The 144,179-nt window shown below is 44.1% G+C and overlaps 4 protein-coding genes and 1 long non-coding RNA gene across 7 annotated transcripts; 2 read left to right on the top strand and 3 right to left on the bottom strand.

The window, feature by feature from the left end:
* Positions 1–23,555: 23,555 nt before the first annotated feature.
* On the bottom strand, positions 23,556–30,169 carry GPX4 (glutathione peroxidase 4). Its single transcript, XM_083182377.1, has 7 exons — positions 29,944–30,169; positions 26,499–26,593; positions 26,157–26,301; positions 25,891–26,042; positions 24,664–24,688; positions 24,517–24,576; positions 23,556–23,942 (listed from the first exon to the last, which is right to left on the bottom strand). Exons 1-7 carry the CDS (start codon positions 30,031–30,033, stop codon positions 23,910–23,912), a joined length of 600 nt encoding a protein of 199 aa, XP_083038503.1. The 5' UTR covers positions 30,034–30,169; the 3' UTR covers positions 23,556–23,909.
* Positions 30,170–30,537: 368 nt separating this feature from the next.
* On the top strand, positions 30,538–58,000 carry LOC146074387 (uncharacterized). Its single transcript, XR_014473423.1, has 3 exons — positions 30,538–31,185; positions 36,577–36,674; positions 55,771–58,000. It is a non-coding gene; the product is annotated as an uncharacterized LOC146074387 (long non-coding RNA).
* LOC146074372 (uncharacterized) lies at positions 33,078–60,049 on the bottom strand. 2 transcript variants are annotated; one of them, XM_083182366.1, is made up of 9 exons: positions 59,581–60,049; positions 57,914–58,004; positions 57,619–57,762; positions 55,741–55,978; positions 48,415–48,561; positions 45,455–45,543; positions 42,098–42,329; positions 40,321–40,418; positions 33,078–35,624 (listed from the first exon to the last, which is right to left on the bottom strand). In XM_083182366.1, the coding sequence occupies exons 4-9, from the start codon at positions 55,969–55,971 to the stop codon at positions 35,138–35,140; spliced, it is 1,284 nt and encodes a 427-aa protein (XP_083038492.1). In that variant the 5' UTR covers positions 55,972–55,978; positions 57,619–57,762; positions 57,914–58,004; positions 59,581–60,049; the 3' UTR covers positions 33,078–35,137. The 2 variants fall into 2 exon arrangements, with proteins under 2 accessions (XP_083038492.1, XP_083038488.1); XM_083182362.1 differs by lacking the exon at positions 57,619–57,762.
* Positions 59,593–72,658, top strand: POLR2E (RNA polymerase II, I and III subunit E). Of its 2 annotated transcripts, XM_083182347.1 has the most exons (7): positions 59,593–59,929; positions 61,583–61,757; positions 61,853–61,968; positions 68,563–68,643; positions 70,230–70,288; positions 70,487–70,565; positions 72,285–72,658. In XM_083182347.1, exons 1-7 carry the CDS (start codon positions 59,873–59,875, stop codon positions 72,348–72,350), a joined length of 633 nt encoding a protein of 210 aa, XP_083038473.1. In that variant the 5' UTR covers positions 59,593–59,872; the 3' UTR covers positions 72,351–72,658. The 2 variants fall into 2 exon arrangements, 1 of the variants encoding a protein (XP_083038473.1); XR_014473416.1 differs by lacking the exons at positions 59,593–59,929; positions 70,487–70,565; positions 72,285–72,658 and adding an exon at positions 62,972–67,850 and having other exon boundaries at positions 61,737–61,757; positions 70,230–70,286.
* Positions 71,052–142,238, bottom strand: ARHGAP45 (Rho GTPase activating protein 45). Its single transcript, XM_083182330.1, has 23 exons — positions 141,919–142,238; positions 135,774–136,071; positions 100,742–100,885; positions 100,567–100,651; positions 100,341–100,413; positions 98,121–98,193; positions 97,851–97,988; positions 96,158–96,222; positions 93,462–93,572; positions 93,214–93,294; positions 92,920–93,087; positions 89,907–90,044; positions 89,047–89,237; positions 88,682–88,785; positions 87,751–87,831; positions 87,531–87,608; positions 84,593–84,762; positions 84,122–84,310; positions 83,766–83,903; positions 83,385–83,608; positions 81,967–82,189; positions 81,789–81,879; positions 71,052–73,331 (listed from the first exon to the last, which is right to left on the bottom strand). The coding sequence occupies exons 1-23, from the start codon at positions 141,994–141,996 to the stop codon at positions 72,979–72,981; spliced, it is 3,294 nt and encodes a 1,097-aa protein (XP_083038456.1). The 5' UTR covers positions 141,997–142,238; the 3' UTR covers positions 71,052–72,978.
* Between the last annotated feature and the right edge of the window lie 1,941 nt (positions 142,239–144,179).

Here is a 144,179-nt window from a genome sequence, read left to right as displayed (position 1 = left end):
TTCACTAATTTACTAATTTATCTGCATCTGCAACAATTGTAAACCGCTGCAGTACAATTTTGGGTAAAGAATATCCTTTATTCTAGCAGTAGGGAAGAACAAGGCTTACATACTTACATAGCAATACTTAGAGTTATTATTTAAAACTACTACCAAGGAACAGTATTTCCTTAAAATGTTCTGTTTGTTGCCAGCGGAGAGGGGTGTAAAGTAGTATTGGCATTAATATTGCACAAAGCAATCAACACTCCTGATCTATACACTGTATTTTGAGTTGCATGTAAAATATAAGCAAATAAAATTTGTACCACCAACTATTGGACAACCCCCAGGTATGTATGGCAGGGATGTGGTGCTATATAAGTGGGTAGTGCTGGGTGGGTGATTGACGTAAGTGCATCATTGTGGCCTTTCTAATATCACTCCTCTACCCCCCCACCCTGCTCTACAATGCTGCAATTATTGGCATTGTAATGTAGGTCCATATTTCAACATCCGTCACATCACTGGTTGCCTATGCTGCCCACCTGAGTCACATCAGCCAAGAGGCTCTAGCAGATGTGCCAACAACTCATAGCATTCAGGAGTGTCATCCAATTTTTAGGATCCTCTAGGACAGGCATGTTCAAACTGTGGCCCTCCAGCTGTTGTGAAACTACACATCCCATCATGCCGTGCCATAGTTTTAGCATTCCCTAATAACAAAACTGTGGCAAGGCATGATGGGACTTGTAGTTTCACAACAGCTGGAGGGCCATAGTTTGGACATGCATGCTCTATGAAATCACTGGGATATCTAAAATAGGTGCAGTGTGTACAGTGCACAAGGGGCACCCATTTTCCATGTCCGCAGCACTGCATAAACCATGTGCAGTAGGAAAATTCTTTAAAATGGCTGCTGCACCATGGTTCCAGAAACCTGCGCAGGCACACTAGACTCTGGGACAGCACTAGGGTCTCCTAGTGACCCTAATGCCCAAAGTTTATTGCACACTCCTGCTCTCTTGATGCACCCTTAAAATGCATATTTAAGATTGCCGTTTTGTGGAAAAAAGATTACACATAAGGTGTGTACACAAAGGCCGATTAGAAAACATATTGGCGGCCAGCGGGACTCGGTATCAGCTAGCAGGGAGGAACATGGATGGGGGGCCAACCCCCCTCCACCGTTATGCAATATAACTATATAACTAAAGTGTGTATTCATGGCCCTTCTTACATTTAGCCCATGCTGCAGTCTATTTCTACTTGCAATACTGATTACGCGCAACCACGCATCGGTACCTTAACCCTGGTGTAGTCAGGGCTGCCAAGAGAAATCCTGGGCCCCGGTACAACAACTTCCCAGGGCCCCCATGGGGGAAGGGGGGGGGGGGGTGAAACAGCAGTGCTATTTTTGTAGGAAAATAGGTTCAGGAACTGTGGGCGGGGGCAGAAAGTGGGCGGAGGAGATGTGGGAGGAGCTACAAAAGGGGCGGGGCATTACATTAAAAAAAGGAGAGAGAAAAAAAAGAAAAACATAATTCCTCACTCTGTCACACTTATTATACATATGCCACTCACAGAGATGCCCGTTATACATATGCCCCACACCGTCAAGCCCATTATACATATGCCCCACACCGTGATGCCCATTATACATATGCCACACACCGTGATGCCCATTATACATATGCCACACACCGTGATGCTCCATTATACATATGCCCCACACCGTGATGCCCATTATACATATGCCACACACCGTGATGCTCCATTATACATATGCCACACACAGATGCCCATTATACATATGCCCCACACCGTGATGCCCATTATACATATGCCACACACTGTGATGCCCATTATACATATACCACATACCGTGATGTCCATTATACATATGCCACACACCCTGATGCTCCATTATACATATGCCACACACAGATGCCCATTATACATATGCCACACACCGTGATGCCCATTATACATACGCCACACACCGTGATGCCCATTATACATATGCCACACACCGTGATGCTCCATTATACATATGCCACACACAGAGATGTCCATTATACATATCCCACACACCGTGATGCCCATTATACATATGCCACACACCGTGATGCCCATTATACATATGCCCCACACCGTGATGCCCATTATACATATGCCACACACCGTGATGCCCATTATACATATGCCCCACACCGTGATGCCCATTATACATATGCCACCCACCCTGATGCCCATTATACATATGCCACACACCGTGATGCCCATTATACATATGCCACACACCGTGATGCCCATTATACATATGCCACTCACAGAGATGCCCGTTATACATATGCCCCACACCGTCAAGCCCATTATACATATGCCCCACACCGTGATGCCCATTATACATATGCCCCACACCGTGATGCCCATTATACATATGCCACCCACCCTGATGCCCATTATACATATGCCCCACACCGTGATGCCCATTATACATATGCCACACACCGTGATGTCCATTATACATATGCCACACACCGTGATGTCCATTATACATATGCCACACACCGTGATGCTCCATTATACATATGCCCCACACCGTGATGTCCATTATACATATTCCCCACACCGTGATGCCCATTATACATATGCCCCACACCGTGATGTCCATTATACATATGCCCCACACCGTGATGCCCATTATACATATGCCCCACACCGTGATGCCCATTATACATATGCCACACACCGTGATGTCCATTATACATATGCCCCACACCGTGATGCCCATTATACATATGCCCCACACCGTGATGCCCATTATACATATGCCCCACACCGTGATGCTCATTATACATATGCCCCACACCATGATGCCCATTATACATATGCCCCACACCGTGATGCCCATTATACATATGCCCCGCTCCGTAACAGTTATTATACATATGCCACACAGAGATGCCCATTATACATATGCCACAGAGATGTGTATATATATATATATATATATTATATAATATATATATATAGATTATATATATATATATATATATATATATATAGATTATATATATATATATATATAGAGATTATATATATATAATCAATATATATATATAATCTATATATATATATATAATCTATATATATATATATATATAGATTATATATATAATCTATATATATATATATATATTTATATATATATACAAATACATCATAGAAATTAAGCCAGGCAGAGGAGAGGAGACAAGTGTACTTACTACTTGTTTTTAGACTGGGTGCACAGGGTGTTTTCTGTGTCAGTGTGTCAGACTCAGCACTTGTTCAGTGAGCTCAGCCTCTGAGCTCCTCCGGCTCCACACTGCACCTTCCCCTTCCTGTTGTTGTCAGACTCTCTCCCACAAGCAGGCTGCAGCATCCGGTCCCAGCTGCTGCAGTCTGCAGATCCAGGCAGGAGACCTGCGAGATGATGACATCATCTCGCGAGAGTCTCTCTGCACGGAAGCTCCGCAGCGGTGGAATGCCGCTGCCTGCACAACACACTACACACAGTGCAGTGTGTGATAGTAAGAAGCCCCCCCCCGCTCACCGCGGCCTCTCCTTTGATGTACCGCCGCCCACGCTCCAAGTCCCGACTCCCGCTACAAGGAACCCGCACCACTTGGAGATAAAAAAAAAAAAAAAATGTTTTTTATGTGTTCTCGGGCCCCGGGCCCCCTGATAGGCCCGGGCCCAGGTAAAATGTACCCTCCCCCCCCCCTCTCGGCGGCCATGGGTGTAGTACCATCTATATGACCCCACTCCTCTTTGAACCATTGTTTATTTAAAACTATCACGAATAGTGACCATGCCTTTCACTTATTTTCTCGTAAGGACTTGCTAAGAATGTGGCACATGTTCGCTAGATTTTGTGTCTTTCTGTTTATTTTTTATTTACTGTTATTTTTGTTTAGCTTCAAATGGACCCCATAGTACCTTCCATGTTGTACATGTATATTTCCTTATTTCAAGGTTCTGTGATGTGCACAGCAGAACACGATGTCTAAACGACAGAGATTTTCACCCGAAGCCGTTGTTGCGTCTTTATTGAAGATGGTTTGAGCTGGGAGCAGTAAAAGTTAGGCCTACAGTAATAATGATAATCAGATGATTTAAAATAATCAGAAATTCACACATGAAGTGCAATATCAATTGGACAAAAAACAATCATTGTAATAATCTGGTGATATATTCACTATATTTTTACCATTTTCTTGGTACCACACCAGGGTTGTGATTTTGGCCAGCTGTCCTTACGATTTTGACTAATATAGATAGATATAGTTGTTTCGTCACTAGAACCTCTGATGAAGTCCCAGTGACTAAACATGTCAGGGCTTGGCCTGCTACATTAACCTTTCTCATCTTACCTGACAGCTCTCCCGACACTGTGGTCTTCTTGATGCCGCATCGCAATCCAGCGTTTTAGACGCGCTGTGTGATCCTGGGCCGGTCTGAGTAAGCAGTTTGCCTTGGTGAAAAGTTTCATGCCACGTGGCAACCAGCCCGCACTGTTTTTAATGTGGTCAAGCAAATATATGCAGTATCCTGTTTTCATATATTAAATCCATTTAATGCAACATGAAGCGCCCCTTGTCATCCATCTCTCTCTCTCTCTCTCTCTCTCTCTCTCTCTATATATAGTAAGGAAAATAAATAGGTACAATCACATCATGTGTAACCAGCATTACACATTTGGGCCACAAACAATGTGCAAGTTTGTATTTAATTTTTTTCTACATCAGCTCAGTTTTGAGAGCCTGGATATTGAATACACACACCTTCTAAAACACATTATCATATTTGAGAAGTATATCAACAAATTGCAAAGGAATAATGTGATTGATTTTTGTAGACCAAATAAACTTAAGGCTTTAGAATGAAAACGTGAACGACTAAAGAGTTAATTGTTAATACCCTTAGTCAAAGTATTAATAAGCTTAGAACTACCCTTTATCTAAAGAGGATTTAATCTTAAAGGGACACTAACCTCAAAAAGTGCTTGTGCTTGATAGTGGTATAATGGGCCTAATTCAGGTTAAATTGTAGTTTTGCTTCAGCCTTTTGCTAAAAAATTTCCCTTGAACTTTCTAGTGTCCTGGTCAAACAATATTATGCATACACACTGAACGATATGATGAATGACAGACGATCTAGCTAGAGTACAGAAATATGCAGTTGGTTTTTTTTTACGATATAGCCAAAAGGTTTTAATTATACTTACGACAATTCAGTTTCTTTTGAGCCTCTCCATGGCAGCCATTTCTCTGGGTTATTCCCTCTTCTTAGTTTTAGCCTGGTAGACTTGTAACTCCGCCCACCTTGAGTATATATCCGTCTCCTCCCCGTTCTCTCCAGACTTTTGAGTGTAATTACTCTATTATAAACACAATTTAAGGGAGGGAAACTGTAGGATGCCATGGAGAGGCTCAGAAAAATTGGAATTATCGTAAGTATAATTAAAACCTATCTTCCTCAGTCTCCATGGCGTCCATTACTCTGGGTTATTCACTCCTCTTAGGTTTAGCCAGGTAGACTTGTAACTCCGCCCACCTTGGGTAAATACCCATCTCCTCCCCTTTCTCTCCAGTCTTTTGAGTGTTATTACTCTATTATAAGCACAATTTAAGGGAGGGAAACTGTAGGCTGCCATGGAGAGGCTCAGAAAAAAATGGAAATATCGTAAGTATAATTAAAACCTTTCTTCCTCAGTCTCCATGGCAGCCATTACTCTGGGATGTACCAAAGCATATAGAACAGGGGGGGGGGGGGGGGGGGACTAGAATAAATAAAACACAACTCCAGATGATGCTTGAATATTAAATATTAAAGAGATTACAACACAGCTTGTTGAAGCACCACCTTCCCAAAATGGGCAGGAGATACATCTACATTATAGTGATTAGAAAAGGTATGTATGGACGTCCATGTTGCAGCCGCACAGATATCCTTAGCTGAGAGAAGCGCTCTCTTTGCCCATGATGTCAATATGGTTATGGTGGAGTGTGCCCTCAGCTTCTCAGGAATCTCCAGACCTTTTTCTTTGTAGACGAATGAGATAATTTCTAATTTCCAATGCAATATTGTTTCTTTGGATGTTGCTTCTCCTTTTCTTGCTCCTGAGTGTAGAACAAACTGTTTCATTTTCCGAATTTTCTCTGATCTTTGTAGACGCAACTAAATTGCTTGAGGCATATCCAGCATATGCATTCTTTTTTTTCATTTTCATATTTTGGTTCTGGGAAGAAGGCTGGAAGAATTACCTCTTGGTTCAGATGGAACTCGGAAACCACTTTTGGAAGGAAACTAGGATTCGTTCTCAACATTACTTTGTCAGGAAGAATATTCAGGTAGGGTTGTTCTGATCAAAGAGCCTGTAACTCACTGACCCTCCTGGCTGATGCGATGGCTGTAAGAAGATCACTTTCCATGTAACAAATTTCATAGATACTTTCTCCAAAGGTTCGACGAGAGTAATCATTAGTGCATTAAGGATTAAATTCAAATCCCACGGAGCTAGAGGATCTTTAATTCTAGGACTTTCTCTCTTTATTGCTTGCCCAAATTTCTTTATAAGCAGGTCTTCTCTCAATCTTCTATCCAGAAAGACAGATAAGGCCGAAATTTCATAAATCATTCATATAGATAATGTAAGACATGTGGAGTCCCAAATCTTATGTTCTCGGGATATGACATAGCCCAAGATATGAACTTTCTCCATATTTTATAGTAAATGTCCGATGAGATCTTCTTTCTAGCCTTCATGAGAAATTGAGCCACTTGGTCTGATACTCCTTTCCTTATCAGAATCGACCACTCAATATCCATGCTGTTAAATTCAGAGTTCTGATGTCTGAGTGAAACAGCGGCCCCTGTTGAAGCAGGTTGGGGATTAGTGGTAATCTCCATGTTTGCTGAATTGCTATTCTGAGTACCATCGGAAACCAACTTTGTCTCTTTCTTCCCTGATTTTTGTCAGGATTCGTGCAATCATTTGGAATTGAGGGAACACATACCCTAGACCCAGGGGTTTCCAAACTTTTTGCGACGAGGGCCAGATTTGGTGAAGTGTAAATGTATGGGGGCCGACCATTCAGCCTGACATTCTTTGAATCATTAATCACATCAGAATGGTCCCCCACTCTGCCCCCATTCACTCTATGTCCCCCAGGCTGCCCCTCCTTCACTGTATGTTCCCCACTCTGCACCCATTCACTCTGTCCCTCAGCCTGCCCTCCTTCTCTTAATGTCCATCAGTGCCTACATTCATTGTATGTCCCCAAGCCTGACCCTCCACTGTATGACTCCCATTCACTGTGTGACCCCCATTCACTATGTACCCCATTCTGCCCCCATTCACTGTATGTCCCCCAGTCTGCCCCTGCTCCCCCTTCTCTGAATGGCCATCACTGCCTCCATTCACTGTATGTCCCCCAGCCTGACCCTCCTTCACTGTTTGTCCCCCACTCTGCCCCCTCCATTCTCTGTATGTTTCCCAGCCCCTTGTGTGAGCCAGAAGAAGGAAAGGCAAAGCAGGCACTGCAAGGACAGGAGATACTTGGGCTCCCGCTGCTGCCCTCCTCCACTCTGCCTTATATGGGAGCAAGCTTCCCCCTTGCTGCCCCCCTCCCTAAACACTGCTGTCACTGTGATTGTGGAGTAGGGTGATATATGATTGCAGCAGCAGCAGGGGTAGGATGCCAAACACATCTCACTGTGTCGGCCGGCACCTCCTCACTGCAGCAGACAGCAAGGTAAAGGCGCGCTCGCCGGGGCCCCACCTTTAGTGTCCTCTGCTATGCTTAACACATCTGATGCTCTGCCCGCTTCCAGCTGGAGGCTGCGGGCCGCTTGAAATGACAGCACGGGCCGCATTTGGCCCCCGGGCCTGACTTTGGACATGCCTGCCCTAGACTGAACATCCACTCCATGGAAAATACATCTACACCTTCCGACCCTGGGAGTTGACATCTTGACATGGAGTGACTTACTTTCTTGTTGTGATTCGTTGCCATTAACTCTATTTGGGGATACCCAAACTTCTTTGTAATCGCCCAATATGACCTGCCATCTGCTGAGGAAGTCTGCCAGTATGTTGTTTTTTCCTGGAACATTTAATAGACAAGGAAAGTATATTTTCTTCTACCCAGGGTAGAATGTTGAAAATTTCTTCCCATAGTGTAAAACTTTTGGTTCCTCCCTGCCGATTGACATAAGCTACTACGGTCATGTTGTCTGAGCATACTTTTAGATGTGTATTTATGATTTGATTCTGAAACTGATACATTGCTCTTGACACTATTCTCATTTCTCTCTGATCGGACATTTCTTGTTCTTGATGAGACCATACTCCCTGACAGCTTGCCCCATTTAAGTGGGCTCCCCATCCAGTAGCGCTTGCATCTGTTGTTAGCACAGTGTATTGAGGCTGACATAGTGGGGTGTTCCTGAACTTCAACTGGGATTCACTCCACCAGTCTAGTCCTTCTCTTGTCTTTTGGCTTAATCTTACATTGTATTTGAGATCTGTATTTCTTCTGGTCAGATGGAGTACTTCTCTTTGTAGGATCCTCATACGCTACCTTGCCCATGGGATTATATCGATTGTTGATGACATCATCCCTAGAAGCCGCAGAATCTGTCTTAAGGATGTTGCTCTCTGTGTCCGTATTAATGAGGCGAGATCTTGAATTCTGTTGAATCGTTCTTGTGATAAATATACTGCGTGTTCTACCGTATTTATCATCACTCCCAAGAACAGTCATTTTTGACAAGGTCTTAGTTTACTTTTTCTTGATCAGCCAACCATGAGTTGGCAGAGATAGTGCTCTTTGGAATGGGGAGATAGGTCAACAGGTTTAGGCGCACATAGCCCGGAGTGGATATGTGAATGATCTGGACCCACAGTGGGGAGTATTTGACCAGAATGAAGATTTATTTAAACATACAATTCACAAGTAAAATTCACAGATAAAAAGTGCAAATGCAAATGGATACACAAAAGTGCAAGTGCAGCAGCAGTACAAGATTCAAAGTGACAATGCATATATATTCAAAAGTGCATGTACAATGAATAGGACGGGGCAATCTGATACTTTTATCTCACCATTCCAGGGTGGTGCGGTGGGCTGGGTGCTATTAGATGGTAAATCCCGGGTAGCAGGAATGAAGCACCACCGCACAGGCTTTGGATGGTGATAAGTAGATGTTACAGCAGAGTCCTCCCATCAGAGGGTTGGCATCCTCATAACATGTTTCGGAATCTGGTTCCTTCTTCAGATGTGGATCTGTAAGGCCTGCTTCCCTTCTTCCTCTTTTTTCCCACAGATCAGCAGATCGTCTAGGTAAGACCAGGTCACTATTCCTTGTAGCCGTATATACGCAATGAGGCTTCTTAGAATCTTAGTGAGGACCCTTGACGAGGCCGATCGACCAAATGGAAGACACTTGAATTGTAGATGCAGTCTGAGAAACCTTCTGTCTTTTGAGGACATGAAAATACAGTAGGCGTCCTTCAGGTCCACTGATGCCATGAAATCCAGCCAATTTATCCCCAAAAGAATAGTTTGGAGAGTCTCCATTTGGATTTTTTTTATCTTGATGTGCATGTTCAGGTCTCTGAGATCTAATATCGCCCGATATGCTCCTGAAGGTTTCCGCACTAGAAACAGTTTGGAATAAAAGCCCTCTCCGCTTTCGTTGAACGGTACTGGTTCCACAACTTGGGATTGTAGTATATCCTGAATGATCTGACTTAATGCTTGTATTTCATCGGATGTTGGTGGTACTCTTGATTTTAAAAATCTTCTCTTTATCTAAATATTTTCGATATTCCAACCTGTAACCGTGAGTAAAAACTGAAAAGGCCCACTTGTCCTGAACTGACTTTCCACTGATCCACAAATTTTTTCAGTCTTCCTCCTACCGGAGTGATTTTCTCCAGACAATAATTGTCAAAATCTTCTATATCCTCTTCTAGAAGACTGTCAAAATGACTGTCTTGTAGATCCTGTAGTGAACCTACTGTACTGTCTCCCAGGTCTATAACTCCTAGCTTCTTTTAGATGATGTTTGGGTGACTGACCCTGTTATCTTTGTCTCTTATCTTGTGGTAGCATAGCTGACTTGCCGCCTGACATTCTTTGTATAATAGACTCGAGTTTACTGCCAAATATTAAAGTTCCCTCATAAGGCATGGATATTAAGCGATTTTTGGAATTTGCATCTGCTGACCAGCTACACAACCAGATAGCACTTCTAGCTGCTACTCCTGCTGCCATGGACTTCGCAGAGTACTCGACAACGTCCAATGACATTGGACATTCAAATTCTTTAGGAGATACTGCCTTGAAATTTTTTCATCTATGTCCGCAGCCATAGCTGTACCCCATACTCTCAGTGCCCTGGATGTTGATGCCATGGCCACCCCGGTTTTGAGAGAGACTGTTGAGGTATTGTGTAATTTCTTTAAGTCAATTTCTACTTTGTTATCCATACTATCTCTGAGGTTAGCTCCATTCTCTAAGAGAATTGTAGTTTTGGACATCACCTCGGATACAGCCGCATCCACTCTAGGCACTTTACAATACTTATGCTGAATTTTTTGTCAACATTCTGCCATTGATCAACCATTAAGTCCTTAAGCACTTTGTGCACAGGGAAATTTCTGGTTTTAACCACTCTATCTTCAAATAAGGAATCAGGAGTCTCTTCTTCCTTTTCCTTGTAATCCATGGCTTTATATATATATATATACTTAAGTAGACCACAAATCAACCACATCAAGGTTGAATGACCTCTCTCTCTGGATCTGAATCACAGTCCTTTTCTAGGCTGATCTGGGTTCTAGTTCTTTTAGGTCCCTGTAGATCTCTTAGCTCATCTTTTGTAACAAAAGATTTCTTCATCCATTCCATTCGCTCACCCATAGTCAGGTATAATTTTTTATATGAGTATAGTGGCCGGAGGCTTGCGCATGCGCATCAGGGACTTCCGGGCGCCGTTGAGTCACTTCCGCCCTGTCCTTCAGCCTAGTGTTTCCAGCGCTATGACCACATCTGCCCATACACTGCTTGGCACTGCCACGTCACTTCCGCCAAGTCTCCTGGTCCCGGCGTCCTGTACCCGGCATCCAGGAACCTGTCTGATACCTGTAGACAGCGGTGAGCATGGCTGAATTGATAGAGCCCCTCAGGACGCCGCCTGATATGGTCCGGAATTATATCAGGATGCTGCCTGAATGCTGGATATATTATGGACACTCAGAGCAGGACACTGCCTGATAAGTGTGCCCTCCTCCCCGGGGAGCCACCCCGTCCAGCTTGGCTACTCAGAGGTGAATATGCTGGGGAAAAAAATGAGGTAAACCCTGTTTTAAAAACCTACACTAGCTAGTCTAAAGGTGCCCACACACTAGAAAGATCTGCGATCATAAGATGTGCGCATAAATTAGCCTTCAAATCTTTTGCCTGTCCTGGACAAAAGACTTCAGGCAAGCGCACATCGTTACCAAAGATTTTTCTTAAGATACTATGGGGCAGATTTATTAAGCTCGGTGAAGTGATAAACTGTCTGTTTTTTATCACCGGCCAATCAGCTCCTACCTGTGAAGTTACAGGCTTGGTTTGAAACCTGACAGGTAGGAGCTGATTGGCCGGTGATAAAAACCAGACACTTTATCACTTCACCGAGCTTAATAAATCTGCCCCTGTGTGTGTTCCTATGGATCTTTTGTTAAATCTTCTGATCTTTCATGCAGCATGTAAGATCAGAAGATTTAGCAAAAGATCCACGGGAGCGCGCATCGGACTGAAATCGGACGATTTTCGACCGCTTATCGGTAAACATTGGATGATATATCGGCCGATTTATCGGAAATCGGCCAAAAAATCGTTCTAGTGTGTGGACACCTTTACTTCAGAGACAGGAAAAAGACTGCAGAGGAAGGGGAGGAGACAGATATATACCCAAAATAGGCGGCGTTACAAGTCTACCTGTCTAAACCTAAGAGAAGCGGGAATAACCCAGAGTAATGGCTGCCATGGAGAGTGAGGAAGAAAAAGGGATTTTTGTAAGAACTTACCATTCGAATCCCTTTCTCTGATATGGTCCTGGTGACACAGCTAAACATTGGGATGTAGGAGGGTCCGTAGGAGCCAGGCACCTATCCTAAAGCTTTTGGAGGGTAGGCTCCTCCCTTCTGCATCCCAGACTCTTCAGTTCAATCTTGCAATGCCACTGGAATACATTAACTCAGTACAAATGCCTGCACACATTATATGCACAATTTCAAAATTTAACTTTTCAACCATATATAACATGAAACATCATGAACACTGGCATACTTACTGAGCGTAAGGGAGGGATCGCTGTGTCACCAGGACCATATCAGAGAAAGGGATTCAAACGGTAAGTTCTTACAAAAATCCCTTTTTCTCTTTCAATGGTCCTGGTGACACAGCTCAACATTGGGACGTTCAAGAGCCGGTCCTTTGGGAGGGTACGCTCAGGTCTGCAGCTCTCATCACTGCACGCAAGGAATGATGCGTCCTCCGATGCGAACTCATGGGACCTATAGAATTTGGCAAAAGTGTGTACAGATGACCAAGTGGCGGCCCTGCAAACCTGCTCAGCTGTGGCCCCATGTCAAACCACCCAAGAGGTGGCGACCGACCTGGTGGTATGCACATTTATCCTGGCCGGAACAGGCCTACCAACCTTAGTATATGCGAAGGCAATGACAGAATGCAACCACCTAGCAATGGTCTGCTTAGAGGCAGGCCAACCAATCTTATGCACATCATACAAGACCAGCAAAGTATCAGTCTTCCTGACACCTTTCACCCTGTCCACATAAAAGCGCAAGGCGCGCACAACGTCCAAATTCCTCAATTTGTCCCTTTTCCTTGAACCCTCTGCGGGTTGAAACACAGGCAGAACTATCTCTTGATTCAAATGAAAAGCAGAGACTACTTTTGGCAAAAATTGGGGTACTGTTCGAAGAACAGCCCTGTCATCATGAAAGATAAGAAAAGGAGATTTGCAGGACAAAGCTCCCAACTCCGATACTCTCTTTGCTGAGGCAACAGCCAACAAAAAGTCAAGTTTCCATATAAGGAACTTAAGGGCAGCCGACCTTAACGGCTCAAAAGGCGCCCTTTGAAGACACTCCAGTACCAAGGATAAATCCCATGGAGCCACTGGTTGCTTGTAGGGAGGTTTCAACTGTGAAACCCCTTGCAGGAAAGTCTGCACCTCTGGTAGCAATGCTATCCTCTTCTGGAAATAAATCGACAGGGCCGATATCTGTACCTTGAGTGACTGAAGGCTTAGACCAGACGAGAAACCATCCTGCAAAAACTCCAGCAATTTAGAGAGACGAAATCGAGATGTATGCGACTTCTCTCACACCACCTAATATAGGTCTTCCAGACCCTATAATAGTTAGCCGAAGACACCGACTTCCTAGCCTTTACCATGGTGTTAACCACAGCCTCTGAGAAACCCTTGTTCTTTAAGATGGTGGTCTCAATAGCCAAGCCGTCAAATTTAGCTGAGCTGAATCCAGGTGGAAGAACGGCCCTTGGCTTAACAGATCTGACCTCAGAGGTAGACGCCACGAGTCCGCAGACAATCTCTGAACCCTCGAGTACCAGGACCTCCTTGGCCAATCTGGAGCTATTAGAATCACCGGAATTCCTTGGGATTGGATTCTTTTCAACACTCTCGCCAGCATTGGAAACGGCGGGAAAACATAAAGCAGATTCCCCTCCCAGGGGATAGTCATTACATCCACTGCTTCGGCCAGTGGATCTCTTGTCCTGGCATAGAACCTGGGTACCTGATGATTGAACCTGGATGCCATAAGGCCCACATCCGGAGTTCCCCATTTCACTGTAATCTGGTGAAATACCTGTGAGTTCAGGCTCCATTTCCCCTCTAGCAGTTCCTCCCTGCTCAGGAAATCGGCCTCGACATTCTCCACCCCGGGGATGAATATCGCTGATAAAGCTGGAATCTTCTGCTCCGCCCACAAGAAGATCCGGGAAACTTCCCACATGGCCAGCCTGCTGCGTGTGCCTCCCTGATGATTCAAGTACGCCACAGCCGTGGCATTGTCTGCCTGATTCCGCAATGGGAGACCCTGCAATCTTTCTCCTGCCATGGATATCACCTTCCACACAGCCCGCAGTTCCAGGATATTGATCGGCAAGGCTGACTCTTCCGAGGTCCACAAACCCTGAAGCCATAGGTCCAGAGCAACTGCCCCCAGCCCCTGAGACTGGCAACGGTAGTGACTACCAGCCAGTCCCAGGACTGCAGAGACCGACCCCACTGAAGGGAATCCACCTCCATCCACCATTCCAGGGAAGACCGAGTTTCTGGAGACAACACTATCTGCTCTGATCTCATTCTCTGAGTATTCCCTGACCAGGATGTCAGAATGTTCCACTGGAATACTCGAGAGTGGAACCTGGCAAACTGTAGCGTCTCGAAAGTCGCCACCATTTCCCCCAGCAGCTTGAGACACCTCCAAACCGATGGACTCCGAGGCCCCAGAATCTCCCGAACCAAGGTGGACATGTCCCTGGCCTTTGTCTCTGGTAAAAATACCCGATGTAGATAGGTATCCAGGATAACCCCCAGGAACTGGATTTTCTGAGATGGCACGAGCTGAGACTTTTGTAAATTTAAAAGCCAACCGTGAACTTGCAAAAACCTGATAGCTTCTTCTTCCAAGTGTTTCTGCAAGATCTCCGCCGACTCTGCTTTGAACAGCAGGTCGTCCAAATATGGAATCACAGTGATTCCCCTCAGTCGGAGAGCAGCCGCCATCACCGACATAATTTTGGTGAATACCCTTGGAGCTGTGGCCAGACCAAAGGGCAATGCCTGAAATTGCAGATGAAGGTTTCCTATGGCAAACCTCAGAAGAACCTGATGTTCCGGGTAGATAGGAACGTGCAGATATGCATCCTGGACATCCATGGACGCCAAAAATTCTCCCTGGTCCAAGTTTAGCAGCACAGACCGCAGAGATTCCATCTTGAAATGGTCTACCCATAGATGGATATTCAAAGACTTTAAATTTAAGATTGGTCTGAAGGAACCGTCTGGCTTGGGCACCAAAAACAGAGTGGAATAAAAGCCTTTCATCCACTCCGCTTGAGAGACCGGGATCACCACTCCTTTCTCTAAAAGGGATTGAGCCCCCCCAAAAGAGCAGAACGGAGCCGAGACTCCTTTGGCAGGGGTGTGGGTATGAATCTTCTCGGAAGAAGACCTTTGAAGGGAATCCTGTATCCCTGGGATACAATGTCCAACACCCAAGGATACCGGTGCAACAACGCCCAAGCGTCCCTGAACCATCTCAGACGCCCCCACCTTGACCACCGCTGGGATATTTCCCAGGTAGTCATGCTGAGGGCTTTTCCTCACCTTTGGTGCTCGGTTTCTTATGAAAGGAACCAAACTTTGACTTTGGGGCCTTGCCCCTAGAAGACTGAAACTTCCCCCTGAATGACTGTCCTCGAAAGGACGCACCCCCCTCTAGGGGAGGGCCGAAAGGACGGCCTAACAGCAGAAAACCCTGAGGCCTGTTTAGCTGCAGGAGCCAGCAGAAAAGTACTTTTGCCTCCCGTGGCCTGCTTAATAATCTCTTCCAGCTCGGAATCAAACAACAGCTTTCCTTTAAAAGCCAATGCCTCTAAAGCAGTGATTTTCAACCTTTTTACCTTGCGGCACACTAAATAAGATTTCAAAATTGCCAAGGCACACCATGAGATCCCAACAGGGCAAAACACATTGGCCCCCACAGGAAAAAAACAAACCTATTGCCCCCATATAAAAAACAATCACACTGGTCCCCACAGGTAACACAAATAAAATACATTGGCCCTTTAAATGAAAAGAAGAGACCAGTAAATAACACTTGAACTGGTGGTGGCTGTAAACTAGTTTGGGCATCTATAGATCTGGAGGCACACTTGAGAACAGCTCAAGGCACACTAGTGTGCCACGGCACAGTGGTTGAAAAACACTGCTCTAAAGCCTTTTTTGATTCATTATCCACCTCCCAGGCTTTAAGCCAAAGCATTAACGGACACCGTGGATACTCTGGAAGCCATTTTGAGTGCTTTCTCCTCAGCCTCAAGCACATACTCCGCAGCTGCTTTCAGCTTCTCAGCTAGCAGTAACACACCTAGATCAGCATGCAAAATTCTACACAAGTCATTGGCCCACACAAAAGAGGGCGTAAAGTGAAGCCCACCCCCTCAAAAATTGCCTTGAGGTTACCTTCAAGCTTCTTGTCTACGGGGTCCTTAAAACCATTTCCAAGCCCAAAAATACTTGTAACAAACAGAAAAATGGTTTAATATAAATTCTTGGGTACTTGTTTCCTAGCAGGGCGCCTACTAAGCTATTTGCTTAGTGGGCTATTCTGCGTAGTGAAATCGCATTGCACATCGCATCGCATGGCTTTTTGTGCCTTGCGATGTGTGCGATGTGATCTCAGTAGTTAATTAAGTTAATTTATTCACTGCACCCTGAGTGAAATCGCATCGCACATCGAGTGAGATGTGAAATGAGATGCGATCTCAGTAGTTCATATGGTAAAACACCACCACTCTCCACTTCACCCCAAAGCGTGGCGAGCGCATCCTCCGACCTTTTCATATCCCCAATATCCACGTCGGTGCGGAGCTGATTTTATATGGTGTGGCTAGCGCAGCGAGCCCGAAGCGTGGTGAGCGTACGTGGATTACTTTACATGTATTCCGCGTGCGTTCGCCACGCTTCGGGCTTGGTGGCTCGCCATACTATATAATATCGACTCCACGCCGGTGTGGATAGTGGAGGTATGAAAAGGTCGGAGGACACATTCCGCTGCGCTCGCCACGCTTCGGGGTGACGTGGAGAGTAGTGGTGTTTTACCATATGAACTACTGAGATCACATATCTCACATCTCATCTCACATCTCATGCCACAAAAAAGGGCCATGCTATGTGATTTCACTCAGGGTGCAGTGAATACATTAACTAAATTAACTACTGAGCGTATGTAGGAAATCTGGGCACCCTGCTAGGACACAAGTACCTGCTAGGAAACAAGTAACAATTCTTGTTTTAGATCTTGTTATTTATACTTTACACAAAGTATAAATAAAAATATAGGATGTAGGCAAAACTAAAGCCCAAGCCATAATTATACTCTGTGCCTACTGTTTCGAGGCACTATTCAGCCTATTTGTTTGTCCGAGGAAGATCGCCAATGAAAATACTTAAGCAGGCGAGCTGCGGACTGCACACGTCACATGAACACATCAGAGCCTGTATTCTTGTCACCCATTTGATCCAAAGTTCAGATTTTTCTGTACACGCTTTATTAGTGAACAATGTCCTGTTCTTTTCTCTGCCTGCCCCCCTCCAACCCACTTCTAACAGACCAATACAACAGTATCCAAACACATTTTCTTCAAAGACTTGAGCATTAATCTAAAGCTTTTAAGATACTTTTTATTTTGTATAATAAAGTCCTGACAAGAATTTACAGACTGTTAGAAAAAGTGCCTTGTCTGTTGCAATAGACTTATCACCACTGAGCAAAGTACAATATATAATTGAAGACACAACTAGACCAGGGAGGTCAGACATGGATTACACATTGGAATTTTAAAGATAGTAAGAGGTGCTACCATGCCATACCTCCAAACATGTGAACATGCTCTGTCTAACGGGGTGTGGGTTCCCAGGGTGCCAATCCAACAAGCCCTCACCATTTTTCGGCACTATGGGGGCACGGCCAGAGCTGTAAAAGACGAGATGCTGTCCATGCCCCCAGCCCCTCTCTCTCAATGAGTAGATGCTGTGAGTATGCCGGCCGAGTTCGTGGCCGTTTGGGATGCCGTCCAAACTCCCCATTACAAAAAAAATGGTACGAGTTTGGCCGGCATCCCGCACTGCCACGCTCAGGTGTTTTAGTGTTGCAGGTGTTCTCGAGAACATTGCAGGCAGCTGACTTCCGGTGAGGTCAGCTGCCTGTCCCCGGCACCCACGTCACTGGGCAAATACCATAGGAACGCCTATGAAACACTGGGTGTTCCCAAGGCCAGCCCCCTGCCTACACCCAATCTTATGGGGAAGCACCAGGAAAACAATGTTTGCCATGACTGCTCGCACACAGTTCATGCGCAGTTCAAAACACATGTACACACATTTGTTCATTTTGGTGGGAGCCAAATAACCTGCAGTATATTTTTGGATGGGAGTCCTGATGAAGAGTATACGGTCAAATGGTCGACAGGGGTCTAGATCGACATGGGTCAAGGTCAACAAGGCACTAGGTCTACATGGGTCTAGGTCGACACATGCGTTAGGTCGACAGTCAAAAGTTCAACATTTTGTTTTTTGACAGTTTTTTTTGTGCCAACAAGCGGTATTTTATGCCTTACCATCCACTAGGGCGTGGTGGGAGAATAAAAGTGTGCCTAGAGTAGCGCGGAACCGTGCCCAAAGCATCGCGAGCACAGCAAGCGATGCAATACACGTTTGTTTCCATGTCGACATTCAAGTCAAATAACAGTAAAAAAACAAATTGCTGACTTGGTCATCTTCAGTGGTATTTGACATTTTCTCTTAAACTATGTACTGTACTGCATTTTACTAAAGATTTCAATATAGTATGTTGAAACAGCATAGTTTGTTTTATCCTATTTACTACCACATCAGTAACATTTACCAAATTCAAAATGGTAAACCCATTCCCCTATCTGATGCACACATGTTAAAGTTCCCACTGCTCATTTCTACTGTTCTGTTATGACTGGTTATATATTATCACCTTAAACCATGTGCAAAAAACCTATTCCCACGGAATTAATAAAAACTACAGTTATATTTTTTATTTTTATTTCACAAGTTCATTAGACCAATATTTCCCAAAATCAGTCCACAGGGAGCAATGACCATACATTTTTTGCAGGTTTCCTTACTAACACGAGTAAATATAATCAGCTTCACCTGTCTTTTTTTTTTTAATGCGTTAGTAATGATTACACCTGGGCATTATCTTACAGACTCGAATCCCTTTCTCTGAGTCCATCCTGATGACACAGCTAACCATGGGATGTAGGAGGGTCCGCAGGAGCAAGGCACCTATGCTAACTTGTTTGATAGGCAGGCTCCTCCCTTCTACATCCCAGCATTCCTCAGTTCAACTTCTAAAGCACACTAAACGACTGAACATATTAATATGCACAATTCAAAAAGAACCAAATAACATGAAAATACATGAACGGTATAAACTTACTGAGCGTAAGCGAGGGATCACTGTGTCACCAGGATGGACTCATTTGCAGAGACTCCAGATCCGTACACCAGATCAATGAGTTCCTTGTCTCCTGAGACAGCAACAGCATTTCCCGTTTCATGGTTTTCGGGTTCCCTGACTACCAGGCCAGAATGTTCCACTGAAAGGGTCTTGAGTGAAACCTTGTTTACTTGAGAGTTTCGAAGGTTGCTATCATCTTGCCCAACAGTTTTAAACTCTGCCAAATCATTGGATTCAGTGATTGAAGAATCAACAGCACCAACCGGCGAATGTCTATTGCCTTGGACTCTGGAAAGAACACATGATGTAGATGTGTATCCAAGATCACACCCAAAAAAGTTTCTGAGTGGGTGTTATGCGGGGTACACACCAGGACGACCCGCTCACGATGCACATCGTGAGCAGGTCGTCAGTGTCTCGTCCGACCCGCTCACGGTGACGCGGGGGGCACGACCCGCTCACGATGTGCACCGTGAGCAGGTCGTCAGTGTCTCGTCCGACCCGCTCACGATGTGCACCGTGAGCGGGTCCGATCCGATGGCGACCCGCACCCGGCTGTATGGTCGTCATTGAGAACCTACCTGCAGCAGGTAGGATCTCAATAACGACCGACCCGCGGGACCGCGCATCGGATCGGTATCGGTCCACACCAGGTCAGAAAAGGGCCCAATCAGCACACAATCTACATCCAATTGGTCGGAATTGGATCTAGATTGTGGGGATCGGGCCCTAGTCGCCCTGGTGTGTACCCAGCATTAGATGAGATTTCAAGAGACTCAACATCCACCCGTGGGCTCGGAGAAACGGTGTTGCCATGGTCAGATGTTCCTGCAATTTTTTGCCGATTCGTTCTTGAACAAGAGGTCGTCCAAGTGTGGAATAATCACAATCCCTTTTAGCCTCAGAGCTGCTGCCATGACAGCCATCACTTTTGTAATAACTCTCGGAGCTGTGGCTAGCCCAAATGGTAGAGCCTTAAACTGCAGAGGAGTCTCTCCTATTGCAAAACGCAGTAAATATTGTGTTCTCCGTCTATAAGCACTTGTAAATAAGTGTCCTGATGTCCACTGATGCTAGAAACTCTCCAGGTTATATGCTTAAGAGCACTGACTTCAGAGATTCCATCCTGAAATGGTCCACCCACAGATGTAGGTTTAAAGACTTCAGATTTAGAATAGGTCTGAAGGAACCATCCAGTTTGGGGACTAAGAAAAGAATGGAATAGAATCCCTTCTTTCTTTCCTCCTGAGGCACCAGGATCACCACACCCTTCTCGAGAAGCGACGTTGCCACCCCCAAGAGGGCTTTAGCAAGCGAGCTTCCCGCTGTAGGGTTGTTGGAAGAAATCTCTTTGGGGAAACACCCCTGCAACCCTGGGAAATTATGGAAAGAACCCAACGGTCTTGGGTTGATTGATTACACATATCCCGGAACTGCAGGACGCGACCCCCCCCCCCAACACTCCGATTCCAGAATGGGGAGTCTCTGCCCAGTCATGCTGAGGACTTATCCTCACTTTTGGAAGGGTGCTTCTTGGTAAAGGCCCCGAAGTGGGATCTGGGCGCCCTTCCCTTGCCAGAAGGAAACTTTCCTCTGCCTGCTTGTCCTCTATTGGTCGCTTGTCACCCCATGAAAAGGAGCGGATTACTCAGGGCATCAGCCCACTTCATCATAGCCTTAGATACCCAAGCAGATGCAATAAAAGGGCGCAAGGTAAAGCCTACCCCTTCAAACAAATCCTTAACATAGCCTTCAATCTTTTTGTCCACAGGGTCCTTGAAAGCAACACCCCCTTGTACAGGCAAGGAAGTAGATTTAGACAACCTGGCAACAGGTGCATCCACAAGAGGAATCTTTTCCCACAATTTCCAATGCTCCTCTGGCATGGGATACATATTTGCAAACCTTTTGGGCATAATAAGCCTTTTATCAGGTGTCTTCCACACTTCCCCAAGCAATGCTATCATGCCCTCATCTGAGGGAAAGTAACTGCGTCCTTGCGCAGCTTCTTGAATACACTCTGAGCTGGCACTTTATCTTCCTCTGAGAGATTCAAAACTTGTTTAACAGCTAGAATCAAATCCTCAATACCAGGGACAGAAGATTAATATTATTCCTTCTGGTCCCAAAAAAGTATCCTCAATACATTTCCCTTCATCCTTAGACTCTAAAGTCAGTAGGGGAGGAATACAAAAAGGGTGACGGGGGGGGGGGGGGGGGGGACGACGACACATTTTGAGCTGTGTCATGCATCGCCAGCAGTAAAGCAGGGTCCCCCTGGGATGGAGTAACAGAGCTCACAGAGGGTTGAGGGGAGGAAAAAGGTCTAGGAGATTTTACAAGGTCATCTCTCTGCCTATTCAAAGCCTGTACCAAGGCATTCAGGCTACTCAGACCTTTGGGCTGGAGCCCCACTGGGCACAAATCCCACTGATCCTTCTGTTCATTTGTTAATTTACCACACAAAACCTGCAATAACTAACATGGCAGGCGCTTCCTCCCCAAGAGCAGCAGCGCTACACCTTTGTCACGATAACACAGTGCACAGTGTCAGGCGTTTGCACAGAACAATGTAAAGCTGTGTACACATCCATCGATTTTTGGCTATTTCCCATTTGATTTTGCTTATAGAAGCAAATTCGAATCCACATCAAATGGTCTTTAGGACACTTTCGATCTGCATTCGATGAGCACTCCAGTTCTAAAAATCGAACAGAAAAATCTACTGTGCAGTCAAGGAAATATCGAATTTGATCCAATACATCGAATGTGTACAATGTACCATGAATGTAAATCGAATTCGATATCTAATGCAAAAGTGCAGATCTAACAGAAAATCGAATCTAAAGCAAAACGAAGTGTGTACGTAGCTTAACAGTGTACTTATCTGTTTGCGCTTCTGCAATGGCCCCTCAGTGGTCACCAGGGAAAGTGCTGCCCAGGAGAAGATTTCACTCTGACCTGCAGAGTAATTCCTCCATCAGCTCCGGAGTGTGGAGAGAAAAGGCACCAGAACAGAGTGTAGGAAGAGTCCAAGTCTCTGCTTCAGCGGTGATGAAAGTCTTTTGGCATCTTTTCCCCCTTCAGCCGATCCCCCCACAGACCAGGACCACTTGGAAGCATCCAACTGCGCTGGACTCCTGTAATAGGCATCAACTCTATGTGTCCATCGCCCAAGATCCCCCTCTAGGAAGGGAGCCGGTTCAGGACTCACCCCAGGGCCCAGAAAACCCTCCTTTCCTGGAGGTTAAAGCGCTGAGTAGAGAGGGCAGACTGTGTCCCGCTGCACACAGAGAGCTGACAGGATGCGCTTCTGTCAGCCTCTGCTGCGCCCGCCGTCTGAATAACTTCTTGAAGGTCACACACTGGAAACCTGCACTAACTAGTAAATATTAATAAAACAACAAACACCTAGCTACTGTACAAAAAACGTCTGCAGCCAGTCAGCATAGTACCCACTCCGGTGGGCACCTAAAACGATCTGGGGAATGCAGAAGGGAGGAGCCTACCTCTAAAACAAGTTAGCATAGGTGCCTTGCTCCTGTGGACCCTCCTACATACCATGGTTAGCTGTGTCACCAGGATGGACAACAGAGAAATTCAGTTATGTGCCCCTGTAGGACTACGTTTGGGAAAAACTGGTTTAAACGGAATACAAAAATTCCTAACAGAGCATATCCCACCTCAGAGCCCAGGGAGATACACAGGAAGATCTGCGATGTTGGCTAGCTGTGATGCGCACAGCCGCACCAAGCTCAGTTTGTTTATCACCTTAGTCTCACATTGCTGAAAGAGGAACAATGTTTCACAAGGACCTGAAGCCTTCCCGAAAAAAAACAGCAAAGTATATTTAGCAGATTGAGACATTACAGTTATGTAATAAAATGTAACCTTTTAATGTAACCTTTACTTCTAGTTTGTTACAAATTTTAGGCTGTAGAATATAAGCTACATTTTCACCATCAAAAAGCTAGTTCTAAACAAAGATAGAAAGATTCACTATTTCCAGAAGATCTACCTATACTGCAATACATCTGTTATTGTGGACTTTTATAAAAACATAGCTGTTACTCTATTCTCTTAAACACACTAGTTAGCCCGCTTGAAGCAAAGGCTTAGAAAGCTAGTAGATGTAGTTTCACTCGCTGCCAGCAGATTGTGGTGTTTTGGTGCCGCATAGACACTAGACATATACTTATGCTACCAAACTGATACCAGCATTTATTTATTTTAAATGAGCAAATACTTGAATGCAAACACCCTTTAAAACTGGTTCAAAACAGGGGTTAATAGAATTTTATTTCCTTTAACAGTGTGTAATTTCTTCTCTGCTTTACTGGTCTTAACAAAAAGGTAGTGTCATTCCCGTAATGTTCACATGATTTCTTGGTCCACAGTTCAGATCCTGGCAGCAAAGTACAATCTCCTCCCATGTGTGCACGCCAATACACAATCCGGTTTGTCTCCCCCTTACGGTTTTGAAGCATACCATCATTATATGGATTGAAGACTGCAGTCAACTGCCAAGATACTGGGTGAATGGATCAGCCTAAAGGAAGTTGGGCAGATCTTTCTCTATGACCTAGGATGAAAAAATAAATACATTTAATATAAATATATACACTCACTATCTTTTAATGCAGACCATATATCTAGTGGGCAATTCTGGATCTTGATAGGAACCCAAACCTTTTTTCCCCCCATGATGCCAGCAGCTCAGCATAAAACCTACATGTTAAGAATTATTACCAATTCCAACCACTTCTGGGTTGGAATCGTTAAATTTAGGATTTCCAACATATTTGATTTTGCAGATGACCCAACCCAGTTATAAGAGGGTCAGTACAAGGTTTCCACACACCAACCCTGTGTCCATACACCACCATTTTACTTCCTACCACTCAAATATTTCCACTACATAAGGTTCACGAAAAATATAATAGCATCTACAGAGCTCAACATAGGTGTGCTGGGTGCTGCAGATTTCCTTCATGCACACAGCAGGACTTTCCTGCCATATGTGATACGACCAAGTGATTGATTCCTACCTAGCATACAGATACAGAAGTGCTAGGAAAGTGCTTTAGAATGACTGAAAACTGTTACTTGGTATTTCCATCTTGTATAGTACCATTGATACATAGAACACTACTTACAATTGGATCATCCGTGGGGCCGTATCTTTTTACTACAATTCCCTCGCGGTTAATAAGGAACTGCAAAAAATACAAATAAAATAAAACAGATGAGTGCTAAAATGCACAAAAGTCAAACAGAAGTGATTGTACTGGTAGCGGCCTTACCTTGGTAAAGTTCCACTTAATAGCACTAGAAGACAAAAAAAAAAAAAATTATTACCAATATTTAATAGATTTTAGACATATATTTGCTTCAGAAATATGGTTATCTATATGCAAGTAGATTTACATTCCTCAATGCATTTTTAATTACTAACATATGGGCTCTTTAAACACGGGAGAGAAATAGTCCAAGTAAACATAAAACCAAATAATTGCGTGATTAGTGGACATTTATATCTCAGGTGACTGATGCAGTGTGCACCAACATGAAGTCCTACATTACTTTAGAGATCGCGCAGCACTCTATTCTCAGTGGGACAGATGTATGAAGCAGTGATAATGAAGAAGTGAGCCATTGGAGAAAGTTGCCCATGGCAACCAATCAGCTGCTCAGTAAAAAAAAAAAAAAAAAAAAAAAAATAGTATGCTAATTATAGCAGTTACTTCAGTGCCAATTGGTTCCCATGGACCGCGTCTCCATACATCTGCCCCAATGTTATTTTACAATATTTTACAATAGCTAAATAAGAATGTTATTTTCTGGAACAAATCAGCCACATTAATCACTAGCGTCAGTGAGGCATGTTGATTTTTGTAAGAGCAGTTATGGGAAATAAGTGGCGACACCGATTCCTGTGTGTGACTGCACATATCAGCAAGCCATCCTCACTTTTGCCATCACAGAATGCTAGAACTGTGGGACGACACACTGGAGTAGTGCAGCACCAGCCAAAAGGGAGGGAGGGGGAGAGATACACACACACACACACACACACACACACACACACACACACACACACACACACACACACACACACACACAAAGAACATTAGAAATATACATACAGATGACCAGTGGTAGGGATGACTAAAGATATTGTGCTGTAACCAGATGTTTTCTTTCTACTACTATAAAAAAAACCTTAGTCTGATGGGAAGCTGAATTACACATTTTTCCTTGTACATAAGAAAATGTAATAGACATCCGAGTATCCAAGGCCTTCATGAGGACCCAAGATAAAGACCAGTTTGGGCCCCCCTACTTCCTCAACTGTATGCAATCACATTATAGATGATATATCCACATGCAGGCTAAAAAAAAGGATAGTATGCCGCCGCCCCGCGCCCCCCCCCCCCCCCCCTTCCCCAAAAGGACATTTTAGGCCAGTCAATTTATGGTCTTTGCGTAATACTGGCACTATGGTCTCTTGAGTAATTACTGGCACTTACTTGCCAAGAGTACCACGTCCTTTAGGTTGTTCCTTCATCCATTTCCACAGAGGGTGGGCACCATCTCCATTGACCTCAATCTTGCTGAACATGTCGAATTCTACCTTGTAGGATGCAGCAAAGTCTTTTATTTGAGCTTCATCCCCAGGTTCCTGGAGGTTATAAAGTATCATTAGGCTAAATAACATCCCTGATGATATAAGCAGACTTCAGTGTCAGCTCCATAAGTATACTTAACGTTCCCAACAAGACCACTCAACATTTACCTGTTTTCCAAACTGGTTGCAGGGAAACCCTAGGATGCGTAAACCACGCTCAGCATATTTGGCGTGCAAGTTGACAAGCTGAGTGTAGTTTACAGGTGTTTTTCCTCATTTAGATGCTACGTTGACAATAATGCAGACATTTCCCCTAATTAAAAAAATAAAATTGCCAATTACTGTGTATCTCAGACAACCATGCTACAGTTCTGCACATCATTGAAACTATATTCTGGTTTAAATTTTAGCTCAGAGTGTACATACAGTTAAAGCCAATACCAGCCTTTAGTAAATGAGTCAGGAGAGAAAACACATAGGCTAAATATATGTAAAATTAAAATAAATTACCTGTATTTCTCCAGGGCCACTGCATTACCATCAATGTCTGTAGCAGAAAATTCATAAATAGTTTTGGCCTTCTTCCAATCATCCACCTGAGCACACTGCCAACCAAAAAAAACAAACACAAAAAAACAACAACACAGGAACAAGTTAAGAGTTCATAGGTTACTGCAGCATGATGAGCTAGAGAACCAAACCATACACAAATAAACTATAAAAACCAGTGCTTGCTTCTCTGTACTTGGGACTCTCTGTAGTGTATGGATGGAGTCTGAGTGCTCTCCACATGCTCTTGCGTTATTCCCACACTCTCAATATAAAAAAAAAAGAAAAACTGCTAGGTTAACTGGCTGAGGACCCTGTATCACTCCTTCTTGCGCTAAAGCTTGTTTAATTCAGAGACGTGGTAACCGGGGATAAGTGCAAGATTTCACCAGCACTGCATCTAATTAGTGTACATTTTGATTCCCCAAACAAGAGTATGGGGGGGGGGTACACACCAGGACGACTAGGGCCTGATCCCATTCCGACCGAATTGTGTGGTGATCGGGCCCTATTCTGTCCTGGTGTGGACCGATACCAATCCGATGCACGGTCCCGCGGGTGGGTCGGTCGTTCCTCAGATCCTACCTACTGCAGGTAGGATCTGAAGGACGACCATACTCTGGGGTGCGGGTCGCCATCGGATCGGACCTGCTCACGGTGCACATCGTGAGCGGGTCGCGGCCACCGCGTCATCGTGAGCGGGTTGGAAGAAAACACCGACGACCCGCTCACGATGTGCATCGTGAGCGGGTCGTCCTGGTGTGTACCCAGCCTAACACAGGGAAAGCTGCCTGCTGCATTTCAGAGAACAGAAAGCTAAGCTTTCCATTTCCCCTCTCCAGTACTGAGGATGGTGTAATGGGCCTTGTTGGGAAAGAAAAGCTGTTAAGACCGCTACCTTCCTGCCTTGTCCGCATCATTGCCCAATAGCATAACTCCCATTTCTCACCCAGCTCCTGGTACTTACCGGACTCTGATCAGCAGCTATCAGAGTGCAGGCAGTGGCAGGGTTGGCTAAAAGTGAAAGGAGGATCTTAGGATAATTTCACATTTGACAGTTAACAGAGGTTATTTGGCTGACAAACACCAGTGTGAGTGCCACATACTTCTGCCGTCTGCCCCTTCACTGAATGAAGAGTTTCCTTCATGAAACCTCATCTGATGAAACTTCTCTCTTTAAACACCCAATGTGCAGCAGGGATTGCCTTAACCCCACACTGTACAAGTCTCTGTGCTGGAATAAACTAAATCTAGTCCCAGATATACTGGTGGTGCTTGCACAGAGAAAAATATATTTTTTTCCTGGAATTGATTTTCAATTTATCTTTATTCTTAATTATTATTCTTAATTATTATTAATCATGCCTTAACTTTTTGCACTATATTGCAGGAGGGGCGAGGGTTAACATAGCTATGATGCAATCTCTTACAATATTTATCACTACCCTTTACATATTTTTATTTAATACAGGCCTTAGGGGTCTATTTACCAATATTTTGCCAACATGTTTGTGATTATTCGCAAAACACTTCTCAGGCGCAGCAGTGGTGCTAAACACAGCAGTTCTTTAGGACAAATGTGAAGACTACCCTCTCAATGTCCATCCTGATGCCATACACAAAGTAATCTATCAGCCGGGTTATCCATCACTACCACTCATCTCCAGCTCTACTCTCACCCCTCCTCCCAACCAGAGAAAGCTGCACCAGACAACGTCAGGTACCGGATGGCGCAGCCTAGATATGGAAAACCCTGACCTTCAAGTCTGGACTAAAGTAAAGCTGGTTATGGATTTGTCCAATTATTGTGAAATCTGACTCCTGCATGACCAGTAGACAATTGCGTACCCTCCACCCAATCTTGATCACATGCCATGTTTCCAGATTGTTAAACATCCTTAAGCCCCGTACACACGGGGGGAGATATATTGCTGAGCAATATATTGCCCAATGTCTCCTTTGCATCAGCAACCAGAGATGGTCGCTGATGAAAAAGGAACCTCTGCTGGCGATGCCGCAGAGGTAATTAGCTGGTCGCAGGAGCAAGCTCCTGCGACCAGCGATTACAAAGGGGCTGAAAACGGGAGCGCGCACCCGGCGATTTATCGCCGGGGCACACTCCCAAATCACTGGCAATATGGTCGCCAGCGACCATATTTCCAGCCCCTATCGCCCCCGTGTGTACACAGCATTAAAGACATGGAGATGAAACCGTTCACCTACTGTATCTACAAATATGTAGTCTGCTGAAAAAAGAGGCAGGAGACTGACTATCTCCAGTCCCAGGAAATCTGCACACTGCTGGAAGACCCAGCCTGCAGTGAGAATGGAGTGCCTGTAGCCTGGGATATATTTATTACCAGTTATTTATATAGCACACACGCATTCAGCTGTGCTTTACCGAGCATATTTGAATATTCACATCAGTACTATACACAAAGTTTAGCAGTGGGCATGCAAGGGTGGCAGCTTAAAAATGGTGTAGATGCCCCTATGAACAGTATGATCTGAGTCTACACTACCAATGAGAAAACAATTGTAGAACTAGCTTTAAGGTGGCCATACATCAGAAAGATATTGTACCCAATCATACAATCTCAATTGATTGTGAGATGGATTGTGTGCACATCTTGTGCATACAATCAATCAGCAGATCGATTGTATGATGCATTGTGAGTAGATTGTGTGTCCAAAAACCACCAAGGACTGCCAGGGATTTCAAGGGAAATTGTCAATCTTAAGATCGATCTTTCTGATGTTTATGGCCAGGTTAAGAGATTTAGCCACCTGCAGAGACCACCTACCCCTGCATTTTATCAGTTGAAATAATGGATTTTCCTCATGCTACTTTCAGATCATGATATATAAATCCCCCCCTCTCTCTCTATGGAAGCTGCCTCAGCGCATTATGCCCATGGACCTTGGAACACTCTTATCTGCGCATAGCAGTAGTCCAGGGTGCAGCACTATGGAGATTACGAGCCACAAGGACTGCTGAATTAAGAGGTTGTTTTGAATGAAGAGGGCACAGGGTTTCTCTTCCAGGTATAAGTTGACCAGGGCATTGTTGGGAAATGTCAGAATACAGAAAGGGTTCTAGCTGCAACCGAGGGCACAGGTGCAGCCATACACTACACCGGGCGTTACAGGCTAACTGGCACCAATCACCGTGCATGTGCGGCATACACACAGCATGCGCTGGGCCCCGGTAAATCTCTGTCCACCTCAGTAGCACATCACAACACCCTGCCGTCTATACAGCGCACTCCTTCCCCGCTCCAGACAGCGTTACACCGACCCTGCCCCCCTGAGGCTGATGCTATGCGCACCCACAGAGGTGACGCAGAGGTCACATAAAAGCCATCAGTGCCCGGGTAACAAGGGTGCACAACACGGAGCTACTCACCATCGCTCTACTGCTGCCGCCGAATACCCCGATCACAGCGCCGGGCAACAGTGAGCGCCTGACGCCAACACACAGCAACTTCAGCAGCATGAGCGCACTGTGCCCCGCCCCCAGAGGACTCGGTCACCTATAGCAAGGAAGAAGGCGTGGACTACACGCGCGAAACTCCACCTCCTGTAGCGATCATAACAAACATACGCACAGACACAGGCCGCAGGTCAGGAGGATAGTGTGGACTGGAGTCAGTCACTGCACAGTCACTGTCACATGCTGCTACGCAATGGCCGCTACGGGCGCCATACTTGTACGCTATCCATAGTGACGTGCTCTCAAGCCACGTGCGTTCCAAGACGCTCCATTTCGTTTGTACCTGTACTCACAAAATGGCGCGGTGCGTCACCTCGACTTAGCCGGTTGTGTATTTGCCGACAACATACCTCCCAACATGACATACCCTCCAACATGACCCATTGCACACAATGCTCTGCTCCTGGACTTCACTGGTAATGTAGGATTGCCAGCACCTGTGTGGAACTAGGTAATTGACGAGAAGGTTATTTCAACACAGGTGATGACAATCCTACATTACCAGGGACGTCCAGGAGCAGAGCATTGTGTACCGAATGCAATGGGTCATGTTGGAGGGTATGACATCCATGACCCTCTCCAGGAGGGACACAATGCTCTGCTCCTGGACTTTCTTCTTAATGCATGATTACCTTCATTTGTGTTGAACAGGTTAATTGATAAGAAAGGTGCTTCAACACAGGAGCACAGGTGCAGGAGCAGAGCAATGTGTCCCTCCTGGAGAAGGTCATGTTGGGAGGTATGCGACAACTCTTGTCCCGATCAGTGAACAGCAGCATGTGGGCATGTGGCTTTTTTTTCTATCTGTTTTTTGTTTGCTATAAGTGTCCCGGTTACCAATATCTAGTACAGGTAGGGTTGCCACCTCTCCCGGATTTCCGGTGGCAACCCTAAAAGCCTCCAGCCCTCCATCTTCTCCCCAGTTGCCAGTACCGCATCCGCCGCTGTGCCTGCCTCCGCACCTGACGCTTGCGAGATGATGTCAGATGTCATCACCTTGCGAGTATTTGTGGGGGAGAGCAGAAGATGCGGCAGCGGCACTGAGTGGCAGTGAGAGGTGGAGTGGAAGAGGAGAAGACGCGTCTCTGAGCGCAGCGGCTTGGAAGCATGGACCAGGTCTCCTTTGGAGGTGCTGTTGAGACCCAACGTTAAAAGGTGCACATCTTATTGTAACTGCATCCCGTTTTTTTTCAGGTACCTTATTTACACTACTGACCCAGGTCAATGAGGCAGAAACCCCGGGTTTTTGCGGCAGTGTAAAAGGGGAATTAGTTTGATCATAATTAGGATTACCATACTAGCTAGGGTTACCCCCCCCAAAAAAACACAAAACTGTCAGTTTACATTGTTGTCTTACCCAGGATCATTGCTGCATGAACTTTCCAGCTATGGTGTCCCTGTTTAGGCGCCAAAACTGTAAAATAATCACATACGCTGGATAGTAAACAAACCATTTTCTTTCTTTTCAGCATAGACAGCATTTAGGTTTTTACAGCTTGGCAGTTCACAGGCTTCTCAAATAGGGACAACAATTTCAGAGGTCAATAGCGTAGACCTGTGGTTCCCAAACTTTTTTGCATCACGGCACCCTAGATTATAAGCATATTTGTCAAGGCACCCCTAGGTGCAAAGTTTGCTACTGAGAATATCAGAAAACAATATTAAACTAAATATGTTTTGCTTATATGTCATCCTTAGGTCCAGTTATGTAGATTCACATCTGTTTATCCATATATTTTAAAACTGGAAGCCACAAGCACTGATTTTGTCTGTTACATTGACTATAAATAATTTTAATCGGTTCTCGACCACCAAACCAAGGCGCCCCTGCAAGTGCTCTGAGGGAGCCTAGGTGCACAGTTTGGGAACCATTGGCGTAGACCCATGCCTATTGCCCAGTCACTAAATGACATTGGGAACATTAACACTCTGCCCTAAACAGATATTTTAAGAGCAAACCACAGGTGTTGTTATTTAGCCCAAATAGGATTCACATCAGATACTAGGAAATACCTGGATTGGATCTAATCAGTGATGCTACTCTAAATCTAACAGCCCATACACGCTGCTTTGTGGGCGTGCTGTACTAGCAGGGATCACATTGCATTGCATTGCATATGCATCCGTTGTGCATGCAATGCAATGTGATGAAACCTAAGTACAAAGGTTTCATCACATTGCATCGCATGCCCAACAGATGCACATGCAATGCAATGTGATCCGTGCTAGTACAGCACGCCCACAAAGCAGCGTGTATATGGGCTGCTTTTAAGATGTTACTGTTCCATATTAAGCTCATGTCGAACTATATTGTCCCTGCCACCGTTGTGTCCCTTATACACATAATGCCCACAGTAGTGTAACTTGTACACATAATGCCTGTAGCAGTAGTGCCCCTTAAACAAAATGCCCCAAATAATAGTTCCCCTTACAGATCATGGCCACAGTAGTAGTGCTCTTTATACAAATAATGCCCACAGTAGTGCCTCTCATACACATCTCTACCTCTGTCACCAGCAGTTCATCACCCATGTCCCTTCAGCAGCTGCATACGCTGTCTGTGTTCCTCCAAAAGCTTCCGCACTTGTCAATATCCATCCAGCTTTGTCTCACCTTGTCTTCAGGATGTACAGAACCTCTCCTCTTATTTATTTCATGCAATATAACAAATACACATGTTACACATGTGCATAAATTATCTAGATACCAAGGATGGCTTGGTAGCTAGGCTGCGGCAAAAACTTCACTGATCAAAATAAAATATCCACAATGCATTTAAATATCATGTAAACTGAAATGGCAATAAAATGTATTTGATCTGCTAATGCATGAGTACAGCAACAATGCAAAAAAATAGTAAAAATAGCCTGTCCTCTATGTAAGAATAAGAATAATGTGTTGTCCAACGGATAAATGTTACTACTGTACTATAGTTGAACTTCCAATTTAGTACAAGTACAAATAAAATATTAGGGTGTGTTAAGAGTGCAGCACATCTGCGGACTTTGGGGGTTATTCTGGTTGATTCGCAGCCTTGCAAATTCACGAAACCCCACCTGGCGAATGTCTGCCCCCCCAGCAGCGTGGGTTCGCCCGTACAGGCTACGAATGGATGCTTAGCATAAACATCCATTCGTATGCTGAGGGTAACCTCCCACATCTTTAAATAGTCATCGACCATCAAAAGATGTGTAAGATACATGCATATAAAAGTGACTTTCAAGTCACTTCTATATGCGTGTACGGTGGGACGGATATGGGCGGGCAGCTGACATCCGGTGATTTCACCGGCCAGCCCCCCGCACCCATGTCACCGCCGCATTACCATGAGATCGCTGGAACACCCATGAAACCATGGACGTTCCCATATGGTAATGGAGCAGCCTGGTGCCCCCGCCCTTCTCCAAACCCCGCACGCCGTGTAGGGTGCATGCGTGCACCTGGCAAACCGAAAGTTCACTGTGAGTGCACGCATATGCACCAATACAATCCTATGGCAAAGGAGGGTGCAAAGGCAGTGTTCAAGCACAACCATGCTAGTCATGGCAAAAGCCCTGAGATTGATGCAGCTAGTGGAAAGGATGACCGCAGTCACATCTGTACATGCACAGTTATTATAAATTCAGCCCTGATGTAATAGAATAAAATAAAAACCTGTGCAATGTGTGACATTGTTGCAGAATGTTCCCAATGTGTCTGATTGTTCCCAATGTGTCTGATTGTCAAATAGATGAGATTAGTTGAAAGCACACAGAGGCCCTTATTCAGATCTGATCGCAGTACAAATTTGTTTGGAAAATGGGCAAAATCATGTGCACTGCAGGTGGGGCAGATGTAACATGTGTAGAGTTATACCCCTTTCAGACATACGGCAAAATCCCAGGTTTTTGCACATGAACATGCATCAACCCGGGATTTTGGTATGTCTGAAAGGGTCAACCCGGGTGTTAAAACCCAGGTCTCCGACCATTCTTTTTACCTGGGTTGAGGGCCTGGGATTTTAGACCTGGGTTGACCCTTTCAGACATAAGAAAAACCCGGGTTTTTCAGCAAATTACTGGGTAGAACTGCTTCACCCGGTAATTTGCTGCTGTAAGTGTGAAAGGGTGCAGGCTGCACCCGGGAAAATGACCCAGCAGTCAAAATGCAGGGTAATTTCCCGGGTAGTATGTCTAAAAGGGGTATTACATTTGTGTGAGTTATTTTGTTTCTGTACAGGGTAAATACTGGTGGCATTAATTTTACACTGCAATTTAGACTTCAGTTTCAACACACCCCACCCAAATTTAACTCTCTCTGCACATTACATCTGCCCCACCTGCAGTGCACATGGTTTTGCCCATTTTCCAAACAAATTTGTACTGCAATCAGATCTGTTATAAGGGCCAGAGTGTGCTTCAAGTCAAATAATGGGACGTATATGTACTGCATGGAAATAATGGAATATAGAAATCATTTAAAAAAGTTTATTAGTATTGCTAAGATTTAAACTAGTTTCTATTTAAATCGATAGGTTTTAGATATCATTTTGCCAAATAATGAACATCCTCAAATTGGATGAGAATCTGATCCGACACAATTGACTTTGCAATTCCTGAGGCCCTCCTCAATATGCAGAGGGTTTCACCTGCTCACTCTTCACAGATCCCAGAAGAAAGTAGGCTTCTGTATTATGAAACCATACTAAGCCATTTACTACCATAAAAATGTGGGACCCAGCTACTGGATTTTCAGGATTGATTTAACAAATCAAATTCAAATTTATATTGATGTCTAAAATGTATGACCTGGCAACCAGTGTGCTGAGCTTCTTTTATGGAGAGATAGCTTTTGATGAACCAATTGCAGCCCTGGGTGTTATATGGACAATTGTTCTGTTCCAAACAGCAGATGTTTTGATAATCTAGAAGTCAGACCAAACTAGTTCCAAAACAGATTACATGGCCCACTCTCATATCACTTCCTATTCAATGACTGCAGAATACCTAAAGCTGGTCACTGTAAATAGTTTAAGAAACCGCTTTGTTATCAGTCAATCTCTGCCTCACGTTTTCAGTTGTATCTTGCTAGAAATAAAATATATGGAACCACATTGTAATTCCTGATATCAAGGTGCTGCTCTTTCTGAAACCGTAACACAGTCATTTATATTTTTTAAATGTGCAATTCTTTCAGATAACTTTTTAATTGTGTGCCTCTGCCTTTGTACTTGACGTTGCAAAGTTCTTACTTTCTTTTTAAGTTTAAGAATGTTAGGATTGAAATGATGTTTGTTCGCTGCATTGTGCAATGTTGAATAAGTGTGGTCAACGGTTATATCTGTCCCTTGGTCTCCTCCCGGAACTGCTGAGCAGTTGCAGTGTTCCAAGGCTCGGCCTGTATATCCCTGACTAACACTTTTTCTTCTTAGTCTCTTTCTTAATCTCATAACAGAAGGCACTGCATTGAGACGTAGACCGGGAGCCCCTACTCGTAGGATATAATCCTTGTCTTTAAAATGATCGCTGCATATTCTGCTGGACGAGGAGGGCTTCCACCCGGTACGCTGAACTGCTTGAACCCATTTGGATAGGCGCTCAGGATTTATGGGAAACCTATAAAAAAATAGGAATAATCAAGTTTAGCTTTCATTCCACACTAAAGTTCCTATTGTAACGAACTGATTCTGCAGTGAAACGTCAAAAGATTATTATGAAGGCTGTGTGAAATGTACACAATAAACAGGATAATAATTTAAACTCCAGTTTTATTCCTGTGATGTAAGACGACATCACTTAATATAAGTGCAAGGGTAAGACAAGATGTAACGGACAATAGTACATGTTATCACTTAATGGCCCTTATTCTGATCGGTGCGGATATATCCGCGTGCGTTCGGGCCGCCAATGTTTTGTGTCTGCGCATGTGCAGAGGCGTCTCTGCGCATGTGCGAGCGGGGCGTACGGCCAAATCCCGCATGATATGTGAACACTCCGAACAGGGGGTGGAGAGGGGCGTGAAGGGCTATTTGGGCTCATTACCATATGCGTACGCCCCGCGTTTCATGGGAGTTCCCATGCAAACGCTGGGCGTACGTATGGTAATGCGGCCGTGACGCACGTGTAGGGGGCGGACATATGACATTGCCGGATGTCAGCTGGCCGCCCAGATCCCTGCTTTTGCACGGAGAAATGTCCGTGTGGTCTGAGGTTGCGGGTGCTGGTGGAGCACTCGGTTCTGCATTCGATGGTCTGCGACCATCGAATGATGGGGGAGGTTCCCTTAGATGGAGGAGGCGTATTCCGTGAAAAATACACGTGCGGTCCGTTCGGCCAGCTTCTTACCGCATATGGACGGAGTTGGCGATCCGTATGGAAGGCGGGGTTTCGCACGCATGGTCCTGGCCGCATAATCGGCTCCGGCCGCACCGATCAGAATAAGGCCCAATGTCTGCCCAGGGATAGTTAAATACCTAACAGCCACAGAAATTTTACTCTGGTAACAAAAAAAAGTTGTGGTAAAACTAGGATGCAAAATTAAATAAACACTATTTCTATTTTGACTCAGGAGATTGCTACCCACTGAAGCATGCACCTAGATTGCCTGACTAGTACAGAGAGTACTCACAGTAGCATAACCGATATTATAAACTATACGACGACTGGGTGAGTATTTTGTGGGGCTAACTTTAAACCCTTCAGTGGTGGGTGTTTTTAAATAAAAGAGGTGGTGGTGGGGGGTGCAGGGGGGTATTGCTTTGCCAGAGGGGGAGTTCAGACTAACAACTCCCGCCATAAAGTGGCTATTTTCCTAATGCTCGCACCACTGCTGTGATCGCCAACAATCAATCCACAATCAAAGTCCATTAAATTGTGCTGTGTCATAATTGATAAACTTCATTAGTATTTGCATATCTTCACCTTTCTGTTTTTATACAGAGTGAGATATTCTACTACTACAGCTACTTTGCATAAAATCGACTGCTGGTCATAATAATTTGGCCGCTCAGAGTGTATTGTGTATATTGCATATGCCAAGCATCTGCAGACTTTCTTTTCTGCAGAAGGCAGGAATTGTAGTAAGATTTAGAGGTACTTGTGTAGTTTCATGGCGCCACTGCCCAGGGATTGTATCGAATACAAATCAAATGTGATTTGATCATGTGATCCCATGCGATTTAGCACCCCCCCACTATCCACATCAGCCTGAAGCGTGGCCAGCATAGTGTGCCCTGCAAGGGTACGCGTCCTCCTGACCTGTTCATACTCGCACTATCCACGTCGACGTGGAGTTGATATTATACAGTGTGGCGAGAGCAGCGAGCCACCTAGCCTGAAGCGGGGCGAGCACAGTGAGCCCCGCGAGGGGATGTGGAAAATGAGCCGAAACGTGGCGAGCGCAGCGAATCCCGCAAGGGGACGTGAAAAACAACCCCAAAGCGAGGCGAGCGCAGCGATACAAAAGACAAAATTAACATAATGCTTCACGGATTGAGCCAAAATTACCAATATGCTTCATAAACAAGGACATTGCATTAAAAATTTACACCATAATGGCCATTACTTGTTAAGCCGCACACCATAATGTTTATTACGTATTATGCCGAACCCCATAATGCTGATTAAAAATTATGCTACATAAGTGCTGCTTATCTACATGCTCATTGCCAAGGGGGAATAAATGCTCGCGGTAACTGAGGGACAGCCACCGCCAGGCAGAAGTGAGAGCCATTGACAACCAGGCAGAGAGCGGGGGGCTGCCCGGCTGTATTCAGAGCACTGCTGGTCCCGGCTATTTGAAACAATACCCCTTTCACACCAGGAAATGCAGGAACTTACCCCGGAATATGGTCCCAGGATCATGCAGGGACATTCCCAGGTTGGCCCCTTTTACACCAGACTAGTCCCTGCGTTTGGTGTGAGGGGGAGAGAACCCCCCCCCCCTCCCCTTTAACTGGCTATATCTTTGGAACCTGTCCTGTGAAACGGGTACGTTTGGTTCCAGAGAAATCTGCCCGCAAGGAACATGTACAGCCATGATATTACATTTCAGAATTATCAGCAATATATCCGGAACCAATTGACCCATATGGAGCAGCCTGATATCAGATTGAAGGCCTGGCGATTGGGGTTGGAATGAGATCAACTATGAGCTTCTGTGATGCTGCGGGGGGGTGTCAGCCGTCAGAACCGGGTGGGGAATTGGAATTAGTGGGTCCCATGTTATCCTATGGGGAAGACGTTCCAGATTTGCCCGGTGGTATCTTCGGTTCCGGGGGGCTAGCGTCACTGAGCCGGGCTCATTGGAAAGCCCCAGTCCTCAGCTACAAAATGAACTATGTCAGATATGACAGGGGCCACCCCCCCTGAATCCGCCCATGGTCTCGTTCACTTCTATTGAAGAGGCAGCAGTGTCATCTTAGTGCTGCATCTTCCCCTGCCCCCAGATGATGATGGCGACCCGGCAATAAGCCACAGTTAGCGCAAATGCTGGCTTGCTCCCGGGATGGACCCATGCCCAAATCCCGTGTACAACCCAGCATTTGCGATGTGAAATAATGTGGTACAGACTACTTTTTATAACCTGTGCAGGGAGGAATCTAATTCTCTCTGCACAAGTAACATCTGCCCCACTTGCAGTGCACTTGGTTTTGTCCATCTAAGAAGGATTTTGTCAGAAAGAGTGAACTAGAATAAGGCCCAGAGACACTGGAGGCTGCTGCAGAACTATGCTGCCGACAGCTGCAGAGTTGTACCAGCGCTGAGGCTTACAGTTCTGGGATTTATAGCCCTGCCCACCCAGGAAAGGCCAGCTTCCCTCCAGAGAAGGGATAAAGCACCCCCCCCCCTCCTGTTGGTCATATGACCCGGCCAAGATGGCGGCGCCCGGGAGCCCCCAACACTAGCCTGTCCCCTGGACCCTCTCGGCTCAGCACCACTGTGGCGCAGAGACCGATGTGCCCGGTGAGGTGAGTAGCTGTGGCCGAACCCAGCTCTGCAGCGGGGCATGACATAACATTTGTAGTTTGTTTTCATGGCCTATTAAGATTTTATATTTCCCTACTTTTCACATGTAAAGTTTTTATGTTTACTATATTTTTACTACCTTGTATTCTCACCTTAAATTGTTTAGCTATATTGGGGCTTGCCAACTCTGAGCTATGGACCTGATTCAGAGCTGATCGCTGATGTGCGAATTTGCAGATCAAGCGATTATCAATTACATGGGCACGTTACATCTGCCCATGCACACAGATCGTAGCATGCATGTGCGAGCCCATATAACAGGGGTGGGGAACCTTTTTTGTGCCAAGGGCCGTTTGTATGGGGAAATAATCCTTTGGAGGCCATATGTAAAAATTTCTCTTACAAATTGTACTGCTGCAGCCGTCACACACTCCGGCGGCTGCCGCTGAATAGGACTGACAGACTCCGGCTACTGTTGATTAAGAGGAATCTCGCGAGAACTACCAACCTCTTGCGAGAATTCCCCTGTACTTGACTCCCGGCAAAGCTGGCAGGTGGATGATCGGGACACTCAGACCGGCTACGGGGGCCGCATACAGCCTCCGGGCCTGAGGTTCCCCACCCCTGCATTTAGCAACAAAAATAGTGTATGGCTCATACTCGCAATCCTCTCGCAGTTTGACTGACAGGAAGCCGGGGGTGGAAACTTGCTGTTTTCTGGGAGAGTCAGAAAAAAACTCAGGCGTGCCCAAGGGGAAGTATGTGACCTTTGTGCCGGCCTTGATCAGCCTGTCTCTGTCACAGATGACTGGTAGGGTCAGACTCACATTTGCACAGACTGGAAAAATCATTAGATGGTTTGTGTATTGCATATGGATTTGCAGCAGGATAGCGAATAACAAAATTTTTCTTAATGTCTTATGTCCTCTACCCCCCCCCCCCCCCCCCCCAATTGTAGGTAAGGTGTATACCAAGAAAAACTGCACGTAGCATTTTCACAGCTGAAACATTTGTTAAGTCTGTTTCATATGCTTAGAGTACAGTATTTTATTGTACAGAATACACCCTAGTCACTTTATTTTAGCTGAACTCTATTAGTACGTTTGGAAAATACAAAAAGGTTCACATGTTAATATGTACAGTTCTTCATTCATCTAAATCAGGGATGGGGAACCTTTGGCCCTCCAGCTGTTGCTGAACTTCACATCCCAGCATGCACTGCTACAGTTTTGCAATTTGCCCATGCTAAAACTGTAGCAAAGCATTCTGGGATGTGTAGTTCAACAACAGCTGGAAGGCTAAAGGTTCCCCATGCTTGATCTAAATACTCAGTCAAAAAGGTTACCTGTAAAATCGTTTCCCACATTCTTTCGCAGAGATACTATTGCAGCCATCCACCACACAGGTCTTTACGCGATTCTTCTCCACTGGACCAGGTTTGACCTTGAAAAGTAAATGTATAGGCCCTTTTCAGATCTGATCGCAGTACAAATTTGTTCTCAAAATGGGCAAAACCATGTGCACTGTGGGTGGGGCAGATGTAACATGTATAGAGAAAGTTAGATTTGTGTGAGTTATTTTGTTTCTGTGCAGGGTAAATACTAGCTGCATTATTTTTACACTGCAACTCAGACATCAGTTTCAACACCCCCCCACCCAAATCTAACTCTCTCTGCACATGTTACATCTGCCCCACCTGCAGTGCACATGGTTTTGCATTGATCAGGGTTTCTCGGCAGAACGAGCCTGACATCACTAGCTGTCAGGCTCGTTCTTCCGAGAATGGCCAGGAAGTGACGAGCTGCCGGCTGCAGCTCGCCTCTTCCCCGCCGCAACTCGCAGCCACTCCCCCTTCTCAGTCCCCGGCAGGCGAGACATTGAATCCCGCCTGCATGTTCTCGGTGGAGCGTGACCAAGAACGGGGCTGGGTCACGGTGGTCGAGCCGAACCGTGTGTAAAAATAAAAATATTTCGGTACTTATATGTTACTTGGGCGCCCACTATAGTTAGTACGCTCATACCCCCACTATCCATGTTGGCATGGAGTTGATCTTATAGTTTGGCGAGCGCAGCGAGCCACTGAGCCCGAAGCGTGGCGAGCCCCACAAGGGGACGCGGAAAACTAAGCAAATAGCTTAGTGGGCGGCCCAACTAACATATAAGTACCAATATTTCTGTTATTTGGAACATTGTGTATCACCCTAGCGCCTATTCTTTCATATTTTCTATCTGGTTGTTCTATATCATAATTCGCTAACACGGTGCTAGGAGAATGCCCCCACAGAGGTAAAAATGGGTGCATTGCCTCATGGGAGCCTCACGTGCACCCATGGGGAACACCCAAGTTAGGACCTCCTTGGGTGTGTGCGGAGGTCCTGACTTGCGTGTTTCACAATTTGGGAGGTATGCATTGATCATTTTTTAAAATGATTTGCCTCTATCAACAGTGTGCAGTAAAGCAAGAGAATGATATCGATGGCATGCTAACGCAATACTAAAGCCAGCTAGGAGCTAAGGTTTATAACGTAGCATGGTGCAACCTCTCACTTAGCAATAATTGCATTTGTAATGCAACCTGGATGTGATATTAGCACCCAGAATTGCATTGCGGGATGCATGTAACAATCTCCCAAAAAAGCACGTCCCTCCAAAGCACGTCCCTGCACTGTTTTTAGTGTGGTGGCGGGGCTCCTACAAATGTGCATTCCCACTGATCACGCAAGCCTGGCAGCCATTCCCGGCTAAAATAGTCAGATGCCATCTTGGGAATGCTTCAGGTTATGCAGTTTGGGGAGTATGGCAGCATCACATTCCCCATAGAAAATCTATTGGGGCTGCAGTGGGAAATGGAGGGATCGCAGCAAATATCTCCCACAGTAAAACATATATTTCTCTCAGTATGACAATTGTGAAGTTAACCCTGAAAACACCACAAATATTCAAAGATAGATGGGCCTCTTCATTTGCATTTTATTTCCAGTTCTAGGTTCTTGTTGTTTGTGTTCTGAAAGACTGCCTCCCATTACTTGAAGGTCTAAAAGTGTAACATTGTCTTTACAGACAACTAGTATCACCAACATTATCAATCACCAAAAAATTACCTGACCCACTCTTTGACCTACCATTTGCATTCCATTTCCAAGACTTATTAATTGCATTTGCTTAGGTATTCCAATGCAAGTAGAGGGCACAGCATCTGCTCTTAAAAGAGGGGGCGATAATCCTGGATGTAGCACGTAATCTTCATCAATAAAATGATCACTGCAGATTCTGCTGGATGCAGAAGGTTCAAAGTTTTTATGTTGAATTGCTTCAACCCATTTGGAAAAGAGATCAGGATCTTGCACCGGAAACCTGTACATAATTTAGAACCAATGACAATTTTAATGCTCACCTGCCTTTCGCTTACAGTCATCTTCTAGCAGTGGCACATTGTTCTCCATCAGACAGACAAAAATATGGGATACTCAAGCAGATGGTCAATCAGATTCTACATGTTAAAACATATTCGAAATCATGCCATTATTAAAATACACTTTCTGCCCTGCATATGGCTTTAAGGAGACCCTGACAGCAACGGTCTCCATCCCGTTGATCGTGTGCATCATCAGCATACACCTTAATAGCCACAGCCATAGACTGATAACCACACCAGGACAAGTCAACCAAACACTTATGCTTATCTATTTTGAGACTTTTGAACACAATCAGTTGTGCCTGTGAGAGTGAAATGGTAGTGCGGGAGATCTGTGTGTGTGGAGCTTTACTGAGAGGGAGAGACTGAGAATGCTACCAATATGGGCTCTGACAATTCTCACTTTTCAGTCCAGGCAATGGGCCAGACACAATTTCTAAGCAGGCATTGTTGTGAACGTAATCTACAAATATAAAAGCCAAATATCACTGACTCATCACAAAATCTATGGAACCATGAGAACTAGGAACTTGAAATTCGGACGGTATCTTTTGTGATGTAGGCACTCAATAAGAAGGGATTTTTAAAATTTCCAAAACTAAAGACGTGAAAAGGGTTAACGTGTTTTATAGATTAATATTATTTTCTTACTGCCTTTTAAATCGGACCTATTATCCCAGGGCAATATACCTATTGAGGCTGAAGCAAAAGGGGTAAGATATACAATTTTTTTTTACTTGGTGTATATATTTTTAGCAGCATGTTAATCTAGGTTTAAATCGAACAATTTGTACATTTTTTTTTCCATTTTAAAGTGGGGGATCATTAGGGGCTTAAACTGCATTTTTTTATCTTTTCTTCAGGCTACCAGGAAGTCCTTTAAAATTAAAGATACACGCATGAAAATACTTGAAATTTCATAGCGAAGCACGGCCATTCAGCTAGTAGACAACTATATGATCTGGGCCTGGGGATCCCTAAGCCTCTGTGCCCCACAGCAATGATACCACCTACACCCACTTTAGCTATGCCCAAGACCCGTAGCATAACTAAAAATAATGTGCACCACCCCCCACCAGAAAAGTTTCAGGCAGCCCCGCCTTTGCCTCTCCCTCATACCTTTTCACTGTAAGGGAATCTCCCAATCAATCCCTTCTGCCACCAGTGTCTGTCCGGTTTGCCCCTCCATACCTGCTGTTTGTGGGTTATCCCCACCTGACTCACTGTTTGGGGGGGGGGGTGTAATCGTACATTTGAGGGTAAGGTGTGTGACTTTAGCTCTCTCACCCTGATATTACTGTTTGTATCGCAGACACTGAGTCAAGTCATGGTTTACGCAGCGATCAGGACTGGATAGCCCCCTATATTTGAACATTGTTAGCAGCATATAATAATACGGTTGATCGTCAAGTTTATCTATCAAGCTGTTTGTAATTGTGTGATATATTCCGCTCTAAGGTGGCCAAGTTTCACTCATCGTAATCTCTACGACCATCTTGTGTGTTATAGATTTAAAAGCTTATGGATCTATAACAAGAACAACCCAGTTGTCATACAATTTAATAAATATTATATATACAACACAAATAGAAGGTATAAGCGCCGGTTTTTTGAATTGTAAAATATTATATATAGTTTTACATTTTTTTTAGATACATTTGATCCTTCATATGGGTCAACAATTTAACTTGCCTGCTAGTTCACGGTGAGGTCAGGCCCGTCTTGGCTATTTGAATTGACAATAGAGTTTTTAGAATGGTGTATTTAGCAAACTATCAACTTCCCCATCCTTAAGGGAAACTGTTGCCAGCATCTGCTTATTGCTCATCCATTACTTTGATAATTTTTCCCAACTTGATAAGATAGTGGTAAAGGGGACCTTTGAACAGAGGGCATGCCAAGCAAGTAAGTAAAGCGAGTCAACTTCACTTACAGGTGAACAGGTTCATGGCGATTACACATCCTCCATGATACAGGGAGTTTGGAAAGTCCCCCCACAGTGAGCACGGTGTCTGTCAACACAATGTAGTACGTATACGTAACAAATTCTGTTTTCCTATTACTTAGCAATACTCTGCGAGGAAATTTACTTTGCACATAGTCACTGTGGAGGAAATGTTTGAATTCCCTGTAGAACATGTGTCTACCACCTTAGCACATCTGCCCTTAAGGATCGACAAATCTTTTATTCTTTTGCTTAACACACTAGCTTATTTTGCTGGCTTTTAGGTGTTCAAGATAAGAGGTTGACATTTGAAAGGGGAGACAATCTACAGATTAAACAAATTTCAATTTGTCTCCTTTTTTTCGTTAGTTCAGTATAGAATGGAATTTACTTTCAAAGTTAAACATGTTGGGGTTGGAATGTATATATTAACCAGCTTAATGGCCCTTATTCTGGTTCACTCGCAGAGGCAAATTCCTTCTCAGATGGACAAAACCATGTGTACTGCAGGGGGGCAGATATAACATGTGCAGAGAGATTTAGATTTGGGTGAGTTATTTTGTTTCTGTGCAGGGAAAATACTGACTGCTTTATTTTTACACTGCAATATAAATCTCACTTGAAGTAAAACCCCACCCAAATCTAATTCTCTCTGCACCAGTTACATCTGCCCCACCTGCAGTGCACATGGTTTTGTCCATTTGAGAAGGAATTTGCCTTTGCAAATGAACTAGAATAAGGGCCAATATGCTTAAAATAATCTTTGCTGGGGAAACCATTATTTTAGCCAGGTCAGAAATACTTGACAAACATTTGGTTTGCAAATGGATAAAAACCACATGCACTGCAGGAAGGCAGATGTGACATGTGCAAAGAGAATTAGATTTGGGTGGGTTAGGTACTTCAAACTGATATCTACAGTATATTGCAGTGTAGAAATAAAGCAGCCAGTACTTACCCTGCACAGAAACAAAATAACTCATCCAGCTCTAACTCTCACATGTTACATCATAATGTTTTTCTACGTAGGGGTGTAATATTGTTTTATTCCAATAAAACGTCTGACCATTTTCTGCAGACATAGTAGTACCTACTTTTAGCCCTGTATTAATAAATTACCTGAAAAACTGTTGCTTACATCCTTTAGAAAAGGTGTTGTTACAGCCATATACCACACAATTGTTTATCTTGCTCTTCTCTGCTTCACTCTAGGGGAAAAAAAATATAGTATAGCATATAAGGGTATAGAAGAGTGTGTGTAATACCATGTTCTTATTGCCACCCCTGCAAAAACCAGGTTTTGGGCAGGGCACAGATCATCTCAGACCACAGACCCTTTTCATACTGCACCTTAGACCAGGGAAATTCCTGTGTCTGCCCCCTTCACACTGCTTCCCCTGGTCTGCCTGCCAACAAGTGTGTGGAATCTAAGAGCAGCTTTGTTTGGCTATTGAAAAAGTATCTTTGATTGGCTGTTTAAAAAGTAGCTTTGAGCAATGCATTGAACCCGGGTCTAGCCTGTTCACCGTGCCATACACCCGTGTATTACCCAGGAATAACCCTGCAAAAAAATGGTGTGTAATTCCCGGGGCATTACACTTGGGAATTTCACTCACACCCACTGAGACACGACACCGGAAATGACTGCTTGCCCTGGCAAAAACCCAGGTTTTTGCGGCAGTGAGAACGGGGTAATAGTCTCACTATGTAAAATCATTTGCTCATTTAAATCCGATGCAAGTAAGATTCTCATTTCCTGTCGGCATGTAGATTGTTTACTCCCCCAAATAATATTTATACCTGTCCAGAAGATAATTAGAATTGAACATGGATTACATTTTACAAGAAATTATAAATCTAATAAAGAGGAATTGTAACTTACACCAATTATTATACAGTCTGTTTGGCTATCTGGTTGATGCATAGTTATTTATCAGGGACTCCTATTTTCATACTAAAGTGTTTTATATTTGGACTGTTCTGTGTACAAAGTGTTCAGTAATTAGATATTTAATAACATTAATGCACATGTGGGCCGCTTATTACTTTTTTTTTTGAACATCTGATGAAGCCGCTGACGAGGAGAAGGCGGGGAAACGCGTCATCACCACCACCGTCACTACCTAACCACTAGAGCCGGGGAGACCTACGCCGGAGCAGGGAGTCCTAGAGAGGGCTGCGCTATCGGGAAGACCAGCAGCAGGGGACCCGCTCCAGGCCAGCCATTCCTCACCCAAAGTGGATTACAAAAAATTAATCCATTTGTCAGCACCCAAACGGAAGCATAAGTATTGCGCAAGTTATGTTATATACAACATCGGTTGACTGAATGGGCATTTGCAGCTCTATTAATAATATCAAGTTGCCTGGTTCCGTCTAACCAAGTTAATGTACAGTATGAGTGACTAACTTGCTTGTAAGCTGAAATAGCACTAACCCTGCATACTTGTGTGACTTCGGGAGATTTATGCCCAACTACAGGGACTGTCACAATAGCAGAATTGAGTATATTACTCGCAGCTACAGCTACATGCGATACCTTAGCTACAGCCCTTCGGGGAGCCGCCAGGCTTCCCAGTAGCTGGACAGCATACGATAAAAAAGTGTTCTAGCGCCCTGCATCTTTCAAAACCTGTGCAGTTCCTCTACCCTGTCTGTGGTGTCACTATCTGCTGTTGTGCTTCTAGCACAGCGTGGTCTGTATTTTAGCCGTGACATGCAGACCAGACCTATGCTTGAAGAATGCCAGCAGAGAGTGACACCCCAGGCAGGGAAAAAGAATTGCACAGTTTTTGAAATAGGCAGGGTGCTAGCATGAACACATCGTACGTACTTCTTTTTGAGGAAGCCGCTGATGACTGCTAAGAGGCAGAGAAACGCGTTTTTTGGAGCTGTGTTTGATGCCAGGATATCGCAAAGTGACCCCTGTATACTGCTGCTAAAAATTGTCTGCAAAGTGGGTACACTGCTTTGGCTGCAGCTGCATCCCTCCTCAGCAATTGAGAATATCCAGCTGAGTAGAGGAAGGACTGAGCCCTGACCACACACATAGAGTGGGGACAATTCTGTGCGGGATGCAGTTAAAATCCCGGCGGTCGGGATCCCGGCGTTCAGAATCCCGACGCCGGAATCCCGACCGCCGAAATGCCGACACATTCTCCCTCCTGGGGTGTCCACGACACCCCTGGAGGGAGAATAAATTAGTGTGCCGAGCGTAGCGAGGCACCGGGCCCGCTGCGTGGCGAGTGCAGCGAGCCCGCAAGGGGGGGCGATCCACGTCCCCCCCCTTGTCGGCATTTCGGCTGTCGGGATTCCGGCGTCGGGATTCTGAACGCCGGGATCCCGACCGCCGGGATTCAATACTGAATCCTTCTGTGCAGCTTGAAGCTCTATCTAAAGAGCAGGACTGGTAACTATGCACACAAATCTGCCTTGTCAGTGTTGTATTGAGAAACAAGCATATTAGTTACCATATATGCCAAGCATCCGTTTGTCTTATGTTGTTTGTCCTGTCTGTCTGATCTATGTTTGAAGTGCACTTCTAATGAATTTGTATTCTATGTATAAATTGTTATATATTATTTTTTAATAAATAATTCCATTAAGGAAAATTATTATTGTTATTTTTTTCTGAGTACAACTGCGCTCCTTGGGTATGCATGCAGCCTAGGCAGCGTGCAATTTCCTTGAATTGCTTTATCTGTATAGAGGCACACAACCTCTGTTTCCAAGAAGCTGCAATAGCCCTCAGAATCTCTTTATAATTTTATAATTTTTTTATTTGTTACAAGCACATATTCCTTCTATCCTACCAGCGCTCCTAGGTGACCCCAGGGTCACATTCCCTTTCTTTTTGCATACGATGTATTATATGCAATGCCATTGACTTCCACAGGGTCCAACAAAACCTTGTGACAGCCATGGCAATCTCCAGAGGTTAAACGCATACGATATGGCACTTTCACCAAATTATTGGTACGATGGGTCGAAATCGTGTGAAAAAGGGCCATTTCGTATAAATGTATGGCCACCTTTACTCTGGTTTGCTGCTTATTTAGAACACGGAGCAGGGGGCTCACCTTGTCATCTGTGTCTCTGTTCTCTCCTTGACACTGGTGTACTTCTGTTCCAGGTGCTTGTGGCTGTGAGGACACTTCCTGAGTCAATATAATACCTTTTTGACAGGAGGAGCTAGGCTCGCTTTGTTCTGTCTTAACAACCAATTCCTGTAATGCATAAATATTTTAATGAACCATAAAGTAATGTATATTATAAAGGTTAATGTATTTTATCACTAAAGCAATTCTATACAATATTTTCAAAGATATCTAAATATATATAATAGCGTAGATTAACCTAAATCTTGATTGATTATTTTATTATCCCATTTAAAAAGACATCTATCCGCATGCTGTTTGTTTTGAACACATATAGCTTTCCTATGAATTACTTTTCATGAATTATATAACAAAAATAAATGATTACAAGAAAAAAAAAAGTAGAACACAGTGTTATAGGGCATTAATGGAACTTATTCGTTTCATTTATATTATTTTTATTAGAACTGGTATTTTCTTCAAATGCAGACCACCTGAGGTTGGCCATTGAAGGTAATTTACAAACCATAATAAAATGTAAAACCACAGCAAAAATTGTATTTCGTAAAAAAAGGTATAGTTTTTCCAGTTGTAACCCTTGAGTGCCAACATTTCTGGGAAGATGATCAAAGTATCTGCTAAAAATGCCAAAATGTATGCTGTTAATGATGTGTTATACTGTGTGGTATAAGAAGAAATACCCTGATTAAGATATTGTAATGCTGCTTAATATGGTATATGTTATATGTTATGTGTATAGTTCGTTATTGTTAATGTAATTTTTATATATATGTAAAATTCAATAAAAAAAAAATGCCAGAGTCACTCACATTTGTTATTTAAATTCAAATAAAAATGTAACAAAATATATATATATATATATATATATATATATTTCATATCTAAGGTTACATATAGGTTTCCTATAACATTACAAAAATGTTAGCTTGGTAACTTTCACACCAATTGTGACTAATTCACTTGGCATTCAAGGCTTAAAGGGCATGACTTTGCAGGCCACAATGTGATATCTGGGTAGATGAAAACACTCCAATGGGAGGATTGTTTTCATCAAGCCCCCCCCCCCCTTTCAAATGTGGGTACAATTGAATTTATTTAAGCCAGGATGGAGGAGAACTTTCCAAAGCTGGACTCCATTGTGTCAAAAAAAAATCCACCCATTTACCTCTTTAAATAATGCTGAACCACTATAAAAACACTTCAAAAGTCCACAATTATCTTAATCCCAAAGAACTCATCTATGAAGGCCTTGAACCACTACAGGCAAATAGCACTGTGGTCATGAAAGTGTTCGAATCCTGGTACTGAACCACCTCAAAGCCATCGCTGGCCCCCACCTTGACCCCCTGCAGTTTGCCTATCAGGTGAATAAGAGTGTTGAGGATGCTTTCAACTTATATAATGTGTTAGTATTCAAAATGTTAGGGACCCATCTAATGAAGTTCACCTGGACGCGGTGGATGGGCCCACATATTTGCGCAAATGTGTGCTAAGAACTTCAATTATACTCCATGTTAATTGTAAGAGTTATCAAAATTATTTTTACTATCAGTGTTCTTAGCACCTAGAGTGTGCATCAGTATTGTTCTTTTTTCCTGTATGGTACTAGAAACCTTAACTTGGTAGCACCTCTCATTATGTTTAAAAATATGGTGTGCAGTCCAGTCCCCCCCTGCTTTCAACTTGGGCCTGGAACCTAAGTGAGGGTCCTGATTGTTGATTTTAGTACATCCTTCAATACAATCGTCCCCAGCATCCTTCACCCTAAATTACTCTGCCTGGGTGTCTGTCCTGGAAGCTACCTGTTCTTGGATTGTGGACTTCCTGATAGACAGAGAACAGGTGGTGAAAGCGGGAGAATTCACCTCACATGTGCGGTCCATGAACACTGTTGCCCCTCAGGGCTGTGTCCTCTGACCTCTGCTCTTCTCCCTTTACAAAAACAAGTGTACCTCAGAGGCACAATCAGTAAAAATAATAAGATTTAAGTCAGCATACAGATGGGGAGTAGACTAGCTGGCCCTTAGGTGCATCTGCAATAACCTGGAGCTCAATCCACTCAAAACTGTTGATATGGTAGTGGATTTAAGGAAGAAGTCAGCTGGTGTATCTCTGATAATGATGGACTCCTTCAAGTTCCTGGGGAGCACAATTACCCGGGCCCAACACCGATGACATTGTTGGGAAGGCGCAGCAGAGGTTGTTCTTCTTCAGGCAACTTTGGAAGTTCAATGTTGCCCAGCAGCTTCTGCTCCTCTTCTACTCCGCGATGGAGGGTGGGGGGAGGGTATAGTAAGAAACCTTAAACCAATAAATGACTGTAGAATAGAGGGCAAAGACAGCTACATTGTGGAGGAAGCAAGGGGAAGGAAGGAAAAAGGGAACAAGATATAAGAAAAGTGTATATGAGACACACAGCCAAGTACAAATATTGTCCATGATATGGATTTATCATTTCAGGAACCTTCTGCAACTGTAACAGATAACATGACAAAGGCAAAGGAAAGACGAGATCTGAAATGCCTTTATCTGAATGCTAGAAGTTTGACTGGTAAAATGAGGGAACTAGAGACGCTAGTTTTGGAGGAAGATTTTGATCTCATAGGTATTACTGAAACTTGGTGGGATGAATCACATGAGTGGGAGGCTAACATAGAAGGTTATAGTCTGTTTAGAAAAAATCAGATTAGGTAGAAGGGGAGGTGGGGTTTGTTTATATATGTTAAACCATCCTTAAAACCATACATAAGGGAAGACTTAAACGAGAGCACAATGGAATCGATAGAATCAGTATGGGTAGAAATCGCAGGTAATATTAACGGGGCTAAAAAACTTATAAATCATATGTAAATCAGCCACGCGCTGCGCTGAGAACAGCTAGAGCGGCAGGCGCACAGTTAAACACAGAGTCTGGCAAGCTGCCAAGTTTCAAACACAGACTGTGCGCGCGGTGGCGCCGTGAAACTACACAAGTACCGGGAACAATGATCACATTTTATTTAGATTTTAACAAAGATAATTATATTGGAGCAACTAGGTTCTTAGATTTCAGAAAAGCAAACTTGAATAAGTTTGAGGAGTCCTTAAACTCGGGCACGGTACCAAGGGACTGGCGCATAGCTAACATAGTACCAATATGGAAGAAAGGTAGCAAAACTTAAATTATAGACCGGTCAGCCTTACATCCATTGTGGGGAAAATATTACAAGGAATAATAAGAGATAGTATCCAAAATTTCGGTACTTATGTAGTATCTGGGCTGCCGATTTTTTGATTGTATGCCTTAAGTTAAGGCATACAATCAGATGCGATGCGATGCGATATCGCATCGCATACGATGCGATACGATGCGATGCGATGCGATGACCCGATTTTTCCATAGGATTCAATGTTAAAATGGACTGAGTCCATTTTAACATGGAATTCAATGGGAAAAAGGGGTCCTTTTCATACCCCTACTATCCAAGTGGGCATGGAGTTGGATATAAACCTGTGGCGAGCGTAGCGAGCCACCGAGCCCGAAGCGTGGCGAGCGAAGCGCGCCCCGCGAGGGGACGGTATTCTGTGTCCGCTCGCCACGCTTCGGGCTCGGTGGCTCGCTACGCTCGCCACAGGTTTATATCCAACTCCATGCCCACTTGGATAGTAGGGGTATGAAAAGGACCCCTTTTCCCATTGAATTCCATGTTGAAATGGACTCAGTCCATTTTAACATTGAATCCTATGGAAAAATCGGGTCCATCGCATCGCATCGCATCGCATGCGATTTGGTCGGGTGCGATGCGATGCGATGGACCCGATTTCAAAATCGGCAGCCCAGTTACTACATAAGTACCAAAATTTCTTATGGAATTCTGCTGTAGAGGAGGACTTTGGGGTCATCATAGATGAAAAATTGGGTAATCGTGCACACTGCTCAAGTGCAGCAGCTAAAGTAAACCGGACACTGTCATGCATTAAAAGGGGTATGGATTAAAGGGATGCCAATGTGATAGTGCCTCTTTACAAGGCATTGGTTAGACCACACTTGGAATATTGTGTTCAGTTCAGGGCTCCGCACCTTAAAAAGGACATAAATGAATTGGAACAGGTACAGAGAAGGGCAACTAAGCTAGTAAAAGGTCTTGAATCACTAGACTACAAAGATAGGTTAACCAGGCTGAATAGGTTTTCACTGAAGAAACGGAGGTTGAGAGGTGATATGATTAGTATGTTCAAATACAGGATTGGGAATCATATGGAACTGGGAGATGATTTGTTCACTAACAGGCCTATACTTAGGACACCTGGACATGTACTGAGGCTCAAGGAAAATAAATTCCATACTGAATTAAGAAGAGGATTCTTCACCATTAGAGCAGTAAAATTTTGGAACTCATTGCCGTTGGCGGTGATTACAGCAACTACTGTTAATGAATTTAAATCAAAACTGGATGCATATTTGGCCACTAAGGGAATCCTATAGATATGACTAATGGTGCCCATAGACGGACCGTTCCCGGACCATCCGTTCTGTACTATGAGATGCGCGCACCCGCGCATCTCATAGTACGGTACAAAAAGTATGTGCTGCACATACTTTTGGCACTAGCTGTTCCTCGCATCGCATGCACAATGCATGCACAAGGCATGCAATGCGATGTGTACTATATAAGTACACAAAGGATCTGTTAAACGGACTGAGTATGGGCGGCTTTACTTAAGTCAGTAGTTACAAGTTAGATAGGTTGAACTCGATGGACTAATGTCTTTTTTTTTCAGCCTTAACTACTATGTTACTGTGCTCCTCGATACTAGAAAAAACAAAAATAAATAGCAGTGCTCAAAATGATAAGAGAGGGTTAATCAATTATACTTTAAAAAGTAATAGAGGGAGAATAAATTAGTGTCCCAAGCGTAGTGAGGCACCGGGCCCGCCACGTCCCATCCCCCCTTGTTGGGATTTCGGCGTCGGAATTTTGAACACCGGGATTCCGATCGCTGGGATTCCATACCGAATCCATATTTAATGGTAGTAAGTCTGTCTCCTTTTAGACTTATCAAATATACTGATTATAAGGTTTTTTTCATATGGGTGAATCAATTAATTACGCTAATGAGCTGAATGGAACTGTGGGTATAAATATGAGCCCACGACTCATAACAGGACACCTTGATAAAGCTGGCGTATAGTCCAGTGAAACACTTCGGTGCTCTATCCAGAACCAGTATTGTTGGACCCTTGGTATCGTTGGACTCACCTGCTGATTCTTCTGACTACCCAGTCCCTCTAGCTTTGGATGTCTTTGGCTGAATCTTACCTGGGACAACAAACGGATACAATCTGCTGAGCGGTTAAAGTAAACCCCCCCCCCCCCCCCCCCAAGTCATCTAACATGGACTCACTCATACAGCCTCCAGGATAAAAAAAAACGCTGTGTGGAACTTTATTCTAGTCACGTGACAGACTGGACAAACGAAAAATGCCCACTCAGATTGAGGCTTGGAGTGCAACCTCTGTCGAGAAGCAAGAGCTAATCACCATAATATCACGAGACTGGATCCCGGTCACGTGACAGGAGAGACCAATGAACTTGGTATATCCAAAAAGAGGCTTGAAGTGCAAGCTAGTTCCGAGATGCGGAAGTGCCGCTGGAAGCCCGCGAAATAGGGGGATACTGCACCATATTTAAACAGCGTCCAATACAGGGCATTAATCATACTCTCTGAGGAAGCTGCCGACTGACTGAGGCGGGGAAACGAGTTAGGGACAACTATTATTCTGGTACCAGTTTTTTCCCTTTACCCATATGTGGACACTTACTATCCTTGGCCGCTTACCATACCAAGTGGAGATTGAATCTTGACACCAAATCTGGAGGTAACACCTTTTCTGCTATTCAGGTGGCCACCTGTATACCCACTTAGCTTTGTGGAAAAATATCAAGCGAAACAACATGCTCTGTGTGAAGGATTGGTAAATATACCTGCATTATTGATTAAATCGCTCACTAACCCTGTATACAACTTGCTGTATGGGACTGCTATACTAATCAAAATTCAGCTCTATCTCAGTTACTAATATGGACTAACTAACATCTCAAATACTCCAAAATTTATGCTTCAAGCTAATTAGCAATTTTACCGGTATATATTATTTGGTGTATTTTTTTTTGTATATTTTATATTGTTTGTTGTATTTTTTCTTTATCTATTTTTTATAAGTTAGGATTAAAATGTATTATTTATTTTTAACAGTCTATTGTGCATTTATGGTCCTAAATTGGAAATTTATTGTTGTGATCCCAAATGATGGGCTAAAAATTCTGCAACAGGTGTGTCTGTTATATAGAGGGACCTTGGTCTCAGCGCTGTCCTCCCCTTTTCCCTGTTATACACAGTATTAATAACCGTTGTTTCGGGCTTCTCGATACTAGTCTGGTACGGATCCGCCAGTGAGCACAATAAAGGCAAGCTTCAAAAGGTGATGAGGTCAGCAGAAAAGATCACTAGGACTGACCTTCCCCCTGTCCAGGGCAAAGAAGCAGGCAGTGAATATATTATAGGAACAGCTACATCCTGGCCACAACTTGATTAACCTGCTGATTCTTACACCCTATTATTTGGCCTATATATACACCCTATATATTTGGCCCAATATTTTGCATCTAGAAGTCATCGTTGTCATGATCAATAGAAGTTTGCATCTTTTCTATCCCAAATGAAAATACTTCCTGCAAAAATTGCTTTCACTTTCTGCTGTGACATTTATTAGCACACAAAGGAGTGATATGGTCAGTCAAGTGGCCTCTAGTGGTCACTGGTCTCACTGGGAGGTTCAGAGGTCTCACTGGGTGAGACACCCCTAAACCCCTCACATGTTGAAGGTGCAGCCGCTCGAAAAGGGGACATGGCCTTATTGAAATAGACTGGGCCTCAAAGGGGGCTGTCTGCAGTTCCGGCTCTTCATCTGTGACATTAGCCTAGTGCTACAAGAGTTTCACACTGCAGCACCCAGACCCTGTCAATGCAAAAAAGTCATCAATTTGGTGTCACTCCTTTAGAGAGTTAAACACTGATGCGTGTTGTACCCCCAGTGGTTCTATACATGACATTGGTGATGTGCTTGTGTTAGGCATGTACAGGGTATGCTTAATGGAGATTCAAATAATACTATTATTTTGTATGAAAACAATCATAAGAATTACATAGTTACATAGTAGTTAAGGCTGAATAAACACTTGCGTCCATCCAGTTCAACCTTGGTTGTAATTAGAATCTCAATTATTTTAATTATTATTTATTTACCTTCATTTTTACTTTTCTTTTCTCTTCCAGCCGTTCTTTCAAATGTTTTGGAAATCCATCAAAAACAGAAGGCACTGCATCTAGTCGAAGGCGTGGAACCATTGCTCCTGGACGTAACATGTAGTCATTGTCCGTAAAATGATCACTGCAGATCCTACTGGATGCAGACGGTTTCCAATTTTTACGACGAATTGCTACAACCCATTTGGACAAACGTTCAGGGTCTTTCATTGGAAACCTGCAAAGAATCACACTGGCATTAACTGCTATATCGTTAAAAAAAACAATTTATAGTTAAAATTAAACATTTTGGTCATTTCTATATGGTTACGATGCCAACCCTATACAAGATCCACTCCTTCCCCATATTCCCTATATGGGATAAAGATTTCTGCAAAGGAACCCTGAAGTTAGAGTCAAACTTCGGAGCCAACTGGATCTTTTAAGAAGCCAGTTATGATGTCCTTTCGTTAGACTACTAGGATTTATCCAGCCTTGTACATGCTGCATGGCTCTCACTAGTGATATCTTACGTAGTCCTACATGTACACAGTGGGGGCCTGAATCCCATTTGATTGGTCCCCAGGGTATTCGGCCCGGGGACCGATGTTTTCACTCTGCGCATGCGTATAAGCGAATATACACATGCGCAGGGCCTCTGTGTGGACGCCTTCACCTTGCACAGTCGCCGAGGGGTTCGCACAGGGGGTGTGGGATAGAGGCGGTCAGGGGGCTGGCTAGCTTTCCAGGGCGTACCCATAAAAATGGTGGGTGCGCCCAGGAAAATGGTGTGCGTCCCCATGCGAATGCAAATGGGTCAATGGCTTCTGGGGGTGGATGGTTGACGTCTGTGCCTGCCCCATTCTTGAAGCCAGATTCCACACATACAGTATATAGGTCAGTCAAGAGTAACTTATATTTGCAAACACAGGAATAAAAATCAAATGATTTTGCTCCGCTACGAATGGATGTTTATACTAAATATCCATTCGCAATGCGGCGGGAATGGTCGCAAGGCGGCTGGTGGCGTACAAAAGCTAATCAGCCATCTTGGGCTCACTACATGGGTTACAATATGTGAGTCACAATACATGAAGATTAAGAGACCAGGGTAAAAAAGAAAAGTGACAAGATACCCACTACATAAATAGTTTTGCAGCTTAAAGAAGGTCTTACTCTGTAACTCTATTATCCACTTCTCTTGTGCAGCATGGATGGTGTAATGGTTAGCATTACTACCTCACAGCTCTGTTAATAAATAAGTGATCTGAGGGGAAATATTAATTGAGGTTCCCCTTACATGCAATAAATAAAAAAAACTAATAAAAACACTATATCAATTTGTATCTATAGCATAGCTAGACGTGCTTCTTGCTGCAGTAACCTGCATCCTAGAACACAGCATCAGATCACTGGACTCATTAGGGGTGGCTTGCGGCACCCAAGGTGTCGCACAAGCTAAACACTGCAGAGGCCAATAAATCTCCATCCAATGACCCTGGCCTCTTCCCTCCTCCTAAATGGCATTTTCTCAAATGGACCTCCTCACCACCCCCTTGTCACCCATAAAATGGCAAACAGACTGTAAATCATTCTGATGCTGGAGTGCATGTTAGCTATGCTAATGCAGAATGGGTCCTTCGCATGCGCAAAACACAGATAATCCGTTAGCACTTACTGTGGAATCTGTGTAAGTATTGCTGTTGCACAAGGCCTAGGGGGCAATACAGTTGTCCACCCGTTGCACCAGCATTTGGCTCGCATAACATGTAGAAAGACAACCTGCAGCCGAAAGTCATCCCAGGTACACCAGCCCTGGTTCTGACCCAGAATTCTTGGAGAGACTAGTTGAAACCCTATCTGTTTGAAGAAAGGCACCTGAGTAACTGCTCTGTTTCATGCTGTTACAGTGCCTTAAAATTCCGTTCACAGCACAGGCTGGACCCAGGTTAGTGTTGTGTCTTCCCATGTCCAGGGTCTGATTCCCGGGTAATTTTGTCTGTTGTTTTTTCTTCAGAGAACCTTTTGATATATAAACGTTGCAAACATTATTGTTTGTGGAAAAAGGGGTATTACTTAGGTGCCTCCATGTTGCTGCATTATGTACACTATTTGTTGCTGTTTATATACTTTACAACATAGTTATAATAAACGTTTAGATATATTTTGGTACCTGAAAAATTGTTTTCCAGTTCCTTTGACGAAAAAATTATGGCAGCCATAAGCTACACAAGTCATAGGCATGCTCTGTTTAAATATGTTACCTAAAGAAGAAGAAAATATATTATGTAAAGAAGATACACTTATTTATTGTAACAACAGATATTAAATAGATTTGTGGTGATTACATGGTTTCAGCACTGCAGCACCCCTGTGGCACCCCAGGGAACCGCTGGTGTATACACTAAGTGATTTTCAGCCCAGCAATTCTCCCCATTAACTGGGCAAACATACATACTGGGCAAAAATGGACCTTAAGGGGTAAGCTTAAAGCTTCTAAATATTAAAAGAAGTGATGTGGCCCATAGCAACCAATCAGTTCGGTTTATAATTTGTCCATTGCACCTTGAAAATAATAGACAGAATGTGATTGGTTGCTATGGGCAACATCTTTTTAGTAATAGAAGCTTTAGTAAATTTACGGTACTTGTGTAGTTTCATGGCGCCACGCTACGCTACGTTGTCAGCGTAGGCTAAGCTACATTGTCAGCATATGGCAACGGCAGCCCAGCGTAGTCACCGTAGTGTCCCCGCGGCAGCCCTGCGTAGTCAGCATAGTGTCCCAGTCTGGCAGTGTAGTCACCATACTGTCCCCACGAGCTGTAGATCTGAAGCGTGGTGAGCCCCGCGAGGGGACGCGGTATGCTTTAATGGTCGCCATCGATGGCATTTCTGCAACTGGCCATCGATAGTGTTTAACTATGCAACGGATGACTGATATTTTTACATATCGATGCTCATCCATTGTGTTTGATTGATTGGCCTGTGGGCCAAACAAAACACAGGGGCGGGGCTTCGTGGGGGTGTCAGGGGGCGGAGCTATTCTCCGTGTCCTGGCACTTTGGGAAAAAGAAAAAAAGAAAAACATTGTTTTGCTATTCCATCGATGGAGGGAAACCATCTGGTTCTCCCCCATCAATGGCAAAAGTATTCAACATCAGCCATGAACCATCGATGATTTACTTCCCTCTTAATTTATGATTGCCATCACCTGTGTTGAAACACCTTTTTTATCACTAAGGGCCACATTTATCAAACAATATTTGCAGCTAAATCCCCCAAAACACCCATTTTCAGGGGTTAGCCGCAAATAATAAGTATCCCCGAATGTACCAAAGGGGACCACAGCAGGACTCTCTGATCCCTGCTATGATTCCCCCTACATCGCAGCTGGCCGCCTAACACATAGGTTTCTGATATGGTTCTAGCCCATTATAGCCTATGAGCTACGCCGCGGGATTGCACTCCAGCTGAGTGCATTGCATGAACGGGCCCTGTCCCTGCGCTTGTAGGATGATACATCCCTGCGCTAATTTTGCATTTTACAATGTGACCCTGGGAGGTAATATTCCGACCAGATCGCATTGTAAATGCAATAATTGATAACTGGGCCCCTAACCTGTTCAAAGCAGGTGATGGCAATCATAACTTAAGAGGGAAGTCCAGAAACAGTATTGTTGTGTTCCTCCTGGACATGGTCATGTTGGGAGGTATGCGGTACGTAAGAAACAAGTGCATACAATACGGCCAGAGCTCGGCCGTGCCTACCAGGAACATGGCAGACGCTGGCCACATCCGGCGACACTTCTTGCACAGACAAGCAACGTGAGACGCACTCACCCTGATAATAGCTGCAGTGGGCAATGCGTACACCCCGCCGTGCGGCACAGCCAGCCAGCGCCCTTAGCACAGTAGTAACAGATTGTAAGTTCAAGAAAAAACACTTGCATTCAGGCAGCTGAGCGGACAACTTCTGCTGGGTTCTGGGGGCCTGTGTATGCGACAGGCAGCTGTGCAGACAGCTTGGATGAGCCCAAGGCCCCCCTGATTGGGTCCTGACTCCTGTCCGCTGCCTGGCTGCTGAACGAGTTGAGGAGGTGAGAGAAGCGTGGGGTAGCCTGACAGCAGCGGCATGGATGATGAGGAGGAAACGTACCGGCTGTGGAAGATCCGAAAGACCATCATGCAGGTGAGGTGCCCGCACCGTGCGGGGGACGACGGGGCCGCGCTCTCACAGGGCTGTATTCATTATCACTGCAGGCCATGGCATCCCAGGCCCCACTAGGCTCGTAGACATTACTTCGTAGTGTGTGGGACTAATGTTAGGCCTATCTCAGGGGGATCACGTTAAGTAGAAAAAAGTGTGTGCGCGCTATTGATACAGGTGGGCGATCACTGACCATTTACATGTGTGTTGTTTAAAGATGGGTACACACCTGAATGATTTGTTAATGATCTTGTAACAGGCCAAGGCTATGCCCACCTACACACTATTGTTACAGTATCAATGTATAAACTAGCTGCTTTGTATTTCTGATGTACAGTACATTAATTAGATTGGAAGATGCAAACACACAGTTCAAACAATGATTTGGATGTGCACACTATATACAATGGTCTTTGCGAACTCTGAGGATTCTGAGATTGGCTCATGTATCATAAAAGTATGTAACCAGCGTATCACTAATGTAAAAAATGTTTTGGTACTTCCTTATCTTTGAGGCCACAGCTTATGCTACGGAATTTACGTAGCATAATCCGCACCACTGTGGGTCAATGCCGCCACCTTTTACCTTTAGTAAAGTTGTGGCGAGTGAGCCACGGAGCCAAAGTGTAGCGAGCGGATGATGATGCTATTCTCAAAGCACCTAAGAAAGTACTGAAATTTCAATGTATAGAATTGAGTGAGGGGTGGCCAGATGGGTGGGACTTGGGCACTGTTGGTTAGCTTAACAATTGCCATGGCCCTAACTGTGTGGAGTTTTTATATTCTCCCTGTGCTTGGGTGGCTTTCCTCCGGTATTCGAGTTTCCTCCCATAATCAAATCAGAAGAAAGGTTAGCCCAAATCAGTGTGTAACATCTTATGATACTGCTGCACGCTACTGTGGGATAGTCATTGCAATAGACTGTGAAAGTTCTCTCTCTATAATATGTGGTTGTTACAATGAATGGATAGAGGGGCCCTTGGGGTACCACTACAACCTGCTCCCTATTACTGCAAGGTACCATTTGTACATAAAGCAGTAATTATTAGGTCTCCATACTGAAAATAGAATCCAGATCACCAACTGCAGCTACCATCTTAGAGCTGGTAACTGTAGAACTGGGGTAGACAACTCCCAGTCCTCGAGAGCTACCAACAGTTAATGTTTCCCAGATCTCCTCACAGAATCACAAGTGAAGTAATTAGCTCCACCTGTGGATCTTTTAAAATGTGTCAGCTAGTAATGAGTGCACTTTTGCAGCAGCTACAGTAGGTTGTCTGGAAAATGTGAACTGTTTGTAGCTCTCGAGGACTGGCGTTGGCTACCACTGCTCTAGAAAGTATTGACGCCATGTTTTGTCGTAACATTTTTAAATCGAGGCACCAGTCCTCCACTGAAAGGTCCAAGCTGGTTATCCTAGTAAAGGACCTCTAGCTGCTAGCTCTCCATCTGTAGCAATCAGCTCTGAATCTCCTAATATAATGCTAGTTTTCCCAAATAGTTTTTAATAGCAGCAGGGTTCCTTATTTAGTAAAAGATGCATAGACACAACATATTTTTTTTTTACTTGTTTGTGGTGAAATATAATGAATTTGTTTAACGGATCACCTGGACTCTATCTTTGAAAACCCTCAGTTGTGCCATGATCGAGGTTACCTTGTGACACAAGATGAGCTGGATCAGACTTTGGATGAATTCAAAGCACAATTTGGTGATAAACCAAGTGAGGGACGACCCCGTCGAACTGATCTCACAGTTTTGGTTGCCCACAATGATGATCCCACTGACCAGATGTTTGTGTTCTTCCCTGGTAAGGGCATTTCTAAGGTGTGTTATGTGACATAAATGTGAAGACTTGTTTTCCTTTTTCTTTTTTTTTTTAATAAACTCTTCATTAATTTTCAGAGGAACCAAAAGTTGGCATAAAGACCATAAAGATGTACTGCCAGAGAATGCAGGAAGAAAACATCACCAGAGCCATAATAGTGGTGCAGCAAGGAATGACTCCATCTGCTAAGCAGGTAAACTTTTTTTTTTTTTAAATAAATAAATTATTGAGTTTACTATACAGAAGATGTGTGCAGATGTTTGGACATTTACAAGGCATGGTTTTGCCTTGTAAATGACTGCCCCTTTAAACAAACCTCCAGGATCGTCCGGCATCCCGCATGGCCGCCAAACATGGAGGCCATTACATTTGCCCAGTGACTTCAGATTACTTTAAAAACACTAGAGGAAATGAATGCTTAGTTCTTTCTGCTTTGTTGGCAAGCTCTACTATCTACATTATAGACAAAATAATATATGTATGTATGTATTGGACAATGGCGCAAACAGGATTTCTCTTTCAATGGTCCTGGTGACACAGCTCAACACTGGGATGTAGGAGGGTCCGAAGGAGCCAGGCACCTATCCTAAAGTTTTCAGAGGGTAGGCTCCTCCCCTACTGCATCCCGGACTCCTCAGTTCGTGTTAGGTGCCCACTGGAGTGGGTGCTATTCTAAAGGGCTGCAGGAGCAGCTGAAGAAATAGAGTAGTTAGGGCAATTTTATTATTTTATTAATTTTACTCTAGCTAGGTAGGCACAGTGTGAGGATTCTCATAGTGAATCCTCACACTGCTAGCGCAGCAGGAGCTGACAGAAGCGCGTCCTGTCAGCTCACTGTGCACAAGGGAGACGCTGTCTGGCCTCCCTGTGCAGCGCTTACAGCTTCTTTTAAGAAGCTGCCTGGGCTCCGGAGCGTCCTGAAACCGGCTTCAAGCTTAGGTGGGGATCATGGGGGACAGGCGCTCCGTGATGGCGCCGGCCATTTTCTGCGGAGCTTACGCACTGAGCTCCTGTATGAGAGGACAGCAGTGGTGTTACAGGCATGTTCCAAGTGGTCCCCAGCCGAGGGGGAGATACTGGAACTAGGAAATCTACCAAGGGAACGGCTGACTGGGGGTGGTTGGCGCCAAAAGTCACAGACCCCGCAGCAGCAGAGACTTGGTCTCTTCCCTCACTCTGTTTTTGGCGCCTTTCAGAACGCTTGCAGCGGAGCTGAGCTGGCTTACAGATCCTGGCAGAGTGTTTGGATTTCCTGGGCATCGTTTCCCCGCATCTGAAACCGACAGACAGCTAAGTGACTGAGTGCATTAAACCTGTATAATCGCTGTTGTACATTGTATGCACTGTGTAGGTTACTTTACATCATGTCTGAGCAACAAGCTGTGGTTTTGGGGGAGGGAGCCCTTATTACACTGAGCGCTTGTAATGTGTGTACACAAAAATTTGTCCCTGAGCAGATGGCCAAGGGGGGCTTATGTATTGCTTGCGCTGCTGTGAGACCCATGGGGAGTGAACCTCAGAGGGCAGAGCAGATTGAACCCGCGTGGGCTAGTGCCCTGGGCAGGTCAGTGAACGCTTTGGTGCAGTTACTGGACAGACAGAGTGATGTCTTGGTAGAATCTCAGAGACCTATGCCATCATCTCTTCAGTCCTCTGGCTCCTTGCCTCTTACCCAGGCAGATCCTGCTTTAATTCAGGTGATGCAGGATACTGCAAAGGGGATCAACAGGTTTAGTGAATTACTAGACAAGATTGATGTTGTAGGGACCCCTAAAAGGTCTTATTCTGTGCCTTTATTGGTAGATGAAGAGGAGGGAGCGTATACTGACATTCCCTGGGATCTGGGTGATGATTTGGAAGATACCTCATCTGCAGGGGTAGAGGATCTTATTACAGCTGTGAAACAGGCTTTAAAACTTTCAGTGGAGTATAAGACTCCTGCTAAAGGTGTGTTTAAGCGACAGCGTAAGGAGGCTGTTACTTTTCCTTCGGATGAAGGTTTACAGGAATTGTTGGAGGGGGCTTGGAAAACCCCTGATAAGAGGCTGCAGATGCCTAAGAGATTCCTTAGTCTGTACCCCATGCCAGAGTCTCATGCGGAGCTCTGGGAAAAAGTGCCAGTTGTGGATGCCTCTGTGGCGCGTCTGTCTAAGGCTACTGTATTACCAGTACAAGGGGGTGCAGCTTTCAAAGATCCTGTGGACAAAAAGCTGGAGGGTAACCTCAAGGCTATATTTGAAGCGGTGGGATTCACCCTACGTCCTCTTATTGCTTCAGCCTGGGTCTCTAAGGCCATGGTTGAGTGGGCTAATGATTTATGCACCATTTTACATGCTGACCCTGGGGTATTGCTGCTGGCGGAGAAGCTTAAGGCTGCTGCAGAATATGTGTTGGAAGCAGAGGAGGAAGCACTCAAAATGGCGACCAGAGTGTCCACAGTATCTATTAATGCCAGGAGAGTACTCTGGCTTAAGGCCTGGGAAGCAGACAATGAGTCTAAGAAGGCCTTAGAAACTTTAGCTTTCAAAGGAAAGTTATTATTTGGATCCGAATTAGAAGAGATCATTAAACAGGCCACGGGCGGCAAAAGTACATTCCTGCCTGCTCCCACGGCTAAGCAGACATCCAGATTTTCTGCCTTTAGGCCGTCCTTTCGGCCCTCCCCTAGAGGTGGTGCGTCCTTTCGAGGACAGTCATTTAGGGGAAAGTTTCAGTCCTCCAGGGGCAAGGCCCGGAAGTCTAAGTTTGGCTCCTTTCACAAGAAGCCTGTCACCAAAGGAGAGGACAAACCCTCCGCATGACTGTCAGGGGATTTGCCCGGCAGTGGTAAAGGTGGGGGGGGGGGGGCGTCTATCACATTTCAGGGACGCATGGGTTTCTCTAGAGCCCAGGGCTACAAAATTCCTTTCAGAGGTCTTCCTCCGAGAAGATTTATCCCCACGTCTTTGCCAAAGGAAGCTCGGCTCCGTACAGCTCTTGTGAGAGCAGCTCACTCCCTATTAGAGAAGGGGGTGGTAACTCCGGTTCCCAGGGCAGAGTGGAAGAAAGGCTTTTATTCCACTCTGTTTCTGGTGCCCAAACCAGACGGGTCTTTCAGACCAATACTAAATTTGAAGTCTGTAAATGTCCATTTATGGGTAGACCATTTCAAAATGGAGTCTCTACGGTCAGTGCTCCTAAGCCTGGACCAGGGAGAATTTTTGGCGTCCATGGATGTCCAGGACGCATATCTTCATGTTCCTATACACCCAGAACATCAGGCCCTGTTGAGGTTTGCGATAGGAGACCTGCATTTACAGTTCCAGGCGTTGCCCTTTGGTCTGGCCACTGCGCCAAGGGTATTCGCAAAAATAATGTCTGTGATGGCGGCTGTGCTGCGGCTCAGGGGAATCACAGTGATACCTTATTTGGACGACCTGCTGTTCAAAGCAGAGTCAGCAGCCATGTTACAAAGCCATTTGGCAGAAGCCATCAGTTTTTTGCAGGCTCACGGCTGGATTTTAAACTTACAAAAGTCTCAGTTGGTGCCCTCACAGAGGCTCCAATTCTTGGGAGTCATTCTGGATACCCATCTACATCGGGTATTTCTCCCGGAGGCAAAGGCCAGGGATCTGGTCGCCTTTAGTCCAGGAGATTCTCAGCTCTCGGAGCATTTCAGTGTGGAAGTGCCTCAAGTTGCTGGGGAAAATGGTGGCGTCTTTCGAGACGCTGCAGTTTGCCAGGTTCCACTCTCGGGTGTTCCAGTGGAACATCTTGACGGCTTGGTCAGGAAACACACAGACCATGAAGTCGGAGCTGATAGTGCTGTCTTCGGATACTCGAGACTCTTTGAAATGGTGGACAGAAGTGGATTCTCTTCAGTGGGGTCGGTCATTGCAGACTTGGAACTGGCTGGTAGTAACTACCGACGCCAGCCTCAAGGGCTGGGGGGCAGTAGTCTTGGACCTTCGGCTGCAGGGCTTGTGGACTGCAGAGGAGTCGGCTCTACCGATCAACATCTTGGAGCTGAGGGCTGTCTGGAAAGTGATTTCCCTGGCAGGAAACAGGTTACAGAACCTCCCTTTAAGGATTCAGATCGACAATACCACAGCTGTGGCGTATCTGAATCACCAGGGAGGTACACGCAGCAAACTGGCCATGTGGGAGGTGTCCAGAATCTTCCTGTGGGCGGAACAGAATGTTCCAGCAGTATCAGCTATATTCATACCAGGAGTGGAGAATATAGAGGCCGACTTCCTGAGCAGGGAGGAGCTCAAGGAAGGGGAATGGAGTTTTAAACCCTCAAGTGTTTCATCAGATCACGTTGAAGTGGGGAACTCCGGATGTGGACCTGATGGCATCCAGGTTCAACCATCAGGTGCCCAGGTTTTATGCCAGAACGAGGGACCCACTAGCGGAGGCAGTGGATGCCATGACTATCCCCTGGGAGGGGAATCTCCTTTTGTTTTTCCGCCAGTCCCAATGCTGGCGAGACTCTTAAAGAAAATACAGGCCCAGGCGATTCCGGTGATCTTAGTGGCCCCAGATTGGCCAAGGAGGTCCTGGTACTCGAGGCTTCAGAGGTTGTCTGTGGACTCGTGGCGTCTACCTCTGAGGCCAGACCTTCTAAAACAAGGACCATTCAATCACCTGGATTCAGCTCGATTAATTTTGACGGCCTGGCTATTGAGACCGCCATTCTGAAAAATAACTATGATTAAAGCCAGAAAGTCAGTATCCTCGGCAAATTATTATAGGGTCTGGAAGACTTACATTCGATGGTGTGAGAGACGGAAGTCACACACATCTCGTTTTAAGTTAACAAAAATGATGGAATTTTTACAAGATGGTTTCTCATCGGGACTAAGCCTTCAATCATTAAAGGTGCAGATCTCGGCCTTGTCCCATCTATTTCCAGAAAAGGATAGCTATTTTACCGGAAATTCAGACTTTTCTACAGGGGGTGTCTCGGTTAAAACCTCCCTACAAACAACCAGTAGCGCCTTGGGACTTGTCACTGGTTTTGGAATGCCTGCAGAAGGCACCTTTTGAACCATTAAGGTCGGCGGACCTCACGGAAGCTGGTATTCTTGTTGGCAGTGGCATCGGCTAAGAGGGTGTCAGAGTTAGGAGCATTGTCATGCAAGTCTCCTTTCCTGATATTTCACGATGATAGGGCAGTTCTTCGGACGGTACCTCAGTTTTTGCCTAAAGTAGTCTCTGCTTTCCATCTAAATCAGGAGATAGTTCTACCTGTGTTTCAACCCCCAGAGGGTTCTAGAGAAAGGGACAAATTGAGGAATTTGGATGTTGTGCGTGCCTTACGCATTTATGTGGACAGAGTTAAGAGTGTCAGAAAGACTGACACCTTGTTAGTGTTGTATGACATACACAAAATTGGTTGGCCTGCATCTAAGCAGACCATTGCTAGGTGGTTGCGATCTGTGATAGCATTTGCATACACTAAAGTGGGAAGGCCTGTGCCGGCCAGAATAAATGCGCATACCACCAGGTCAGTTGCCACCTCTTGGGCGGTTCGACATGGGGCAACAGCTAAGCAGGTTTGCAGGGCTGCCACTTGGTCATCTGTTCATACCTTTGCCAAATTCTATAGATTCCATGAGTTCGCGTCGGAGGACGCATCATTCGGGCGAGCAGTGCTGAGAGCTGCAGACCTGAGCGTACCCACCCAAAGGACCGGCTCTGGAACGTCCCAGTGTTGAGCTGTGTCACCAGGACCATTGAAAGAGAAAAATGGATTTTTGTAAGAACTTACCGTTCGAATCCCTTTCTCTGATATGGTCCTGGTGACACAGTGATCCCTCCCTTAAGTATGCCAGTGTTCATGATGTTCATGTTAAATTGGTTAAAGAAACAGTTATTGTTTAAAAATCTGCATATAATATGTGCAGGCGTTTGTACTGAGTTAATGTATTCCAGTGGCTTTGAAAGATTGAACTGAGGAGTCCGGGATGCAGTGGGGGAGGAGCCTACCATCTGAAAACTTTAGGATAGGTGCCTGGCTCCTTCGGACCCTCCTACATCCCAGTGTTGAGCTGTGTCACCAGGACCATATCAGAGAAAGGGATTCGAACGGTAAGTTCTTACAAAAATCCCTTTATGCATAAGAGGGAAATCCAACATAGACAAAATAAAAGTACACAAAGGGAATGAGAACACAGCTGAAATAAGAGAAGTGGATCCATACATAGGCCCTTATTCTAGTTCACTCGCAGAGGCAAATTCCTTCTCAAATGGACAAAACCATATGCACTGCAGGTGGGGCAGATGTAACATGTGCAGAAAGATTTGGGTGAGTTATTTTGTTTCTGTGCAGGGAAAATACCGGCTGCATTATTTTTACACTGCAATATAGATCACACTTTGAAGTAAAACCCTAATCTAATTCTCTCTGCACATGTTACATCTGCCCGACCTACAGTGCATAGGATTTTGTCCATTTGAGAAGGAATTTGCCTTTGCGAGTGAACCAGAATAACCCCCATAGCTTAGGATATTTGCAAGAGTGAACTATTAGTAGAGAGTAGGAGTGCCCAGGTTAGTAGGGCTCTCTGTAAGTGGACAACCGTAAAAGAGAAGTTTTCAAACTGAGTTAAGGAGCAGGTCAGAAGTAGATCTAAGTTGGTAGGTGGAGTGTGTCTTAATGCATGAAGGAGTCGGGAGGATTTTGTAGGTAGGGGCGCTGTTTGCCATTTAACTATTAATTATAATTTTTGTATTGTAAATAGTCGCCTAACCTTCATCCTTTATCTAATGCGCTTTTTTTTTTTTATTTTTTTTTTTTAAGTCTCTGGTCGACATGGCACCTAAATACATATTGGAGCAGTTTCTGCAGCAGGAGCTTCTGATTAATATCACAGAACACGAGGTGAGTGACAAGCAGATGATGTGCATACCTTACTAAGGCCCTGATACATAATTGATTGTTAATGTGAGAATTTGCAGAGGAGTAAGCTGCTGCCAACTAGAAAGAGTAACTGTCCTGTGCAACATTGCACATGGATCACTAATCGGTAATGATGCAATGCTTTACTCACAAATCCATACGGAATTCATGAACCATCAAAAGGGTTTTACTGTCTGCAAAAGTGAGTGTTAGGTAGGTATTCAATGCGGCCAGCGAGGGGGTTAAACTGCTAGGATTGCAGAAAACCAGCGATCCTCGCTGTTTAACCCCCGCGCCGGCTGCTCGCTCTATTCAATGTTCTGGGTAAATCCTCACCGTCACAGGACAGCGAGAATTCCCCAAAACAGCGAGACCCGCGGCTAATGCAGGAAACTCGCTGTATTTAGCCGCGAGTCTCGCTGGTTCAGGAGCCGCATCCGCCAATTCCCCCTCCCTCAAAAAATGGAGCGAGGGGGAATTGGCGTATGCGGGGGACTGCGTTGAATACTGACAGGGTGAGTGGTGACAGCGAGCAGGAAGCTCTGCTCGCTGTCACCGCTCGCCCACAGCATTGAATACCCCCCTTAGACTTCCACTAATTTGTAATGGTGACAGGCTGAAAGTGGTCAGCACTGACGTCACAGACCCTCCTCAGAAACGTCTTGGTACACCTACGTTTTTTCCAGACACATCCAGGAAACGCAGGTTTACGCCCCCATAGCCGGCTTCTTGCCAATCAAACTGTAATACCATAAGCATTTTCTGTCGCTAATTACCCTCACGCATACACAATCCATTCGGTATGCATGCATAGTCCTGCTACTTTTTCAAATTCTCTAATTGGCAATCAGCTATAAGTCAGGCCCTAAGTTGTACCGCCTTTTCTCATGCCCTTATGTAATATGGCATCAATTTTACTTTAAAGTGTTTCAATACTGCACCCATGTAGTACTTTAATAATATCAATTATGTTACCATCTGTATGTTCAGAGATGCAGGATAGTGCTAGGAAACAATTTCTTTTACAGACAGTGTTTTACCTTATTTGGGATTCATCAGTGTAGGTTTAGGGCTTTCATCTAAAGCGCTATAAATGTTTCCTCATGTGAATAAAAGTAATAAATGTTAATATTTTCAAGCCATTTAGTTCTGGGCATTTATTTTAGTGGAGTTATTTCAGAATCAATTTGATATGAGGCATAAGACCTTTACCTGATCATGGTGATGTCAGAATCAAGTGTTTCTGTAGGTGTGGTTCTGCAGTTACCCTTCACCAGGGGTAAGTCATTTACTTTATGGCTTGCAGTGTAAGTGCTGTTCCTGTACTGAAGTTGCTTGTTGGCAACTACTGGTGCTCACTTCCCTGACCTCACAGGTAGAATCAACACAATAAACAGAAGTTATTTTATGTGAGCACTGCGTGGAAAAAATAAAACAAAAACTGAATACCTACATTTTATTGGGGAAAATTGGCTCTCGATTGATTATGCACCATTGTCCTTCCTAAGAATGCCATGTACTTTTTGTGTTGACCCTGTTTGTTTGTTTTTATTTTTTTTATTCTCCAGCTGGTTCCTGAGCATGTAGTGATGACAAAGGATGAAGTAACAGAGCTGTTGGCAAGATAGTATCCTTTTCTGTCTGGGCAACATGTTGCGATCTTACCACCTTATATGTTTCTTTCCAGGATTTGTCATTGTAGACAAGCAGACATATTATTTTAATGTACACAAGTCTAGTAACCTGTTTGAATTTTCATTTTAAATTTCATTGATAAATTGTCCTTTAAACATCTATCTTAAAATACCTTAACCATTTTATTTAGTAAACTGCGAGAATCCCAGCTTCCTCGAATCCAAGCTGGAGACCCTGTGGCAAGATATTTTGGGTTAAAGAGAGGGCAGGTTAGTTGGCTGTTTTAAAATTTCCCTGGTGCAAAAAAAGGTAATTTTGTACAAGTTTATGTAGAAAAACAATCAAATCTATAGCAAAGGTAATTTAAATTTAATAAACAATATGTTTTAGACATGTTACAGAATAATTTTACAGGACGAACTACAGACAATAATAAACAATGTGTAAATGGCCTGTCTTATGGGTCAAACTTACATTTTATGTTTAAAAACTTTATTTTATTGATGCTTTAGGATAAGAGTATCTGGCTACTCCTTATCTCTGTGAGGTAAAGTACCCCTACTGGCCACTAGAGGCCACTCAACAGACCAAATGACTCCTTTTGTGTGCTAAAAGATGTCATAACAGAAAGTGAAAGCATTTTTTGCAGGGACACTGACATTTTTTTTCCAAACTTGCTGGATATGGATAGAGGGAGCTGGGAAGACAGAGATTGGAGGAAGGAGCAAATTGGGACTGGAGTGGAGAGTTTGTGGGCTAAAAACGGTCACAGCTCAAAATACATTGCAGAAGCTGTCATTTTGATGGGCTTTTAACTAGTGACAAATAATAAATTAAAGATATGAAATGATCATGTTAAAATGGTTAGTGAAGTAACAAGCTGGGTCAGGGTAATCCAACATGTGGCACTTCAGCTGCTTTAGAACTACACATTCCAGAATGCCTTGCCACCATTTTAGCATGCCATAACAGCAAAGCTACTGTAGGGCATGCCGGGATTTGTAGTTCCACATCAGCTGGAATGGCACAGGTTGTTTAACACTGCAGCGGGTAGTGAAATTACTAGTGAGGGCAGTATTTTAGCAAAAAGAGAGTAAATGGTTGTATAGGTATCCAGTGTTTTGACTAGTAGAGAGAATATTGACAATCTTCCAATGCATGTCCCCCCCCCCCCCCCCTCCCCTATGCATTTTCATGAAATTCTACAAAATTCCCCCTCAATGGAAACCCTTCTCTGTGCTTGAATGATCACAAAAGAGGGGGAGGACTGCAGTGTTTGCCATGGAAATTTTCACACTAACTGCGTTATCGGTTTAACTTAAAAATTTTCTTTAAAATAAGAACATTAACATCATTAAACATTCAATGTAGACCATTTTTGAATAAAAAAGACAACTCATTTAAACCGGACCGTTTCAATTGCAAAAAAATAAAATTGGACTGCAGAAAGTTACTACATAATGATAAAAATTGGCATAAAACCATGGGGAAAGTGCAAATTTCACAAAAATAGCCTGGATACATCTGACCGCAAGGAAATATAAGATTAAGTATGGGTTCTTAGCTTGGGAAGTAATAAATAAAAAAACAAACAAACGCATAATTGCAACTCTCATACCACTTTGTTTTACTCTTATGGTAAACTAGTAAGCCCGCTACCTTCTGTCAAAGAGGTGTAGTTTCACACCAGCAGATGGCAGTGCTTCGAAGATTTACGTAATATATTTATTTACAGTTCCTTATATAGCGCAGCATATTCCATTGCGCTTTACAATTGGATAGATAGATATCTATATATACACACACTATAATTTTTAATGTAATTGTAACACCCAACCTTTGTCTCCCGATTTGCTAATTGATGCATATGCATTGTTATTCATGTTCATGGACGTTCACAATTTACCTGTTTACAAGACCTGATGTATTTGGTGCTGCTCTATCTGTATTTTTGTGATGTGAGAATAATCTTGCTTTATCCCTGACAGGTAGTGAAGATTATCCGTCCTAGTGAGACTGCTGGCCGCTACATTACATATCGCTTGGTGCAGTGATGTTTTCTATGATGCCACAGGAAATTGTAACATAGGTCTTCTACCATGATTGAGGAAACAAATTAGGTGCAAAACATTTCTCCAGTGTTGGTCATAAATGGACAATGACTAGGCTATGTTATGTAAATCAAACCTTGCAATATGCCAGAGTCAAATAACACTTTGTCATTTGCATCATTTACATTTTGTTTTAGACACATTTATTTTTATAATTGGGACAGGTGCTGTATATTTAGCTTTTATAAAGTGATTTTCTGGCCCTGAACCTTAACCAAAATATGAGTAAATAAACGTTTTTTTGAGACTCATTGTGGACTTATTTTTTTATTATTATTGGTTTTGTTTTTTTTAGAAAAAAAAAGTAACTTATTTCAACCAGATGCACACACATCAGACTTATATCCATACTTACACACAATCCTTTAGTTTCTGCACAGCTGCTGTTAAGCAGCCGGTGCTAGTTCCCGTGTACCATCTTTAGTGAGGGTGAAGGGGTTCTTTGTTTTGAATGCATGCAAAGCTGAAAGCTGCTGCTTTTGCGAGTCCTGTCAACACCTTTATCTCTTAAATAGTTTTAAGGAATATTTGGTTGGCAATGCACTTTAGATTGCAGACGCTGGACAGTCAATTAAACAAAGCGCGTGCAACGTTCGGTTGAAGAGCTCAATCCAATTCTTGCCTGAAGCACCCGGATGGTGGAAAGTGGGCGGTGGCAGTGCAAAGGGGCTCTCAAAAACCGAGTGGTCAAAAACACATTGTTAGACTGATTTGTATTACTTTCAGCCAGATTTCCTTGGTTTTGAGTGCCATCTTCCTCAGACTCAGATTGTGCATCTGCTCCAATATAGGGGATGTCATCTGTGGCGGTCTCTCTGGCCTGTTTTGAAAATTGAGTGCAAGGGGCTATGGTTTCCCATGGCCTTGGTATGTCATCACCACCATCTGATTCGGAGTCTGAATCTACAGATGATCCAATTGATTCTACAATATAAAATGTATGTTAATGTCTACAGTTGAAAACTCATTGCTGTACAAATCAAAAAACTGGAAATCTGTGACTGAGAATACTTTTTGAAAGGTCTGCAACAGAAATTTGAAAAGGGCAGGTGGCAAATGCTGACTGCTTCACCTTTCTAGTTGTGCTGGTGATCTGAGGATACTGCAGGTCAGTGTAGAGCAGGAGAGAGCAATTTCTAAGCGATTTGTCTAGATCGCTTAGGGGGTTATTCAATCCGGGATTCCGACAATCGGAATCCCGGGCTGTTTTCGGTTCTTCCGACTAATACTACAGCCGGAATATAGTTTTACGAGTGTCAAAGTCTGTGGATTGTTGAATACACAGCCCTTTTGTCAAACGGCTGAGGAATCGACAATCCATGGTCGTTTTTGACAATACACACTTGCCTCCACAGGGAGGCGGGTTTGTAGCAGGAGAGTTCCGGCAGGTATGTAATATCTTAACTAACAATAATAACGGAAGTATCGACAGACATTGAATATTCCCCTTAGGGTTCAGCATACATTGGTCCTGCCCATTGCAGATCTTGAGCATGTAGTCAAGATCTAGTTATATCACGCTACATGTGTACATAGCTCTAAAAAGTGTGTATTGGGCGATCTGTGATGACGACATTGCTTAGCACGTGCCAGCACATTGTCCCATACGGGGCTTTAAGATTCAGAAAAACTAATGACGGCTGCACACATCTATTTGCCTCATCTATCAATAAAATTGGAGTAGTATTTGTATGTTTTTCTAGATCACACAGTATCCACTCTGAACTAGTAGAGCATAAATAATGTACAGAGATCTCTCTTGAACATGATCAGTGTTAACCAATTACCTCTCTGCTCATGGAATCTCACATATGTAAGCATCTCTGCTGTAGAAACAGCATAATTATACATTTAACATACAGAAGATCTAAGCATAATAACTGCAAATATCTAATCACTGTAAGTACTAATATTACTGGGAGCATTTCTGCTATAGTTCTTACAAGTGCTAATGGCCATTCTATTCTGGACTGTATCTATGGCTGGTGGACTACAGGCCAAGGTGACATGCAAGAATTGGTGTAACGATATATGATGATTTGTGGAAAATGCCATGCTTATTTTCCAGGAGTTTGCATCTGCTCAACTGATTTCCACTTATTGCTGTGATTCTGGTAGCACCAGACAGCTTTGCATAGCAGAAGGCCCAGCATGGTAATGTGGTTCAGACCTTGTTGAAGGTGTGAAAACCAAGCCAAGAAATAACATTATATATGGAATATTTACATTTCTTCTCCCTACTACATGGCAGCCATTACATTGGGTTTATCTCTCTCCTTCTTCTCCTCCTCCTCCTGATCTAGCTCCTCCTCCCTATATAGCTGAGTACCTCCCTTGTATCCATAGTGTCTTTCCTGTCTCCTCCGTCTGTAACGGGTAGTTTAGCTTAGTGTTTTGTTATTTTGTGTTCCAGCAAGCTAGTTTTGCTGCTGGACCCTGGGCATTGCAGGACTGGTGGTGCCTTACCCTATCTATGGTCTGGGCCGGTGGCATGGACTTTATCCGTGTGGGGCTGGCAATGCCTTACCCTGGACTCTCCCCCGGTGGAGCGTGGCATTGGTGGCGGGTGAGAAGCTTCCAGGGACACGGGGAGGGCAGCAGCATATCCGGCGTGGTCACTGCAGGCGGCAGTGTTTTTTATAAACAGGGCTCCAGTACGCATTTCTCCGCCTTTGAATACCTCGGCGGCTTCCTCAGCTGAGTTATGGAAGATGAGTGATTGTTTAACCTGGATTTGGTGGAAATTTTTCTATAAAACTCTAAACACCGGTGAAGGCAGAGTTTGATGCCTTGTTTGAGGATAGATCAAAGAAAGGCAGATGTTTTCCTGTACACAAAGTCGTTAAGGATATACTGTCTAAAGAATGGCATAATGCGGACAAGAGCGTTGGGGTCGTTTAAGAGAGTTGATAAAATGTGTAGGAATAATATGATGAGGACTTTATAAAGTGGTGTAGTATCCCGAAGATTGACGCAGCAGTGTCTGAGGTTACTACACGGACGACTATTCCGTTAAAAGGATGGAGCTTCCTTAAAGGATGCGATGGAAAATAAAATGGAGAGCGCATTTAAAAAGGTTGCATATTTCCAGTTCAGTTTCAATGAAATCAGGATTGGCCATAACCTCTTTCCAGAGCACTTAGAATTTGGTGCGCCTCGTTACAGGATAAAACTTCACGGGAGCAGGTCAGTAAAAACTTGGGTCCAGTTAGCAGTGGACTAAATTTGTGAAGCATTCTTGGATGTGCTGGACTTTTCGGCTAAGTCACTAACATCAGGTGTGGCGGCCAGAAGGGCCTTATGGTTAAAGTCATGGGCTGCAGACTCCCACTCCAAAAAAAAAAAAACACTCCCATATGAAGGGGCTATTCTTTTTGGGAGCAAGTTGGATCAGATGATCCAGAGAATGGGCCTTATTCTAGTTCACTCTTTCTGACAAAATCCTTCTTAGATGGACAAAACCATGTGCACTTCAGGGCGGCAGATGTAAAATGTGCAGAGAGAATTAGATTTGGGTGAAATATTTTGTATCTGTGCAGGGTAAATACTGGCTGCTTTATTTTTACACTGCAATATATATCTCACTTTGAAGTAAAACCCCACCCAAATCTAATTCTCTCTGCACAAGTAGAATCTGCCACACCTGCAGTGCACATGGTTTTGTCCATCTAAGATTTTGTCAGAGTGAACTAGAATAAGGCCCAATGTCTGGAGGCAATTCGGTGAGATTGCCGCAGGACAGAAGGGGAAGATTTCCTACTTATTCTGACAGACAGTCATTCAGGCAAGCCAGATTATACAGGCTTGGTAGGCCATTTTGTGAAAGGTACGCTTCAGGTACATTCCGAGTGTTTTTCGCCAATCTGTCATGCGGAGAGGTGAAAATTCCAGAGCTGGTCAAAAGCAGTGACTGTACATATCCCGTGGATCAAGTCCCAGTGGCAGGAAGGCTGTTAAAACTTGCACACGTTTGGGAACAAACCATTCGGGACAGATGGGTTCTGGAAGTGGTTACCACGGGGTATCGGCTGGAGTTTCTTTCAAGGCCAAGGATGGCAACATTTTTAAGTTCCAAGCTTCCTCTTTCAAAGACAGTGAGGGAAGCTCAAAATTTGAGTTTAAGGGGGCTAATTGATTTCGGGGCAGTCGAGGAAGTCCCAAATACAGAAAGGGGATTAGGTTTTTACTCTCGTCTGTTCATCATAAGCAAAGTTTCTGGAGGTTTCAGGACCATACTAGATTTAAGAGGTCTGAACGACCAGATAAGAAAGAGTTTCACATGGAAACTACCAAACCAAATCTATCCTGATGGGTCTCAGAAGGAACAACTATTTAGTGTCAATCTATTTAAAAGATGCTTACTTCCACATTCCAATTGCACCGAATGACAGAAGATACCTGAGGTTCTGCATAGGAGAAGAGCAGTACCAATTCACTTGCCTTCCATTCGGCCTCACCTCGTCTTCATGAAAGTCCTTTTGGTGTTAATAGAAAATCTAAGAAAATGGAAAATCATGATATGGGTGTACTTGGACGACCTCTTGATTTTGGCACAGTCAGAATGCGAGGTTATTGCAGCGAGAGATTATACCATTCAATTCCTTCAAGATCACGGGTGGCTTGTCAACTGAGAAAAGAGTCGACTTATTCCTACACAGGACATTCAGTTCTTTGGAATAGTGATAGACACAGTGTCCTTCCAAATATCACTGTCTGAAAAAAGATACGCAAAAAAATTCAGCAGTTGATTCTCTTCATTCGCGAAAACACCCAAGCAGCATTAAGGATAGCAATGAGCTTGCTAGGCATGATGGCTTCCGCGGTGGATATCATCCCCTGGGGGGCGAGGTGGAGGATGAGGCTGTTGCAGTGGATCCTCTTTTGTGTTGCACAAAAAGGCAAATTTCTGTGGGGCGACAAATAAAAGAGTTCCAGATGCAATAAAACACTCCCTTAGATGGTGGGAGAGTGATCGATTGACAGTGAGAAAATTGTCCCTAATGAGTCCCCGATATGAGATGATCACTACAGATCCCAGTACCATAGGTTGGGGGGCAAACGGTCTAGGCAAAACCTGTCAAGGGGTGTGGCCATCTCAAGAGGCAGAGTTTTCCTCCAATCAAAGGGAACTAAGAGCAATATGGCAAGCGGTAAAGTACTTCTGCGAAGATATCACAGGATTTCACCTACATATCTTTTCAGACAACGCTACAACAGTTTCATATATCAACTGGCAAGGAGGGACGTGACTTCAAGTGTGGTTGGAAGAGGTACGAGATATCATGACATGGGCCGAAGAGAATCTTCAGTCGATATCAGCTCTGCATGTGCCGGAAGAAGACAATCAAGTGGCAGACTTCCTGAGTCCCAAAAGTGTGGTGCTGGGAGAATGGGGACTGAAGGAGTCCCGCTAATAAGTCCTTTTGGCCAACCAGAAATGGAAATTATGGCGTCGTCATTCAACAAAAAAACTTTCTTGCTTTTTCTCCAGCTATCCAACACAGGGCTAGGGAGAATGGAGATTCTCCCTAGCATATGTCTTCCCTCCGTTTTCTCTGATACACAGGGTGTTGTGGAAAGTCAGAACAGAAAGGAGCCAAGTCATAATTACACTACCATACTGGCCCAGAAGGGCTTGGTTTCCTATGGTGGAGAGCATGGTGGTAGCGGATCCGTTGTTCCTGTCGAACTTCTCAGTCAAGGTCTTGTGAATTGCCAAGAGCCTCAGAAGTTGTTTGATGGCTTGGAGATTGAGAGGCAACAGTTAAAAAGTAAGAATCTGTCCCCAGATGTCATTAAAGTTCTTCTTCAGGCTAGGAAGAAAGTCTCATCGGCTATCTATTACAGAATATGGAAGATATTTGCAAAGTGCTCCAAGGGCAAGTTTGTATTTCCCAAAGCAAATATATCTCATGTTACAATTCCTTTGTGACGGATTCAACAAAGGGTTGGCAGCATCTACGCTGAAGGTGCATATTTCTGCGTTAAGTACATTACTGGATAGGAGACTTGCAGAACATAGTGTGGTAAAAAGGTTTTGCCAGGCTATTAAAAACATTTGACCGAAGATTAGGTCTATGGTTCCTCAATGGGACCTTAATTTAGTTTTGAATGGGTTAATGTCGGCACCTTTTGAGCCATTGGATAGGACCAATTTGAAGCTTCTGACATGGAAAGTTACCTTCCTGATAGCAATTACATCAGCCATAAGAGTGGGTGAACTGCAAGCTTTGTCCACAAAAGATCACTATCTAAAGATATTTCCAGATAGAGTTGTCCTTACAACTAAGCCATCTTTTTTGCCTTAGGTGGTTTCCATGTGAATCGGGAGATTGTTTTACCTTGTTTTTGCCCGAATCCTTCAAACAGGAAGGAAGAAAACTTACATACGTTGGGTGTGGTCAGAGCCATCAACATTTATTTAGATATGTCTAGCAGTTTTAGGCAGACTGAATCTTTGTTTATAATTCCTCAAGGAGCAAAGAAATGATTTGTTCCATCGAAACAGACTATTTCGAGATGGCTGATTAAAGTAATTTTGTTTACCTACACGAAGGTAGGACGTGTGGTTCCAGACGGTATAAAGGCACACTCAACTAGGGCAATGGTGGTTTCATGGGTAAGAGAGGCGAAGGTTTCAGCTAAGGAGATACAGTATGCCAGACGGCTACCTGGTCATCTTTGCACACCTTCTCCAAGTATTATGCTCTAGATGTGTCCGAGGCTCATTTTGGAAGTGAAGTTTTGCGACAAGCCTTGGCTTGAGGTATTGTATTACCCTCCCTACTGCTTTGGTACATCCCAATGTAATGGCTGCCATGAAGTAGGAAGAAGAAAGCTACGGATTATACTTACGATGATTACTTCACGGCAGCCCAGATTTAGCCCTCCCTGTGTATGGTTTTTTTCACTAGGATCTGAGGCGGAGACATTCAAAGACTATGGATACAATGGAGGTACTCAGCTATATAGGGAAGAGGAAGAGGAGGAGCTAGATCCTGGGGGGGAAAACTACCTATCTAATTGGTAGAGAGAGGGATGAACCCAATGTAATGGCTGCCATGAAGTACTCCGAAGAAAAGGAATTATTTTAAGTATAATCCATAGCTTTCCTTGTGTGAAGTAGCGGGGCTTCATAGCTCTTTTGTCTGCTTGTACTAATTTTGATGGACAGGCTGTCCATACACTAGTGCAATTCTGGCATTATTCACCTGATTTCGACAGATCGGGCTGAGACATTGTGTGAAAAAGGGCCAAATCGCATGTGTTTGATATCCGATGAGCTATTCCATAAGCATTTGATCTGGGTTGGAGATTGGACCGACTCAGACAGCCTCTCGGCAGTGTTGAATGGGACTGCATACGCTATTTCGTATGTAATACTGCTGCTCGGGAAGCTCCCGGGTGGTTCCAGGAGCATCACATGTGACTTCTACCCTTGGAGTAGTATAGTGTATGGGGGCATTAAGGAGAGTGGTTTAAAACTAAAGCTCCTCAAAAGGTTTATGTATCTGCTTTTTAATTTTCTTTTGGAAAAGAGGCAGATATTGTCTATCCTGGCTGTTCTAGATGTACAGCCTCCTTACATCCCTGTAGTTAGGACTATGGTATCTCAACCTGGGGATACCGTCATTGGGTCACCAGCATGTTGGTCGAAAGTCATTAGGTCGATATGCGGGAAGGTCGACATGGGGTTTTTATGGTTGTTTTTTTTTGTGCTGACAGGCGGTATTTCATGCCCTACCATCCACAAGGGCGTGGTGGGAGAATAAAATAGTGTGCTGAGCGTAGCGCTACGTTTCAGTGCCCATGTTGACTGTGTTGACATTTGGGACAAAAAATAGTGAAATAAACCCATGTTGACCTTTTGACTGTCGACCTAGACTCATGTCGACCTAAATGCATGTCGACCAACATGCTGGTGACCTAATGATCCATACCCCTCAACCTGATAGTGCTGATGGATTTCTAGCTTCCTCTGTACAATCTGCTGGATTCAGTGGTTTACAAGTTTGTAACATGGCTGTTTGCCAATGTGTATTGTCTGTCTGTGTCCTTTTGTAATCTTTCATGATGAGTGTGCTTAGGACCAAACCTTTTTGGTCAATTTGATTTACTGCAGGTGACAGATCCTGGCTAGAAACCATATGTTAACAACTCCCATTGATCATGGGTTGTCAGAATCTTGTGGGTTGATGTTCATAGGACCCAAAAGCTATTGGACCTTTTGCAATGTACATGTACACAAACATTTTCTCTCAATCAACCAGGAAAGAGGGGTATACATGAGGCAGGGATAAGATCTATCTGTTTTTTTTTTCCATTTGGTTGCATACTCCTATACTGTGGATGTTGTCATTGAACTTTTTCGTATATAAACATTTACTTTGTACACTACTTATACCCCTTTTACACCGCAACTATTTACAGGGTGCAATCCATTTTTGACCCAGTAATTATTGCGATGTGAAAGGGGTTACCGCGTCCCCTAAATGGGTAGTAACATGGCAAAACGAACCAGTAAAAAAAGCAGTCCTTACCGGTTCGTTGCCGTGTTGCTTGGCCGTGTAAACGGGTCGACCAATCTATTTTTCGTTCACACTATGGAGGAGGCTGTGCTTGGAGCAGCGCCAGCCCTTCTCCCCCACCCCCAATGACGTGCCGACTCCCTGCCGTGCCCCCGGATTATGTCACAGAGGTAAAATGATCATTAATGTTGAATTAATTTGAACTTCTAAACATAAAAGTAACAAACTATCACTAAATTCCTTCGTTATACCCAGCAATGAAAGAACTGAAAACCTGTTACATCTGTGGCAGCCATTTTGTGCTTGAACAATTATTGAGCCATCAAGCAATGTGGAACCTCACACATCACTAATGTCCCATGTTCCTAGTGATTTGAGTGGAAAACTATTTCAACCCATTAAATGGCTGCCCCTACAGTGTATAGTGGAAGGTCCACTTTGCCTGGCTGATTCCAGTATAAAAACTATAGGCACAGAATAAGCTACTGTATATGAATTAAGGAAGCCTTGATGAATCATACCTGTTAGCATGGCTGCAATTTTTGCAGATGGATAAAAATGTGTACTGCAGCTGGGGCTGATGTAACATGTGCAGAGAGAGAGAGTTACATTTGGGTAAGTTATTTTGTTTCTGTGCAGGGTAAATACTGCCTGCTTTATTCTTAAACTGCAATTTAAATTTCAGTTTTAACACACCTCACCCAAATCTAGTTCTCTCTGCACATGTTAAATTTGGCCCGCCTGCAGTCAGCAAGGTTTTGTCCATTGCCTTGCTACCAGGTCTGAATTAGGCCCATAGTGACAGCAGTTATAAATGGTCCCTTATAATGAAATGACCAGTGACATAACTCACGTCTGAATCCTGCAACTTGGTAGTTTGACACTTCTTCAGCCACGTCTTCTTCAGGTGTGACTTCCAGCTTGGGAGCAGCTTGGGAGGTGTCCTGCATAGAACAGGCGTGAAATTTAATGTTCAGAAACTAGATGTGAATTGTTTATTTAAAAAAGGAAAATGCTGTAAAATATCTTACATCATCGGTTTTCGATAGTTTATCCAGACCCAAAGGAGGTTCCTGGAAAATGTTGTCAAAGAAGACAATAAGTGTCTCCACAATGCGTGCTTGGTGAGGATAATCCACAAGGGATGATAGAGACACAGTGGCTTCAGTGGGACGTGGTCGCATCAATGCAGGCCCAAACACAATGCCTAAGTTACTGGGGCTCATCTTGTTGATGTGCTCTTGATCTGAAACCCTGCAAGAAAAAGGGGAATAACTATACTTTTAGGGCAGATATTAATGGAAACTGTAACTTCTAACACTTACAAATGTTTACATTTTAATACCATGATATTTGAATTTACGTGTAAATGTGCCATTTACCTATATTTCAAGCTATTGCCTGCAATGAAATCATCAAATTTAGCCACCAATGTATTGCTAAACAAATTTATCCTGACACAGACAGAGCAACGGGATTAGCCTGTGTGGGGTCAGTTTACACTACGCAAGTTAAGGGTAGATTTTTTTTTAACCTCTTTTAGGCAATCTGTCTAGATCTCTTAGAAATGAAGCACAAATTGCTCCGTTTGTACTTCCCATAGCAAAGACGATGCGTGACCCCGCTCTTGGCTGGCTTAGATATTTAGTGCATTTACTAAATATCTAGTAAGATCTTCGGGGCTATATTGCTTAGCACACATCGCTAAGCACAGGATTGCCCTGTGTGTATGCCCCCTTATTTATTAATATTTTCATAGTTCAGAAAATACAAGCCTCCTTTGCAAGTACCTGTAGTGAATTAATAAATGGATTTACGCAACTTGCCTTTTTATGTATCAATATTTTGAGAGGCATTATGGAGTTGGTAATTGGAGGGCATGTTGGTTTGTGTAGTAACATTTAGTGTGCTTTCAGGTATATTAGTTATAAATGTATGTGCTAATATCATGTAGCAATATACAAATGTATGGCCCAATAGTGGATTCCATTATGTAGTGGTAGGGCTACCATATCAGAGACACTATGAAGTGGCTGGTGGATTAGCCATATGTTTTCAAATACAGTATGTGTAACCCAGATCTCTGCCTTGCTACTATGTAATGTAAGTACTGGTCCATTATGGTGTGCTGAGGGAATCTTGTGTTATTTTATTCTTGTCTAGAATAGCCCCCACCCTAAGTACTTAAAGAGGGAGCATCAATTCAAAGGTATGGTTGCGATGTGTCTTTTAGGAGCAGTACATTGTAGTCAGCAATATTGCTGCTTGTACATCACAAAGGAGCTTAGAGGTGTGATTTTGGGCCTACTTTATATGATGGACACCTGTGCTATAATGTTCATCGGAACATACCACTGAATTAAGCCCCAAAGTGTTGTGTCCTTCTCTCCTTTACAACGGAAAAATTAGACAAAAATATTGATAGAGGTATCCCCCATAGCTGGCATACCGGCACAAATGCTTTATCAAGTACTGCAGTGTGACCTTGTTTTCATGAGGCAAATCCAGCAACAATTCTTTCAATTTTTCCACCATGACTTTTATCTCTGCCTCTGTCTCTTCTCCTTTGTCCTCCAGTCTGGATGCCTTGCCAGGTTCACACCCACGTAGACTTTCTTTTGCAAGACCCATGAGACCATTATACAGACGGAATGGCATCAGAGGCTCAGGGAGCTGAAATAGTGAACATATTTATTGCTTAAAAGACAGGGGATTTATTTATCATAAAATTAAAAGTATATGAATGAATAGTGGAACAGGAAAAGAAACATACAGGGCATTTTAGTAACAGGAGACGTAATCTACACCATGAATATGGCTTTATACTTACCTGTCGAAGATACAGTTTCAGGACATTGCTGATATCATGTGGTGATGCCTGAGAGAGTTCAACCAACTCCTTCCCATTTTCAAAAGCCTGGCATAGCTTCTCCACACGAGTCTTGACCCCATTCACACGATATATACCCTACAGCACAATCACAAGTATATAAACTGGCAGAAGGGAGCAATGTGTTACTATACAGTAATTCCTGCTACTGAATAGATGGACTACCGACGGTGTAGTGGCGGGCCAGCAGCCAAAAGTTATAATTCTATGATACAAGTAGCCCAGGATGGATGTAACTTGTAGTTTAATAATGATCATGCAATACGGCTGTTCTACAAACATATCAATAGTCTCACCTTCATAATTAATGCACGTGCTTCTATCTCTAAGACACACTTGTGGATGAGGAAGGGCACATGATCTGGAGACCTCAGCGATGCCTCAGAGAAGTTCCTGCCAAACAGAAGCAATCGACCCTGCAATTTCTTGTGACCACACTGTATGGCCAGAGTTTCCAAGCATTTTCTGTGGCATGCGAGTGAGCACTGAGAGAATAGAAAGAGGTGGGGAAATTAGGAATGTAACAGGGCAGAAATGTGGGTTATGCTAAAAATATAAAGTGCAGGAGCACATCTAGAACTTTGTGGTTCTCATAGCAACATTTCTGAATGGGTCCCTGCAGCAATACTTCTAGAGCAACACTTCTCTTTGCAGTGGTTATTCACTTCATGCCCCATAGTAGTGCCCTAGTTCATTTTAAGCCCCAGTTCATTTGTGAAGGACAGTAAAAACACCTGCACCAAACCTGTGTCCCACTCCCCCCTCACCTCCTCGCATTCTGCTCCCTGGAAATACACATAACTGTTACACTCCCGACACTTGCTTGGTGTCCGTAGTTTGCGTAGCCTGTGAGTCCTTGCAGCTCGCGATAACCCAACATTGCGGAATGGACCAGTAGAGCTTGTTACCTCCAAGTTTGCAGGGAGTCCATTAATGTCTAAGTAAAAAAAAAAAAGATGTGTTGATAAGTTAAGGGTAAAGTTTTAATGTAAACTTAAAGGAGTAGAAAAAATATATGATGTATGCTCACTAGGTGGCATGCTTATTCTAGGAAAGTGTTGCAGAGCACTGACACTGAACACCACAAATAAAAAAAAAAATCTTATAAAATTCACAAATGTATAAAGTCAAAGTTTGTGTGCCTTAGCGCTGGAACACAGGATGCTATACAAAGTCTGTACACAACTTTGATATTAGAGTTGTCAGGAGGGTCTTCTGGTGAATTCAAAGCCAAATAGTCTTATGTATCAAACACAGGGGTCCCACAACCTTTTTGGTTGGGGTGCAAGACCTAATTTGGTTTTGGCACCCCAAAATTGCTGACTGTCACTCCTAAGAGGCACCTGGACTTACCCGCCAGAACCACATATGGCATCACATTGGTGTAAAATGAAAGTGATAGTAAAGGGATATAGAGAATATATGTGATAAGTCTTACATAAGTAAGAGGTAATAATACAATGTTAAGGGGACCCAGCACTCACTACAAAAAACTAACTCACCTTAACATACAAATAATCAATTAAATAATGGGGTTTTAGTTCATGAATTGATCAATGCATTTAAGCTTGCAGCCCATCGCCAAGGGATCCCATTTCACTGCAAGTCCTACACTAACAACTGGTCTCTCAAGAACCTGGTAACTACTGACAAATCATAGCTAAAATGAACATACTATTGTAAAGCGCAACGGAATCTGCTGCGCTATATAAGAAACTGTAAATAAATAAATGTGTTCTTTCTTGGTTTAAAGCTCACCTGCCAACTACCTTAAGGGCTATTTCACACGCTCCGGCTCCTGCCGGGCGGCGAAACCCCGCATGGCAAAAAGCCGTGCCGCACACTGTAGTTAATAATGGACACAATTGTGTCCATTCATACGGGACGGCCACGTACCGGTTGCAGCGGGATCCCACCACTGGAAGGGACGGCTGCCGGGCTGTGGCCATCCCCACCATTGTAAACTGCTGTGTGCGGCACGGCTTCCTGGCCGTGCGAGGGTTCGCCGCCCAGCAGGAGCTGGAGCGTGTGAAATAGCCCTAAGGCTTTTAAAGAGGAGGGAGTCATCTAACACACCTGATTAGTATTAAAGGGGCAGCTGTCACAGGTCTCACCTGTCTCCCCTCCTCTTTTTCTATACATTTACACCATTCAGGATGTTGGGAAACCAGTGATTATGGTCAAAAGGTGACAGTATACCATTTCATAGACATTTTTTATATATTGGAACTGGAAGAGCACAAGGAAAGAACAGACTATGATGAAAGATTATGGACTGAGCTTCCTCTTTCAATATTGTATTTATCACATTCTATACTACATTATTTCTTATTATTGTTTATGTGTTATTTTTATTCCTCATTGGAACTGTGAAATAGAACCCTTAATATAAAGATGAATGTAACACACTACAGTTAGTTTTGTTGAGGAGAATTAACCTAAGTTCTAGTGGATGTAGCTTTCTAGTACATTGGTGAGTGGTAAGGCAGGACAAGTGTGAGTGAGGCTCAAGTGTTGTTGTGATTTTGAAACATACATTGGCAATGTTATAAGTAACATATTGTATAGTGTAAGCCACTGTGTGTGTTTCACCATCATAGTATTTATTTTCATTTGAAACACTATTGACTATGTAATTGTGTGTATGTATGTTTTATCATGCTGTAGGTAGTTAGGATTGAATTTAGGTATCACAATGTACAATGTCAACCTAAATAGCATATTTTAATGTTGAACCCCCTTTAACATGCCCACAGATGACCAGAGGGAAGAAGGCGAGGGTGTGCGAGGGGCCCTCCAAAGGATGCGCCAGCACCTGCTCCTCCTGGCAGCGGATGTGCAGGACCTCTGTGACCTGCTGCTATAAATGTTTTATAATTTGTTTTGTACTTAAATAAATGTTTATATGAAAGTTAGAAGTGGTCTGTGTGTTTTTGTATCATTTTACAGTATAGGTATAAATAGTGTTGTATATTTACAGTATGTAAGTTGCAAAAGGCATATACAGTATATAGATGGGTTTATTGCATACAAGTGCTAGAAAGTGAAGGGTAATGTAAAGATGTACATAGTGTGTTGATGTGTATGTGTGTGTTTGCATTTGACGAACAATTATGATCTAATATGCATACATAACACATGGGCGTAAAGGGGCAAGAAAGAATGATTTGCACTTTGCATGATGTAAGGGTTAATCTAAAGTGGTAGTAATGTGTTTAATTATCAATTCGACAATAATTGATGACCAATAAAAACAATCCCTTTTTTATGAGGTAGCCTAATTGCAGAAGTGTGTCATGTGTGTGATGTATGAGTTCCGATGACAGTAGTATGTTTTGCGGACATACCCCGCATCGGTGCGTACGGGCAGCTTCCCGTCCGTTCTGCCGCTGTAAGACCGTGCAGAATATGTGTGTGGCCACCGCACACGCACGGTTTGGATGTTGTCCGAAAACACACCCTCGTCTTAAAGAGTGAGTCCGTCCGAATGCGGAGGACCTGTGGGCGTTTGTTCTTACAATGTCCGCACAGCGTGGCGTGCGGTCCGCTCCGAAAGAATCTGGAAAGTTCCGCACCAACCAGAATAACCTCCTATGGGAGGAAACTGCAGTACCTGGAGGAAACCCATGCAAGCACGGGGACTAATCTAATAGCCAGTTGCGCTAGGTGTTACCAACCAAAAGACTGCCATAATATTGTGACTACCTTGCTCAAGTGCGGTCAATCTTTTGTTCTCAACATCTTCATTAGGTGACAGAGGCTGTATCGGTTTTTCAGGAAAACCTGCAAAGAGGAGACTTAATTTAAAATTTCTCACATTGCAATTTACATATTTAAAACATGTATGTTATTTGCATACATTATGAAATAAACTTATTTTCATAATTTGTTGATATGACCAGTGCCTTAATACGTGCAAATGTACCTGTGATTTCTTTGCTCCCTGTTGTGTCTCCCTCAGACATAGCACTTGGCCATGACTTATGTACTTGATGACCTCTGCCTCCTAATAATGATGAGCAACATTAGCCAAGAGCCACATCATAACATTACAGTTATATAAAAGTAATATGACTAAGGCATCACTCATAGAAAAAAATAAGTTAAATATCTTTCTGTGGAGCAAAGCCTGAATCTTTCAAGGATAACATAGCTACTTGAATATAGCATGTGACCACTTGAGGCTATACATACATTATATATACCGTATATATATATATATATATATATATATATATATATATATATATATATATAACAATACCAAAGTCGATACCAGCACTCAAGGGACTTATCATCAAACAATAGACAAACTCAGATGTCTGCTTCACAGACATCTGAGTTTGTCTATTGTTTGATGATAAGTCCCTTGAGTGCTGGTATCGACTTTGGTATTGTTATATTTGCGTTGCAGACGCATTACAAGGCACCAGGGCATATATTTCCTTTTCCACCTACGAGAGAGTGCCGACTTGAACTTTTCTTCTATATATATATATATATATATATATATATATATATATATATATATATATATATATATATATATATATATATATATATATTATATATGCTGTCTGAAGCCAGGTAACTCAACCGGAATGAGATACATGAAGCTATGATGTGAAATTATTGCCTGAAAATGGGAGGAGACAGTACCGGAAGAAGGAAGAAAAATTTGTAGAAATGGGAGGAGTCAGGATTGATTATTAAGCCACCCCCTCTGAAAAAAAAATCTTCTAGATCCACCCCTTCTGGTACATTATCTCTCTCCACGTTATCAGTCTGCAAAGCTTAGTACATTTCCTCCTTTGCCCCCAAATGTCTTATTTTTCTTTGTATTTTCTTTCCCTCACCTCTTCTCTCCACAGCACGCTCCTCTCCAGTGATTTCCTTATTTTCTGCAGTAGCAAAATCTTGGGAGTTGAAACTTGACTTTCTAGACCGAATGTATGGTGACCTAAAAAGATCATTCAAACTCTAACTTCCATATTGTAGATAGACAGATAAAAATATATTTTGAGATAGCTAGATATATAGATAGGGAATATAATAATAATAATAATAATAATAATAATAATAATAATAATAATAATAATAATTATTATTATTATTATTATTATTATTATTATTATAATATGATATTATTAATTACATCTGTAAAGTCATTGCATTAAATTAGAGGATTATGAAGCAGATTAATTGACATGGAATTTCATACATTGTTATCTGTGGTGTATATGCCTGGAAGTCATAGGAAGTTTCAGGTTCTGCTCCAGCTCCAAGCTGTCTAACATAAGATGCATATTGCTGTCCCAGATCATAGAGTTTACTGCTCTCACAGAGTGTCTGGAACCCAACTGGTAGAGGGGCTGTCTCCATGTGCATGCTTTGATAATAGGAGATTGTGGCCTAGAGGGAAGCAGGACAACTGAATCAGAATGACTAGTTACAGTAAATGGTATAGGGCCTAATTCAGCGTAGATTGCGAAGTAGAGAATTTGCATTCATTCGATTATTGAACAACTGCACGTGCCTAGTGTTCTCATTGCACATGCGATGTCGCAATTTGCAAATAAATATCCGTACACATGGCAGTCGCAGAGCAGTTTGATTGACAGGAAGCAAGCATGTAGGGGCAGCAAAATGGCCTTTTCTGGGTAGGTTTCTGATGTCAGCGATGACCCATTCCAGCCTGGTTGTTTAGCAGATTAGTGGAAGCCCCTAGACTTACTCAGATGGAAAAAAAATTCTATGGTTCGGTTTTTACAAATGCATCGATATTTGTATTTGTATTCACAATTTTGCAAAGGGCGTTTACACTTTTTGATCGTAGGCAACTGATTTTTCTTTAATTAGCATTCCATGCTGAATTAGGCCCATAATGTGAATAATACAAATTGTGCAAGGAAATATTGAGAGAAGAACAATAGTAGTTAAAATCACTCTATAGCAAAATAGCCACAGGAGTAAAAGGTGTGGTAGAAAACATGCAACAAGGTTTGTAAATAAAGAACAAGTAGTTAAAAGCACGAGCCATATCAGATAAGTGAAAGTATCCTTTAGAAGCTGTTTTTGTACCGAGCGCATAATCTGGTCAGTCTGTTTGATAATTTCTTGGAGTTGATGAAGAACATTCACTTTCACATCCTCCAACTCCTGTTTCTGTGTCTTGGCATCTGCAATGCATGTCCGGTAAGTGGCCATTGATTCCTCTGCCTGTGGCACCAGAAGCAAAATTTAGTGAGCATATGTATCAAAGCAAAGAGAGGAGCTACAAGGTGAACATTACAATATCATTAGCCAATGGGCCTGATTCAGAGTTGATTGCCTTCCCTATTCAATGTGGTAATGTGTAGAAATAACGGTCAGGATGAATGAAAGACCGTCTGGACTTCACAAGGACCAGAATTAACAAAATACTGCGGCTGGGCTGAAACTAGTGGTAACGGGTACTGTGGCTGGGCTGGACCCAGAGGAGGCTAATAATGTGAGCCTGCTATCAGCATTGATTTACAGCTCCCTTCCTTGCTTCATCTTATCTTGCAATACTCCTGAGACCTTCGCTTCGCAAGCCCAAACGCCAGGAGTGACCTGCGGCGATCCCCTGCAGCGTGAACATCGGGCCGGTGAGGGTGACGCTCCTCTCCCTCTTCAAACATCTAGAGGACAGCGGGAGACGGGAGAGCTACGGTCTGCTCCCGACGGAGGCTCCTATCACAACAGAGCCCCGCCGGTTGAAGCAGATGAAGTTCCCCGTTACAAGTCCATACACCCCGCTGGCGTCACCTCACATTCAGCACGGTCTCTAACAAATGGAGCAAAACTAATTGATATGGAAAATTGACTTTTCTATTGATTACCTGCCTAAAGGGACTGTGATAATAAATCATAGAAAGCGCTAATCTATTGAAACATCGGGGGAAATTTACTAAAGGAAATGTGTAAAAAATAGGTGTAAAAATAGGTGTATTTGTATCCAGAAATACACTTATTTTTTACATTTTCTATCCCAAAAATACGGCAATTCGTATTGATGTGCTATCAATACGAATTGCCGTATTTTCGGGATAGAAAATGTCAAAAATAAGTGTATTTCTGGATACAAATACACCTATTTTTACACCTATTTTTTACACATTTCCTTTAGTAAATTTCCCCCGATCATATCTACTGTGATATCAATGCTGAATATCTATCGTTTTTAATATTATAGTTTTATATGTATGGTTATGTGTATACATTTTTTATATCCTTTTTTATATTAAATTGAATGGATCAACACAGTGCGCTCTCTTTATTTAGTGTTGCTTGTTTTTAGTTGAATTTATTTTCACTTGGGAGCAGCATAAATATTGAACTGGTGCTGTGATTTGTTAATTAGTACTTAATTGGCTGCGCCTGATATACCTAGTGTATATAATCCTTTAATAATGTTACTAGGCTGGACAGGGGCGTAACTAACTATTCATTGCCCCCCCCCCCCCCCGCCGCACGTTTATTTGGCCCCCCCCATCTAACCTGCCCCCCCTTCTTACCTGCGGTCTGCGTCTCGCCGGCTCTCTGTCGGGACCTTCCTGACGTCACGGACCCGGCCGGCTCCTGCTGCTACAAATGAAAACGGACTCTTAGAAAATGGCTGCCCCCATACTGCAGACAGAAAACTGTCTGCAGTATGGGGGCAGCCATTTTCTAATTGTCAGTTTTCATTGCAGCAGGAGCCGGCCGGGACCGTGACGTCAGGAAGGTCCCGACAGAGAGCCGGGCGAGACGCAGACCGCGGGTAACTATAGCCCCGCAGCCCCCCCGGCGGCGCCCCCAATTTCTCTGCGCCCCCCCCCGCAACCGTGGGGGCTGCGGAGCTATAGTTACGCCACTGAGGCTGGACCCAGTGGAGGCTGGTACTGTGGCTGGGCTGTAGCCAGTGGATACTGGTACTGATACAGAGACAAGGGAATAGTCTGGACCGAACACCAGGAGCCGATCAGGGGCCGTGACAGGAAAGAAGTTGTCTGGTCTGATGAAAAAGTTGGTTCGATGTGTGAAGGAGCATTTTTTTGGGACAGACAAATTGGAGAGTTGATCAGTTGGGTGGTTAAAGGAACATTGGTCTGATGTATGGCCAGCATAACTGATATTATACAAGAGATTAGCTAGACCAGTGATGGCTAACCTTGACACTCCAACTGTTGTTGAACTACACATCCCAGCATGCCCTGCATCAGTTTTAGCATGCCAAATAGTAAAACTGTAGCAGGGCATACTGGGATGTTTAGTTCAACAACAGCTGGAGTGTCAAGGTTAGCCAGCACTGAGCTAGACAGTGCAACAGTGTATGATTGGCACTCCAGGATTCTGCCATTGACCTCTTTAACGGGGCTATCTACCAAAGCATGGAGAGAGATAAAGTGGAAAGAGATATCTTATCAATCAGCTTCTAAAGCCATATACACATGGTTTTGCAAGGTAATTTTGACTAGTCAAAATTGTGTAGAAGGTTAGCCAGAATTGCCCCATGTTTACACTGCAGGGGATGCAACCCCACGGCATCGCTATTACCTTGCCAAATAGACTGTGTACTTGGCTAACGACTGGGGATTATATATCTCTGGCTGCTACATCTTGCTTTTGACTAAGCCAAATTGCTTAGTCAAAATCTCCCAGCCCGAGCCTGTGTATACACCACTTCAGTCTCAAATCACAGGCTCTGTATGAACAAAAATTCATGCTCTATACACACTAGGTGTTTTTCTGAGCGGCATCTTTAAAATAAAGTCTAGTGTGTATGCTCAATATCGTCAATGATGTGCGCACCTTCACATCGTTAATGACCCCCCCCCCACCGTTAGCTGAACATGCAGGTCAATTTTGGTTATGTGGCCAACTATCTGCATGATCTACGGGGTCCTGGTGATGTCACTGAATGATATCGGTAATGATGTGTGTAGGCACAATATTGTCCGCATGAGGGACCGGCGATATCCTTAACAATTGTCGGTCCCGTCTAGTGTGTACAAGACTTTAGGAGCCGATTAGTTAGTATTCTTTCTCCACACATTCATCAAATCCCTCCAATCTATTAACCCATTCTTACTCTGTTCTTGGCTTCTTCTTCAGCCCTCCTTTTCTTGTCAACAGATTTAGTTACACCATGACTCTGCTCCTCCTCAGCCCGCGCTGTGCTGTACTGTGCTTTTTCATGCTCTTCACTGCGCTGCATGTATGCCTGCTTTGCCTTCCTAAGATTGGTTTCCGCCTCCATCTAGCAGAAGTGGGAGAGTTTACAACGAAACTAGGTGAAGATAAATCTCCATGCTGTTGTACAAGAATGGCCATACTGTGAAGCCGAACATATAGAAAAGAGTTGCAATACATACGTAGCACCTACCAGTTTGCGCTGAGCTCGCTGCCACTGCTCCTTTACCTCCTTTCTGCGTTTCTCATGTTCCACGCGCCGCATGTTTACTGGCTTTAGAGAAAATAGAACATTTTAAATACTTCTTAAAGAATTTGCATAAACAAGATCATCTGTAGGGTTATATAATACAGTATATAGTGTATACTCTTCAGTCCAAACCATCAATGGTTGTGAGCATGGTACATATTTTAACCAATGATCAATTATACATTATATACCTGTAGAAAGGTCTGCTGCTGGAGGGTCAGTGATGTGTGCAGCACTCCATATGCATGGTCTTGGTCCTGCTCCAAAGCCACAGAATAGATGGACTGAAAAGGCATGTGTTGCTAAGAAAGAAAAAAATCACTAGGATCAGTTGCTTGTTGAGCCTGGACAAGGACATATCTATCTGGAGTCATTACCTCATGGGGCCCTAGGCAAGATACCAGTTTGGTGCCTTCCTTCCTTCCACAATTGTTGCACTATTTTTTGCTGCAGATTGCAGGCAGCATTGATAAAGTAGTACCTTGGCGTACGTATGGTCTACCGAGAACATCGACATTGCATACAAATCTGAATCTCTATGGGCCAGATGTATCAAGCTTCAAAAAGTGATAAAATGTAGAGTGATAAACAGCCAGCCAATCAGCTCCTACCTGTCATGTTACAGGCTAGGTTTGAAAAATGACAAGTAGGAGCTGATTGGCTGGTTGTTTATCACTCTCCATTTGATCACTTTTTGAAGTTTGATACATCTGGCCGTCTTTTGGAAGTAGGCCTAATACCTGTGCCACCTTCAAAGTAAACTGCCTGCCTGCTTTATTTTACAAACATTTTTCATCATATCAAAGAACATTGGGAGTGCGGGCAGGTCCATGTGATCTCATGACATCACGCGGAAGTCACTCAATGCTCCACTGGAAACTATTTGGATGTGGCCAGGATGTCTTTATAGGGCCCCTTGGGAACCTGCTGAGCCCTAGGCAGGCACATAAGTTGTATTGTGGAAAAAACACCTCTGAATCAAACCATCCTCCCAAATTTTAGTGGGCATACTGGCTCAGAAGGGTTTGCAAGCATTCCAGTAGCAGTGGACGCCCGTACTACAAACACCCTCTAGAACATTATTCCGGTTTCTTCTGGGTACCCCTTTATATAATGGTCAAAAGGTATTTGTGGGCAGCTGAGAAATTAATCTTTTAGGTTGCACTAAGGTATTTCCTATGATTGTTGTTACACTATATGGCATAATAAACACGGATCAGCCATCTATTAGGCAGCAAGTGAACAGTCATCTCTTAAAGCCGATGGGTTGGAGTAGTAAATAGAGAAAGTGTTTGGATTTTAACAACTTTGACAAGGGTCAAATTGTTATGGCTAGTGGACTAGGTCAGAGCAACTCCTAAACGACAGGTCTTTTGGGGTGTTTCCAGTGTGCAGTGGTTAGTACCTACAAAAAGTGGTCCAAGAGAGGAGAACAGTTGAACCGGTGACAGGGTCATGGGTAACCAAGGCTTTTTGATGAATGTAGGGAGCAAAGGCTAGCCAGTGTGGACCTACTGTATCCCATGTCTGCCTCTGTCCAGCCTCCATTCTCTGTCAGACCTCTATCCCGCCTCATTCCCAGAGACATGCCACACGACTGACTGAAATAATTATGTATGCATGGGCATATATAGATAAATATATTAGAATTGCATGTCACCGTAGGCATGTAGGTGTGACCAATTGATTGGTTAAAATAGTGGGGAAGACTTTGGGGTCAGTAAAGCCTTAATCCAGCTCTGGTCATGGTTATAGGAGAATATATTTTTGCAAAGAACAACTTTAACAAAAAATATGAATGTAGCTGAGGAACAATTCTATAGCTGCCAAGTAAAAAAAATATAGGGGTGGTGGCGGCGCTGGGACATGGGAACGCCCAGCGTTTCATGAGCATCCCCACATGGGAATGCTGGCGGGACTCAGTGTGCGGGGGGGGGGGGGCGGCGGCTTATGTCACATGACTACCAGCCACCCGCCATGTCTTCGTCCCGACATCCACTGTCTTATATTTGCAAGCCCAGGAGAAATCATTCCATGATCGCCGAACATCAAATGATTTCTCCTGCTGCGGGCACATGCGAGGGGATTTTCATAACACATCCCCTCATATGGTTGCGAGCGGAAATGGCGCCGGGAGGGTGTTTCGGCGGGGTGGGCACTCTGGGACTCAGTAAGCTGTGATCTTCGCAGTTTACCGAGTCAACCAGAATCAGGCCCATAGTTGCTATCTATTTATTTTGTACCATTTCCTGGGTTAACTGTTTAGTAACATGTCATGGATCACAGTCAATATCAGAGACCTCTTAATGCTAAAATAAAGAATAGCTTTTGATAATAAGTAGTTTATTTAAGGAGTATTATTTATTAAGGTGTTCTTTATATAACAAATATACTTTCTGCACAAGGCTTATTTCCCCCAGTAAAAGCATGTGTGGTCCTTTAGCATGCGATGTATCATATGCATCCCACAGCAAGTGCTCCCGCATCTGATCAATTCCCATACATCTGTATTGTATTGGGGCAATCCACGATCCGGCGACAGTGTGGGATCAGTTATATTAATCATGTGTAAAAATCCCATTCCCCACTCCTGATTATTTATCAGATACACCGATGGATTGCCGATCATCAGTGGCCACTGGTCATCGCATTCCAGCAGGTCCGGGGATTGGTGGATCACCACGCTGATGTATGGGCACCTTTACATTAAAATAATCCTCAGGGTTTGGGAGTTAGTGGAACATTTATTTAATTTTTTTCACTTACTAAAAAGGAAAGGAAAGAATCCCATCCAACAAAAGTGATTTATTATGTGTATAACAACAATTGAGTACCACAAACAAGTCACTGTATCACCCACCACTTGTCACTATTTGTGTCCTCTTACCGCTTGAATCAGGGCAATTTTGGATGTGTTAACCAACTTCTGGAGTCCCTTGGCATATTCCATTTCTGAAGTAATAAGAGGAGTACCACAGAGTCATGGGAGAGAAGACATGAGTGAAGAAGTATATGCTGCTGCTGCTGCGAGCGCATTTTCATGTTATGCCAAAGTCGCACCTGCCACTTTTGCTAATGCTAGTATCGCCCTTCCCCTTGTGTATAAGAAAACAGTACTTGTGTATTATCACGGTGCCCACTACTCCATTTACGTAGAGGGCTATTGACGGTAGTGAAATCACATCGCATCGCATTGCATGCCATATTGTATGGCATGCGATGCGATTTTCCTATCTAATGAATTCACTGCTCTGTGTCAGTGAATCCATTAGAAAGATAGGATGCGATAAAATATCGCATCGCATGCTATTATTGTATGGCATGCGATGCGATGAGATATCGGTTCTGATGGAACCTACAATAATGGCATTTAATGGTAAAATTACATATAATGTAATTTATTTAGGCCCGCCACCATCCACATCATCCCGAAGCATGGCGAGCGGCGGCGGTACGCGTCCGACCGACCTTTTCATACCCCCACTATCCACGTCGGCGTGGAGTTGATTTTATATGGTGTGGCGAGCCACCGAGCCCGAAGCGCAGCGTGCTCAGCGAGGGGACGCGCAATACATGTAACATAATACACGTCCCTTCACGGGGCTCGCTGCGCTTGCCACGCTTCGTGCGATATACTTGATACTTCCCTGTTTTCTGTGTGCATTTCCCCTGTATCACCATATGGGTTTGGGAAATACAGACATCTTTTTTATCCTGACCTTAATCCTGAAACAATACTACATATTGATCTTTACAGTTATGCCTAGGGGTTCCCTCATCTGTAAATTTGCCTCTGGGTATATGGTGTAACTGCTGGGATCCAAGAACATCTTGAGACCTCTGATAGTGATGTGCACTATATGGATGTATAGGGTGTTTGCCTCGGGAAACCACTGGTGCTACTGAAACAAATATTCTCTGTTCTCACGTCTGCTGCAAACTAAGGCCCTTATTCTGATCGGTGCGGATATATCCGCGTGCGTTCGGCCCGCCAATGTTTTGTGTCTGCGCATGTGCAGAGGCGTCTCAGCGCATGTGCGAGCGGGGTGTACGGCCAAATCCCGCATGATCTGTGAACACTCCGAACAGGGGGTGGAGAGGGGCGTGAATGGCTATTTAGGCTCATTACCATATGCATACGCCCCGCGTTTCATGGGCGTTCCCATGCAAGCGCTGGGCGTACGTATGGTAATGCGGTCGTGACGCACGTGTATGGGGCGGACATATGACATCGCCGGATGTCAGCTGCCCGCCCAGATTCCTGCTTTTGCACGGAAACATGTCCGTGTGGTCTGAGGTTGCGGGAGCTGGTGGAGCATTCGGTCCTGCATTCGATGGTCTGTGACCATCGAATGATGGAGGAGGTTCTCTTAGATGGAGGAGGCGTATTCCGTGAAAAATACACGTGCGGTCCGTTCGGCCAGCTTCTTACCGCATACGGACGGAGTTGGCGATCCGTATGGAAGGCGGGGTTTCGCACGCACGGTCCTGGCCGCATATTTGGCTCCGGCCGCACCGATCAGAATAAGGGCCTAAGACATAGTAAAACATATTAATAAGAAAGTTTGCTGCCATCTCACCCAGAATGGTTCTTTTTTCTATGTAACTTGTCAAATCTTTCATGTATTTTGCAAGGTGTTTTGCATAGAAAAATGCAGCTCGTACACCTCCCTCGCTCCTCTGTAGGATGATGTCCACATCCTCACCCAAAGGGCTACCTGTAACCACACAATGTCAACAGTTTTGATGATATTATGGTTAAAAAAACATCAGAATTAAACATTATTTTACCAATCATGTGATCCAACTGTCAATGTCTTTCTTTCGCTCCATACCCCTACTGCTCTCACCTGCATCCATATACTCTGCATTGGGCAGTGTATGCTCCCCTCCAGAAAGACCACCATATAAGCTTTCCATGGACTGTTGGGAGACAAAGACTTAGGATCAAATGTAAAAGTCCTAAAATAGTAATGTGCAGAAAAATGGAAGGATTCTGACATTAAGTAGATGTTGGATACAAATAGAAAAAAAGTCACAGAGAACGAGGTGTACTAAGCCTTGAAAAGTGTTAAAATGGAGAGTGATAAACCACCAACCAATCAGCTCCTACCTGTCATTTATCAAACACAGCCTGTGATATGGCAGTTAGGTGCTGATTGGCTGGTAGTTTATCACTCTACATTTTATCACTTACTGGGGCAGATGTATTAAGCCTTAACAAGAGATAAATGCAAGGGTGATAAAGAGAGATAAACGTCCAGCCAATCAGCTCCTTACTGACTTTTTTCAAACACAGGCTGTAACATGACAGTTAGCAGGTGATTGGCTGGACGTTTATCTCTCATAGGGGGAGATTCTCTAAGAATCTCCGCCCCCCTTCGCCTTTCTTCGCAATTATAATTATCGCATATGTTCTAACATATGCGATAATTATAGCAAAGGACAGCTCTTGCGTTAAGAGCTGTCCTTTGCGGCGAGAGTCGCCGGGTCCCAGCGGCTCCCCCCTCCCTCCCACACCCGGCGCTGCTGCTGCTCCTGCTGCTGCTGCGCCGGGCTCTCCTCCTCCCCGCACCCGGAAGAGGATCAGTGCAGGGAGGAGGTCACAGGTCCGGGCAGCACAGGTGAGGGGGGAGGGGGCTATGCGGGGGTCCGTGCGGGGCTTGGGGGGTCGTTGCGGGGCGGCGGTGGGGTGCGGTAGAAGCACATTGGCTTCTATGGGGCATTGCCAGATTTTTCTGGCGATGCCCCACGCCGCGGTAACCCGGCGGGGGATGCTTACAGCATCCCAAAATGCGGTAAAAACCCAGATGACGGGGTTTTTACCGCATTTTTAGCTTAGAGAATCTCCCCCCTTATCACCCTTGCATTTATCTCTTGTTAAAGCTTAATACATCTGCCCCTTAATGCTTAGTACATCTGGCCCATAAAGTAACAAGAAGTAGATAAAAACTACTGAGAAGCTACTACTAGTTGATTTGTTTAGTAAACATAAACATGCCCAAGACTAAATAAAAAAATAATGTACAGTATATACCCAGTATATTTCAATAGTTTGCTCTTATGCATAATTTTTTTTCTATGTATATTTCAGGTATTCCACTGCCAGGCTCCCCCCGGCAGTTTCTTTTTTATCAGCGACCATCTCTGGTCGCTGATGCAATTGGAATACCGAGCGATATATCACAGCTCACACAGGGCGGAATGTATTAATATACATCGCCGCCCTTCGCGTAACAGCCGCCGTGATGCTGCCGCATATGTACTAACATATGCGGCTAGCATTGGGTTGCGGTGACGGAGACCCCCGCGATACCTGTAATGTGGTCTGCGGGGGTCTCCGTCACCTCCCGGCGGCTGCCAGCGTCACCCTGCGTCTCCTCCTCCCCCTGCAGCCGGATGCCCTCCCAGCTGTGACACCTGGGGGAGGAGGAGATCAAAGGAGGATGGGAGGGGGGGGGGGGGGGGGCGCGCGGACGGTGAAAGAAGCCCATAGGCTTCTATAGGGTATCATGCTACAATGCGTTGACGGGGCAGCAGGGTTTTAATACATAGGGAAATGCGGTAAAACGGGTGTTTTACCACATTTTCCCGTTAGTACATCCCGCCCACAGAGTGATACTGCTTAGCGATGATTTTCTGATTAGCTGGATTGCCCATATACACGTAACGAGGTGTGCTGAGCGATCTGATCTAACCACTGTGTTCTTTATGTACATGCAGAAGATCTTTCTTTGATCTTGACTGCATGTGCTAAAGATCTAAACAGGCGGGACCATGCATTGCCATTGCTATGGGACATACACAAGAGGGTGAGGTGTTCTTAATTTCTAAGCGATCTAGACAGATTGCTTAGAAAACAAGGGGAAAAAAATCACCCCATAAGTATGCCTCTGTGCAGGTATAGACTACATGAATAGTATTAGAGATCGAGATCGGGGATAACATATGAAAGGATTGGAGATAACATATTAGATAACATATTAGATAATGAGGATTATTAGAGGAATGACCGCAGAATGTCACTAGTATAGTACATTATGAGTCACTATCAGGTGACAATGTCTCACCTGGCTCTGGTCCCCAGGTGGTAAAGATAACAATGTGCTACTGTCCACTTCTCCCATAAGGAATTCAGAGATTCTGGAATACAGATAAAATACAAATAAAAAAGACTACACCATGAAGGCAACAAACAAATGGCCAAAATTCCATTTTCCTATTCCTTCCCTGTTTATGCAATAAGGTTCAGTAATATATTTTCACCCTGGTTCTCACAACCTCCCTTCTACTCACGTGCTGCTGAAGCACACGGCCATGCTCTCCAGAGCCTTCTCGAAATCTCGCTTCTCATTCTCAGTGCTTGCTTCATAGTGGAAACCTGGGTACACAGAATAGAGGAGATACTGATGAGTGTCTAGGTATATGAAATATAAGGAAAGTAGAAATTAGAGCCAGCACTTTCACTGACCTTTGACTTTAGAAATAAGAGTTCCAGCTGCAGTTAAGGTCTCCACAGTGTTGAGTAGGGGATATTTGTTGATCACCTGGCGAAGGATTCTCAGTGCTTCCCCAAGACACTCATGGGCCAGTGGGCGTCGGGGCTCATTCACCTCTGTGAACCACAAAAGAGCAGGTGCATTATTATATATTCATATAACTACGTTAAACAGATCATGGTTTTGACTGGTTTTGCATCACTGTCAACAGTGATTTGGCCAAGAGTTGCAAGAATAGGAAAAATATGAGTAAAGGTGATAGGAGGGTTGGAGAAAAAACAAAGAGGGAATTTACTATTTTTTAGCTTTTTTTCCACTAAGAAAATTCTGAAAAACTGGCCTGTGTCGCCCATCATTGCATCATCTTCTATACCAGTGGTTCCCAACCTGGGGTACTAGTACCCCTGGGGGTACTCTGCAGACCAGTTGGGGGTACTTGAAAATAATATTGGTAATGGAGGAAGATGAAAAAGTATTTTGATGGCAGAAGAAGAAGACCCATTGCTACGGAGAAGAACCATGTTGTGTCATGGTTCTGTCTTCAGCATCATCAGCGTCTCATTGTGCTTTTGCCTGACCAGTAATCCAATTGGAGCTACCCGTGCTGCCCTCAGACATCTGCGATCATCTGCCCAGCACTGACATAGATGGAGGAAGCAGCGGCATTAATCCTACAGGTGTGAGTGGGAACCCTGGAGACAATACACAACCAGCGGCCAGACACGGAAGGGCACGATTCCTGTCCGCTACTCCTTAATATAAGGACATGCATACGATACGCATACCACTCGTAATTACTGTCTATATTTTAAATTGAGAGGAGGGGGTACTCATCAATGAAAAGCCTAATCAAGGGGTACGGGAAAGAAAAAAGGTTGGGAAGCACTGTTCCATACAAATTGAGTATTCAAATTTCAGCACCTGACACTAGAACGATATATTAATTTCCTGTCTTTCCAACCCAAAAGCTACTTTCTCTTGCTTTTATACACTCCCTAAGCCATAAGTCAAAGTTTCCCAAACACGATCCCACCGCCCACTCACAGTCCAGACATTGGGGATATCACACCGGTAATAATTAATTTGTATTCATGCATGGATATCAGGGGTAGATTTAGTAAGCCTTGAGAAGTGATAAAGCGGACGGGTATAATGCGCCAACCAATCAGCTCCTAATGAGGTGTATGGACATTTTGGGAATAGTACGATTTTGACTACGCCAATTTTGTCCATAGGCCAAATACACAGGTTAGTCAAAAATGCCTTGCCTGCACTGTCTATTTTGTTGGGAAATAGCAATGTCGCGGGGCCGCGCATCACTATTGCCTGCAGGTGACTAACTAACTTGCTAGGATATTTTGACTAGTCAAAATCATCTAGCACATTGTGCCGTGTGTAAATGCCAGAAGGGCCGATGGCCTTGTGGGCCAGTTTTCTGCTTACTGAGCACAGCGCAGTAATTACAGATTTACGTCATGACGCCGCAGCGTCATGACGTGCAGTATCTGAGCTTCACCAGCAGGGGGGGTAGCTGAGGGGCCGGCCGCGGGTGTAAGAAAATGAAACTAGGTCCCACGGAGGAGACAGAGAGAGCAGACGCTCTGCATCCAGGCTCTCATCTCTGCTGTCCTTCTGGTCTGCGCTGCACTACCTGTCACAGTGTGTATGACAGGCAGCAGCGCCGGAAGCCTTCCACACAGAGCTTATCTCTGTACCTCCCAAGATGTCCGCACAGGCTGGCAGTTCTCACTGCGTGCTCTGCCTGCTGCTGCTTGATGGATTTCTCTTCCTGCTTCTAAGGGCAGTATTCAATGACAAAAATTCGCCGTGTTTCATGGCGAGTTTGTGCTTTTCACGCCGTGGAGAGAGGTTTTTTTTCTCCAAAGGCGAGCCACCCTATTCAATGTGAAATATTCTCCGTCTTTCTAAGTGATTCTCGCCGTCTCTCTCCATGTAGAAATTCTCCATCTTTTGATGGAGAGCAGGAATGTGAACTTTTAAACTAAAAGGGTGTTTTTTTTAATTTTGGTGTCAAAAAATCAGTTTTTTTTTTCTGTGAAGGGCCATGTTATTTTTATTCATGTGCCTATAGCACATGAATATATATTTAATTTTTAAAAAAATATTTTTTTACATTTTTTTTTTTTTTTTTACACAGTGCAGCCAGCAGGGGGCCGGAGCGCTCGAGCCGCTCATTAGATATTCATATATTCACTGCACCCGAAGCACGTTCGGGTACAGTGAATACTGAGTCCCCCGCTGGCTATAGGGGGGGCAGCCTGTGCTGCCTGGGTCCAGGGGAGCCCTGCTCCCCACCCCATATCCCCTGCAGCAGCCAAGAGAGACTTTAATCTCTCTTGGCTGCTACGTCCCCCGGCTCCCTGACAGCTCCCTGACGCGGACGCTCGTCCGCTGCAGGGGTTAAGACTCGCCGCGAGTGGCGGCGAGTCTTAAAAACGTTGAATAGTGGGAGCAGGAGTGGCAGCGAGCCCTCCGGAACACGGAGAGTGCACGGCGAGCAAAAAAAAATGCTCGCCGTGCACGGAGAATATTTCCATTGAATACTGCCCTAAGCATGGAAGTTTTCACCCTGCTGCACTCAAATTACAAGCCCGGCCCTCCCCTTCTCCGAGCTGCTGCTGCACATTCACAGGGAGCCAAGAAAGGGGACGTCAGGAAGATTTAACCCTCTGCCATCCTGTTTTTTTACAGTAAGCTTAAAAAGTGTGTTTCATTTGTGTGTGTGTGTGTGTGTGTGGTTAATGGGCATAATGTATTGTGTCATATTCTGTAGTGGGCATTACAGTTTGTGCCACAGTGTGTAATGGACATTATGGTAGGTGCCATGATGTGTAGTGGGCATTATGATGTGTGCCACCATGTGTAATGGGTATAATGGTGTGTATTGCCTCCATAATGTGTAATGCCTCCTTTTTGTAATGCCACGCCTCCTTTCCATGAGACCAGGCCCCTCTTCGCCGCGCAAGGTGGGCCTGTGTGCTCAAAATGCCAGGGCCTATTTCTAGTCCCAGTCCGGCCCTGGTACACGACTTAACTGTCTAGTTATAGGCAAGGATTAAAAAATGACAGTTAGCATCTGACTGGCTGGTGCATTATCACCAACCGCTTTATTACTTCACCAGGCTTAATAAATCTGCCCCTCAGTACCTGGTCACACATGGACGTGACTTTGGAAATACTGCTCATAGTGGATCACGCAGAAAAGGATCCGCATGAAGAGATGGTTTTTACTTTCTCTGGGTTTAAGACACAACATGATTGAACCTTGTTGTTCCAGTTGATAGATCTACAATGTCTAGATAGACAGTCAATAGGCCTACCCCAAAAGATCATCATGTAGTAAGTCAACAATGTAAAAAATTAGACATGCAAGAGGTCAACAGGGTCAAAAAGGTCGACATAAAAAAGAGAAACAAATGACAAGGCTGACATGAGTTTTTAATTAAACCAGCTTGTTATTACTTGTCTACGTCTGCATAGTGGGAGAATATAATAGTGTGCCGAGCGTAGCAAAGTACCGAGCCTGAAGCGCAAGAGTATGTGTAACACTAATTGGTGATCCATGTGGACAGTTGTTGACATTGACACCAAAAAAGTGAAAAACTCATGACAACCTGTTTTTATGGTTATCTTGTATTCACAGTTTTGCTTTTAGGGAATGCTAAAACTTTGGTAGGGCATGCTGGGATATGCAGTTTTACAACTGCTGGAGAGCCAAAGGTTGGCCAGGCCTGCTGTAGAACTTTACAATATGGAATTTCTTTGGGAGTAAATGGAAAGATGACACATCTGTATTTATGGTAAACTAATAGTTTGTCATATGCTGGGTCATAAATTATTGTGCCTAGCATAGCAATTTTTCCCATCTGTCTCACATCTCTGTAATCCCCTACTGTTTCCATGTATCTATTATCTCTATGTCTCTCACTCCCTGCTTGCCTCTAATCTCAGTCACATATTAATGGCCATCACACTGGTCTGAGCTTCGTCTATAACAGCAACTGTGAGACCTGGGAGCAGGCGGCAGAGCACGTGGGAGGAGTGGCCGTCACACTGGTGTGATTGGCAGACAGAACCAGAAAATGGTAGGAGTGCACAACAAGTTGGCATTATATAAAGGGTTGTTGTTGGTGTACCGTGCCCCTACATGGACAATACATTATGTACATATACAGACATCAATAACATTGAGTTGTAGACTAAAACATTATGAAGGTTATTGGCTATGTTTTAGCTCAAGTTATCACCATTTCAACTGGCTAGCAAACAATAGGATGGGACAGTTTAAATAAATTGAATCACGACACCATAAGGTATCAGTACTTATTTCACAGCACTCCTTGGCCTAAAATTTCTCGAGGTGAAATTCTGGAAAAATATTTACCCCTTTGAGTGCAAATGGAATTTGTCAAAATTGGTGTGAAAATTGCCAAGCAAACTTTTTTTAAATTAACCCTTTGAGTGCCGACATTGCTGTGAGTGATCCTCAAAATATCTGCTAAAAATGCCAGCGTCTCACAGTGACTGTTCTTTTATGTGTGCAGTATTTAACTAAACTTCAATTAATTGACTTGGCTGTATTTGTATTTATTTGTACTAAAAGAACAGTCACTGTGGCATTTTTAGCAGATATTTTGAGGATCACTCACAGAAATGTTGACACTCAAAGGGTTAATTAATTAATTAAATAATAATGTTTCTTTGCAATCCTTAGGTTTAGTTATGTCATGTCATGGTGGGCAGAGCTGTGCTTCTGTCTGTCTACATATTTCATCGTGAGATTGAAAAAAATGTCCAGTCTGCTATCTTTATTTTTAAGCTGTTACGTTACGTTACGTCAAATTATGAAAATTCCAGGGACACAAGGACATTCATAATTTTTTAGCTTTATTGATTACATGTTTTACACATTTATTATACTGAATTAACTATATTTACATATCTCAGAACTTTTGATGCCCTGCAAGCGGGACTTTGATGCTACAGTATGAAAGAAATAGAGGCGGAACAGTGAGAGGATGTGGCGGGACCTCAGATGGAGGGGGCGTGACTGAGCTCCACAACACCATGTTTTTGTAATTTTTGGGGCAGTCACAGCGCTCCCCGAGCATGGCATCTATTCAGTGATCACTGGATGATTTGTAGAGTAGAGCAGCAGTGATCACTGGATGATTTGTAGAGTAGAGCAGCAGTGATCACTGGATGATTTGTAGAGTAGAGCAGAAGTGATCACTGGATGATTTGTAGAGTAGAGCAGCAGTGATCACTGGATGATTTGTAGAGTACAGCAGCAGTGATCACTGGCTCTCTATACTGTCCCTCACAGTGTCCAATTAGCAGAACTATCCCACTGTAATCGGGACAGTTGGGAGGTATGTATTAACAAACTTTATCTGGGTCAAACTTTATCTGACTTCAATATGAGAGTCCAAAATTTCATTCCACTGAAAAGTACTAGACATCTTACTGCATCAAGTAGAATTTTTAGATATTTTAATAATTTCTGTAGCATTTGCCGTTATTGTCTGGTGATCACCAGTGAATAATTGCTAGTGCTGAGCATACACTGGGTGGGAGTCACATCCACCGCCCCTCTCTGTGTCACAACTCCAGCTACCCCATGTACTAACATATGCAGTTAGTACAGCAAAGGACAGCTCCTGAGATAAGAGCTGTCCTATGTGATGCAGCGTCGTCCCTGGACTTCCGGGTCTAAGACCCATGCGTCCCTCTACGCATGAACAGAGTGACGGCGCCGACCATGGGGCATGCTGGGAGGGATCCGTGGGTATACAGGGTATCGGCAGTGATTCCCTCCGTAGCACTGAGCCGACACATATAAAAACTGCAGTAAAAACCTCGCTAACGAGTTTTTTTACAGCATTTTTGGTTTAGAGCATCCCACCTACTGGGCGGAATGTACTAAGGGAAAAATGCAGTAAAACACCATTTTCTGAGTTTTACTGCATTTTCAAATGTACGTAGACCCGTCCGCCGCATCTTCGCCGGCAAAGGTGGCGATACCCTATAGAAGTCTATGGGCTTCTTAATGCCGCCTGCCGCAGACGCCAACCTCACTCCGAGTTCTCGGCATAGACCTCCGTCAAACTCCTCCTCCCTCTAGCAACACAGCTGGAGGCCCTGCAGGGGGGAGGAGGAGGCACCGGGGACAGCCGCTTTCCATACAGGGAGAACTTGAAGCCCAGGGATGTGACAGAGACCCCCCGCACACCACATCACAGGTATGGCGGAGGGCCTCTGTCACCGCATTGCGAAGCTAGTCGCATATGTAAGGAAAATATGCATTAGCATCGCTGCGGTTGCACGGCGAGGGGCGGCGGTGTATTTTAATACATCCTGCCCACTGTCAGATAAAATGTCTGCCAGACATACAGAGATTTTGTCGGACAAGCTGAAACTCATCACATATCGTGCCCACTAATTTTATTAGTGTATGGCCTTGATATCGCTGACCAATTATCTGATCTATCAGACATGCTGCATGGATTTGCATTTCTGACAGACTCTTTGTGGTAAATTTAATAAAATGAGAGATATATTGAAGATGGGATGTTGGACTCTTATTTGTTTAGCACTTTATAGAAGAAAATAGTTTGAATCTGACTGGTTGCTATGGGCAACATCCCATCTCCTACAGAATTCCCATTTTAGTAAATGTACCCCTTAATTACTGACAGCAAAAACACTGTTCAATTATTGTCACAAACAGATCACCCCTGACTCTTCCAGTTAATCAACTAAACACACACAATCACACACACACACACACACACACACACACACACACACACACACACACACACACACACACACACACACACACACACACAACAAACACACACACACACATATTTGAATCCTGCAATGATTATTACAAGTTCTAGCACAAAATGAGGTATTCCCGCAATGTACGAACAGACTAATTCAGTAGATTTATGTGAAATCATTTGCAGAAGGCTAACTAACATTCATTATTATCAGGGGGAATCTCAATGTGATCATTATGAGGTGTTTCAGAGTTTGGCCCTAATACAGTAAATGTCGTGACAGGTCTACGCGAAGGGGCTAAAATTAAGTGTTTTGTGCTATTTTGCTATTTTTCCCCTCCCATTCCCTCCCTTAAGTGCTTCGACTGGTGAAGGTGGTGGTGGTGGTGAAGGTGTGTGTGTGTGCGTGGTGTGGTGTGGGAGGGGGGGGGGGTGTACAGGGGCATACAAGAGGCTTGCCTACCTTTGCAAGGGACAAGTATGATTTATGCCACTAACTGGCTTCCAAATCCTCTGATATGCCAGGAAACTAACTTGCAGGGACAGCCGTTCTCACACACTTTGTCCCTGTGTGTTGTCTTTAGTACATAGCAGGGATATTGTGATTCAAAATAAAAATTATACATATACAGGGCTATATGAACTAAGCTTTAAAAGTGATAAAATAGAGAGTGATAAACCATCAGCCAATCAGCTCCAACCTGACATTTTTCAAACAGTCTTTGACATAGCAGGTCTAGCCCTCCTGTTTTCCTCTCATACACTTCCCCCTCACCCCAGGGGCTGTAGTTTAACTTGGGGTTGGGGGTGGAGAAGATACCTCATTCCATGATCTATTCAAAGCACGTGGACAAGCTGTATAAATACTACATACAATCCACAGAGGGGAAAAATGCAGAGAGTTGGAAGAGAGAAAGTTTAACTGCAATTCTGCAGCTTATAAGACCTCACCACGTCAGAATGCGGGCAAGAGGCAGTGGGCCCAATTCAGACTGCTCGCTAGGCAGTGTATACTCGCCAGGTAAACCCCACACTGCCCCCCCCTCCCGCCATGCAAATCGCATGCAGATGCATGGAGGATTTTTTTCAGCCTTCGCTCTGAAAAGTTAGTCTATGCTTACATTTCAGATGCCCGCTATCTGCCGAATTCAGGTGGATGCTGACATCATGTGGCATCAGCCCCTCTCACCAAGCAGGCATGGCCATGCCAGTGTTCTGTTGGGCATGCCCACTGTTTCTATGGGCTTGCCAACCGTTTTTTTGTGGGCACGTCCATGAAACACTGAGTGGGCCCCAGCGACATTCCCCCTGCCCACCTATCAGTGATTAAGGGCCCCGGTGAGAGTGAAACTCCCGAAGGTGTTCACTCCAGGAATTTGCACATGGGCATATTCTCAAACCCCCACCATTGGACCGGGCCGAATTCGGACTTGAACGAACAGGTCTGAATCGGCCCCAGTGTGTAACTAGTGCTGTCTGGACCTGGTCAGAGGTCAATATATGTACCAGATGACTGAAAATATGTAACTTTTTTTTTAAAGAGAAGCATAATATACAGCAGTGATTCTCAAACTGTGGGTCCTGACCCCAAAGTGGGTCCCGACCTTCTCAGCATGGGGTCGCAACTCCATGTTGCTGACCATCAGGCTGAAGACTTTTCTAATCTCAGTCAGTGATTGAAGGAGTCTGAAACATCTGTTGAATTGCCTGTTATTTAGACTCCTTCCATCACTTTGTGCCTCCACAATGCTGCCATGTACATGCTGTATGCTGACTACACATGTGATGTGATGGCCTTCTGCAGTAACTTGCTGGGGACCCATAGTTATTTTTATTGTCTGATGGGGTCCCAGAGCAAAATAGTTTGAGGACCGCTGATATACAGCAGTGGCGTAACAATGGAGGGTGCAGGGGATGCAGTTGCTATGGGGCCCGGCGGCTCGGGGGGCCCGAGGCCAAGCCAGCAATCCCCTGCACCCTTTTAACTTTTTTAAATAATGCCACAGGCAGTGGCAGAAATCAGATAGCAGAGCTGCAGCCGCTGCCTTGTGCCAGTGACAGCGCAGCGTCACATTCACTCACTGTATGAGGTGGACGGTCCAGCCACTCGAATCCTGCCTCTCTCCTCTGACTCCTCCCCCTCTCTTCTGGGGCACGTCAGTGACCAGCCCCGGCGCGCACTGGAATACAGCTTCCGGCGCTAACAGGAGAGAGAGTGGCAGTGCAGTATTGGAGACCCGGGGGTGCTGTGGAGACCAGGCGTTGTGAGGCACGGCGGAGATTGGGTGGTGCGGTGTACAGACCCAGCATGGTTCTGCCAGCGGTAATGTAATCTTCCCATGGGGGACGGGGGCGGACGGATCTCTACTGGGAGGGGTTGATAATAAATATCTACAAATCACATGTGTGGGGGGGGTGAGATGATTCAAAGACACACAGCGGTATCTGTACTGTCTCCATCTTCCTGCGCATTCTGTCTCTCTTGCCCTGTCTCTCTCCTACACCCTCTCTGACAGTCTATCTCCCCAATTCTACCTGACACTATCTCTTTCTCAAACCTATCTGTAGCCCTGTCTCTCCCAAACAATCTCTCTTTAGTCCTTCAATCCTACTCGCCCTTCCTCTCTTGATCCCCCTCTCTCTTTCTCCCTCCCACTTTTTCAATGAAGCTCTCTCCCCCTTTCTCTCTACCCGACACCTTACTTTTTCTTTTTTTCTGCATACACCACTCTCCCCTCCCCCCAAATGGGCATTGTAGTGACAATGGAGGGGGGGGGGGGGCCCTTCCAAGATTTTGCTATGGGGCCCACATCGTTCTAGTTCCGCCCCTGATATACAGTATCATACATACTGTATATATACAATGTAGCTGGATTAGTCTGTACATGCACACTTATTTTGTACTTATTTACCAGAAGACGTGCTCTATCTGCAAACAAGTTAAAATTCTGACATAAATCATTGCAATAGGGCAGTGCATCCAGAAGTCATCTAAAATTAAAATATTTACTTACAATGTGTGCTTGGCGCACCCAAGACAACCTTTTATCAGTGCACCAACCAGCAGGGAAAACACTTCAGAACACTGCTAAAGTATAATAAACAAAACAACCCTTTCCCAGTGACAGTGCCTGGATTACAGAGAACACAGTTATACATTATACAGGGCACTTACTGAAGGGCTCAAATATTTACATAGTGAAGAGGAGGTTCTAAAACTACTATTCTGTATTATGTTGATTAAGCTGGAGACAATTAGCAGCTTATTGTGACAGTTACTAAACCATTTAATACCTGTCAAGATAAACCCTGTCCCAATATATGTTGTTAATTACATTCATGTTATTGCCTGTCTAGGATAGAGTAGTGTAATACAAAGCTAAAACATGTTGATGAGAAGTTCCACAGGAATTTGAACAGAGGAGGAGACCTGTGCCTCCTCTGTACGGGCCCCCCAACACCTGCTGCAGTCCCTCCTTCATACATATGGGGGATACTTTCCTGCTAACCCCTGGAAACTAGTGATAAAACAATGATAAATGGGCTAAACAGTCCTAAACTGCCTTGAGCTATGACCACACTGTGACCAATAATAATGCAAAACACAGACCTGCCTCACTGATGGTCATGGCTTGCCGCAGTGTTAGGTGACCTATCCAAGAAGTTCCCCAGCATCCAACCAGAAGCAGCCAACACAAAGAAGAAGCTGATGATCAAGATGGCTAAAATGCAGAGGAATGGTGGAAGGAGCCTCCTCTTTCCTTACAGTGTCGGAAAGGTCAGGCCTAGACATCGCGGACACACTTGGGGATTTGTGATATCTATGAACACATAGTTGGTTCCTGAGCCTTAACAATATCGTCCAGAAAGGCCTTTCTGAACGATATTGTGACCAATATCGTCTAGTGTTTGTGGTCCTTAAAACTCAGGGTGAGTGACAGGCTGCAGCTGTTTCTGGAGAGGGAGAGGCTGGTGCTGGCCATCATTCCTATTTTCTTGGAATTCCAAAGCCAATGTCAGAATCTCCTGATACAGATAGATTGGCTTTGTGGATAACCTGAGTAGCCTTAGGCATACTCAGATGGCTGATGTGCAAATATTGCAACCAATGGCTACGATGGTGATCCAATGCTTAGATCTGCAATACCAGCTGTAAGCGTCTTTTGCCCTGAGGCACCTCATGTGACACTAGCGTATTTTACCATTGCTGCTGTGTCCAAAATATGGAGCAGCGATGCAATTAGCTTCCATCTGCGAATCACGTCCCTAGTAAATACACATAAACCACAAAAGTTTTGTAAGTACAATTACTATGCTTGTCTGTGATATCGTTGATATCGCTAGTGATATATTGTCTTGTTTGTATTTGGCTTAAGTCTATATTAAAGTACATTCCAGCCATACATGCCCTCCTGACTCTCATTAAAACATAACTTCCTCGTCACTGGATTAGGAAACACACAGGAGCATATCGGCCAGTCTCTGCATTCATGCTGTGGTTCTATGAGAAGCCATTGGTAAGGTTGAGTATCTGGTATCCGGACATCCCTTATCCGAATTATTCCAAAAACCGTGGCTTTTAGAATCATTCGAATTTTTTTTTTTTAACCCCTAACCCTCTTTTCATACTTACCAAGTCCCGGGCGTCCACAGCAGGCCTCCGGCATCTTCTCCAGGGTCTCCAGCGGTCCCAGGAATGCATTGCGCGAGTGTGCGCGCGCGCCGGTGACGTCACCGGTGCGCGCGCACACTCGCGCAATGCATTCCTGGGACCGCTGGAGACCAGGAGAAGATGCCGGAGGCCTGCTGTGGACGCCCGGGGACTGTGCGGACGCCGAGGGACGCCCGGGGACCATCAGGGGACAGGTAAGTATGGCTGCAAAAAAAATATTCCAAAAACCGGAAAATTCCCCTATACGAAATGCTCGCGGTCCCGAGCATTTCGGATAGGGGATACTCAACCTGTAACAGATACTGGGAATGCAGGAATTACAGGGAGTGGAGTGACAGCAGTTTATTGTGGCCTCAAGGTGGGTGCAAGCCTAGTTTCTGGTTTTCTGCAGCCTGAGAAAAGCTTCTTGCGTTAATTTCAGTGTCATAATTGGACTTATTGCTCAAGTAAAAACAGTATACCTAATATTGTCAAAGAGTCTAGTACATAATAAATGAAAACACCATCGGACTAAAAAAAAGAAGTGTGGAATGGAATAAAATGTTAAGTTAATTGTACATCATGCTCAATTACATTATGCTCACCATCATTTTTTCACCATGTTAAAAATAAGCACTTTTTGCCCGGTTTTAGGACAAAATTGACTCGTCCTATTTAATCCGTGTGCTGATTTTTGGCTTGGAAGAAAAATCTTACGATATTCATATGCCAATTTACACACAAGAAAATAAGATCTGTTAAATCCTTTCTCCGGATACCTACACAGCAATAGGAACTATATACACCACAGAAAACCATGTGGATTGGCGAATATGCTGCAAATTCATGTGGTTTTAGTGAATTTGCTGCAGTTTTTGCTCCCATTTTGGCCCATGCTGATTTGCCAAAAAACCTGAAATGGTCAATGGTGAAAATGTACTCAAAAAATCCCAGGCGAAAAATTCAGCCAGGATTGAAAAGGGTACTTACTGTATTATCTTCCTAATGTCTAAAATTAATAGTCTGCACCTACAGTTTGTAAGAAATTGCCAGGCGAGTGTTGCATAGGAAATGGGAACAGAAGAAATTGACTACAGATCAGTGGTGGATTTGGGGGTTTAAAAAACTGGCCTGCAGACAGGAATAAAAACCTATTTTGCGGGGTGCATGGGTACAGGATTAACAGGGCAGACTATGGGGGTTATTTTGGTTCACTCTTTCTGACAAATTCCTTCTTACATGGACAAAACCATGTGCACTGCAGGGGGGCAGATATAAAAGATGCAGAGAGAATTAGATTTGGGTGAGTTATTTTTTTTCTGTGCAGGGAAAGTGCGGACTGCTTTATTTTTACACTTCAATATAGATCTCACTTTAAAGTTTAACCCCGCCCAAATCTAATTCTCTCTGCACATGTAACATCTGTCCCACCTGCAGTGCACATGGTTTTGTCCATCTAAGAAGGAATTTGTCAGAAAGAATGAACCAAAATAACCCACTATGTTTCCATCAAGTCAATGACTTGCAATGTGGGAAAAAGAAAAAGGGCAGTGAAAGCGCTTTTTAAGTGGGCTGGCACGAAAATGAAGAACAAAAGCAGATAAATGTTGGCACTGAACAAAATGGGCATACTTTCTGAAGCTCAGATGTATAAAACCTCTACATATACCATTCATGTTGCTGCTGGTCCACAGGGGGACAGGGGGAAATCCACAGTGGGCGCCACTGCCTGAGGGGCTCATCCTCCTTACTTATGGGTGAAGTTCCAGCATTTGCACTTGAATTATACATTATTACTCTATTCAGTACTTGTGTATTATCACGGCGCCCATCGCATTGCATACCATAAGGCTTAATATGGTATGCAATGAGATGAGATGCGATGCGATGGGACCCGATCTTATACAATTTAAAATTGTATACCATTGTATATGGCATACAATGAGATGAGATGAGATACGATTTTAAATTGTATAAGCATACTAATGGTTGCTTTCAATGTTAATTGGCCCCCCTATAAGATTTTTAATTGTATAAGCACCCTAATGGGTGCTTACAATGTTAAATGCACCCCCACGCCACCCCCACTATCAACGCCAACCCGAAGCGTGGCGAGCGCAGCGAGCCCGCGAGGGGCTGCGGTACGCGTCCTCCGACCTTTTCATACCCCCACTATCCATGTCGGAATGAAGTTGATTTTATATAGCGTGGCGAGCGCAGCGAGCCCCGCGAGGGGACGCGTAATACATGTATATCGGGAACATCGGTAGCCAAATCTTACCATGTGTACACTGTGTAGACTGACACTGTCATGTGTGTGGCCCAGCTATAAAATGTGATTCAACTGCATGTAATATAGAAAAATGGAAAATCTGCTCAGCTGGTGACTGCCATTGCAGTGTCTGTACATATCTCCAAAAATATAGTCAAACATAATTTTGCCAGGCTTGTTCACCTGTGTGTATTGTATTTTTGATTATTTTTGTTTAAAGCATGAAAGGGTTTGAAAGTAAAACCAATTCTTAAGCTGTGTACACACGGTGCAATATATTGCTCAGTGTCCCGTTTTCATCAGCAACCAGTGATGGTCGCTGATGAAAAGGAGACTCTTCCGGGGGAGCCACAGAGGGAAACAGTTGGCGACCAGCGACCATTAGGGGGCTGAACACGGGAGCACGCACCTGGCGATTTATCACCGCAGCACAAACAAATCAGTGCCAATATGGTCGCTCAGCAACCATATTGCCAGCGATATTGCACCGTGTGTACACAGCTTAGTTTCCACCAATGATCTTTATAGTTCTGTGTTTCATTGGAGTGTAAAGAAAATACAGGAGAAGTGTCCGAAAGTGAATTTACACAAATGTGGTTTTGCATATATTGCAATGTAAATGAATGCCAATTTTAATATAAATTACTGTCATTTACATTTGCAATTGTGTAACTGGACAATTAAACCAGGTAGCCAAGGTTGGGGTTGGCCAGAAGAACTGTGAGTATCTCTTGAGTATTGCTGTTCCCAATCCCAATTTTACTATGTCACAGCAAAGTGTAGTTTCTGTTTTTTGTTAAGAGGAGATTCTCTTTATGAGTGAACACCAAACAACCATAGCGTATGTGACTGAGAAAAAACACTTGTTCCTGCATGATAAACACCAGAAGGGAGATTTAATCAATGACATTTAAATAAGTACTCCACAACAAAAATAATTATGAAGTGCTGTAGCTCTCTTCTTGGTGTATTGCACACGGATCGCACACTTATGCGATCAGATGCGATGCGACATCCCTATGCGATGTCCATCGCATCTGATCGCATCTTTTGGTGCAAAAAGTGCCATCTTCCAGGACCCGATGTCACATGCCACATTGTGTGCTTGAAGAGGGCGGGTGGAGGGCGGCGGAGTAGCGTAGCACTATGAAGGAGCGCTAGCAGCATCGGCAGAATATAAATTAAAAAAACAAAACACTGGGCAGCCCTCTGATTGGCTGAGAGAGCTCAGCCAATCGGAGGGCCGCCCAATTTTTTAAACAGTTTTTCAAATTCTGCCCCCTGCCGCTGTCTCCCACATCGCTTTCTAGCGCTCCTTTACAGTGCTAAGCTACTGAGAGGAACGCCGCCATCGGTCCCTCTGGCCCCCTCTCCCCTAACCCGCCGCCAACAAAAGCGTTCCCTTCGCCCCCCACCCGCGGATTGCATTCGAGCATTCGCATTTAGTTAAGCACATACTATCTATCGACGTGACATTCGACCGGTGGGCCCACACATCATGGCCCTTATTCAGATCTGATCGCAGCACAAATTTGTTCTCCGAATGGGCAAAACCATGTGCACTACAGGTGGGGCAGATGTAACATGTGCAGAGAGAGTTACATTTGTGTGTTTTATTTTGTTTCTGTGCAGGGTAAATACTGGCTGTATTATTCTTACACTGCAATTTAGATTTCAGTTTGAACACACCCCACCCAAATCTAATTCTCTCTGCACATGTTACATCTGCCCCACCTGCAGTGCACATGGTTTTGCCCATTTTGAGAACAAATTTGTACTGCGATCAGATTTGAATAAGGGCCCATGTCACATGGTACCTAAAATGTGCATACAATCATTCCATTTATCAAACAGATGTGGTCGAAATCAAATGATTGCATGCAATATCTCATAAGTGTATGGGGTACATATTACAGATGTATTCTGAATGACAAATGAAGATAATGAAGTAATCAGCTTTGGTCCCACTTAGATTTTTACTTTAGAAGATTGTGACATTTACTGAATAGTAAATATATGACGGATGCACTAAGCACATTCCTTGATTTGTGAGAGGGAAACATAACCATTTCCATTCTGTAATAGGGCTTAAATTTTGCTCACGATCAGACCAAGGGGTACATTTACTAAGATGGGAGTTCATAGCAACCAATCCGATTCTATCTGTTATCTTCCAGAAGCTGCAAAATAAATTAAAAGTAGAATCAGATTGGTTGCTACGGGCAACATCCCATCTTTAATTGAACTCCCATTTTAGTAAAGATACCACTTATCTCTCATTATTTACTTTGTAATGGAACCTCCACTTGGCAAGTACTGTGTGTAGTCGCACTCCAAGCAATATAACACAATGTTGTACAAATACACAATTCCCACCTGTGGCACAGCCCTGATGTTTCCTTACTTTCATTAATTTAATAATGAATTAGATTAGGTTGATGAGTCCTTTAAGTGAAAAAATGTATTTATTTATAACCAGTTATTTATATAGCGCACACATATCCCGTAGTGCTTACATCAGTCACTGTCCCTGTGGAGCTTCCAATCAACCTTTCATATCACATGTACACACACAGACGTACACAATAGGTAAAGCTTTTGTTCATTAACCTTTCAGTATATATTTGGGTTGTAGGAGGAAACTGTAGTAGCAAGAGCACAGGAAACACATGTAAATTACATGCAGACATGGCCGTGGTGCTAACTGAACCCTCAACCTCAGTTCTGTGACACAGTAAGGCTTACCGTTACACCAACCCGGTCATTTGAAAGTTTAGCATAATTAAAGAGGTTGCGTACAGGAATCTGACAGTCAGGATGCTGACAGCCGGACTGTCCTCATTCCGACATATTTTGTTAAGTACTGAAACTCTTGCATTTATCCTTCCCTAACCCACCTCTCCCACAGTCTTACCCTCCCCTCCCACAGACTAACCCTAACCTCCCGCTCCTGTAGCCCAGGGCCGGATTAAGGGTCTGGAGCTGAAAAGTGCCTATAATGAGAAATGGAGAAGGTGAGACCAATGCCATATAGGCATGTATACATCATACAGCAGTTTGTACTGATATTATATTAGGACACCCTATTCAGAATACTACTGCAGACTATCACAGCTGTTTGCATGGATATTATATTAGGTAACCCTATTCAGAATACTTTTGCAGACTATCGCAGCAGTTTGTATGGATATTATTATATTAGGTAAACCTATTCAGAACACTACTGCAGACTATTGCAGCTGTTTACAAGGATATTATATTAGGTAACCCTTAGTTGGGAGTCCCCCTAGCCTGAAGGAATAGAAGCTGTGCACATGCGCACATCGTCTATTCAGCTATGCAGAGGTTGTAAAAGGGGGCGTGGCCCAGTGGCGGCATCATTTGCATATGGCACGCACTCATGTGCATAGACTATGCCCCATTTTCGGCCCGCGTCATATGTTCAAGAAGTTGGGAGGTATGTCATTATGTAGTCTCTCACCTTTGCCATGAGAACAGCTGGACAAGGCCCACCACCCCTACAGCTAAGAACACCAGGGCTTTTCCCAGGCCTACCTCTCTATTGAGCAGGGAGCCCACTTTTTCACACCCACCCATACTGCTCCCATGCGACCAGAACATTTAAGACTTTATCAACATCTCCTCCCTTTCATGGTCCTATGCAAAGGTTTTTTTTATCATGTCCTTCTGTCACTAACCCCCACCCCCCAACAGTGTACTTCTTGTAATGCAAGCCTCCACAGATTGCACAGCCTGCCAGTAGTGACCTTCTAAGTGCACCACACCTGGTTGCCTTGGATGGTTCCTCTGCAGGCAGGATGTTTCTGTGCAGGGTATATCACATCCGTCCCCAAGTGTAACCTATGAAGGTTACACTATGGGAGGATAGCCAGTATCCTTGTTCTCATATATGCATTGGGTCCTTTTATGGCTATCCTCCCACTGATCCCACAGTGCAACCTTTGTAGTGTACTACCACACTTGTGGGTGGGATGAAAAATACATGGATCTGACTGTCTCATTGGGACCCTACTCTACACTGCAATTACCCCATTTTGTGTCATTTCTTCTAGGGGAAAACTATTCCAACCAGGGTAATTCTACTGGCACACCACTGGTGCACGACCGTTATCAGCACCCTACCCTTGCTCCCCCCCTGACCTCCGTGCTCCGGTGATCATATGCCGGGGCTCCCCTGCCGCTGCTCCTGCCACCATTCGCACTGTATCAGTGACCAGGTGGCAGGCCCCACTCGGGTAGGTTAGGGTTGGCTTGGGAGGAATCGGGAGTGCTCGGTAGTTCTAGCGCCCGAATCCCCCCTAGCCACCCTGAACCTCCCCAAACGGGGCCTGCCACCTGGTCACCGATACAGTGCGAATGGCGGCAGGAGCAGCGGCAGGGGAGCCCCGGCGTATGATCGCCAGAGCACGGAAGTCAGGGGGGGGGGGGGCAACAAGAGCGGGGAGCAAGGGTAGGGTGCTGATAACGGTCGTGCACCTGGTCACTGCTGCAGACAGTGGAAATGGCAGTGGGGAGCTCCAGTGTAAGATCACAGGAGGTCGGAGGTCAGGAACAGGGAGGGAGAGTGACAGGAGGGGGGAATCGGGACTGGCTGCTGCCCTTGAGTGGTGAGTATTGCTGGGACAGGACAAACCTGCCCTGGTAGGTTTGTCCTGCCCCAGCAAATCCCACCACTCAAGAGGTTAATTAAAGAAAGTTTCCTGAACCAGAGAAGGTTAAGTCTTTCTTTAATTGTGGGAGATTTCCACCCATCAAAAGATGGTGTTACGTTTGTTTGTAAACACCACTATATTTCTCCTATATAGAAATATCACCCCGTTACTTCCTTTAGGGGCTGAAAGAATTACAGTTTCTCTGTACTTTTTTCTGCACTTAAATATATATGGAGATGGCTTAAATATGCAGGAGAATGCTGGTTCTATACTATCTCCCATCCTTTTATCAGTATACATGCTACCACTGGGTGAAATAATCAGACGTCATGGCCTGGTTTACCACTGCAGGGGCAAACGCAGGATTTTCAGAAGGGGGTTTCCAGAGGGGCGGAGCAAAGCACGGAGATGGACACTTACGTGACCCAGTATATGCCGGGTCAGTTAAAGTATTATAGATAGGCCAAATATATATATACAGGTTGAGTATCCCTTATCCGAAATGCTCGGGACCACGAGCCTTCCGGATAAGAAAATATTCCGGTTTTTGGAATATTTTTTTTTTAGCCATACTTACCTGCCCCTGGTGGGTCCCCGATGGTCCCTCGGCGTCCATGGAGTCCTCCGGCGTCCACGGCAGGCCACCAGCACCGTCTCCGGCGTCTCCAGCGGTCCCAGGAGTGCTTTGCGCAAGTTCCCAGGCGCGCCGGTGACGTCACCGGCGCGCGCACTCGCGCAAAGCACTCCTGGGACCGCTGGAGACGCCGGAGAGGATGCTGAAGGCCTGCTATGGACGCCGGAGGACTTGGTAAGTATTAAAAGAGGGTTAGGGGGGGGGGGGGAAACAATTTTTTTTTTTAATTATTCCAAAAAACCACGGTTTGTGGAATAATTCGGATACGGGATGCCCGGATACGGGATACCCAACCTGTATATATATGTATATATATAAAACAAAATAAATGGTTCAGGTGTTGCGCTAAAAAATACCAAGCTGCAACTCTGAAATGTCTCTCCTGTTAGTGAAAGACACAAGCAATAGTTTATGGGAAAAAAGGGAAATATCAGAGTGCGCTACCAACTGTACCACCTAGCATTATCAATATATAAATATATAATATGATCCCAAAATCATTGATTTGCCGTAGTCGGTCAGAGATGTTCGATAATGAGACGCAGACTTCGTTCAAATGATATTCTCTTTATTAAAGAATCCCGCTAAGAATACGTTTCAGATATCAGGTTTTACAACAATGGGGCATTCCTTATGCCAAGTACAAGTATAAATTCGAATTCACTCCTTCAAGGAGAGAGCTACTCTATCTCAATTGGGGGAGATTTACCCTCTTTTATGGCTGTCTAGTTGAGCTCCAGGATTGGATGAGTGCGAGTTGGCTGCTGCAGCATGGCCAACCAATGGGACTTACACTTGGAGGTTCAAACCCATAATACATTGACCATGTATGGAATCTTGGCATTGTTGTGGATAGTGGCTTGACCCTTAAACATCAGGTATCAGCCACAAACAATTTATCATTCTTTCATCTGAGGAACATAATCAGAATCAAGCACTTAATTCCCCCAGAAGATCTGCCTACAAACTTACAAGCATTTGTATCGTCACGCCTAGACTAATGCAATGCACTTTCCCAGCAAAAGAATTGCACTGCTTACAGATGGTACAAAATGCAGCGGCAAGGCTATTAACCAACCAGAGCCGCTCTAGCCACATAACACCCATTCTCTACTCCCTTCATTGGCTGCCTGTAAAATGGCTAGATCGTATTTAAGATTGGCTTAATGACTTTCAAAGCCCTTCATGACCAGAGCCCAAAGTACTTGAAGCAGCTTCTGATTCCATACTGCCCATTCCTATTACTGCGATCTGCAGATGAAGGAGTATTACCAGTACCTAGAATCTGCCTGAACTCGTCGAGGGTTGAGCTTCCAGCTTTGTGGCTCTTCCCTAAACAGTGCACGAGAGGCACCCACTCTGGATTCCTTCAAAAATAGACACAAGAATTTCCTGTTCTCTCAAGTGTTTTACTAATATCCACTGTGAGGCTTTTTTTCTGTGTATGTGCTGTAAAGGCAAATGTAAAGCACTTTGAGTCATATTGGGAGAAACCTGCTATATAAATAGCACTATTATTATTAATAATTTGTTTGCAAATTAGACCCAATATTTACCACCTATGTCTCCTTTAATACCATACTATCATACTTGCTTACTCTTCAGTTATGCATACCTCCCAACTTCTGTCCTGCTGAAATAGGGCCACTCGCGCGGCGAAGCATGCGCACAGCGTCTATTCTACTAGATTGGGGGGTCTCCCAACTGCCACCCCCCGCAGCGGGACCCGAAAATCGGGACTGTCCCGCTGTAATCGTGACAGTTGGGAGGTATGGTTATGTCTGGAAGATCCCTGAATTTGAACTACAGGGAGAGCAGAAAACCTTGGGCAACATACCTGCATGTTGGGCTCTTTTCCTGTGATTGCAGCAAGCAATAACAAAAAAAGATGCCAAATTGCAGGTGACTGACAGTGGGTTCGATGCGATGTGCGGTCCCGTGTGCATCACATCGAACACTCCAAGTCCCCCTGCTGCAGAAGCAATCTCCTAGGCAGGGCAGGAAGCTGGGTAGGCTCGGCTAGGATACTGAATGCGATATATCACATGCAATCCTGCCACCTGTGACTTCTCTGAGGGGAGAAGTTGCTGCAGTGTATGGGGGACTTTACTGTATCCTGTCTACTTCCCTAGTGTAGTGGGTGGACCAGAAACATGAGAATAGAATCATAACAGCCCCTTCACATGAATGCCCGCCGGGTATGGGCACCAATTTGTCTAAAGAACCTAACCTGAAAAATTGCCAAAAAAAGCCAGAGCCCCCTTTTGCCTGTATCTGCTGTAGTGCACTGTGGACCGGGTGCGGTATGACTGCCCGACAATTGGGATCCCGGCAGTCAGTATACTGACAACGGAATCCCGACTGCTGGTGCCCCGACAGGGGGGTGAGCGCAAAGTAGCCCCTTGCGGCCTTACTGCGCTCGCCTTGCTGCGGGCTCGGTGGCTCACTTCTTTTGCCACAGGTTTTGTTCTCCCTGTATGGGGTGTTGTGGACCCCTACAAGGGAGAATAGCCCATGTCAGTCGGGATCCCCCCAGGGCCATCTTAACAGCAGTGTGGGCCCCTGGGCAAAGCAATGCACTGGGGCCCTTACCCATTCTCCCCTCCTAGGGGTGGGGGGTGCTATCAGCAGCAGCTTTGATGTCCCACGGGTGGCAGGGGGTGCTCTATCTTCCATTAAACATGTAGGACCTGGAGCAGTAACTTCTGCTAATTACTCCTTTACTGCACAGGTGGTGGGAGGGTGAACACTAACGTGTGGAAGGGGGCACTGAGCTGAATAAAGGGTCCCTTTGTAAATGACTTCCAGGGAGGTAGGGGGTGTTTTATATGCAGGGGAGGGTTGGATAATGGAGTGGGCTTAATATTCGTCATTTTCCAGTGGAAGGCCAACTTGTTTGACTGCAGATATCGCCATTATCTGGAAATTGATTTCTTAGCCTTCAATAGTATAAAAACCTAGAGTCACAACTTTCAGGAGGTGCTGAGGACTTGGGGATCAGAGATCAGGAGCCAGAACAATCCATTGACAAAAATATAAAACTGTACACCAGATTTTTGGAGCTGGAGCAGGGATCGGCTGCTGGAAGGCTGATATCTCTGGTTCTGGGTATGATAGAGACAAGCCGCTAGTGTCGACAGAAAGGGGGAGAGTCCCAGCTTTTGGAATATACAGCACTCTCAGAAAAACTCTAAATCAGAGAGAACCTGAGAAATATGACTGGGAACTGCTATTAACTGGTTGGATGTGGACTGCTGCTTTGAAATTGGATATCTCCAGTTCCCCAGGGCCGATTTTCTAAATTCTGGTATCCCTGGAAAAAGGGGATCCTCAGCTATCAGCATAGGGCCCTTATACACCTGGGGCCCCTGGGCAAGTGCCCATTAAGCCCATACGAAAAGACGGCCCTGGATCCCCCCTGTTGGAGCACCAGCAGTTGGAATTCCGATGTCGGTATACTGACTGTCGGGATACCGATTGTCGGGCAGTCATCCGGCACCCCTCTGGACCAGCTGCATGTATGCCGCCATCTTCTATGTAGCTCTGTACTTAGTCAGAGTCAGTTTTGGTGGAAACAAGAATACTACACTGACCGCTGTGCCATCTGACTCATGCCAAGGGAGGAGGAGGATACAGCCATTCAATTCCCCTCCAGCTGCTGCCACTGCCAGGTCTGCCAACATCACGACTTCCCCTGGGCCTACCACTCAATGTGATCAGGGTTTTGTGGAGGGAGAGCACTTGGACCAGGCTTAGCAGGAACAGTTCCCCTGGACTTGAGTGTGTCCACAAATTCTCATACCCATCTGTAGAGCTCCCATAAGACCTTGACATTTATCATTTTATCCAAAAAGCTATTACAATTTTCCCCTTCCGTTGGTTATCTGCAAATGTTGTTTTGCTTTGTGCTTTTTTGTCTGTAAAGGACATTGAGCCCTGCTGGAGAAAAAAACGCTATATAAATAAATTATTATTATTATTAATAATAATAATAATAATAATAATAATAATAATAATTGAAATATACACATTTTGTCCAATTAAGGGATCAGGGAACAGCCCACCCATTGACTTCATTAAATGTCATCCCAAGTGAAAACATGTGCACATGAATAACCATAAAGGATCCAGATGACTCACAGATGTCTAGCTGGGGATACGGTCACTAGGTCAACGCAATTAAGGTCAACATACATTAGGTTCACCACTAAAGGTCAACAGGGTTTAGGACATTGTTAAGGTCGACACAATCATTAGGTCGGCAGTCAAAAGATCAACATGAGTTTTTCACTTTTTTTTTTTTTTTTGTAGAAATGTGCCGACAGGCGGTATTTCATACCCTAACATCCACTACGGCGTGGTGGGAGAATATAATGTGCCGAGTGCACCACTGGCCATGCCCCAATTTTCTGGCTGAGTAAACGACTATGCCCCGTGAGCATCCAGATTTCTAAAATGTTATTGTTGGGAGCTATGGTATTCTATGTGGACTGCAGTACAGCCGTCCACAGCAGATATATCCAATTAATTATTATTATCATTATAATTTTATTTATATCTTTAAGCTCTCATGAGCAGGGCCCTCCCACCTCATGTGCTTTTAAAGAATATATCTCTGCCACTTTTAGAATTGCTTCAGTGTCCAGTGTGCTGCAACTGTCTTATTTACCATGTACTTGTCCTAATTTGCATTTGTACTGTGTAAATAGCTATTTTCTTGTTTTTTTCCCCTCATCTATATATTGTCAGGCGCTGTGGAACACTTGTGGCATCATAGAAATAAACAAAAATAACAATAATCCCCTGCAGACCACATTTCTGTATTTATAACATGCTGCAAACCATTGAAATAGGACATTTTAAAGGTCTGACCACATTATAAAAGTTAAAACATCCTTCCCTTTGTGTCTGTTATGAATTAGTATTGCTTTATGACTGTTCCCAGTTGTGAAGCGCAATTGGATATGCTGGCACTATATAAGTAAACAAAAGCTTCGAAAGCTAGTCTGCTACCTTCTGCGTTTGGGCATAAGGGAAAAAGATATGTAGTTTCACTCTCTGCCAGCAGATGGCAGTGTTTTGGAGACTCAGATCACCCCACAGTTCCCTTTTTCCAGGTCATCCAGCAGGTGCACAGGTGCGCTCATTACTCACTGATACATTTTAAAATATCCACAGGTGGAAAATATTTTACTTGATTCTTTGAGGAGACCTGTAAGACATGCACTGTTTGGGGTTGTCATTAGGACTCTAGGGTGAATGTTGCAACTTTAAAGCCATATTGCTGAGATCACAATGTCCAGCCATGGCTGACACATTACCATATGTCACTGCAAGACATGTGATTCTTCTTGTTGGGTATTGGAGAGGCACTCACATTAACTCTCTGTAAACCACAAGTTACTCAATTCCAAAGAACAAAACAGTCTCTTGAACCCAGCCAGAAACATGCAAAGCATTGTTCCCCTCCCCAGTCAGTTGGAAATTGAGTAAACAGGAAACGAGTCAGATGAGTATCTGACTTCCTCAGGAAGCTTCCCCTCCACCCTGCATAATAAGCCTGCCCATCTCCAGGTCTTCACCTCTCTGTAATATTATGTTGCTACTAACCATGCTCAACAAATGCACTCTGTGTGGTCTGATTTGACAGATCCTGTAATCAACAGAGCATGTGTATCTACAGTAAATTAAAGGCAGTTGTCTTGCAGCTTTCCAAATATATCTGATGCCACATAAATTACCTTGTGTGGTATTGAAGCTGCCAATTATACACAAAAGCTTTGTATGAATTGTAATTGTTGTCACATAAATGACCCTGTATATCTTTATTTTTACTAGTTATGTTAAGATTGATTAACTGCATCTTATGTCCTATATTATGACTGTAATTAATTTAGTTATGGCAAGTTTTGACAAGCTCCGGCAAGGATTGTGTGATGGGGAGTGGGTGCCATATCGCAGCATGGCCCTTGTTAATGAGGTTCTCCCTCGTCTGATTTTTTTTAGATGAAAGAGGGGGTGGTTATAGATGTGTACGCACTAGAGAAGACAGAACATGATATCACTCATGGCCCTTCCAAGCGATATCTTTTACTTTCTCATCTAGAGTGTATGGGCTTATGAAATCATACAAAAATGATGGGGTCCTCTGGTTTATGTGGCAAAAACACTTGCAGAAATGATTGACTTTTTTTCCCTGTGGGCCTGTGCTGGGCCATGAATGTTATTTATTTTATACCTGTCGTATTGGGGCTCCGGCTGAGCCCTAACACCACAGGATTAAAATAGCCATCATGGCCCAGCAACACAGGTCATTATAAAAAATACTGAATAAAATTTTCAGTTACCAACTCAATCCTGGGGATCCTGGGAATCCAGGAATTTTTTAACCCCAAGATTGAAAAAAACAACACGGTATTGGCATCCCTAACCCTGCGGAAGGGACGGTAGGACAGTGTCAGAAAAAAACACGACTGTTCTGCCCAAAAAATGACAGTTGGGAGCAGGGGAATAACCAGGACTTTGTGGGCCCTATAGCAACATCTTGAAGGGACCCCTGTCGCAATGATTCTTGAGAGACATCTCTCCACAGCAGTTATTAATTTTATGCTCAATAATAGTGCCCTAATTAATTTTCTGAACCATAGTAGTGACATAGTTAATATTACTCCCCATAATAGTGCCCTAGTTTATTTTATGAACCCTTTTCTGAAGTTTAATTTTCTGAAGTTCCTTTTATGCCACACTATAGTGCCTCTGTTTCATACTATGCCACATTACAGCGGCCAGCTATTATTATGTAACATTATAGTGCCCTCAACATTACAATGAGCTAATAAGATTATGACACATTACATTACAGTGCCCTCCTTTTTATATTGTGTCAAATTATGTGGCCTGCAGTTTAAACAATGTCAAATTACAGTGCATCCTCCACCCCAATCCAAGTTCATAATATGCCACACAGCAGTGGGTGGCAGCAGTGGGCCTCGTAATCCTAAAATACACCAATGGTAGTTCCACCTCTGGGGGAGGAGGTAGCAGGGGTGGAGAGTTAAAGCATTAACCAATCACCTCCAAGTATATGAATTCTTTTTTTTGTGCTGAATTCACAAATTAAGAAATATTGGTGGCATGGCTTAATCACGAGGTCCTGTGGTTAAAACATATTGTACCTGTGCAGATTTATCAAAAGTCTTATTGGCAACAAAAAATGTGTATAGGGCTGATTTGCAACGCTGTCCTGGGTGCGTGCACCCGGCGAAAAGACTGTTCACCGTGGCCACACAAACCTGGCGTATGCACAGCTGCAGAAATGACCCTGCGCATACGCCCACCAACGGTCTCACCGCAAATGTTCTGGTCCATGCGAACAGACCAGAATAACCCCAAAGTCAAAATAACCTTGTTGTATGTGCATAAGTATCTCAGTTGGAATGAAGTACCATATGAGAAGTCTTCAGTTTTGCGGTGGTTCCCTACCGTCCCGATTTTAGTCGAACTGTCGATATGTTATGGAACTGTCGCTTGTTTGTCATGGGAGGTATACCACTGCTACACCTCGTACCTCCTCAATATGCAGCTTAAAACATTGTGGGGGAAATTAACTAAGCAGAATACGCCTGAAATAGGCATATTTGTATGCAATCATATGGAAATACAACTGCCTATACGTATTTTGGGCATTTACTATGCATATTAGTATTCTTTTGACAGGCATATTCGTATTCCTATTCAGGAATACAAATGCATACGACATGGAAGGAATACAACTAGGAATCAGCAGTCATTTACTATTTTTTTACACTGCAGCCTGCATGGATCTGACTGATCAGTGCAGGCTGCCTACTTGTACTTGTATTTAGCGGCCATATATACGACCGCCAAATACGAATACGGCTGCATACGGCACCCCATCAGGCTAAAACAAATCCGTAAATACGTCAGATTAGTAAATCTGCCCTATTTAAGAATTTTATTTTCCCTAAAATATGACCCATGCAGGTCATGTTAATTCGTACCCGGCATTGGTCGTATTTCCGGATCTTAGTAAATTTCCCCGTGCCTTATCAACATGCAGCTTTAACATATTTAATTTTTTTGTGTCGGGGAGGGGGAGTTTTGGGGAATGGCTGCCCATGGAGCCTGCAAGAGTAGCCTCATCCCCAAACTGCTGTGACCACGTATGTGGTGGTGATATAGTGGATTATGGAAGTGTTAAAAATAAAGGCTTTACGGTTGCGTAAATATTTTTTTTCTTTGCAGCTACATGTGTCAGATTTTTATTTATTTTTAAAACAGAATCACTGAGATTCACAGTGATAATGTATTTCTGTCACAAACATTTTGGGGCTTAGCACACCCTAGCAGAAAATGAAAATGATGTCCTCCGGCAAATTACTGATTGCTATTTACCCTAGGTAAAAAAAAAATAAAAAGTATTGTATTGGGCTTAACCAGGAATAATGATGCCCACACACTGTGCAATTCTCGGATACGTTTTGAACTTTTAAGTACAAAACGCATCGCTTGTAGTTCAAATTGCGGTACTCTTTACTTAGAAGGGCGCCCATCATGGCCATCTCGGGCATTGAATGCACTAAAAAATCGGGTGCGATGCGACCGACGAGATGCCCGAGATTTCCCATAGGGAACAATGTTAAATGTCTCAATTGACCCGATTTTCCTGTTCAATGCCTCAATTGACCCAATTTTTCCATAGGAAACAATGTTAAATGGGCCACAGAGGCCAAATAGGCACTCTGAAGTGTATAATGGCCACCCGAATTGTTAACGCCACCCCACGATCAACGTCAACCCGAAGCGTGGCGAGTGCAGCGAGCCCGCGAGGGGCGGCGGTATGCGTCCTACGACCTTTTCATACCCCCACTATCCACGTCGGCGTGGAGTTGAGAATATAAAGTGTGGCGAGCGCAGCGAGCCACCGAGCCCGAAGCGTGGCGAGCGCAGCGAGCCCCGCGAGGGGACGCGGATACCTTCACAGGTATCCGCATCCCCTCGCGGGCTTCACAGCTGTCCGAGTCCCCTCGCGGGGCTCGCTGCGCTCGCCACGCTTCGGGCTCGGTGGCTCGCTGCGCTCGCCACACTTTCTATTCTCAACTCCACGCCGATGTGGATAGTGGGGGTATGAAAAGGTCGTAGGACGCGTACCGCTGCCCCTCGCGGGCTCGTTGCGCTCGCCACGCTTCGGGTTGACGTTGTTCGTGGGGTGGCGTTAACAATTCGGGTGGACATTATACACTTCAGGGTGCCTATTTGGCCTCTGTGGCCCATTTAACATTGTTTCCTATGGAAAAATCGGGTCAATTGAGGCATTGAACAGGAAAATTGGGTCAATTGAGACATTTAACATTGTTCCCTATGGGAAATCGCGGGCATCTCGTCGGTCGCATCGCACCCGATTTTTTAGTGCATTCAATGCCCGAGATGGCCGAGCTTTTTTACTAACGATGCCCACGATCAAAATCGTGGGCGCCGTTCTAAGGAAAGAGTACCCAAATTGCACCATATTTCTTTTGGCTTGGGAGTATGTGCAGGCAATACTTTTTGTACTAGATTGCATTGCATCTAGTTCAAAACGCACGCTGTTGTAGCGTATCTCATGTGATGTGATTTAGTACAAAATGCATCTAACACAAAATGTACCATGTGTGGGCACCTTCAGTTCTGCAAATTTACTTTGCTACCATCTATAGAACTGTAGAACAAATAATGGGAAAAGGCATTAAAAATAAGTACATTGTAATTGGAAAATGAGTGACATCACTAGTCTTAAACATCCACTCTCAATTTTAAATTCCAGCTAATAATTTTGTTCAGTGACTAGAAGTACACTACAACACTCCCTCTGGACAACACAGTGCTTCTGTTATCAGCATTGCTTTCTCACGCTCTGAAGTACTATTTGTGTGGAGTTTGTATGTTCTCCAGTGTTTGGGAGGACTTCCACTGGTTGCTCCGGTTTTCTCCCACAAAATAAAAACATAGTGGTAAATTACTTAGTTTGAGACAATAAAATTAACTTGTTCATCTCTCCATGTGGTGGGAGAGGGCAGAGTTTGATATAACTGACTAAATATTCTCTGGCCTCTGCAGCTGCTGCCCCCTCCAGCCCCACAAGTGGAAATAAAGGAGATGAATTTCTGCTACTGATCAGGATACATCTTTAACAATATTTTATTGTGAAAAGGTCCATTTATCCAGGAAATGGAAAAAAATATTTACCAACTATTATTGTATTTCTTTTTTTTTTAATTAATTGTTTTTATTGAGTATCAAACAGTTTAGCATGACCATTTCTAAATGGGTTGTACAATGAACCCATTGCATGCTAAACATCCATTTGCATGCGTGCGGGGATATTTGGCGTGCAAGCGGGGGTGGGCCATGTGCAGCGTTTAGAGGACTTGCAAAGCTGCAAAATTCGCAGCTTTGCGAGTAAACTAGAATAACATCAATAGACAAGGCCTGCCCGACCATTACTACGGGTACGCACTGGCCAGAGCTGCACAATGCGGAAGCTATAGACACTGCCTTTTCCATCCCAACTCCTAGCTGACCGCTGCTGCCTCCCGAGATGTGCTGCATTCTTCCCACACTGCCCACAGATCAATCAACCTCAATAAGAAAAAATAAAACACAATGGCCCCTGATAGGTAAAAAACACTTTGGCCCCTGACAGGTGCACGTTGGAACTAGGGTGGCCAATCCCAGGATCGGGATCGGCGGGATACCGGGATTTGGCCTCAAAAAGTCTGGGATTTCAATCCTGGGATTGGAGTATCCAATCCCGGGATTTCGGGATTAGACTGCGCATGCGCAGTCTAATGCCAGGCAGCGTCTGAGCACCCGCTCAAACGCTGCCCGGCTGTTCCCGAATCCCGACCCCGGCATGCGGCCTGCGTAGAGTGACAGTAGAGGTCGCGCTGCGCAGGCCACACCTTCGCCGCCCACTCTGATGCAGCCTCTGCTCCTGTGCCCGCCCTTTCCACTCTCCGACTCTTCTCCTCAGCCCGCCCACCTGCCTCTTCTCCTCTGCCCGCCCGCCTGCCTATCCTCCTCCGCCCGCCTGCCTCTTCTACTCCGCCCGCCTGCCTGCCTCCGCCTGCTGTCTGCTAAGGAGGAGGTGCACTTGCCGGGAGGCACCGTGCACCTCCAAACCCACTCCCCGCCACCCGGGGTGAGGGTCAGCCTGTGTGGGGATGTGTATGGGACATAGGGATGCCAATCCCAGATCCCGGGATTGAAAAAAGCCCCAGGATTGGCATCCCTAGTTGGAATTTACAGATACAAATTAAATACATTGGTCCCTCACTAAAAAAGTAATGAGAAAAAAAATGACTGTCCCTTAATAGGAAAAAAAAATGATTAATTAAAATACATTATATATTATACCAATTGCTGTAATGAGCTACATATAATACAAGTGAAGATGCCCATCACATTGCACTGCCAGGGAAGCACATCATATTATACTGGCTCTGTATACCTTCCCTTTACACCAGTAGTGGTGCCTCTTACAGTATAGCAGCAAAGATACCCAACAGAGATAACCAACACATAATAGTATATATATATATATATATTTTTTTTTTTTTTTTGAAAAGTGATAAAATGGAGAGTGGTAAACCATTAACCATTTAGTTCCTAACTGTCATTTTTCAAACATGACAGTTAACTAAGACCAGGAAAACAGATTTGACAGCCTTCAATGCTGTCGGTAACGGCAGTTGCTATCATTAACAACAGCATTGAATAGGTGAGAGCTGATATTTCCCCTGTCGGGATTGAATAACACCCACATGCTGGGATATACTAAACTGAAAATGCAGTAAAACCCTCGTTATCGGTGTTTTTACCGCATTTTCATATGCATTAAAGCCCAGGGCTGGTGTTAGGCTTCTCAGCACCCTAGGCAAAACTTTAACCTACTGTCCCCTATCCCTAAGGAGGCTCCCAAAAATCATTTGGTCCTCCCAGCCCTTCCCGGGAAGATGGACAAGTCCCCTGCTTTCCCTGGAGGCCTCCCTTTGACACCCATAACAGAGTACAAGGAGGAGGGGGCAGTAAAGTAGGGAAGTATGCCTCAAGGAAGTTGCACATTCCTCATAGCCAGCCATGATTTTTTCATAGGCAGCCTGGCGCCCTAGGCAGCTGCCTATAGCTGCCTAATTGTAGAGCCGGCCCTGTTAAAGCCCCACTGCCGGGGTTTTGCCACGCAGGGGTTACGCCAGCACTAGATGGTGTAACTCCATAGAAGTCTATGGGATTCTTTTCCTGTCCCGCACCGCCCCCCGCACCGATCCGCGACCTCCCCTCACCTGTGTCTGGGCAACCTCCTGCTGTGCAGGTGTCTGGGCAGCCTCCTGCTTGCACCTTTTCTGGGTGCAGGGAGATGGGGTGGCTGGTAGCCCCTGCAGCCATCTGAGCAATAGGCTGCCGGGCACAGCAGGAGGGGGAGAGCTGTTTCGCAAAGGGCAGCTCTTATCGCAAGAGGTGCCCTTTGCGATACTAATTGCATGCGGTACTAATTGCATGCGATTAGTAGATTTGCGATGTATGGCGGGATGTACCGCAGATGCTTGGTACATCTTGCCCACAGTGTCTTTCTCTGGTTCTACATCCTCTTACCCCATTTGATTATTCTATTAAGACATATTGTCACATTATTTTACTGTATATATGGGGATGGCCACCTATGCTACAGCCTCAAGTTGTTAAAGCTTATGAAGAAGTTGCCAAAGTAGAAGGAAGATCCACATTGCTCATGCTGTGAATCTGAGGGAAAGCTGTGAAAATAAAGACAAATGAAAAGCCTAATAAACTAAAGATACATTTATAGACATGTGCAAGATTGTAAAAAGCTCCAAACTAGTATCCATGGGTTTGCTTATACCCATAATTGCCTATCCTCCTGCATTCTGCAGGAGACTCCCTGAAATAGCAGCAATCTCCCTCTTTCCTCATTAGTCTAGCAATCTCCCTCATTTCACATAGCCTACATTACACTGATACATTTTTGGGGAAAAAAGGAATGAGAGATAAATACATTTACATTGAGCATCATCAGCACCATTTCCCAGTACTTTACCATGTATAGTATCTCTTACTTACTGCTTTGAAGCTCATCTACATTTGGATATAAGTAATTTTAAAAGCTTCTTCTCAGATGTAGCAGTACAGACCCACGCTTCTATGTGCCACGTTCACAATCTCTTTTCACAATCTCTCCATATATGGAACTAGACACGCCCTTTGGGTGGAGCATGACACGCCCCCTCAATGGAGCGCTTTGCAAAATTATATTACCAACTATAATCTGCCTGAAACTAGTTTTGAAAAGTAGGCAAGTATGCTTATACCAGAGAGCACTGTTGGATCGGTTGTGAGGAAATGGAAGCTGCATCATACCATCCAGGAGTTCCTTTTTAAGTAGCTCCAAGCACTGTTAGTTCCTGAGACTGCAGTCAAATGAACACTTCCTATTCCTCCACCCCAACAGTGAAATATCATCATCTTATTGTCAGTGGGAACTTGGTATCTTATTAAAATATCAAGAACCTATAGAAAATGAAATAACAGAAATACTGCAAGACAAACTGCTTCAGACTGCCAGAAGCAAAAAGCTTGAGAGAAGGATTACATTTCTGAATACAATACCCATTACACATTAAGTCACACACCGTAATGTCAATTACACATAAGGTCACATACCGTAATGCCCATTACACATTGTGCCACACATAGTGATGCCCATTACATACTATATACCAAACCCTAACGCCCATTACATATTTGCTCAATGCCAGGGGCTTCATGCTTGATGCCAAGGGTGCTTAACGCCTTTACCAAGGAGGGGGGAATGCACGTGATTGTTGCCAAGAGGGAGTGAATTGTTCATTGCCAAGGGGGAGTGAATTGCTCGTTGCCAAGGGGGAGTGAATTGCTCATTGCTAAGGGGGGAGTGAATTTCTAATTGTCAAGGGAGAATGAATTGCTCATTACCAAGTGGGAGGGAATTGCTCATTGCCAAGGGGGAGAAAAATTGCTCGTTGCCAAGGTGAGGGTGACATGCTACCGACTGTCAATCCGCACACAATGTAAAGACATGACAGATGGACAGAGAGAACGGTGCGCTGCCTAGCTCTATAGTCAAAGCAGGCCTGCTGCTATTTTCAACTCTACTGCTGGACCGCTAGCCAATGGGAGCTTGCGGTCCAGCAGCCAATCAGGAGCGGCATTGGTCACTCCTAACTTCTCTCATTCTTTCTGCACCAGCACTTACCAGTTATATGGGTGAATTCAACATCACTAAATAGAAAAAAATTGGTAATTGAGGATTTTCTCTGCTCTGCACATGCATGCAGGCAGGCGGCAGCGCGTGTTGGCCTGTCTGGCATGTGACTGACCCATTGGATACTTACCCCTGCTTCATGCTCAAAATCTATTACACAAAAAGAATCAGCCTGGCACCTACAGCTCAAGGGTGCTGGGGACAGCCCCTTGTTTTCAGCTTCAGCTGACCAGCCAGTGGGTGATGTATTAAACAGGGGAGCTTATATACAAAGGCTCCCCTGGCTGTGGCATCACCCTACTGGCTGTGGGAACCAGTTTCCAAAATATGGGGGACCCCTACTTTTTTGTCCTCTGTATTTTTGCATCCAGGACCTGTACAAGAGCCTGGTGTTGGTTTATAAATTACTGGGGGACCCCCAACAAATGTTTCCAATGTATTTTGAAACCAAGGCTGGTTGTGCTGGGGTGCTTTTTTTTAATCAAAAATAACGTACTAAAAAAAATATATATATTGCACCTTTCCTAAAAAAAGCCAGAAATTGCAAGTAATTTCTGACTTGGTCTAAAAAAATTGCACTCTATTACATTTATTTATGCATTTATTAACAGTTTCTTGTATAGCGCATACATATTCCGCAGCGCTTTAAAGAGTATAGTTGAATATTCACATCAGTCCCTGCCCCAGTGGAGTTTACAATCTATATTCCACAAGTACACGCACAGATTCTAGGGTTAATTTTGTTGGACGCCAATTGACCTACCAGTATATTTTTGGATTGTGCGAGGAAACCAGAGTACCCAGAGTAAACTCACGGAACCACGGAGAGAATATACAAACTCCGCATAATTAGGGCGATGGTGGGTATTGAACCCATGACCTCAGCGCTGTGAGGCAGTAATGCTAACCATTACACCATCCGTGATGCACGGGGTCACCCAATACATGTGCAATTTTATCCCAGAATATCGCACTTTTGAAACGTTGACACCTTGATCTGTGTAAATTATAATACAGAAAATTTTGTTGACTGTTTAGGATGTTGAATACTTTTGTAAGCCTCTATGAATGAATCCACTTGCCCTTTTCAGCTCTATCATCCTACACCTGCGCAGGTATATCTAACCAATATCTCTAAATTCTATTATCATGTAGTGTTCAAGATTGGTTACTAATGCCATTCAGTGAGCTGGGGGAAAAAATGTCTTGTTTACTTAATCATCCACTAAAGATCTGTAATGAATAATTTCTTTCATTCCCCCAAAGTATGCTACAGATTGAGCCACTCTCAGCCAGCACACCAGCTCGCTATATCGCAGTTCTGGCGGATGGCAGGGATGCGTGAGCATCTCACTAGCTGGCGTGTCCCATTGTTATGCTGGGTGTACCTCAGCTGGGGTCGGAGCAGGCTTGCTGGGGTTGGTGCAGGCTTCGAGAGCGGTAAAGCAGAGCTGCTCTGCCGATGGGACTTCTGCTGGATGGTCAAGAACACGTGCCCTATTCCTGGCAAACAGCGGACCTGGCGCATGGCGATAGTCGCGCCAGGTGCCTGTCTAAAGATAGCGGCTCCATAAGTACATCATAAAAGAGATTCAGACATCTTACTTATTTTGTTTCTCAATTTTCCCTCCTTCACATATGACATACGCACCATCAGTCAGTACTACATCCCGAAGTTTTTCCAGACGTTCTGCAAATCTTGCTACATCACTAAGAAGCTGTGAGATGTCCTCCACCTCGATGAAGTGTCCTTCTCCACTTTCAGGAGGGCTTGGAGCTCCTGGTGTTTTGCTGGCTTTGGTTCTAGGGGAAGAAAGAGGGATCCCTGCAGCACTGGCATGACGACTTAAACTTGTCGGTCTCTTCAGGGTTCCAGAGGACACAGGGTTACTGATCAGAGATACACTTGCGGTTACTTCTGTCTCGCTAGAATCCTTTAGAGGGACATCCTAAAAGAAGAAAATGTTGGAGCAGAATTGTTATAAGAATTATTCTTATAAGACTTAAAATGAATTAATATAAATGCCCCCTATAGAGAATATACTGTACCAATTACACTTAAAAAAAAAAAAAAAGGTATCCAACTATATTCCCTGACCCTTAAGATCTTTATTTAAACAACATTTCTGCTTTCTAATTCTGCAGCCCATATTAAGGGACTTTATACTATAATGATTAACCCTTTATGTGCCAAGTGAATTTGTCAAAGTACAGCCAAATTTGTGAAAAATTTGAATATTTTGCAAAAGTTCATTTATTTCAGTAATTCAACTTAAAAAGTGAAACTAATATATTATATAAAAGCAATAAAGGCAAAGTGAGATATTTCAAGCCTTTATTTGACGATTACGGATTACAGTTTATGAATATTGTAGGCTTAAAGTTACATACTCTAATCAGCTAATTGATCCAAAACACCTTCAAAGGGTTCCTGAGCCTTTAACTTGACTCTCAATCTGGTTCAGAAGAATTTACAATTGTATGGTAAGACTGTTGACCTGACAGTTGTGCAGAAAACCATCATTGACACCCTCCACAAAGAGGGAAACAGGGGTGGAACTACTAGCGGTGCAGACGGTTCAAAGCACCCAGCCTGCTACCATCTGCACTGTTTTATTTTTGTTTGTTTCTTAACATAAAAGCCGGCGGCATGATTACGGGCCTACGGGGGCCCATGGTAGGGAAGAGCGGATGGGGAGTGGGGTGGTTGTGATGGATTGGATCTCTGTTGTGGATCTGATCTGTGGCATTGCTCCCCCTAGTGGCAGCTGCCACAGCCACTAGCAGTGCAGATTCAGTGCGGGCTGTGACAGCTGTTTTCTGAGCTGTGGAGAGCTTGTGGGATGTGAGTGTGTGTGTGTGTGTGTGCGTATGTGTGTGTGTGGGGCAGTAGGAGTTAGGGGATGTGTATGTTTGGGGACAGTGGAAGTAGGGTGTGTAATGGAAGAATTATGGAGCGTATCTGGGACAAACAGAGGGACTAGGGTGTATATGGGAGTAGAGAATTATAGGGTGTATGTGGGTGAACATGGTGCGTGTGGTGGGGGGAGAGGGTTATGGGGTTTATATGGGGTGCAGGAACTGAAGTGCAGGATGTGTTGGGGATAGCAGTATATGGGGTGCTTGTAGGAGATAAGGAGAGCAGGGTATGTTGGGTGTAGAGGTGTTTGGGGCATATGTGGGTGGACAGGGGGAGCAGGGTGTGTGGTCTGTATTGGGGTATTGAGATATGTGTTAGGGGTGTATGTGGGCCATGCAGTGGTGACAAGGGGTGACGGGGATGGAGAGGTGGAGGGAGTGAGAGATGCAGGGGTGATGGGGCAGAGAGGTGGAGGGAGTGAGAGATGCAGGGGTGATGGGGCAGAGAGGTGGAGGGAGTGAGAGATGCAGGGGTGACAAGAATGGAGAAGTGGAAGGAGTGAGAGATGCAGGGGTGATGGGGGCAGCAAGAGGGAGGGAGAGATGCAGGGGTGACAGGAACGGAGAGGTTTAAGGAGTAAGAGATGCAGGGAGAATGTGGACAGAGAGGTGGAGGGAGGGAGGGAGAGAGGCAGAGGTGATGGGACAGAGACAAGAATGGAGTCACAGGTTCAGTGGAGCGGAGAGGTGCAGAGGTGACAGGGGGGCAGAGAGGAGAAGGGAAGGAGGGAGTGAAAGGTGCAAGGATAACAGACGAAAGGAGAGGTGCAGGGAAGGAGAGACTATCTAAATTGATGTCACATTACCTTAGGGACCCCCTGTTTTAAGTACTTCGAACCCTCCAGAGCCTTATTCCTGCTCTGCAGTGAGGCGTCAGGAGCAGCATGTACTGTTAATAATATTACAGGGAGCGTCTGATATATAATAATTATACTACAGGGAAGGGGCCAAGGCCTGATGAGGCTGCAGCATACTTTTGTACCTGGACCCACAACTCACTAGTTCCGCCTCTTGAGGGAAAACCTCAAAAGGAAATTGCAAACAAGTTGGATGTTCTCAAAGTGCTGTATCAAAGCACATTAATAGAACGATAGTTGGAAGAGAAAATTGTGGAAGAAAAAGGTGCACAAACAGCAGGCATGACCACAGCCTGGAGAGGATTATTAGGAAAAAAACATTCAAAAGTGTGGGGGAGCTTCACAAGGAGTGGACTGAGGCTGTAGTTAGTGCATCAAGAGCCACCATACACAGACGGATCCTGGACATGGGCCAAATGTTGTATTCCATTTATCAACTCCTCCTGCACAACAAACCTCAGAAGCATCTTACCCAACAACTGGTCTGTTGCTCAGTGGTCCAAAGTCCTCTTTTCTGATGAGAGCAAATTCTGCATCTCATTTGGAAAACAAGGTCCCACAGTCTGGAGGAAGAATGGACTCTACTGGAGTCAAGTATGCCATCTACCAGGACATTTTAGAGCGCTTTATGCTTCCATCAGCAGACAAGCTTTATGGAGATTCTGACTTCATTTTCCAGCAGGGCTTGGCACCTGCCCACACTGCCAAAAGTACCAAAACCTGGTTCAATGACCGTGGGATAACTGATGTGGCCAGCAATCTCGCCTGACCTGAACTCCATAGAGAATCTATGGGCATTGCCTAGAGAAAGATTAGAGACATGGGATCGAAAAATGCAGAAGAGCTGAAGGCCACTATTGAAGCATCCTGGTTTTCCTTAACTCCTCAGCAGTGCCACAGGCTGATAGCACCCATGCCATGCCGCAGTAAGGCAGTAATTCATGCAAAAGTACAAACCAAGTACTGAGTACATATGCATGATTGTACATTTCAGAGGGCCGACATTTCTGTTTTTTTATTTTTTTTATTGATTTCATTTAATATTCTAATTATTCAGAAATTTTGGATTTTGGGTTTTCATAAACTGTAAGCCGTAATCATCAAAATTATAACAACAAAAGGCTTGAAATATCTCACAATGAATGTAATGAGTCTATATAACATATCAGTTTCACCTTTATGTTGAATTACTTAAATAAATGAACTTTTGCATGATATTCTAATTTTTCAAATTTTACCTGTAGGTGTGAAAATCACCAAGCAAACATTTTAATCATCATAATGACCTGTAATGTTTACGTTATATAGGAAATATAATCTTTTTTGCACATTATTTATTTGAATTTATATTACAAATGTGAGTGATGCTGGCATACTTTTCACATCTCTCACAGAGATGTTGGCACTTGAAGGGTACAAATGTCAGTGACTTTCAGTCAATATGACCGCATTTGCAGTCTATATACGTGCAATGTGCCCAAACATCATAACCTACAAATAATTTTTTTTACAAATATTCTAAGGAACACAGAAATAGATTACAATAGGTTGCCTCGTTATAAAAAAAAATATTTTTGAAAAAGTCACATAAACAGAAGAAAAAGTTTACTTTAGATCTTTTTTAGTAGCTTCTTGATAGGTGCCATAGCATGCCTTGCATTTTACTTTAGCTAAATACTCTACAGCAGGCATGTCCAACCTGCGGCCCTCCTGATGTTGTGAAACTACACATCCCAGCATGCCTTGCCATAGTATTGCTATTAGGGAATGCTAAAACTATTGCAAGGCATGCTGGGATGTGTAGTTTCACAACAGCTGGAGGGCCGCAGGTTGGACATGCCTGCTCTACAGAACAGTAAACACTCTCAATAAAGAAAAAATAGTGACATTTTACTGACATTAAATAATGCCTTTTATTCACTTTTCCCATATTGAATAACCTTACCGTTTTCATATTAGTCCAAAACACTGGGTAACAGTAATTATTAAACTTTGTACAGAAAGAGGGGTAACTCATTTTGTATTGTTCTCACAGTTCTAATACTAGGATACCACCAGTATCTATCAGTTCTTACCTGGCTGATAACTACTGTACAGCCAAATTATTTGTCAGAAGCCTAAAGATGCTGGAGAAAGGTTAATGTGACATGCACATACATGATTACATGACTAATATCTGAATACTTGATCCAGATAGGCATCTGTGGTCCCCATAGCCTTGATATAAGCCATCTCCAGAAAAATTGCCTGCTTCAGTGGTCCCGATAGAAAGCTTTTTAAATGGTGCTGGTAAATAGGTTAAGGCCAGGGAATCTGTTTATATATATTGAATAAAGCAATAAATGGGAATATAATGGCAATTTTGCTGTCTCTTCACTGTTTAATTTACAGAACTGCTGAACCCAGTATTTGACATAAAAATGCCAGAATACTAATTGCAGGGAAAAAAATAATTGAAATAATTGAAAGAATATTGCTAACAGAATCAATACGAATACGAATTGCCGTATTTTCGGGATAGTAAATGTGAAAAATAAGTGTATTTCTGGATACAAATACACCTATTTTTTTTTTTACAAATTTCCTTTAGTAAATTTCCCCCAATATGTCTTGGTTTTCAGTGATGTTATCAAGACAAGATGTAGTGCAATCATTTTTACGTTGTATATCCTCTTCTAAACAGGAGGATACTGCAATACAATTAATCTAGAAATATATACATCTGTAAACAAACAAAACGGAAGCACTGCATCAGGCACCCCTGCACCCTGCTTTCAGCCTGAATTCTCACACTTTGCTTGCAACCTGCAGTTTCATGCGAGTGTAGGCTGCTGTAACCTGCACCGGCAAATACAGTGCATTTATCTGAATTGCCCCAATGTGACTAATGACAACTTAAAACCCATACACTGTGAATGTAGACTGACATTACTTCTGTTTTAGTGCATTTTTCGGTACTTATGAGTTATCTGGGCGCCCGATTTTTTGATTGTATGCCTTAAGTTAAGGCATACAATCAGATGCGATGTGATGCGATATCGCATCGTATCGCATCGCATGCGACCATCGGATGCGATGACCCGATTTTTCCATAGGAATCAATGTTAAAATGGACAGAGTCCATTTTAACATGGAATTCAATGGGAAAAAGGGGTCCTTTTCATACCCCTACTATCCAAGTGGGCATGGAGTTGGATATAAACCTGTGGCGAGCGTAGCGAGCCACCGAGCCCGAAGCGTGGCGAGCGAAGCGAGCCCCGCGAGGGGACGGTATTCTGTGTCCCCTCGCGGGGCTCGCTACGCTCGCCACGCTTCGGGCTCGGTGGCTCGCTACGCTCGCCACAGGTTTATATCCAACTCCATGCCCACTTGGATAGTAGGGGTATGAAAAGGACCCCTTTTTCCCATTGAATTCCATGTTAAAATGGACTCAGTCCATTTTAACATTGATTCCTATGGAAAAATCGGGTCATCGCATCGCATCGCATCGCATCCGATGGTCGCATGCGATGCGATGCGATGTACCCGATCCGACCCGATTTACAAATCGGGCGCCCAGATAACTCACAAGTACCCATTTTTCTTATGACAAATCATTTGTAAATGTTGTTTAACTTTGAGGAGCTGTTGGAATTGGAAATAATAAAAATTGTGGAATTATGCGAGTGCATAATTCATGGGTAATGATGGAAATAGCTAGGTGTACTGTAGTGATGCCTGCTGCCCCAGAGTGTAGTCTGTGGACCTGAACTCTGTTATCTGGGTGCAGCTGTAGGTGGTCCTAGGAATTAGGCTCTATGGCATACAGTACAGTGCATGTGTTGGACATTTGCATACAGTACTATATAGTACATTGTCATTATAGTAAGATATAGAAAAATGGGATGTAAATTAAGAATGTATTTCAACATATGCTAGGAACTGTAGTATGCTGAAAACCATACTATGTACGATAGACGTAGGAAAACATGCAGTATAAGTGTCTATATAATCCTGAGTGTAGGGTGCAGATAGACTTACGCTTTGTGGGTTTCCTGCTCTGCTTTTCTTTGATAAGGACGGAGTTTTCATCAGCTCCCGCTTCTTTCTTGAAAACATCCTGAGTTGGGGGTCTTTCCTGTCCCTTAGGACCCCGATAGTGCCACTTCTTCTATACACCTTACCAGAACTGATGTTACGCTCACCCCTGCAACCCCACCTGGGGGGGCAGATTATGGGGGTGCTCAGAAAGGTGCTGCTGTGTGCCCAACACTACTACTGTCATATAACACGTGATGTGCAGGAGTTTCCTGATTGGGTGCTTGCTGTCCCAAAACTGACATAGACAGGAAGAGGTAAAGGGAGTTAACCATGTCAGTGCTGGGACCACAGAAGCATCCTGTCCCCTCCCAGAGCTTTGTCATATGTCTGAGTGTAAAGACTGTGTGTATGTGATAGGGGAACAATAGAGGAAGTTATAGGGAGAGGTTGCATGACAGAAGATATAAGGCACAGTTATACAGAGCAAAAAGGAAAACATGGCAGCACAGAATCCGCTTGATAGGTCTACAGTGTCTAGCTCGACAGTTAATAGGTCAACACCAAATGGTCAATATTGACAAAACGTTGACATTCAAAAGGTTGACAAAGATGACACAATCAAAAGGACTACACAAAAGGAAAGGGCAACATGAGTTTTTCACTTTTTAAAAACTTTTGGGGAATTTTTTCATACTTTAACATCCACGTGGACTCCCATTGGGAATGCAGTACAGTGTGGTACAGTGTGCCGAGTGCAGTGGTAGCAGTGGGAGGTACCATGTAAAGGTACTTACTACATTCATTGGGGTCCATGTCGACAGCTGTCGACGGCAACACAATTTTTTTTAAAGGCTCATGTCTACCTTTTCATGTGTCTACTTTTTAATGTCGACATTTTGCTTGTGTCAATCTTTTCCAATGTTGAGCTGTTGCATGTTGACCTTTTGCATTTCAACCTTTTGTCAATGTCGACATTTCGGCAATGTCGACCTTTTGGTGTTGACCTATTAATTGTCTACCTAGACTCTGTAGACCTTTTTTTATCCACACCCTGGCAGCATACAGATCCACAATGGATTAGGGAACAATAAAAGACATACCTTTATCGCTTCATTAATGCCTCCTCTTTACTTTATTAGGTCAAAAAATGTAAGCTTTAATAGGTTTTTATACTAGTTGGCACTTTGAATGTATCCATTGCATTTGTGGTCATTATTATGCAAATTGCATATTATCTACAATTATGGTAAACTTGGATGAGACTTCACTTTGACCCAGATGATTATTGGGGAGAATTATTTCAACATATAATATAGAACATATAATAGTGTATTACTATGGTTCCATAAGTAATAGTATATTCTCACAGAGAAACAACAAATAGCAGAAGAAATACATTTGGGAAAGTTGCATACTAGGCCTGATACTAAGCCTCTGCCTTTATTGTTCTTTTAAGATGCAGCAAGATGCAGATGGTCTAAAGGCATACACGTGATTGAAATACTGTGAACAACTGCTGATAACATTATTGTGTAATAATGTATATATATATTTAAATTTTTTTATATATACACAGTAGTGGAGTGGTGCCTTAAGTGTGAAAAAGTCCTTTAGATAATATTGTAAATGTCATAAATAATTAACTAAAAAGCCCCCAAAAAGTATTTTAGCTGGATAAAACGTATTCAAGCATTTTTGTTGTAACATTCATACACGTGCTGTAACACCCTATGCATTTCGTCCACCAAAGGACTTCCTCAGGGGTATTTATTTATTTACAGTTTCTTATATAGTGCAGCAGATTCCGTTGCGCTTTGCAAGGGGTACATTAAAAACAGGAGACTTTAATGTATGATTTGATCAGGATATCCAAGTATTACATAGGCCCTTATTCTGATAGGTGCGGCCAGAGCCGATTATGCGGCCAGGACCGTGCAAGCGAAACCCCGCCTTCCATACGGATCGCCAACTCCGTCCGTATGCGGTAAGAAGCTGTCCAAACGGACCGCACATGTATTTTTCACGGAATACGCCTCCTCCATCTAAGGGAACCTCCCCCATCATTCGATGGTCGCAGACCATCGAATGCAGGACCGAGTGCTCCACCAGCACCCGCAACCTCAGACCACACGGACATTTTTCCGTGCAAAAGCAGGGATCTGGGCGGGCAGCTGACAACCGGCGATGTCATATATCCGCCCCCCTACACGTGCGTCACGGCCGCATTACCATACGTACGCCCAGCGTTTTCATGGGAACGC

The sequence above is a fragment of the Crinia signifera genome, chromosome 1, assembly GCF_055691185.1.
Source record: "Crinia signifera chromosome 1, ASM5569118v1, whole genome shotgun sequence".
NCBI classification, from domain to species: domain Eukaryota; kingdom Metazoa; phylum Chordata; class Amphibia; order Anura; family Myobatrachidae; genus Crinia; species Crinia signifera.
The sequence above is the reverse complement of the archived record's forward strand: the minus strand, read 5'-3'. Positions and strand labels throughout refer to the sequence as shown.

What these genes read in the sequence shown, in the direction of transcription:
- LOC146074372 (XM_083182362.1), bottom strand. Translation starts at nt 57,984, where the DNA reads ATGCCTATGACTTGTGTAGCTTATGGCTGCCATAATTTTTTCGTCAAA. An exon ending in TGTAAGCAACAGTTTTTCAG is followed by an intron (nt 42,330 to 45,454) that starts GTAATTTATTAA and finishes AATTATGTACAG; the next exon opens with GTTTCCGGTGCAAGATCCTG. An exon ending in TGTGGGAAACGATTTTACAG is followed by an intron (nt 35,625 to 40,320) that starts GTAACCTTTTTG and finishes ATTTTTTTATAG; the next exon opens with GTTTCCCATAAATCCTGAGC.
- POLR2E (XM_083182347.1), top strand. Translation starts at nt 59,873, where the DNA reads ATGGATGATGAGGAGGAAACGTACCGGCTGTGGAAGATCCGAAAGACC. An exon ending in TGACTCCATCTGCTAAGCAG is followed by an intron (nt 61,969 to 68,562) that starts GTAAACTTTTTT and finishes TTTTTTTTTAAG; the next exon opens with TCTCTGGTCGACATGGCACC. An exon ending in TTGGGTTAAAGAGAGGGCAG is followed by an intron (nt 70,566 to 72,284) that starts GTTAGTTGGCTG and finishes TATCCCTGACAG; the next exon opens with GTAGTGAAGATTATCCGTCC.
- ARHGAP45 (XM_083182330.1), bottom strand. Translation starts at nt 141,996, where the DNA reads ATGTTTTCAAGAAAGAAGCGGGAGCTGATGAAAACTCCGTCCTTATCA. An exon ending in ATTGACCGCACTTGAGCAAG is followed by an intron (nt 84,763 to 87,530) that starts GTAGTCACAATA and finishes TTTTTTACTTAG; the next exon opens with ACATTAATGGACTCCCTGCA. An exon ending in CCAAGTTGCAGGATTCAGAC is followed by an intron (nt 73,332 to 81,788) that starts GTGAGTTATGTC and finishes TTTATATTGTAG; the next exon opens with AATCAATTGGATCATCTGTA.